The following is a 135,197-nucleotide window of genomic DNA, read 5'->3' as shown; positions in this document are numbered from 1 at the left end:
CACTGTGTTGTCTGGTCCAGATACGACTATTTACAAGTTGCCGCCATATAGCTGAAATATTACGGAGTGCGGCGTTAAACAACTAACAAACAATATGTTTCGCTCATTCGGATCGGCGTAACGGATAGCGGTTGATACGAACCTTTTCCATATTGAGCCTATATCAACATGCTTGGGGAAGGCCGGCCAACATTTTGATCAATATCCTTGAAATAACATACTCTCTTTTGTACATTTTCTTCTTTCTTAAATCAATAAAACGAAGATGATATGCGAGATTTGAGCAGGCCAGTAAGAAAAAAGAAATTTATGAAAGTACTAAAACTGGAATTGTTGTGACTATGCTAGTTCCAAACACTCTCTGCGCGTCGTCAACAAGCGCAAATTATAATCGTGACCAACTCGTGTTATTTCGGGACAGGCCGAATAGCGACTCGTGCCCGTCTCATGGCCATTTTTGCGACCCGGTTCCGTTTTGGCGCTAACGGGCGTACCTGAAACAATTGTCAACTCGTTGCGTAATGGTTCACACATATATCCCCATATATTATATATATTTCAGTTGCAATTTAAAGCACATCGGGACATGCGGAATTATACATTATGATTGAACACATTTAACTTTGTCTTGGGTATATTTTTAAACGCAAGACATATGTAAAATTAAATTATTTATGAGAGATTCGTTGAGGAAGAACTTGAAATCATACGCGCTTTCTCATTGGTTTGTCGTATTTTGGCATATAACATTCAGCGATAGGGGGACGAGACTTCTTGCGGGTTACGGAAAGGGGCGAGTGGTGACGAATGAAATTATATTGTGATATGAAGAAACGGAGCCCAGCTTGTGCTGCGCCAGAAGATATTTTACTCACTTCTTAATTTGAAAAAAAAAAAAAAAAAAAGACAAAAAAAACCCCACTTGTTTATTCTATTTTACACGTCTACGGTATGTGATACCAGTATGTCATTATACACGCGCTACATTACCCAAACTGTCGCGTAATGAGAAAGTATACACGAACAGGGCCTGTTTGCTAAATTCAAATTCAGTGACTTGCATTTTCTGAAAGATGCTATCTCATATGTCATTATGACCTTCATGACATGCGTCACGACTCTGCTTCAAGGAAAACGCCTACACGCACGTTTATGAAAATAACAGGAGTTTTGTGTAATGTTTTGACAGTGAATTATGATGTTGATAATCATGAATACACTTGTTATTGTGCTATGTTTTCACATGTCAGGTATAACCCAGATCCGACCCGACCTAACAAATCTATATCCCCAACACATCTTTAGATGCAATTTTTCTGAAAGTATATTAGATTATGAATTGCATAGCGTGATAACGATGTATGAATTTATAAGAGAATAATGCATTTACCCTCCAAACAGAAATTACCATTTCGCGAAGGCCTTTAGGAGCCTTAAAAAGCAGTTAGTTAGGAAGCGTGATATTTTCATTATTTTCTTGAATGCCTTCGGTTAACAAAATTCCGTTCTCAATTAATTTCTGAATTATCAAAATAGAGGTGTAAGCTTTAAAATTGATACAATTGTATGCTTTTCGGAAAGTGTAAATGAATTGTTGCTTGAGCAGTCCATAATTATAGTATGTAAGTCAACGATTCCATTAGTTTGAAGATATGATCGATTTTATTCACACTAGATGTATTTTCCTTATGGCCTGCTAAACTTGGGAATACACCATCTATTTTTCTATGTTTCTGATGATAAAACCCGTGAAGATCCAGGGTAGAACAGGTCTTCAGCAACCTATGCTTGCCGTAAAAGGCGACTATGCTTGTCGTAAGAGGCAACTAACGGGATCGGGTGGTCAGGCTCGCTGACTTGGTTGATGCATGTCATCGTATCACAATAGCGTAGATCGATGCTCATGTTGTCAATCACTGGATAGTCTGGTCCAGACTCGATTTTTTACAGACCGCCGTCGTATAGCTGGAATATTGTTGAGTGCGGCGTTAAACAACAAACCAACCAACAAGTGACGGAAATAATGTCTCGAAGATTCACCTTATATGTGTCTGTGGCTGATATTTTTCTAGAGATATACTATTTCAAGCTATTAAAAATGGCGTCGACGGCCATTTTGAATTTTGCGTTCTGGCAGAGTTAGTCGTCATTTTCCAGCGGGTCATGGGGACTAATTTTTTAGTTAAACATGTCAGTTAAACAAATCCATCATAAAAAAAGGTAGGAACAAAGTGGTCACGGATTCCAGGGATATGACTCTACTAAAAAGGTAATGAATTCGATATTATAGTTGTCACATACGGGAAACTACGGAAGCTTCAGTCTGATATCATAAGAAAGAAGAAGATAACACTGGCTCTCACATAACTACCGCGTCCCCTCGTTATACCGCATCTATAGGGAACGCGATCTTATTCTTTCCTTTTCAGTTTTAATATAAAGAAAAACTTATTTCTTAAACTGTCATGATTAAGTCTGAACTCAATATTCGTCTGAGATACCTATCGTCTGAGCCTTTAGGTGTCCGGGACCTTGGATTCATAGTATTCAAGAATTGACTTTCACTTTGTGTGAGTTCATTGGAGTATGAACCTTCATAGAGTGAGGGCCAAACTGTATGAACTTGCAGTGAATCGCGGCGCCTTACACGACTGCGCCACCCGTGCCCCCGCACAATGTGCTGTCACCCGTGGTGACATAGGTTGGAATTGTGATGCCCCCTGGATGGTTTGTAACATCACTAAAGTACTCACGGAAATGAAAAAAACCCTGTTTTTTCGACCTCAGATCTTAAATAAATGCAGTTAATATACAAAATATGTAACTATTCAAACAATTAAATTAGTACTAATTGGGCCGTGGCATAAATACAGCGTATCAAATGTTTTCATGCCTTTTTACACGTAAAAGTGTGTAAATATGTGAATAAAACAGACTATTGTGAAACAGGGCATAACCAGGTGTAAGTAGATCAAGGTGACCTATGACACCTTGACGACAGGGGAGAACAGGTGCATAATGCCTATAGTCTGTTTCTGCTATGTCAATTTGGACTTAGTTTTATTTTTGAATGTTGAAAGTGCCGACAAATTACCTCCTGTAAAGTACATTTTGTATTGTTCACTGAGATCAAACTAGCAAATCCAGGCTAGTACTTTTCGAGTTGTTTTGTTATTTCGTATTTACAGCTACGTAACACTTTGTGTCGATTTTTAAATTGAGAAAAACAGTTTTTTTTCATTTCCGTGAGTACTTTAGTTTGCTTGTTCCTGTTCCGATAACTTACGTAAAGAGCTAAGATAAATTGCGGCGCTGAACAACATTCACTCATCCGATTATTATCGGTCTGTTTTTGTTTGTTTCTTTGATGTTTAACGCCACACAATATTTAAGCTTCAAGACCCCCCACATGAGCCCGTATATCGTCAGTATAAATCCAAGATGGTTGAAACTGACCTAATATGAGACCGTATACTGCCATCTTGGATTTTCCAACATCCACCTCACATATTTCACATGGAAATGCTGATACCGAAATTCGTTATTTGACACTGTTTTGTGTTTTACTATCATTTATTGTGATGTGCAAGGACATTAATCTGGTTTATTTTAGATCACGTTCGTGACTTTATGATAAAGACTATAGTTAAAATTTTCAACAAGGTTTGGCCTCTAAGGTTTGAAGTGTGTGAAGATTAACTGTGAAAACACCTCATTCAATTCAATTAGTTTGTTGATTTAGACGGGGGAATTACCTCCAGAAGAATAACTACATTGACAATGTTTTGTCAAAATTAAAACAAAAATAATTTTAACCAGTAAATTGCAACGTTTGGTCTGAAAAACATTGGCATTATAACCAAGGTGACATTATAACCCAGGTGGCATTATAACCCAGTTGGCATTGTAACCAGGGTGGCATTATAACCAAGGTGGCATTATAACCAGGGTGGCATTATAACCAGGGTGGCATTATTACCAGGGTGGCATTATAACCCAGGTGTCATTATAACCGAGGGTTGGCATTATAACCCAGTTGGCATTATAACCAAGGTGGCATTATAACCAGGGTGGCATTATAACCCAGGTGGCATTGTAACCGAGGTGGCATTATAGCAAAGGTGACAATTATAACCAAGCTGACAATATAACAAAGCCGGCATTATAACCAAGCTGGCATTATAATCAATGTTGCATTATAACCAGGGTGACATTATAGCCAGGGTGACATTATAACCAGGGTGACATTATAACCAGGATGACATTATAACCAGGGAGGCATTATAGCCAGGGTGACATTATAACCAGGGTGACATTATAACCAGGGAGGCATTATAGCCAGGGTGACATTATAACCAGGGAGGCATTATAACCAAGGTGGCATTATAACCAAGGTGGCATTATAACCAAGGTGGCATTATAACCAGTTTGACACACTGAAGTTCCTTTTCATAGCAGCATAGCGATGTTATACACATATACATATATTTCTTATATTTACCTTTATAATCACAAGGGCTATACCTGACGTTTTAATATATTTAAAAAAAATACCTCAACATATCACAAGTGCCTCCAATGTTATGTTACTTGAAATGTTTGAGACCCAGCTTCTAACATGTTGCCCAGCGGAGATGAAGATTATAGCACTAAAGGAAGCCATCAAACGATGCCAATAGGCTGGAAGGCCCACAGTAACATGTGACCTAAGTAAGTCACACTGGAATTCCCTTTTTTCTGAACACGGCACCAGTGTTATAAAATCCAGTGAGGGTAAACTGTATCATAATTCAATCCTTGTATAGGGATGAAGCCACACTTGGAGAGAGCGCTCGATGGCTAACTGTAAGCGAATGTTGCATCTTGGGATTAAACGACACAAAGAGAAGATGAGGTAAATACGATGTATTTGGCCAGAAGTGGAATGTGAAGTTACAAGGTTCATAATCAAACTTTCACAAAAGACAGCCGTGGTATTCACTTGACATGATACACATAAATATACGTTATCACAGATGCTTCCATGTAAATAAAATCAAATGTCTTCAATAAAAGGACGTTGGCACAACGAAGATGTATAACAATTAACACTACGAGATCGGATATATCTATATATAATAAATTATCGACATACAAATGCAATATTATATGGCCGATTACAAAAACAATATTTACATGCATATATCAGTATAAGACAAACATTAAACATTTCTTCAGTATGAAGTTCAACCATATGGATAATATGTTTCGTGAGATCGGATATATGTAAAATAGGCAATGATCCACATACATATTTTTGTGAACATTTGCAAAATCACAAGTGTTCGATTATTATAACATCACACAAGTACATGGCTAATTAAATTATTATTTACATGTACATATCAGTAATAGTTTACAATAAAAAAATTTTTTGTGGTGTGAATTTCAATAGTATGAATCATATGCAAGTCGTTATATTTAAGAGGATCCAAATAGAAAAAAAGTAAATTACCATTAAAAGTGATCAAAATTTAAATATATTTTAAAGCAGTGTTTAAAGATATTATCAATAATAATATATCATTGCATTTTGCTCTCACTTCTCAGCGAAAAGACTCATTAGAACAATAACAATATGACTCATATAAACATTCAAAATAATTCTCCGGCAGAGATAATCACAGCATTCTATTTAAAGATAGTGCCTTGTGTTGCCTAACAACATATTTCATCCAGTGCTTATAACAATATTAATAAATTGAAATCATAGCAGTCCTTGTTTCCCCAAGGTATAGGGAAACTAAACCTTAAAAATTAATTTCTGCATTTTTCATTTAAAATATATTCATTTAAGTTTCATTCAAATACATAAATGTTCCTCAAAACAATTGTTCGTGAAGCCGCTCTAAAGTCTATATAAATCCCCAAATCCCAAGGGGAAGAAGCAACAGTGGCAGGACCAGGGGGAGATAATCCTCGTACATCGGTGTGTCCTCACAGTGCTTGTTGTACACATCGAGCTCCTTCTGGCACAGAGCGCGGTACGCCGCCGTGTGGGGGGCGTCCAGGTCGGAGGGAGATGGGCTCCCGTCTACAGCAGCAACGACATGAACGCCATCAACTTCATTAAGAGCAGCTGGGTGCTCCTCAGTATCAACAAAGATGTCAGATGAAGCATCTAATCTATGACGTTCACAAGAAGCATTGTTGGGAGTCTCTGTGGCAGAGAAAAACCTGGGTGAGTCGGCAGCAGAGAACAGTTCCGGGGATGCAGATGGCGTGTGGAAGTGGGAAGTTGCACACGATGCTGTGGTAGGTGTGCTTATATATAGCGAATGTGCAGTGGGTGTGTAGCGCCCAGGAGAACCATTTGGTGAATGGAAGGCAGTGGGGATTTCAAGAGTTTCCCCTGTTGAGGAAGCATCCAAACTTGGACTTCCATTGTGTGCAGACTTGGAAGTAGCAGCATCCGTATTGTTAGTCAGACTTGGACTTCCATCTTGTGCAGACTTGGAAGTAGCAGCATCCGTATTGTTAGTCAGACTTGGACTTCCATCTTGTGCAGACTTGGAAGTAGCAGAATCCGTATAGTTAGTCAGACTTGTACTTCTATCTTGTGCAGACTTGGAAGTAGCAGCATCCGCATAGTTAGTCAGACTTGGACTTCCGTCTTGTGCAGACTTGGAAGTAGCAGCATCCGCATAGTTAGTCAGACTTGGACTTCCATCTTGTGCAGACTTGGAAGTAGCAGCATCCGCATAGTTAGTCAGACTTGGACTTCCATCTTGTGCAGACTTGGAAGTAGCAGCATCCGCATAGTTAGTCAGACTTGGACTTCCATCTTGTGCAGACTTGGAAGTAGCAGCATCCGCATAGTTAGTCAGACTTGGACTTCCATCTTGTGCAGACTTGGAAGTAGCAGAATCCGTATAGTTAGTCAGACTTGTACTTCTATCTTGTGCAGACATGGAAGTAGCAGCATCCGCATAGTTAGTCAGACTTGGACTTCCATCTTGTGCAGACTTGGAAGTAGCAGCATCCGCATAGTTAGTCAGACTTGGACTTCCATCTTGTGCAGACTTGGAAGTAGCAGCATCCGCATAGTTAGTCAGACTTGGACTTCCATCTTGTGCAGACTTGGAAGTAACAACAGAGGTATCCTTGATCTCAGCAGAGTACTCAATACCCGTGTGCATGTTCATGTTGCATGTGGCATGTCGGTAGGACGATACAGGATCAAGGCTGCGTGACATGTGAATCTTTGAAATGAAAGAGCTGTCCTGGACCTCGGCCGAATTGACAAAACCTAACGATGTACCGGACTCTTCTGCACTCAACATCGTGGCTGGGCCCTTGTTATTTGACGTTGACACTTCACCACTCCTGATGCTTCTATTGCTGCCCCTGCTAGATCTAATATCACTTGACACAGCACCATCGACTTCAGCAGAGCTAGGACTTGAGGTGTCTATGTTGATAGGTCTATTAACACCTACAGATCCGACAGATTCGTCTTCTGTTTCCTCATCACTGGAGTCAAGGCAAAGTGACGGCACAGTTAGGGTTAGGGTCGGAAACAGAACCTCCTTTGTGTACTCATCCTGCAGCCGCTGGCTTAAAGTCGAGAGAGTGGGCCGGTCAGCTGGGTCCTCAGACATACACGTGTCAGAAAGGGACAATAAGGCTGAGATGTGGGAGACGCCATGTATCTTCTTCAGGACTCTTCCAAAACTGTATACATCACATGCGGGGGTTGTTTCAGCATGAGCACACGCCTCTGGAGCTAGATGTACACACCCCTCCATAGCCCCTCTGTATGTTACCCCTGATTTGTATGACGCTGTTCCCATGTCACAGAACTTGACCATGGGCAGTGCTCCAGACATGTCCACTAGTATGTTGTCTGACTTGATATCATTAATAAGAACGTCTTTATTGTGGATTTTCTTCAGTCCATTGGCAAGCTGGCACACAATATTCAGCCAGTGTAATCTTGTCACACCTGATTCGCACATGATATCATACAGTGTTTGGCCGGAACCCACATATTCCATCACGATGCTGTAGCAATCCTCCTCGTTCATCAATAGTCCGTAACAGATAGGGACGCAGCCTGTTGACTCAAGGTACATGGTGATCTTTGCCTCATTAGCGACGGACTCCAGTGTTGTCTTGTCTGTAAAGTGTTCTTTAACCACCACATCTCTACTCAGGCCAGGGGACACCGTCAGCGTTGCTGCATACACCTCTCCGAAAGATCCAGAGCCGATGACAATTTCAGTGAGGCCATCTTGCTCAACCTTGTAGTCGACCATGTTTGAAGGAAGAGTTGGGATCTTGATGTGCCAGAATTCTGAAGACATGATGAATGAAGGTCCACACGCCCTCTTGAAGACGTACTCAGAAGGAAACGGTTCATGGCTGGCGAGCTTGTCCTGATCGTGATCAAGAGTGGACATACAGCTGAAGTTATGTCCAACGTGATATTCTTGTCCGAGAGAGGCATGTGAGGGAGACAAGATGCTCAGGGTAGGAATGTCCAGGACGTCATCCTCATGGCTGAAGTCATCATGCAGGAAAGAATGTGAAGGTTCAGCCCTGAAAGAGCAACGCCAAAGTAAGGAGACATGTAACACACAATTAATCATTATCATCGTATTTACGAGAATATGGGAATGTACTATCTGTCCTTACACATTTCAGAAACTAATCTTATGTACCTTTCATCTGGACTGTTGTTTGTGAAGCAAAGATCTCCCATGAAGTCATCCTCGTTGGTTGGATTATCCTCGAAAACTGGGAACTTCCCATGTCTAAAATGAGAAATATGTGTGATAACATAATCAATACACAGGATGAAATATTCACATTGCATCAAACATTATTCCACAAATGCCATAGTTTTAATTTTGAAATATATTAACGGTATTCCAGTTGCCATGTAACCATAATATCTCCTACCTCCTATAGTGGGCCTCTCTGTACCATAGGTCTCTCTCCATCTGGATAGTGCCGTACTCTTCACTCTCTATTGAAGGGCTTGTGTGGCTCTGTGGAGTCGCTTCTGTTGATCCGCACTGATCTGGGCACTGTTCCAGGTTCTGCCAAGGTCGTCCAGGACTAGATTCCTCGGAGCTCTCCTTAAGGTTTGATAAGAAACACAAGCCACTGCTGTATCCGCCTTTAAGAAATGGTGTGCATATCAGCAGGGCCACTCTCTCCTTAACGGAGTCTGGAACATCACAGTAGGAGTTGTATTGCGAGACGTCTTTGAACAACTCTTTGAGATGTTTGGAGTCGTCCTGAAGATCTAACGGGGGCACTACCTCTTTATTCAAATGGTTTCCATGATGTCCCGAGGTAGGAGCCCTGTATGTAGCTGAAGACATTTGACCCCTCTCAGGATCCCTTTGGATTGGACTTAATATTTTGTCTTCTTTTCCTTGTGGCAGTTTTGCGTCCAGGCTGTGACACTGCTGCAGTGTGGAATCAGTGAGCTGCGCTGTATCCTCAGCTGAGTTCGTCTTTCTTTTTTCTGGTTCTACACACCTTTTGTCACAATCAACATATGCTCCTTCCGCACCAGTTGGCCTCCTGTTTCTTGACCTGTAGCCATCAGAGTGGCGTTTGTTCAGGTAGCTGTGCCTTGGCTTATTCCGGACAACATCCTGACCTCTTGAGAGCCCTCGGTCTGACTTGGATCCGAAGAGAGAAGAGCTGGCAGTGTCCAGGTCACTGTCGCCTTCTTCTTTGGTGTAGCCGTTGTTGTTAGTGTTAAGGCAGGCTGTGTAGTTTAACTGGGCAGTCTTGGTGTTTACTTGTGACAAGTCCCCAGATTTGTCTTTACCCTCAGATATTAAACTGGTCCCTTTGATGATGGATCCATACTGGATTTTCGTGATGAAGCACCTCACCAGCTGAAGCCTGCTATAATTCTCGTCTGCTGTCTCCGGTACACGCATCTTCTTCACCTCCTCCCAGTACAGGTCCTCCATGATCTGGATCTGAGATCGACCTGCCTGTTGAGCTGGTGCCCTGCTGGGACTTGCCCTGGAGTACTTCATATGTTGACTGGCCAGGTCCTTCAGGGAGGCCGAGACCATGTCGGGGTATGTGTCCTCAAGCCAGTACCAGGGTGTGAGCGGACTCCGGGCCAGGCAGCTGCCAGGGGGGACAGGCTTCAGGGATGGGATTGTGTTGAGGATACGCCGCTTGGTGTCCTTTGAAAAGAAAAAATGAAATAAAAGGGTGTTGTCTGTTTTATCTGCTGTTCCACGGCGCAGCTATATGCCTGTGGTCTGCAAATAATCGAGTCTGGGTCAGCCAGTCCAGTTACTGACAGTATGAGCATCAATCGACGCAATTGGGATCGATGACGGGCAATCAAACTAGTACAGCGCAAGGCCACTCGATCCACAGAGTCGCCATTTTCGCCACCCTTAGGTATATTTTTACCTGTATACTTACTCAGAATCCCAATGGGTTAAACAGGCTTTACAAAGATGTGTTGTGAATAAAATCAAATCAATCAGGCTACTAAAACAATGTATAATTTCTTAATAATGTATCACTAAAGTATTTGCATTGTAATTAAAAAAACTTGGTAATTTGGTGGGCCTCCGACAGATATGATTTTCAGGTTGTTTTTTACACCTTTGATTGATACGGATTACGTACATGTAGTCACTGTCTCTCATGTATCTAAGTAAGGATAAGAATTTATGGATGAGCAACTTCTGTATTATATTTAAGAGTGACGTTTCGATGCAGGTTCTAACACCGTTATCAAGCAAGTGATGCTTATCCTTCCTTAGTATTCCAACTTCTAAATGAATATCAAAGAATTATAATTTCTTTATAAGAAAATCCTAGCTATCCCAGAAAATTTCTGCTACTTATAATACATTTTATATTGCTATCAGCACAAAATACTCCATGAACTTTCACCAACGCAATAACACATGTGGATACAAAAAGGGTAACATATATCAAACTTGATTGTCATGTTTAGAAGCTGCCGGGCGCAGATATTACAAACGTTATGAAAACGTTACTTGACTAAAAAGTGAGTGAGTGAGTGAGTATGGTTTTACGCCGCTTTTAGCAATATTCCAGCAATATCACGGCGTGGGACACCAGAAATGGGCTTCACACATTGGGAATCGAACCCGGGTCTTCGGCGTGACGCGCGAACGCTTTAAACCCTAGGCTACCCGACCGCCCCCTTGACTGAAAAGAGTCGCCGAAACACAATTATGAAACCCGTATCAAATACACCACCATCGAATAAACATTTCTTGTTTGTTTCATTTTTAGCCATCATTAAACATAGGTGTATACTTTCTTTTGCCCGGCAGTTCAGTTTAACCTGACAACTTATCCCAATGTCATACACAGTACACACGCTGAATGGTTATTTTGGTGGGTGGATGGGGTTGGTGGGGTATTTGGGTGGAGAGCCCACAACCCACAAGAAACCCCCAATGTCCCCACAGCCCACATTCTCTACAAAAAGTGACATTTTGTCATAATCATTGTTTAGAAAATAATCTTCGACCAACATTTCTATAATATACATTAATACGTATATCGAATAATATAGTGAGTAAGTAATTGAGTGAGTAAGTATGGTTTAACGCCGCTTTTAGCAATATTCCAGCAATATCACGGCGTGGGACACCACAAATGGGCTTCACACATTGTACCAATGTCGGGAATCGAACCCGGGTCTTCGGCGTGACGAGCGAACGCTTTAACCACTAGGCTACCCAACCGCCCCGAATAATATAGTAATCAGATGGAAACAGTACATTAGCTCCATTTTGATAATGCTAAAACTCCTTTATAGATACTTACCATTTCGTCCTCCTTGAAGCTGATGTACTTGGTCGTGCGGGGCTTGTACTTCAGCGGAAGTCCGTCCAGTTTGTCTCTGAGCAGACGACATTTTTCAACCCGACTCCACTGGGGTCGAAGTAGAGGTCGTGGTTTTGGGGGCACCATTTCTGGTGGTACCTCCTGAAGAAACGGTAGAAGGACGCGTGGCTTGGTTAATTTCCTTTCATTATATATGATGTCTTTGCTTGGCTCAGTCTCCATATGAGTTGAATTTCTTGGAGTTGGTGGCACTGGCTCCAGGGGTTTTGCATGACCAGGCAAGAATATTACTGCCGTGGCTACGATCCCATCGTAAAATGCGACAAAGGGGAGTCTGTCTTGCTTGAGTTCTGCCAGATACCGTTGGTTAGAGGGAGGGATCACTACCCGAGATTCAACCTCACCTGGATCCAATGTGGCCAACATTGTTTGGTTATAGGCAGTAGATAGACTTAGCTCACGCTTGAATAGAGCAAGGTTCATGAGGCTTGTGAGTTGGTCCTCCAGGAATTCTTTAAAGTCAAGCACCAATGTGCGTGCCATGGACAGGAATTTTTTGTTATGTGTGATATATGGACTGTCCATATTTCTTAATCCGACCAGTTGCACATGTCTCAATGGTTGATGCTTCAGGCGTTGTACATTGTGTGGTAAGATTGCCTGTGTTGGAGCTACACTCTCATCGTAAAATGCGAAGTAGGGATTTCTCTTTTTCACAAGTCCTACTTTGTTTCGTGGGCTTGATGTCAAGGCATCTGTCTGGTCTACAGCTCCTGTTAGGAATATCTGTGCCGTGGCTACCACCCCATCGTAAAATGCGACAAATGGACATTCCTTTTCCTCAGGTTCTGTTTTATTCCTTGCGCTGTTGGGAGAGCTCTTCAGATAATCTACATCACCGGGCAAGAATATTACTGCCGTGGCTACGATCCCGTCGTAAAATGCGACAAAGGGGAGTCCGTCTTTCTTGAGTTCAGCCAGATACCGTTGGTTAGAGGGAGGGATCACTACCCGAGATTCAACCTCACCTGGATCCAATGTAGCCAACATTGTTTGGTTATAGGCAGTAGATAGACTTAGCTCATGCTTGAATAGAGCAAGGTTCATGAGGCTTGAGAGTTGGTCCTCCAGGAATTCTTTAAAGTCAAGCACCAATGTGCGTGCCATGGACAGGAATTTTTTGTTATGTGTGATATATGGACTGTCCATATTTCTTAATCCGACCAGTTGCACATGTCTCAATGGTTGATGCTTCAGGCGTTGTACATTGTGTGGTAAGATTGCCTGTGTTGGAGCTACACTCTCATCGTAAAATGCGAAGTAGGGATTTCTCTTTTTCACAAGTCCTACTTTGTTTCGTGGGCTTGATGTCAAGGCATCTGTCTGGTCTACAGCTCCTGGTAGGAATATCTGTGCCGTGGCTACCACCCCATCGTAAAATGCGACAAATGGACATTCCTTTTCCTCAGGTTCTGTCTTATTCCTTGCACTGTTGGGAGGGCTCTTCAGATAATCTACATCACCGGGCAAGAATATTACTGCCGTGGCTACGATCCCGTCGTAAAATGCGACAAAGGGGAGTCCGTCTTTCTTGAGTTCAGCCAGATACCGTTGGTTAGAGGGAGGGATCACTACCCGAGATTCAACCTCACCTGGATCCAATGTGGTCAACATTGTTTGGTTATAGGCAGTAGATAGACTTAGCTCACGTTTGAGTAGATCAAGGTTCATGAGACTTGTGAGTTGGTCCTCCAGGAATTCTTTAAAGTCAAGCACCAATGTGCGTGCCATGGACAGGAATTCTTCGTTATAAATAACAATATCTGCACTTGAGATCTTGAATCCAGTCAGTTGCACATGTCTCAATGGCTGATGCTTCAGGTGTAGTCCATTACGGGGCAAGTTTGCTTGTGCCGTGGCTACCCTACCGTCGTAAAATGCGCCATTGGGACTTTTCTTTCCCACCAGTTCTACATTATTTCGAGCAATGGAGTCCTCCCGATCTACAGCTTTTGGTAAGAATATTACTGCCGTGGATACGTTGCCATCGTAAAATGCGACAAACGGACTTACTTCAGCCCCGCTCCAAAAGTGGAGTGAAGGCGATGTGTCGATTCCGACGATTTCAATCTTCATCATGCGATGCCAGAGAACGTCTTGTTCGCAGAAAGTCCGCATCAACAATGGCGTGACGTCACAAACGTATCCAAGTATGGCTCATTGCGTTTCAATCACGTTACACGAGATTTTGGAAATACTTTCCATGAAAACAGTGAATTTAACGAAAGGGGTGAAATGTACGACCGGAAAACACGGCTATCCATTGATATCTACGCGTAGCATAGGCAACAATGTTCTAATTAATGGCCAAAAGTTTCTCGGAGTGAGATACTTATTACGTCATAAAGTTATGACGTCACTGTGCAGTGACGCCATAGTCGCGGAAAGCCCACGCCGTATCGTTAAACTAGATCCACAGTTGGTTCGCGCAGATGGTTTAGCGCTTTTTGTCTGTAACCGCTGTCGGGTAGACAGGATCCCAGTCCGGCAGACCTTATCAGCAGTGGTGAACATTTTACCACAGCCACGAGGTCAATTTCAAATCACCTTTCTCTTGTTTTTAAACAAACGCGTACTGTACTGAAGACAGATATTCATATTAGGTTATTTGTTTTGTTTGTTTGTTTGTTTGTTGTTCAACGCCGCACTCAGCACATCCCAGCTTATGTGACGGCGGTCTGTAAAAAATGGAGTCTGGACCAGACAATCCCGTGATTGATATCATGAGCATCGATCCACGCAATGGGGATCGATGACATGCTTCAACCAAGTCAGCGAGCCTGACCACCCGATCTTGTTAGTCGCCTCTTACGACACGCATAGTCGCTTTCACGGCAAGCATGCATGGGTTGCTGAAGACCTATTCTACCCCGGATCTTCACGGGTCTCATATTTGATTAAGTAATAAATGTTTGTGACGGTGACTTTAGTCAGTCTAGGGGCGGTCGGGTAGCCTAGTGGTTATAGCGTTCGCTCGTCACGCCGAAGACCCGGGTTCGATTCCCGACATGGGTACAATGTGTGAAGCCCATTTGTGGTGTCCCCCGCCGTGATATTGCTGGAATATTGCTAAAAGCGGCGTAAAACCATACTCACTCACTCACTTGAGTCAGTCTATGAGTTGTTCAATGGGTTGGAGCTTGCTTTAATCGCTTCATGGAACGAAATCTGACGGAGGCCATTGTAAACACAAATCAGAAAAACCAGATCTATTCTACAGCCTCTGCAAAAATAAAGCGTTTCCTCGCAAAAAAAACCGCGCTCCCTCACTAATACCAGGGAACGGGAAACTACGGAAACATGTGACCGCCTTCTTTCAGGTTACGGAAAGGGGCGAGTGGTGACGAATGCTATGGAAAGTGTAGCGAGGAAACGCCGCAGGATAGCGATGGAACGCGATAGTTTAGTGAGAAAAGCAATGGGGAGTTGAACAACTGGATCAAGCGACAGTAAAAGATTATTTATGTGCACGTGATCCTGTCAGTGGAGTCATGTGATAGACAAGATGGCGGCTTCCGCAACGGCAAGCATTACATTCTGCCTGATCCTGCAGGTCATGTTGATCTCGGTCCATGGGAAGTCTCCGAATATTGTGTTTGTCTTGACGGATGATCAAGATGTTGCGCTAGGTGGACAGGTTTGTGTGACACTGCTTTTTGTGGGATGCATTCACCAGTAGCTATGCACGTTTCAGCGACACATTGCCATTGGTTAGCAGTAACATATATATTTCACATCACAACTTGAAAAGGTTTGATGCGATGCATCAACACGCGCAAACTCTTTTTTCGTCAAATAATATCTACAATAAAATATTTTTTTCAAAAATATTTTATCAATGCAAGCACAACTCAACACAATCATCATGTTTGACTACTATGCTTTGATTGGTTGCTTTCTTGTTTAACGCCGCACTCTGCAATATTCCAGCTGTATGACGGCGGTCTGTAAATAATCGAGTCTGGACCAGACAATCCAGTGATTAATATAATGAGCATCGATCCATGCAATTGGGATCGACGACATGCATCAACCAAGTCAGCGAGCCTGACCACCCGACCCCGTTAGTCGCCTTGACTACTATGCGATTACCACCCTTACATACTGAACTTGATAACAATATCTTTCCACAGTAAATGAGCACATTAGCCTATTCAGGCTGACACTAGGTCAAGCTGCATACCACTTTTGAGGCTATCCATATTTGTCTTTGTGTTTTTCATCACCAATCGCAACCATTAAAAGAGCGAAACAAATAAAAAAATACTAATTACAAGATAACTTTAATCCTGAAGATAAACATGGCGCAAAGACATTTGTAGCATACCTGCCTATTTGATTCAAACAATTTGAGCTAGGTATTCCAATAAGTCTATCTGATTTTTGTCCCTCGTAAATGAAGATAAACAGCGAGTTCCGAATGCAAACAAATAAAGACGCTCTTTCATATTGTTGTGTTTCAAGTTCCATGACATCTACACCCAAAAAGTGTACTATTGAGGGTATATTTGTGTTATGTGGGAGGTTTTTTTTACTTTGAGTAAAAGATCTCATATTCACATGATTAATAATATTGTTTTTTTTATTAATTGTTTTCAATTCCAGACACCTATGGTAAAAACAAAGAAATTAGTCGGAGACCAAGGAATTATTTTTAACAACATGGTAAGTAATTGTTTCAAACAAAATGTATTTTCTCTGATCTAGGCCAATTTATTTTCTTATGTTACATCCAAGTCCACTTAAATTTTGCAAATATTTGTTTATATAAATTCATCATTATTTAACTTCCCATACTCCATCCCTATCAGAACTGCTCTGTTATGTTCATACATTCTTCCCTTACCCTCAGTTTGTGACAAGTCCGCTGTGCTGCCCAAGTCGTTCCAGCATCTTCACAGGAAAATTTGTCCACAACCATGGCGCCCAGAACAACAGCATCAGTGGTGGCTGCAGCAGCACGAAGTGGCAAACCACTCAGGAGACTACAGCGTTCCCAACACACTTTAGTCAGCAAGGATACACCAGTTTCTTTGCGGGAAAGTATCTAAATGCTGTGAGTATTTACCAGATTGTAGGTGTCTTATCAATAAACTTATGAGTTTTACTGACTAGGATAAGAAAACTCAAAACTCTATAATATGATTGATCACAAATTTGTTGTAAATGTATAACGTGTATGCTGAAATGCTGTTTGGTGTATAACCAAAACAAAAATTCTTATTATAAAAGTTAAAAAAGCATGTCAGATAATAGACTCGTTCTTCATCCCACTAGGATGGAATGCAACTTCACCTCAAACACATCACCCCAAAACATGTCACACCCGAAAGAGACAAATATGACTCGGGTTCGCATTCCAGTGCATTCCTTTGTAGGCGCTTTACACTGCATTGCCATGAATAGCATTGGCCTAGTGAAGCACAATTACGATGCAAAAAGCACACTTGAGAGTAGAATTTTCCAGGGAAATTGGGTAAAAACTCATTATTTTGTTCAAAATTTGGATTTTTGGATTTTTAGTTCATATTTTCTTAATTTCAGAGTTATTTTGACATTGTATTTTGAGATTCCATTTAATACAATAATATAAAATAAAGCATTAAACCCCTCTCTATTTACTGGTGTGATACACGTTACTTCTACAAAGCCATATAATGAATTATATATACTACTACCATGGATTGGGAAAGTTTTAGTTCCTTGTAGGGAATTTTTAATGACATATACTGCAGACTTGGGGCCGAATATCTGCCCCTGAGGAGGTCTAGATAAATCTCTGATAGCGTGTCGAGGTTGTGGGATAGAATCTCAAGTTTGTGTTGTTTGATGGCAACTGGGTGTCAACCAGGGGTGAAGACATTTTCCAAAACTGCTCAGAGTTGCCTTTTGAGAGACCGATGCATCGTGTTTATGTAGGGTACATGGAACAGAATAGCATTCTTACAGGCTCCTTTGCCTTTAGTGAGATAGAGGGCTTCCTTTTCCCTGCTCAGCACCAGCCTCTTCCAACTTGTAATACCCAAAAGGTTTATTTTCAGGAAAATAGAAACATTTAATGTAGATTGTGCGACACCTTAGTGGATGCCATGCACGAGACACTGAGTGATTTTCTTTGTAGGTAGTTGTAAAGACAAAATAAAATGACGCAATGTTGATGGTTGGGATGAAAATCTAATAGTTTATTATGGCCTTAATAAGAGGTTCATACAGGCTTGAAAAGGCCTTGAATTTTAGTGTTCAATATCTGTTTGAACTTTGATATAAATATTCTATGTTATTTCTGTGGATTCAGTGTAAGAAAAAGTTTATATATAAGAAAGAATATAACAATCTTATTAACCATCACATTTTTTTAAAGTCTTCAATAAATCCTCCAAATATTTACCAAGGACAAAAGTGGTGTGGTTGTGATAATGTAAAAAACTATGAGCTGTTTGTTTTTCAGTACGGACTGAAGCCTGCAGGCGGGGTGCAGCATGTCCCTCCTGGATGGGACTGGTGGAATGGTCTGGTATGTGACTGTTTGTTTGTTTGTTTGTTTGTTTGTCCCACCTGATGCATTTGGTGACCTATTATAGGCTGCTGGGGACCAGTTCTAACCCAGAATCCCCACGATACAACCAGCATAGGTTGCTGGGGACCAGTTCTAACCCGGAATCCTCACAGTACAACCAGCATAGGCTGGTGGAGACCAGTTCTAACCTGGAATCCTCACAGTACAACCAGCATAGGCTGCTGGAGACCAGTTCTAACCTGGAATCCCTATGGTACAACCAACATATGTTGCTGGGGACCAGTTCTAACCCGTAATCCCCACGATACAACCAGCATAGGCTGATGGAGACCAGTTCTAACCTGGAATCCCTATGGTACAACCAGCATAGGTTGCTGGGGACCAGTTCTAACCTGGAATCCTCACGGTACAACCAGCATAGGCTGCTGGGGACCAGTTCTAACCTGGAATCCCCATGGTACAACCAGCATAGGTTGCTGGGGACCAGTTCTAACCTGGAATCCCCACGGTACAAACAGCATAGGTTGCTGGGGACCAGTTCTAACCTGGAATCCTCACAGGATGGAATGCAAAGTTAGGGGTGTGACTCCCTCCAGTGTACTGCAGAAATAATCTCAATCTCAAAAGTAACCGTGATCATATTAACAAGGGAAAGAAAGTAATTGTTTTTTTCAAATGTGGCACAGGGCTCTCATAAGGATGTTAGGTGTACCCACTGGAATTACAGTATGTCAACTAGAACAATAATTTTGATCCATCATCAAACTCGGTTAATGTCATTTCAATATTTTCCCCAAGGCCATATAAAACCCATTTGTAATTTTCAATGAGATTGATGATACCTTTGATAATATACGTTGTGACAAGTCTCTAAATGTGTCCCTCAGGCTTAGGGAACTTAGTTTAACTGTGAGATAACAATTTGAGCAATGCCATCAGCCTTAAAATACAAGGAATTTTGAGTTATTGTCAGTTATCATGAATGCATATGGCGTCATCCATTGTTTCATGATGAAATGGCATTCCAGCGTGACATCATGTGAAGGTTCACATTGGGAGAGAGTGCTATGGATTGGCTAATTCACAATGCTGTAAATCTGAAAACACAGAATCCTTATTGACTTTCTAAATGACAGACTCTTTATCTCCTTTATTCCAGGGGGGCACTGGTGGCCCAGTCGTCTAAGGCGCCGCGATTCACTGTGCAGAGTTGCGTCCCTTGGGCGTGCCAGAAACCTATGTTTGTGGGTTCGAATCCCGGTTCGCCCCGATTATGTTTCTAGGTTTGTCAGCACCATACCCGTGCTCGTGGGTTTCACTGAAGTGGTAAACTTCTGAGACCTGCATCACTTCGGGAATTCCTCCCACATTAAACTGACACCCCGCGATATAACTGGAAAACTGTTAAAAGTGGCGTTAAACCCAACTCACTCACTCACTCACTCACTCCTTATTCCAGGTGGGGAACTCTGTGTACTACAACTACACGCTGTCAATAAATGGCACTGCCCAGGACCATGGACAGAGCTATAAGAGTGACTACCTCACTGATCTCATTGTAAGTATACCTGAGGCCAACCTACCGTATTCGATATAACAAGCGCCCCGCTCTAATGAGCACCTCAATAAATGGTACTGCCCAGGACCACGGACAGAGCTATAAGAGTGACTACCTCACTGATCTCATTGTACGTATTCCTGAGGCCAACCTACCGTATTCGATATAACAAGCGCCCCGCTCTATTGAGCACCTCAATAAATGGTACTGCCCAGGACCACGGACAGAGCTATAAGAGTGACTACCTCACTGATCTCATTGTAAGTATACCGAAGGCCAACCTACTGTATTCGATATAACAAGTGCCCCGCTCTATTGAGCACCTCAATAAATGGTACTGCCCAGGACCACATATAACAAGCGCCCCGCTCTAATGAGCACCTCAATAAATGGTACAGCCCAGGACCACATATAACAAGCGCCCCGCTCTAATGAGCACCTCAATAAATGGTACTGCCCAGGACCACGGACAGAGCTATACCTCACTGATCTCATAAGTATACCTGAGGCCAACTTACCGTATTGAATGTAATAAGGGCCCCACTCTAATAAACACCCACGGCAATATTTGCTAATATATTGGCTAGTGAACAATCCAAATTAACACCCCTTCTGAATGATCAATGTACACAAAGACTTATTTATTTGTGTATAATACACACTCATGTGTTATATGCACCCTTAATTATGGGCAATTAAATTCTAGAAAAATATATCTGTCGTATATACACATTTCAGGCTGTCAGCATAAACCAAGTAATTTACGATCTTTCAACTTCACCAAAATAATATTCTAATAAGAGACGCCTATTTCTAATTTTGAGTGCACCTTGGGAGCTTATTACGTTGAATATGGTAAACGCTATTTGCATTGGTATCTGCAATGGTCCTCCCTTGTTTAAGCTGTGAATTATGTGATTGTATTCTATTATGACAAACACTCTGGACCCATAGCATACCCTTTAACAACAGATATTTTATGTTGATAAGAATATTTTTGGGCCATGCTTTCAACCAAAGTTGTTTTATGGATGTGCCACCCCTAAAAGTTCATTCAGGGTTCATCTGACATGACCTCCTATGGAGGTGTCCTCACCTTGATGTACATGTAGACAGGTATATATCAGAGTAAATGATCTGATTTCAATGAGATTGCATAAAATTAAGGATTGTGTTGCGAGTAAATTAATTCATTATTATCCCATGCCACAAAGTGGAAGGGGGATATAAGGTATGGGTGCCTTTTGTTCGTCCATCTTTCCTACTGTCCGTCCATCCATCCATCTTTCCTACCGTCACGTTTCGTTTTGTTTCTGGAGTAGAACTAAAAAAACATGAGAGGTATCTGAACCAAACTTGGCACATGGATAGGTCTAGTGGTTAACTGGTGCCTTTTAATAGCTTGAGATTTTTCAAAATTTATTTTTCGAGTTTCCTTGGCAACAACTTTGACATAGACTAAAAATGGCAGTAGTGCTCCTTTCGAGATCAGATCTTGAAAACTGTACAATATTTCTTCACCAAACTTGGCACATAGATAGATCTAGTGGTTAACATGTGCCTTTTGATAGTTTGGAATTTTTGAAAAATTTGTGTTTCGAGTTTCCATAGCAAAGACTTTAACTTAGACTGAAAGTGATGGTAGTGCTCGTATCTTGAGCAGATCTTGAAAAACGTAAAAATGTCTTGCCTTGCACACAACCGGACATGTCATATTGGCAGGGGATATGAGTATTTCATGCTTGTTTCATGAGGGACAGAGTTTGAAAAACATTGTATGACACCATTTGACACACCATTTACAAAGCATGAGCCACTTTGCGAACAATGAAAGCCATGTAATATCAGAATGTAGCAAAAATTGTGGAAATTACTGAAAATAACCAAACATATTCACTGACCCTGCTGGTAAAAAGTATGGAGATAAAGAACAGAAAAAATAACTGATTTCCACAGTTCAGGACTTTTTACAAAAGAAATCTGTGAACCAAGAGGTGGCCTTATTTATTCTTCAGCATAGACAAGCAATGGGATTCCTACAGGAGCAAGACAAGGACTCAAAGCCATTCTTTATGATGATGTCGACCCCTGCCTGCCACGGCCCCTTCACCCCCGCCCCCCAATACAGCCAGAACTTCTCCAATCTCACCGCCCCCAGGAATGGCAGTTTCAACAAACATGGAAACGTAAGGCAGCAAGATGATTAGCTGAGGTTACTATGGTCGCCGTAGCCCCTCATTCTTCTACCCGTGAAGATCCAGGGTAGAATAGGTCTTCAGCAACACATGCTTGCAGTAAAAGGCGACTATGCTTGTCGTAACAGGCAACTAATGGGATCGGGTGGTCAGGCTCGCTGACATGGTTGATGCATGTCAATGTATCCCAATTGCGTGGATTGATGCTCATGATATCAATCACTGGATTGTCTAGTTCAGACTCGATTATTTACAGATCGCCATCATGTACCTGGAATATTGCTGAGTGGGACGTTAAACAACCAACCAACCAAATCCTTGTATCATTTATATAAATGTTTTCTTCCTTAATCAAATATATGGGCTTTTATTTGCCATCTTGTTTTGGCCTGTTTTGGGTTTTAATCTTTAATCCTTATTCAAAGTTTACTTTCGAAGAATATAAAGTATGCATATTTGGAGGTAAGTGTTTGAAGAAAGGATGGGTATCTCGATGTTTAGGCTATGTGAAGAGTCTGTCACTGTGAGGAGCTTGAGGGTCTGGCAATCTCCTTCCCAGTGTGTGACACCGTCGTTAACCTCCTGGTATAGAGAGCTCTGTGAAGGGGCTGTCACGGTGAGGAGCTTGGGGGGTCTGGCAAGCTTCTTCCCAGTGTGTGACACCGTCGTTAACCTCCTGGTATAGAGAGCTCTGTAAAGGGGCTGTCACGGTGAGGAACTTTGGGGTCTGGCAAGCTCCTTCCAAGTGTGTGCCACCTTCGTTAACCTCCCAGTATAAAGAGCTATGGGAACAGGCTATCCCTGTGAGGAGCTTGGCGGTCTTGTAGCAAAGGGACATAACCCTGCACAGCAAGTTTTGAAATGTTAGAACACAGGGCTCCGTTACACAAAGCGACCTTAGCGCTAAGGTGAGTGTAACTCCCATTATTTGATGTTAGGCTTATGATCATCATAGTGCTAAGATATCAGTGGAACAGAGCCCTGGATCACATGAGATACGATGAAGGCAGTGAAATCTCATAAGAAATGTAATATAATCAGCGTCTGTAAACAAATAAGTCATGGTACTCAGAGGGCTTACTTATGCCAGTTCATCTTCAGATATGATAAACATCTGATCAACTTTGTTCTGTTTTATTACAGAACAAGCACTGGCTTATTGAGCAGGCCAAAACACCAATGCCCAATGACACTATTGCCAACATCGACAATGTATTCCGAAATAGGTAAGCCCCATCAGCGCCAATATATCAAAAACCCGACTCTCCAATTCACATGAGTTTACTCAGATGGGAGACAAAAATACCAAACTGGGATTACAGTAGAAACGAAATGCGAATTATGCGAAAAGAATACAAACGAAATGTGTTTCAAATACGATGAAGAAAAAAGAGAAAATAAACATAGTGGCGCAGCATATATTCAGCATCATAATGTAATAACATCTACCGCTGATTGATACGGGTAACAAAATTCCCAAATCTGATAAATACTGGTACAGAGGATATTATTCACAAGTATGAAGAAAATGTATTGCGTTCTGTTAGTCATTGGTGAGCACATTGCCTACTTCCTACTCAATATATAATTAGTACTGAGCTATTACTGTGGAACCGCCTCCGTGGTCTAGTGGTAGAGCGTCCGCCCGGAGAGCGGAATGTCTGGGGTTCGATCCCCGGCCGCGTCATACCAAAAGCCGTTAAAAGATGGTACTTGTTGTTACCCTGTCTGGCGCTCGGCATTAAGGGGCTAAAACAAGGACTGGTCGGCTCGGAGTCAGTATACTGTGTCTGAGTGGGTTATTCATGTTAAACTGCGGCATGATATCCCAGTGGGCTAGCACTATAAATCGGCATCAGTCAGGACTAGTACAAGCAGCCACACAAACACACACACGTACATGCACGTCGCTATATAAGTGCAATAATCTTGGACGCGACGTTAAACCCAATTTCACCTCACCTATGACTGTGGAATATATGTATTACAGAAACCAAAACCAGTCTAAAAACACAAGTCCAAATCAGTTTCACAGAAAAAGATTTTAGAGGAAAGATATGTATCGTGTAATGAGAGTGTCTGCCCAGAGAGCGGAAGGTCTGGGATTCGATCCCTGACCGCGTCATACCAAAAGACGTTTAAAGATGGTACTTGTTGTTACCCTGTCTGGCGCTCGGCATTAAGGGGCTAAAACAAGGACTGGTTGGCTCGGAGTCAGTATACTGTGTCTGAGTGGGGTATTCATGTTAAACTGCGGCATGGTATCTCAGTGAGCTAGCACTATAAATCGGCATCAGTCTGGACTAGTACAAACAGCCACACAAACACAAACACATACACATACATGCACGTCGCTATATAAGTGCAATAATCATGGATGTGACGTTAAACCCCATTTCACCTCAGCTCTATCAGATTTCATAGACTATATGTTAGTCTTGTACAGATTTGTGTTTTTATTGTTTTCCCGTCCTCTACACAGGTGGAGGACATTGTTGTCAGTTGATGACATGGTGGAGGACGTGGTCAACACGTTGGACAAGAAAGGACTGTTGGACAACACCTTTGTCTTTTTTTCTTCAGACAATGGCTTCCATCTTGGTAAGAAAACTCAAATTATCTATTTCAGTCAAATAATTACTAAAGTAACTATTCGTCCTTGTAATGAGTTAGTTCTTAAATAGCACTTCATATTGTCAACTTTCTTTGGTCTTGTTCAACCATTTCTTAAATTCTGGAACAGGTGCTCTCGAGAACTGAGGTAACCGCCTGCAGAGTTGCTCCCCTTGATCTGCTGGTTATAAGTTTGAATACAAGATTCTTCCCTGTTATGATCCTTGGTCTGGCAGCAACAAACCATTGCTTGTGGGTTCCATCAAAGGCACACGTGAAGATCCGTGGTAGAATAGCAACCCATGCTTGCCCTAAAAGGTGACTATGCTTGTTGTAAGAGACGACTAACAAGATTGGGTGGTCAGGCTCGCTGACTTGGTTGATGCATGTCATGGTATCCCAATTGTGTAGATCGATGCTCATGATGTGATTCACTGGATTATCTGGTCCAGACTCAATGATTTACAGACTGCTGTCATATAGCTGGAATATTGCTGAGTGCAGTGTTAAACAACAAACAAACAAATCCATCAAAGGTATTAATGTACATGACTTTTGTCACTTATAGAACCTGAAGTGGTGATATGCTCAAAACCATCTTCCCGTATCAAGGGAGGTAATTGACTATAAAAGTCCAGTTTCCATCCTTCCCGAACAAGTCTGTAATTTCGTAGCTCGATTGTAGCGCCACCTAATATGAGTTATGTCTCTTCTATGTCCCACCTATGGACCAATCCGATTCCCCCTCTCCTTTCACTTGCATTTGCTTCAAACAAAATGGTGGCACCCAGTCTAGATGATCTTATCTTTAATCAAGTTCTATATTGTAATAAAACAGGTCTAATGAAAAGATTTGGAAAATATCTGTCAATGCCCATTTGGTGATACACATGCTTTGGGAATCCTGCAGACGATTGAAATCTGCACAGCAGACAAAATGTTGTACATGAACTGGGTGCCAATTTTGTTGCATGATTTTGATTGGACTATGTATAGACTCATTCGTCCAGACAATATACAACTCCAAAATTCTGGGCTAGTTCGGCAAGGGTAGATACTGGACTCATTTACTCGGAGAAATGATTGTAAACTCACTCACTCACACACACACTGTTTCCTGTGCAGGGCAGTTTTCAATGCCAGAGGACAAACGACAGTTCTATGACTTTGACATCCGTGTTCCACTCATGGTGCGAGGTCCAGGGGTCAAAGCTGGTCAAGTCAGAGACGTAAGTCACGCCTATCAATAACATAATGAGCTTTTAATTTTATGGTCGCGAAAATTGGTGTGGGAATTAATTCCAGAGGCAGATCTACAACCCAAGTTGCAAAGTCAACAAACCACACACATACACACACATCAGTGGTTGAAATTAAGCATGAGAGTCAAGGGGTCCCCAGATTCAAATAATATAGCAGAAAATCTCATGTACTCAGGACTCTTTAATTCCAAACATGGAGGCACGGGTGGCCCTGTCGTCTAAGACGCCGCGATTCGCTGTGCAGAGTTGCATCCCTTGGGCACGTCAGAAACCTATGATTGTGGGTTCGATTCCTGTTTCGCCCCGATTATATTTCTAGGTTTGTCAGCACCATACCTGTGCTCATGGGTTTCACCAAAGTGGTAAACGTCTGGGACCTGCATCACTTCGGGCTTTCCTCCCACATTAAGCTGACATTACTGGAATACTGTTAAAAGCGGCGTTAAAACCCAACTCACTCCAAACACTGCAAACACACATCCCTAAGCCAGATCACTTTTATTTCTTTTATAGATTTGTTACTTGTACCAAAAAGCATGAAAATGAAAAAAAATTGTTTGTGTTGGGGTCATTTTTAGGTTAATTTGCTAAATTTAAGTCTTTTACTATAGAATTTGTTAGAGAATTTGGATCAGTGTTCAAAGCTTTTTTCAGTGCCACATAGGACAGCCAGCCAAATGAGCTTGTACAATCTGTAGTGGGCATGGTTGGCTCAGTTGTCTATGTTGCCACAATTCACAGAGTTGTGTCCTTAGTCGTGCCAGCATCGTCATCATCCTCGTTATTATTTTTGGTTATACTGTCCCCATGCTCTTGGGTTTCACCAAAGTGGTGACCGTCTTAGACCTGCCTTGGCTTTCAAGGATTTATTGAGACCTGCTCAGTGGCCGATAATTGGCTCCAAGTCTGGGGCAAATGTTAGTAAAAATCCCCATGTTGGAATTACAAAAATCCCAATTCATGTTAATATATGGAACTAATAACTAATTTCATATTTCATGGCTGTGTAGAGATAACCTATATTTTACAGATAACCAATAAAGAGGAAGAGATTTTTAATTCTTAGTTTTAAATTATTGCTTTGAATACAGCCTCCAAATACATTGTTAAAATACATCTCTGAATTTAAGAAAGTAAGAACTTAAGACAGTCCCAATTTTGAACAAAATAACTTACCCGGGCATTCTGAGGGAATAACTCCTTTACGGGTTCACACGAGAAAAGTCGAACCTATATTTATAACAGAGTGACACCGTTAGAGGTTTATGATGCCAGTACCCAACAGCCATGGTCGTCCATTTGTTTCAGGAAGTGGTTCTCAACATAGACTTGGCCCCGACATTTATCGAGCTGACCGGCAGCAAAGTTCCCGATGATGTTGACGGCTTGTCTCTTCTTCAACTTTTGGAAAAACCGACGAACAAGTCCGACCCGACCTTCAGGACCAAGTTCCTCGTTGAACATGATGGGGAGTCAAAATCTGAAATACCAAACTGTCCGCAGTTCAAAGATCAAGGTCTCTCAGTAAGTAGCAATGATGCTGAAGTGATGAGCATCTTCTTCAAGATGGCCTCCAAGATGTGATCAAGACCAACTCCCTCAAAACAATCTCAGTGCTAAAGCTGTTACTTAATATAGACTTACAATAGTTATAGCACTGAGATTCATTTTTTTCATTTTGGTCCTAGAACAGGTGCTTGGCAGTGTGAGATTCAATACACTGGGTGGTCCGTCACAGTTCCATCATGTATGTCCTTGGGAACAGGTGCTTGGCAGTGTGAGAATCACTGGGTTGTCCATCACGGTTCCATCATGTGGGTCCTAGGGAACAGGTGCTTGGCAGTGTGAGATTCAATACACTGGGTGGTCCATCACAGTTCCATCATGTGGGTCCTAGGGAACAGGTGCTTGGCAGTGTGAGATTCAATACACTGGGTGGTCCATCACGGTTCCATCATGTGGGTCCTAGGGAACAGGTACTTGGCAGTGTGAGATTCAATACACTGGGTGGTCCATCACGGTTCCATCATGTGGGTCCTAGGGAACAGGTACTTGGCAGTGTGAGATTCAATACACTGGGTTGTCCATCACAGATTCATCATGTGAGTCATAGGGAACAGGTGCTTGGCAGTGTGAAATTCAATACACTTGGTGGTCCATCACAGATCCATCATGTGGGTCCTAGGAACAGGTACTTGGCAGTGTGAGATTCAATACACTGGGTGGTCCATCACAGATCCATCATGTGGGTCCTAGGGAACAGGTGCTTGGCAGTGTGAGATTCAATACACTGGGTGGTCCATCACAGATCCATCATGTGGGTCCTAGGGAACAGGTACTTGGCAGTGTAAGATTCAATACACTGGGTGGTCCATCACAGGTCCATCATGTGGGTCCTAGGAACAGGTATGCACTCAACATGGAACAGCATGTGACACCTAAACATGTCAACACAGCCTCCATTCTACTTCCTTCCTATGGTCTTCAATTGGTTCTGATTATATTTATTCTAGTTCTAGGTAACATTTTTGGATTTCCCTTTTCTCATGTTTCACAGGACAGAGAAATATATACCATAATGTCTATTTGTTTATGAAATATATGGAAACTGAAATCTGATGATGTTGTTGCCGCAGGTATGCAGCCACCACTGCGTGTGTGAGGACTCCACAAACAACACGTACGCCTGCGTGGTGGAGACGTTACGGACCCAGCACTACAAGTATTGTCAGATGCAGGACTCGGCGGTAGGTATACCTGGTATACTGGCCACATCTCCCACATGATATTTCCTCATGGCCATTAACTCCTGTCAGTTTTGCCAGTCATTGTGATATTTCGCCTTTTCATGTTCTTTTTGGAACAGTGGTCCAAATACATATGAAATATCTTCAGAAGCATCTACTGGTATTTTCCATGGAGAATTTTTATAAATGTGACAGGAATTTTAATTTTATTTATAGCATTTACATGAGAACAAGGACATTTTATGACTTTCATAATTGTTTCCCTTGAGCATATTGAGCACTCGAAAACATTCCATATTTTCTTCTTATTTTTTACTATCGGGGCGGTCGGGTAGCCTAGTGGTTAAAGTATTCGCTTTTTACATCAAAGCCCTGGTTTGATTCCCGACATGGGTACAATGTGTGAAGCCCAATACTGGTGTCCCCCACTGTGATATTGCTGGAATATTGCTAAAAGCAGCATTAAACTATACTCACTCACTCAGGAGAAGGCCTCGTCAAAGTGTCATTTGTGACACCCTTTTTTTACTCTCCGCCTGCTTTTAGACATTTATAAAACATTTCCCGTGAAACAAGTAATTAATTTCATCTGGCCTTAGTATGTCCTGCAAAAAAGTCTTAGCTGTTATATTGAGACAATTCATATATGGAATTTGTGATAATGTGACAGGAATATTAATATTTTTATAGGATTTACAGGCCATTGAACTTACTTTTCTGAGTCAGGCAGGGAAACAATTTCTGATTTATTTCCTTAAGTGTAACTATGAGACTGTAAAAAAATATGCTTTGAAGCGGAATTTTATTCTTTTTCCACATTCTAGATTTTTGGGATCAGCAGATTTGAAACAAAGTATTTATGAATGAAATACCTTGGAGCCCTAAATATTCATGAAATTTTTTTATAACAATTTAGACTGAGGCAAGACCAAATTATTTACTTGTTTTACGGAACCCACTGATTGAGTTTTTTTCGAAATTGTGAAAAAAGGCACTTGTGTTCACACTGGAAAAATACATGTAAATAATACAATTCACCCTGATGTTTTGTATGTCAATTATGGGAAGCTACTCTAAATTCAATTCATTACTGTTGTCGAGATGAAAGCCTGTATAGCCATTGGCTAATTCTTTACCAACAGCCGGAACACTTGTAATGGCTGTAAACACAGTGGACCAAAAGAATGAAAATCATGCGCTTAGGTTTGTGGGATTGTTGAAGGTGATGTGAGACATTAAAGTGTAATGGAAACGGCTCCTGTCTACAATCATACTCTCTTATCACCTGATACCATCTGATTTTCATGATTACAGAACTTTGTGGAAGTGTATGATCTGGTGAAGGATCCAGCAGAGTTGAACAACATCGTGAAGTCAGCCGCGCCTAGCCTCATTTCACAATTCAGCGCCGATCTTGCCCGCATGTCTGAGTGCAAGGGAAAAGACTGTCGCAAGCTGCAGAAGACTTGACCTCCCATCCTGTCACATCATCTTCATCTCATTATCAGCCTCCAATCATGATTCTTAGCCAATGAAATATGAGCACATATCAAATATTAATACTGTATTGAAGTGCTGGGGCGGTCGGGTAGCCTAGTGGTTAAAGTGTTTGCTCGTCACGCCGAAGACCCGGGTTCGATTCCCGACATGGGTACAATGTGTGAAGCCCATTTGTGGTGTCCCCCGCCGTGATATTGCTTGAATATTGCTTAAAGCAGCGTACAACCATACTCACTCACTCACTATTGAAGTGCTATATTACTCACCTTTCCCAAAGTGTGTAGATCACTTCATCAATAACAGCATTATCTTTAAAATGCCACACCTTCAATTTCTTCAAAAAAGCCTGATTTGTTGGTGGAGCTGAATCTGTACTTCAAAATGGCCACCAGACAGTTGTATTTGATTTTCCCCAAAAATCTGTATCTTTTTTGAAACAAGGTTGTAACTATTACTGTTATGTTTAACATTCTTTCAGTAAAGGATTTCTATTTGAAAACAAATGTAGAATTGTTTCCTTTAAATTCTAGGATAAACTGATAGTGGTTTTTATCTTTTGATCTTTTTTCTGTCAGCATCATACTTGCTCCCAAGCTTCACCAAAGTGGTAAAAAGTTAGGACTTTTGTTGGCTGTCCTTACACCACAAGATGAGAGGTGTCATCCCGTTCAGTCGAATATTTAGTTAAGAATAGAGAAATAGTGGTCGACTGATCATCATTGTATATTCAAGGGAGTTCATTTTATGTTGCCACCCTTCAGTGTTGTTGTCCTGTAGAGTTGTTGGTGAAGTGCTTCCAGAAAAGTGTGTCTGAGGGACCTTCCACCAAAGTTGTAGTGATGTAGTCCATGTATGTCACAACATGTCCTCCCTCAGGACACTCTGCGATGGTGTTGACCGGTAAATGCAATAATGCGGTGCATCAAACTACTTGTCTATACCACTTCTCGTCACTAACCATCAGATGTTCACACTGCAGGAAACTGCTTCTCAAGTAATATGAAAACAGTAAATTGGAGTACTTTCCTTGAAAAGCATACCTGAAGATTCCGGGGAAGAATAGGTCTTCAGTAACCCATGCTTGCCGTAAAAGGCGACTGTGCTTGTTGTAAAAGGCGACTAACGGGATCGGGTGGTCAGGCTCGCTGACTTGGTTGATGGATGTCATTGATCCCAATTGCGTTGATCGATGCTCATGATATCAATCACTGGATTGTCTGGTCCAGACTCGATTATTTACAGACTGCCGTCATATAGCTGGAGTATTGCTGAGTGCGGCGTTAAACAACAAACCAACCAACCAATTAAAAGCATACCTGAAAAAGATGTGGCAATAACCCAAGCTAATATGTTAATACTATAGGAATCTGATTCTCAAACTAAATGAAAGCAATAATTGCCTTATTCTCCTTCGAAATATGGAGCTTGCATACTCTGACTTGGGCAAGATTGCCAATCACTACTTATTCATATTTAGTTTATTTAATATCGAGCACACAAATAAGGTATTTTACCTAAGGGTAATTGTTAAATTTCCTTATAGAAAATATAGACTGTAATAGAAAATATTTAAAAATCTATACAAAGATGTACTTTCGGTCGCCCATCACCACCCATTCACTATTATGTTCATATTGATAAGTACCTTTATTCTCTAATCAAAGCTTATTCTCCACAGACATGCCTACCTGTAAGACCTCCCACTCACCCCATGTTATTTGTGATCCTTTTATGATGTGTATCCGCAGGGGGATTCCAGGTTGAGTGGGTCCCTATGCTTGGCCTAAGGAGGACTTAATAGACCAGGTGGTCCGGTTTGGTGACTTAGTTGATTCCTTGTCATCAAACTCTAATTTCATGGAATGTTGCTTGTGATATCAAACACTGGTTTGTCTGGTCCGGACTTGATTATTATAAAGCCATCTTTCTACAGCTGGAATATTGCCGAGTGCAGCATTTAATAACAAATAAACGAATCGTGTTGTGTGTCAGTTTCTGTATATATATATGATAACAATCAGTACAGACATGTTCTTTCTTAAGAAAAGTGCCATTGCCAAGAATTTGTAATCATCGTTATTGATTACTTTTTAGTAAACGATTTAGTTACGTAAAATATGAAGTTTATTCAAATCAATTTCTAGTGTATTGTTTATTGATATATTAAAGATTTTGTTTATTTTGTGAGAAAGGTACCAAAAATTAAACTATGCCCACTGCAATGTGTTGTCAAGCCAATGTCATTGTGTGGCTTTCTTGCAAATACTTATTTACTGAAAGGTGTAAATATTGTTTTATTTATTTCATATTCATTAAGGATATGAGTTTTTTGTTCCAAAGTTTTAACTATGTTATGTGATTATGTTCCTAAATATCACTGACAAAAAACTGTGATTAATGACCTATTTTGGATTGACAACATTGTGCTACAATATCAGTATCAGGTGTCTTCAGCAGGTGGAAAGGACTTGAATGTCCAAGACCAAAGGTCAAATGTTTTTTATTGAGCAGTCCACTGTGATGTATACTACTCAAAAGAAGTCTAGGATCACCTGATTCTTTCATATTACTATAGTTAATCTCTCATGTCATGACAGATTTACTTTACCATTATGAAAGAATTGGGTGATCCTTAACTTCTTTTGAGTAGTATATATAGATTTTAACAAGAGTGTGATTGACCAATCAGATGCCTGGAATAAATATGAATTCTGTAATTAAGAGAAATGGTATGTTTTCCATTTTAGGATCCGACCTGGAGGGTTGTGAGATCAAGTGTAATAACTTTTGATATTTGCTTACTAATTAGTTATTCTTAAAGGTAATTGGTTAGTTGAAGCACAATGTATGTGTTGAACCTCACAGTGTCAAGCATCATGTATGTAATTTAACATTCAGAATAATGTTGTGATAAATATTTTAATGATACCTATGTCCAGTATTTTCTAGTCTGGTGTTTTGTAATAACAGGTGTCTTCCTTACAGTGTGGTTGTTGGTCAGTGTGAAACTTGTCAATAGATATTGTGTTTGTTTAATATATGATAGTCAGACCCCTGGTATGCTCTAGACTTCCATTGCACACAGCGATCTTGGCGCTACGACTGTCAAGAGTCAGTGTTGGAGTATGGGTGTCATGACTGTGTTAGCGGTATGACTGTCAAGAGTCAGTGTTATATGCTCTAGAGTTCCATTGCACACAGCCATCTTTGCGCTATGACTGTCGTTAGTCAGTGTTGGAGTATGGGAGTCATGACTGTGTTAGTGGTACGACTGTCAAGAGTCAGTGTTATATGCTCTAGAGTTCCATTGCACACAGAGATCTTTGCGCTACGACTGTCGTTAGTCAGTGTTGGAGTATGGGAGTCATGACTGTGTTAGCGGTATGACTGTCAAGAGTCAGTGTTATATGCTCTAGAGTTCCATTGCACACAGAGATCTTTGCGCTACGACTGTCGTTAGTCAGTGTTGAAGTATGGGAGTCATGACTGTGTTAGCGCTACGACTGTCAAGAGTCAGTGTTATATGCTCTAGTGTTCCATTGCACACAGCGATCTTTGCGCTACGACTGTCGTTAGTCAGTGTTGGAGTATGGGAGTCATGACTGTGTTAGCGGTACGACTGTCAAGAGTCAGTGTTATATGCTCTAGAGTTCCATTGCACACAGCGATCTTTGCGCTACGACTGTCGTTAGTCAGTGTTGGAGTATGGGAGTCATGACTGTGTTAGCGGTATGACTGTCAAGAGTCAGTGTTATATGCTCTAGAGTTCCATTGCACACAGCGATCTTTGCGCTATGACTGTCGTTAGTCAGTGTTGGAGTATGGGAGTCATGACTGTGTTAGCGCTACGACTGTCAAGAGTCAGTGTTATAATTGTGTTAGCCCTGAGATCGCTTTGTGAAACGGAGCCATGACCTGTGGTGAGTTCTCTCAATCTTGGCAGAGAAGTCAGCTGTTATGGACGTCAATTAGTTATCCGGCATCTTCCCGAGGCAAGAGAGTTAACTGACTATAAAAGTCCAGTTTCCACCCTTGCCGAACTAGGCTGGGAATATGCAGTTACATTTTGGCTGGACTAACAAGTCTATGCATAGTCCAATCAAAATCGCGCCCCAAAATCGAAATCCGGTTCGTAAACTGTCATGCAGAGTTCGGTTGATTGCAGGATTTGTAAAGCATGTGCATCGCCAACTCGTTGTCAACAGATATTTTCCAATTCTTTTCATGTTTTTAATCCAGGTGCTCACATGATTTGATGTATTTCGTGATGTAAGATCCGTTTTATCACAATATAGATCTTGATTATCGATCAGATCGTCTTGACTGGGCGCCACCATTTTTTTTGAAACAAATGCATGTTTTGCGAGAGGTGGAATCTGATTGGTACATATGGGAGAGGCATAGAATGGACATTCCCTGGTGGCGCTACGATCGAGCCCAGGAATTCCAGCCTAGTTCGGCAAGGGTGGAAACTGGACTTGTAAAGTCAGTTAACGCCCTTGCCTCAGGAAGATGATATCCGGTGGAGATTGCCAGATCTGTGGCATGTTCCTTGTGTTTGCTACTCTGCCCACATTGTGAGAATGTTTGCCTTTACTTAGGTGGTAAGATCGTGCATCACTTAAATGTGCCCTGCTCTTGATAATAATCCCATCCAACATGATAATACTGAAAATGATCGGTGTCTAAGATTTTTCATTAAAATATACAAAAAGCAAAAGTTGACACAGTGATTCCAACATACAACATTAGGAAAACATGAGAGGTAGGTAATATAATATATATCAATATATAAGTTTAAAGTGTCTTAAGTTATCTCTCTAGGAATTATTTTTATACATCATAACTGTGCTTCCAGACACAAGTATTTTACTCAGTATAAACATTTTATTGACATTTTGTAATGTATGCATTTCTACTTTACATGATCATGTTACTGTGTTGTGTTGTTCTGAAGAAAATATATTTTGGTGAGTGAGTGTGTGAGTGAGTATGGATTAACATTGCCTTGAGCAGTGTTTCGGTTATTTCACATCATGTCAACTTATTATGTTACGGGTCTTGGAGGTTTGTCACTTTGGTGAAACCTATGCTAATAGCTACGGTTCTGACAAACCAAGTAACATGATCAGGCCCATCTGGGATTTTAACCCACGATAAGAGTGCTGAATAACCGCCTGCCTGCTAGCCTGAGACTTGCAAAATTTAGGTCGGGCTAAATATTCTTAAATGTCCCAGACTTGCTGAAATTTTAAGGATGATTTTTATCCACACCACTTAGTTGATCACAATGCAAAAAGTTCTCCCTTTTCAGTACGACCATAACAAATCAAAGTAGTATCCATAATGAATCAAGGTTGCAAGGTTGTGAGATCAGAGTTACCCCCCTTCATAATATTTGACTCCAAGCTCCTTCCTAGTGTGTGACACCTTCATTACACTCTCGGTATGGAGAGCTCCGCGAGCGGGATATCGCTGCGAGGAGCTTGTATTTGACTCATGATTTACCATTTGAGCTTACTTTACTGATACCTTTGCAGAGTGAAATGTCTAAAGGAACTGTGGCTTATTTAAGCTAGTGAAATTTGAAACTGACTAGTAACTTATGTCGAACGAGCAGACGTGGCCAGCAATAATTTTAGACTATTTCACACACTGCCCACAATCATAGGTTTCCGGCACACCTTAGGGACGCAACTCTGCAGTGCCTAGGATAACACAGATATCTTATAGATGAATGGTGCCAGGTTCAGCCTGAATGGGGGAGACAGATGGCCCTGTGGAAGGTGCTGCCACTCACAGTGACGAGTTCTGTCCTATAGCAGTGGTCATGGGTCAAATCCCATACTTTTATTCTTCATCATGTGTTTTAAAGTGCTAATCCACTAAGATACCAAACTGCAGTTTAACATGGATACCCCACTCAGGGTATACCGACTCCGAGCCGACCAGTCTTTGTTTTATCCCTTAATGATTAATGCCAGGCAGGGTAACAAGAAACATCTTTTGGTGTGACATGCCCGGGAATCAAACCACCAACCTCCCTGGACAGATGCTCTATCCACTAGACCACAGAGGCGGTCTCTCCCACAAAAAAGCTGACATGCCGTGATGTAACTGAATCACTGTTACGAAACAGTGTCAATCCCAACTCACTCACTCGGTGTGAATCTGAAGGGATAGTTCGTGCATTAGTTTTTTCAAGAGATTTTGCCTGTTGGATTTGAGTTGAGATATTGTTGTGTTCAAGTTTAATCAGTAATTTGCTTGTCCATTGTGTGTAAATGAATGATTGACACACACAGAATGAACCCAGTGAAGTTAATAATTGAAATATTCCAATGTTGAATATGTGATATCTTTGTCAATAAAGTTGTGTTCAAGTTTAATCAGTAATTTGCTTGTCCATTGTGTGTAAATGAATGATTGACACACACAGAATGAACCCAGTGAAGTTAATAATTGAAATATTCCAATGTTGAATATGTGATATCTTTGTCAATAAAGTTGTTTTTTAAACAACATGTCATTAGTCTCATTATGTGTTTTGTTTGGGCCTTTTGTTAATAACTTGGAGCTTGTGTATCATGTATTTAATTGGGCAAGTTAAAAAGAATGTGCTTATTTCTCATTTTTGCCCGGGTTCGAATCCCGATATGGGTACAATGTGTGAAGCCCATTTCTGGCGTCCCCCACCGTGATATTGCTGGAATATTGCTTAAAGCGGTGTAAAACCAAACTCACTCACCTCTCATTTTTGTTTTTCAAAACTGTCTGGGTTTATTGGGAGGAATTATTTTGCATTTTGTTTGTAGCTTACAAATCTTTTGAAGTAAACTGATTCTCATGTACCATGTGAAATCTTTTGGCCTTGCCCCTGAGGCTCAATGTTGAAACTATAGTGTGTGCATCAGTTGAAATTTGGGTGAGGAAATGGATTCTCTTCCTGAAGGTAAAACTTCAGTATGACACACACACACACACACTCACACAGACACACACACATGTGCATGCACAAACACACACACGCACACACATGTGCATGCACACACACAGAGACACCTGCACGCACACACACACAGACACACATAAGCATGCACACAAAAGCACACACTGAAGATTAATAAACTGGATCCTGTGCTCTGCTCTACCTTCTTAAAAATTTAGATTGAGATTTATTAAGGTGGAGAGACAGTTTTGAGAAGAGTGACAGTTTTCAAAAGCCTGTCAGTTCGATTGATGAATGATCAAAGGAGGGACAATAGGTCAGCGACAATAAGCAGATAACCAAACTGTGTTTTCAATGTAGTGAGATACGTTGCCTGCAAACTTTACAGCACTAGTTTGAAATTAAAAAAATTTCCAAAGTCATGGTAGAATTATAAACTTAAACTATACTCTGCTGAAAAAAGAAACGCAAAAGTAGTGATGACAAAGTGTTGCTGACATCCGTACAAAATTAATACTAAAAATGAATTGGTAATTTCTGCATGAATTGGGATTGATTTGAGTGGAAAGAATGAGGTACTGCAGAAATTTGGTAAAATGATGGACAAATTGCAAACACAACCATGTGAGAGCCTGGTGCTGAAAAACACCAGCATGACATGCACATGCAACATCACTGGTTGGGCAATATAAACGTTAGGTTTTCATTTGCATACCATCAATACCTGGCAATACCAGGATTGCATAGGATATCAGCCAAAACAGCGAGGAACCATTTACACACTAAAGGTATTCACGCTAGATGACCAGTTTGAGGTGTCAGTTTGACGGACCTGCATCGTCGGCTGCGACGTTAATGGTGTCAAGGTCACAGAGTATGGACACCGCTGCGATTGAGACAAGTTGGTTTAGCGATGCCATGCAGAAGGTAGACGTCATGTTTACAGGCATCGTGGGGAATGTTATGCACAAAACAGCATACAGGAAGTGGACAGCTTTGGTGGTCAAACATTTATGGGATGTACTGGTTCAACGATTGCAAGCATATCAGCAACAACTACAGGACCTCCGATCGTTGGCACAAGCACTGCAGGTAGAGTGGGTGAACACTCCCCAGACCATAATTTGGGATCTGACTGATTCCATGAGACGACGATAACAGTCAGTTTTGGACTCTAATGGTGGCCAAACAATATTGAGAGCTGATGACCTTCACCTTGAAAATCTACATTTCCATGTGTGCCTTATAGAACCTTGGTCAATGACAAAGATGTGTGCCAATTGTGAACAATTGATTACCATTTGTTGATATTTACATGATATATATAAGATACATACAAAATCTGTTTTGCTTACTTAGTATATTTACTTCAAAAAACCATTTAACGAAACATACGATAAATCTTTTATATCTTATCCTGCCTCAATGGTTTCCTGAGGGCGCCCTGTGAATTGATAAGGAATTGATGAAGCAGCATAACTTTATGATGTATCATATTTCATATTGAAGGATATTATATAGCCACAAATCCTTCAATACAAAATATACTCAATTGAAAAGTTTATTTATTCAAAGCAAAATATTTATGAACTAATTTAGGGTTAAAACATATGTACAAAAAGTAGAGGAAATATCTAAAATGCATTTTTGTACATTTACCATGTTTACAGACGGGTTCGAACTTCCGTTTTACATGCTTCATAAATCCCAGTGTTTCAAACTGCCTTGAAGCGTCTTGCAAATCGATCCCATTGTCGTCACGTGACTACATCATATGACCATCAAGATGGCGGCCCCCTCCAAGAACGTTTTTGCTTTGTGCTGCTGCATTGTGATTGTTTTCTTGCAGTGCCACGCCAGACCCCCAAATATCGTGTTTGTGTTGACAGATGACCAGGATGTTGTCATCGGAGGTCAGGTAGGCTGATGTCTCAGCGAACGTTGCAGTGTTATAGTTGTAAACGCTTGTTATCAGCTGGTTATCGATCATGGATCAGCTGACAATGACTAGCCGAGAACCGTGATGTAACTACGTTATGTCTTGTCAGTCCCTCGCCATCGCGGCTGTTGGCTGGACGTTGACATGACAGCTGACCCGGGGTTTGTCAGTGGTGCCTTTATCGACAACCATGCTTTCTAACTCGATTTTAATGATACAGTGGGTGCTTGTCGCTTGATAAGACTCTAAACATAGGGCGCCGGAAATGGGTTATAGCTAAAACGGCACCTCAGCAAAACGGCACCGGGCGATGAAGCAGTAGTCTGTAGTACCAGAGACTATAAAATAGATTTATGTACAGGGGGCGGGGGATTTTTTATTTGTTTTTATAGAAAACAGTTTTATTTGAATCATGAAAATACAAGTTGGGGGACAAGTGATACTTGTACAAATATTTCGCCCCCCTGTCAAAAAAAAGTTAACTACGGCCTTGCAAATACAGCAAAACTTAGCAGCGGCAGATCAGCTCTTTGCACTGCAGTCTCGCTCATATGGGCTTATCTTCACTGACCACGTTTTTCTAGACTAACATCTAGTCTCTGAAATGAAATATTTTATTGAAAAAGGCAGGTGTAAAATTATAGTTTTGAATATAATAAAAAGGAGTCCAGAAGCTTTCTTCATTTTCAGATACTGCAGTAATCAGGACCTGCCAAATATTATAGACTTGCTTGGGCTGTATTGGCTATATTTGTTTCAGGTTCTCTTTGACAAACTATAACACTTTCCTGTCAGTACTATTTGGCCCAAGCCCTTAGGCCCTAGGATCCCTTCAAGATTTGAGGATTAATTGTACATTAAAATTTAATCTATTTGTCAAGCTTTACTACCTGGGGTTAGAAATACATTTGCCACAAAATTAATTCAGTATATATATGTGATAAATCAATATTCAAGTCTATGTCACCATGAATTTTGTTAGGGTCTCTATGGCTATGAATTATTTTGGTTACAAGTTCACCTACAGCTGGGTGCACACATATATGAAACCATACAGTCCTATGATCCATGAATGTATTTGATTTTTCAATTATATAATTTTTTAATTTTTATTGATTGGTTGCCATGGTTATATAAATTAATAATGTTTGTAGCACTAATACCAATTTCCCAAACTTTTTACAGACTCCAATTCAAAAGATTACCAAGCTTATAGGAGAAAAGGGAATCATTTTTAATAATATGGTATGTATATACAAGGTTGACTTTGAGGAAAATATAACACAAAATACTTAACTTGTATGTCCAGTAATTACATACCGTATTCGACGTAATAAGCGCCCAGGGCGCTCTCAAAATTAGAAATAGGGGGCTCTTATTAGAATGTTACTTTGGTGGAAAAAACTGAGTTGAAAGATAAATTTTGTGGTTTATGCTGACAGTCTGAACTGTTTATATACGACAGATACATTTTCCAGAATTTAATTGCCCATAATTAAGTGTGCATATAACACACAAGTGCGTATTATACACGAATAAATAAGTCTTGTGTACATTGATAAATCGGAAGGGGTGCTAATTGGGTTGTTCACTAGCCAATATATTAGCATAAATCGTCATGGGTGCTTATTAGAGCGGGGCGCTTAATACGTCGAATACGGTATATACAAATATTTAACAAATGACAAAAATGATGTATTATTATTTTAAATAATTAATGATGACAATAACTATTTCATATCACATTTGACTCGTAGTTCGTCACCTTTAGTTAACTTTTCTTTTTCTGTAATAGAAAGTTACAAGTACAGGCAATAATAAAAAATAAAGATAGTAACTGAAAAAAAACATGTCCTATTCCATCTTATACTCCTTTAGAATTTTATGTTGAATTTTCTAATTTTATTTAAATCACATAGGATCAATAAACTTAATAAGTTTCATTTCTTTCATCAGTTTGTGTCGAGCCCCCTCTGTTGTCCTAGCAGATCCAGTATCCTGACAGGGAAGTTCGTCCACAACCACGGCGCCCTGAACAACTCCGTAGCGGGCAACTGTAGCAGCCAACAGTGGCAAAAGCAGGAGGAGGGAGGAGCCTTTCCCGTCTACCTCAAGAAACAGGGCTACACTAGCTTTTTTGCTGGGAAATATCTTAACCAGGTAATCAGTTCTTTTGTTGTTTGGAAGGCCTTTTTTGATCCACTAACCTTAAAGATTGAAAATTTTGAAGAAAAAAAATCAGGAGGAATTTATTATACTGCTGACTGTAAAGTCACTTTGACAATGAAAATGGGAATTAATGATGAAATGCCGCTGTCAGATTTTATATCTATAATATTTAAAAGTACCCAAACCAGGCCAAGCATTTTTTTTAGGAAATACTGATCTAAATGAAACAAAGATGCTTAAAATAATTCTTTAGAAGATATTTTATTTTATTTTTTTCCATTTATGACCACCCATCGACAGAATTTTTAAAATATGCAAACCACATCAAAGAAGAAGTCTGTTCTAAGGCCTAAAATGATTGGGCGGTTCCAATTATTTCACAAACCTAATAAAAGGTACCAACACCAATTACATAAAAAGAATTGATATCTCATAAAGTTATGGCCCTAGCCTAAGGTTTCTGACTATCAAATGGGACACATTGTCTTGGAAACCATGATCATGACTATGGATACAAGGATTACATTTTGCTTACATGAATATTATGGGATTCGATTTTGATCGGTTTCGAAAAGCATCATCAAAATAATTATATGTAAAGAGATATATGGCCCTTGTTTCTAATTATACCCAGCAATGTCATAGTTGTTTATGATAGCAGGCATACAAGGATGGTGGGTGATTAATGTGACTGTGGGTGAGTTTTATCACATGTTAATCCACAATAAGGAAACAGTGAATATGGGTATCAGACAGCCAAACCCTGGTTTCAAATGTCAGGTAGGGAGGAAAAGTCATTATTTGGATATACAGTGTAAGAAAATAAGTAACTTTTTTTAAAACAATAACACCTTTATTGTGTCACCTGTATTGGAGAGCCATTGTGTGTCAGTCTGATACGACGAGGGGTCCTAAGTTTTAGATTTTATTAGAAATTATTTATTAATAAACAGATCATGAATGTCGGCCCTAAGAAACAGGTCATGAATGTCCACCCCTAATAAACAAGCCAAGAATGTCTGTCCTAATAAACAGACCATGAATGTCTGTCCTAATAAACAGACCATGAATGTCCCCCCCCCCCCCCCGCCTCCTATAAACAGATCATGAATGTCTAATGTCTAACCTTATTAACAAATCATTAATGCCCCCCCCCCCCCCCCCACACCTAATAAACAGACCATGAATGTCCCCCCTAATTAACAGATCATGAATGTCCCCCCAAAATGAACAAATCATGAATGTCCTCCCTAATAAACATACCATGAATATCTGTACTTATAAACAGATCATGAACGTCCACCTCAATAAACAGACCATGAATGTCCACCTCAATAAACAGATCAACACTGCTTATCCCACTGCCTGCTGCTTCCCTGGTGTGCAGAGTGTTTTATCAGTTCTTGTTTGTGTTCTTCAGTATGGGTTCCCCAAGACGGGCGGAGTGAAGCACATCCCCCCGGGCTGGGACTGGTGGGTGGGGTTGGTGAGTACCATGCTGGCATCAATGGTATAACTCATTTCATGCCAGCTTTTTCACTGATCGATTCGCCTACTCTATGTAGTGACAGAGTTTGAATAAATGCATGTCTGTGTCATCAAACACACTGTTTTCATTGTTGTTTACAACATTTTCTGCCATGTCAAGAAACCATGCAACTACTGTCTTGTCCTCTTTGATATCTCCATTGTATTATACTACTAAAAAAATGTTATGGACCATCCGATTATTTCATATCATTACAGTTAATCTGTTGCCATGGATAAAGTGTTCACTGTCATGGCGTGGCCCTGGGTTCAATTCCCCACATGGGCACATACAGTGTGTGAAGCTCATTTCTAAGGTACCCTGCCATAATATTGCTGGAATATTGCTAAAAGTGGCATAAATCCCAACTCGCTCAATCTTATCATGGATCCTTGTAGTCCCTGAGGATATCTGGTGTAGTTGGGAGCTATTTTGACCAATGAGCACTTGGCTTCCCTATGTATGAGATATGAGTCGTTTTATGTTTCAGGTGGGAAACTCCCGTTACTATGGTTACAGTTTATCTGTTAATGGTACAGAAGAGGTGCACAAGCATGACTACAGAACTGACTACCTAACAGACATCATTGTACGATTCCACATACTTTACTCAGGCTGGACCAATCTATTTTTCTTGTTTCATGGGTTAATTTTGAACGTTTCTTAATATAATTTTGTGGAATAATGTTTATAACTGTATGAAACCGAAATCATTAACTCACACACTCTGGACAACACACGTTCTTGCAGGCAACATTTTATGAACATGATGAAATGTAGACTGAATAAAAATTCAAATATATACAAATGTTATACAGTCAAGTCTCGTTAATCCGACAATCGGCTTTATCCGTCACTACTGATGGGAACCGATTAAATCGGTGCTATTTAGACCCGTTTATCTGACAGTCTAACAGGAAGTCAACATTAGCCACAAAGAAAGCTGCTTATTTTAGCTTTGCATCACTAGTTTCAAACTGGCGACTTCTGTTCCAGACTATTCTTTCAAAAGTATTTTGAATCGGTTAACGGTAGTTTCATGTTAAGCCTCTGAGGTGGCATGATTAGAAAAAATATTCTGCTAACAATGAAACAACAATATGAATATTTCATTTTTTTTATGTGTTTGTATCATTATCTATCGTGTAGTTGTCCGATTTTCGATCACGAACGTTGATACAACTTAATTATGTTTATTCGACATACTCGTTAATCCGACATAATCATATGCAACAAAACCATGTCAGATTAACGGGACTTGACTGTATAACACACATAACTTTGCTGACTCTGCATAACAGCACCGACGAGCCATGGACTTCCTGCGTATCCAACACAGTGGGTCCGCCCCATTCTTCATGATGATGTCCACCCCTGCTTGCCACGGCCCCTTCACCCCTGCCCCCCAATACAGCCAGAACTTCTCCGACCGCTCAGCTCCCAGGAATGGCAGTTTCAATATGCATGGAAAGGTAAAAATATTTCCAATTTTTTTTTATAAAATCTACAGCAGAATGAGTTTTAGGGATGCCGGTATCAGTCATGCAGAGTTGCGTCCCTTAGGCATGCCAAAAACCTTTGATAAGGAGTTTGAATCCCAGATTTGTCATGTTTCTTTGTTTGTCAGCACCATGCATCACTTCAGGCTTTCTCCCCACTTAAAACTGACTGTCCGTGTTGTAAATGAAATATAGTTTAATGCTGGTTTAAACTCCTTCAGTGGCTTAGACCCTCGTTAATCAGACACCATTCCAAGATTCCATGAAGGAATGTTTTTTTGTTTCTATCAGTTGTTACTGGTGATAGTTAGGCAAGACTTTCTTGGGTGATGGATAAAAATCCTGTTTGGTATGTTGGAAAAAGTACAAAAAGACACTTCAGATATTTTGTTTTCTTCAAAAATTTATTTTGAGTAGTTACCATGTGTGCAGTCTTCATGAAGCTGGTCTCATCAGTGTTGCCATGGTAATAGTTTAATGCATTGTATGTACCCTCTTTTTGTGATGAAAAGAAAAAGAAATATTGCTTTTCAGATTTTACTTTTTTCCCATTTTTTATTATTTTATGGACAGCAGAATCGGTAAACAATTATAAGAGTATTGCCTGCTAAAAAAAAATAATAGTCTTAGTTCTCAGGCACCGCCTGCATCATCATAAAGTCTGCCGCATGTTCGTTTATATTTCCATTTTAAAAAAGATTTAAAAAAATCTAATTCTTAAAAACAATGTGATCCCATATAGCACGCAGTTACTTCCCTTTACATGCACACTGCTTTACTGCACATCTCGTGTTATGGTCATGGCGGCAATAGGAGTTTGTATGCTTGTTTATGTGGGGAGGCCCTTTTCAAGGTTGATGGTACACAACTGTTTATTTGGTTACATACTAGTTTGAACAAGCAAAAAAAACCCAAAAAAAACCACCACCCACCTGCACTATATTTTTTCTACATTTTCAAAAGTCATTGCCTGAGAACCAATTCTTTTTTTTCAGGACAAACATTGGCTGATAGAGAACGCTCTCACTCCAATTCCTGAAAAGATTATTCAGAATATTGATGATATATTCCGTAATAGGTGAGTAGACAGGCGCTGACAGTGTTAACTTCCATTACAGACCTGCAGGCGCCGTCAATACTTCATTGGTTTGTATGCATTACATTCATCCATCACCTATGAAGAGATATGACCGCTTTGTGATGTAGTCACTATTTTTGTCTAAATCAATTAAGCCATGGCCCATAGTTCCAGAGAGATGGAAACAGTGAATGTTCATCACACAAACAGAGGATATTATATGAGTGTTCATGTCATACTATGTTTACGACACAAGAGTCAAAATTCTGGTATTTCCCTTGCAATTGCTCGGGAAATACCGGAATTTAGGCACAAGTGTTGTAAATATGGTATGACATGAACACGAATATAATGTTCTGTATATAACCGAAGAAGATGTCTACATACAGAGAGGAATTTTAGTGTTTACCTATAAGGACAGCAAGTTGCAACAACAGCGAAACCACAATTTGTCGAATGTCAGCAATCTTCAGCTGTGACTTTGTTTCTAGTGTGACGTCATTCCAACCTCATGTCACAATAATATTCGAATGACGTCAACAATGGGGCTTTTCCATCACCCGGACGGCATAATGCCGTCCGGGTGATGGAAAAAAGACACTGTTGTCTCGTGACTTTATATGACCCAAGGGTGCATATGATTTTTATGACCCCTGATATGTTTGCCCCTGTAGGTAATAAACAGCTGTATTTCGTGTCAGCCTACCCTACACATTGCCTCAGTATCAGTCAATGGTACGATGTGCACCAAGGTCACAAAGTGAAGTAAAGTGCACATGACTTGAGTATTACGTGACCTGATTTCATGGCTTGACTTACAGTAGACACATGTCACACGACACCACAGTGGCCATTTGTAAATATTTATAAGTGTATTGATGATGACCCTCACAGACACAAATGTGAAATTGCAGATGGCAGTAGACTGGGTACTATCAGGGTAAATGTTTTGACAAATTCACAGTAATACATTGTATTCGATGTAATAAGTCCCCAGGACGCTCTCAAAATTAGAAGTAGGGCGCTCTTATTAGAATATTATTTTGGTGAAAAAAAACAGTTGAAAGATTGTAAATTTCGTGGTTTATGCTGACAGCCTGAAATGTTTATTTACGGCAGATATATTTTTCCAGAATTTAATTTCCCATAATTAAGGGTGCATATAACACATGAGTCTGTATCATATATGAATAAATAAGTACATTGATCAATCGTAAGGGGTGCTAATTGGGATTGTTCACTAGCCAATTTATTAGCAAATATCACCGTGGGCGCTTATTAGAGTGGGGCGCTTATTACGTTAAATACGGAGTTTCTTTTTGTGTCTGAGTGAGTGAGTGAAGTTTAATTTATGCCACTTTAAACAGTATTCCAGTTATGCCATGGCATGTCACGTTAATGTGGGAGGAAAGGCCGAAGTGATGCATGTCTTAGATGTTTACCATTTTGGTGAAACCCATGAACATGAGTTTGCTGCTGACAAACCAAGAAACGCTGCTTTTAACAGTATTGCAATTATATCACAGCGTGTCAGCTTAATGTGGGAGGAAAGCCAGAAGTGATGCAGGTCTCAGATGTTTATCACTTCGGTGAAACCCACGAGAACGGGTATGAAGCTGACAAACCTAGAAACATAATCGGGGCGAACTGGGATTCTAACCCACAATCATAGGTTTCTGGCATGCCCAAGGGACACAACAGCGAATGACTTGGTCACGGGTGTCCCATTTTGTGTATAAAGTGATTTGAAATAATGATTGCTTAATCAGCGCCAATAATTGCTTTGTTTTTTTTTTTGCATATAATATTTGTTTTTTTGGTCTTTGGGTTGGTTAAGTTATGTAACCTTTCATTGTAAGACATTTAGCTGTCAAAATGGCTGAATCAAAGCGTTTTACTCCATAAAACTTCGGCCACATTTGTCAGGTCTGCATGAATGAATGTCGGTTAGATAAGTTCATTGTCAACCGATTCCTCATAGCATATGGTGAGATGTACCCTGTGTGTGAGCCTATGTACCCCTTGGCTGATGGCTCGGGGGAAATAGGCTCACACCATGGGGACATTTCACCACATACCCTTCGAGATCTAAAACTTATAATGTATCTCTTATCACCTGTGTTGGGGGCACAGGTGGCCCAGTCTTCTAAGGCCCGCAATTCGCTGTGCAGGGTTGCCTATGATTGTGGGTCCGAATTCTGGTTCGCCCCGATTATGATTCTAGGTTTGTCAGCACCATACCCGTGCTTGTGGGTTTCACCGAAGTGGTAAATGTCTGAGACCTGCATCACTTCATGCTTTCCTCCCACATTAAGCTGACACGCTGTGACTCACTCACTCACAACCTGTGTCATGTATCTGTTATACATACTTCATGACAGTGCAATTGTCTCTTGATGGGACTGTTCATTTGACCTCAATAGAGGATTCCGGGTTAGAGTAGGTCCACTAGCAACCTATACTGATCCAATCTCATTAAAATCAGATCTTAGTTTTCGCTACCGCTAAACAAAGATCTGAGGACATCCCATTACGGGTCACGTCAGACCGACCTTGAGCGAACTTTGACCGACCAATGGAATGACCAATCAGAAGGCAGCTTTCTCCAGCTTTATGGCACTAATTTCAAATTGGTGACTACGCTTCGAAACATATTTTAACAAATTCTCCATTACAAATTTGAAACCTGAACAAAAGAACATTCTGGAATGGCTAATAGATAGTCTAGATTGTATGGATTCTGTCGTTAAACCCTTAACTATCGTTCGTTATACCCTGTGTTAAGGTTTTCATGGTTGCATGATTAGAAATCACATTCCGACTGTCACTTTCATAATCTGGTAAGTGACGCTCTGATTGGTCGGATGAAAGGTCGTTCTGACGTGACCCGCAATGGGATGCCCTCAGATCTTTGTTTAGCGGTAGCGAGAACTAAGGTCTGATTTTCAAGAGATTGATACTGATCGTAAAAGGCGACCAATAGGATTGGTAATCAAACCCGGTGACTTGATTGCATGTCATTGTATCCGACGCTGATCATTGCTTACTCACTGGATTGTCTGGTCCACACTTGATTTTTGACAGGCAGTCCTCATATAGTTGAAACATTGCTGTGTGTGGCATTAACAACAAACAAACTAAAAGATTTACAAATCGTCTACACAGGTGGAGGACGTTGTTGTCAGTTGAGGACATGGTGGAGGACGTGGTCAACACACTGGACAAGAAAGGACTGTTGGACAACACCTATATATTCTTCTCCTCAGACAATGGCTATCACTTAGGTTGGTACCATACCTTTAGGGATTTCTACAACCATAAAAAATAGATCATAAAAACTTATGAAAACATAATTTTGTCTTAGAAGAAGTGTTGGTAAAGGAAAAATGAAATGAATGACAATATGGTTTGAGATGGTCACTACCAGAGAGTAACTTCCATCATTAGCTTACTTTGTCTTCGTTATTAAGGCTGAAAAAATATTAGTCTTGGTTCTCAGGCACCGCGTGCATCATCTTAAATTTAATCCTTTAATATTCCAAAACCAATGGCAGTCAAATACTGTATTCCATTATTTTGTTCATGAAGGAATACATTTATGTAGGGAGGCCCTTTCCCCGGTAAAAGTTTCCTAATATTTTCAATCATACCAAGGTTAAAACCAAAGCCAACACAAAATTTGTAAATTTTCTTGAGGTTTGCCTGAATTATGTTATTGAAGGTGGTTTATGTTTCATGTTAGGAACCTTTTTAAATCGTTAAATTGAGGCAAATTGATTTCAATAATCATATCTCTGATATCTTAATTTTAACTGAGTATAAATTTGATGTTTTTTATTACAAAGATTTATACATCCATGTCAATAATTCTAGAAAATTAAGTAAGATGTACCGGTAACCCAATTATTGTAATAGTCACTATGCATGAGGAGTTGTTTGTTTAATGCTGTTGCCATGATTGTACAAGTTGCATCCAGTCGATGATGTTACAATACAGATTGTTTTTGTTTAGAATTAATTGCATTAGAATTTGCTTATTTTTAGAAATTAAGGATTTTCAGTGTTTTCCTTTCGTGAGCAAACAAAAAATTATGATCGAATATGAAAAATGATGAAATGATAAAGAAATATCAGACTGCATGCCACTCAACGTGAAGTGCCAGAAGTCAACAATGGCTGTTTCTGGTGGTTGTGTGCCGATAAATTTGGCAGATACTTTCTTAACTTGTGATGTTTTCTTTTTGAGGTACATAAACCACTGAAAGTTTTGATATTTTGCAAGATGAGTATTTATGCAAACCATACGTAACTTAAAATATACACAAAGCCTACTTGTTAAACAGTTATAGCGAGTTTCATTTTGGGATGTCCTTCAACTATGTGGCTATTGACTGGGTTCGACAGTTGCATTGAGAGCTTTAAATAATTGCTGTACTATATGTGTTTTTTGCCTCCAGGACAATTTTCTCTCCCTATGGACAAACGTCAGCTATATGAGTTTGACATACGAGTTCCGCTCATGGTGAGAGGCCCAGGGATCAGACCAGGCCAGTTCAGGCAGGTGAGTAGATGTGACAGAGCCACTGGAGTGTCCTTCATGGTGTGATGCCATGCATCAGTCCAGGTTGGTTCAGGGTCGGTCAGTTTGACAATGGTGTGCTGCTGGTGATGTGAGTCATGCATCAGTCCAGGTTGTTTCAGGGTTGGTCAGTTTGACAATGGTGTGCTGCTGGTGATGTAGGCCATGCATCAGTCCAGGTTGGTTCAGGGTTGGTCAGTTTGACAATGGTGTGCTGCTGGTGATGTGAGTCATGCATCAGTCCAGGTTGGTTCAGGGTTGGTCAGTTTGACAATGGTGTGCTGCTGGTGATGTAGGCCGTGCATCAGTCCAGGTTGGTCCAGGGTTGGTCAGTTTGACAATGGTGTGCTGCTGGTGATGTGAGTCATGCATCAGTCCAGGGTCGGTCAGGGTTGGTCAGTTTGACAATGGTGTGCTGCTGGTGATGTGAGTCATGCATCAGTCCAGGGTCGGTCAGGGTTGGTCAGTTTGACAATGGTGTGCTGCTGGTGATGTAGGCCATGCATCAGTCCAGGTTGGTTCAGGGTTGGTCAGTTTGACAATGGTGTGCTGCTGGTGATGTGAGTCATGCATCAGTCCAGGTTGGTTCAGGGATGGTCAGTTTGACAATGGTGTGCTGCTGGTGATGTGAGTCATGCATCAGTCCAGGTTGGTTCAGGGTTGGTCAGTTTGACAATGGTGTGCTGCTGGTGATGTGAGTCATGCATCAGTCCAGGTTGGTTCAGGGTTGGTCAGTTTGACAATGGTGTGCTGCTGGTGATGTGGGCCATGCATCAGTCCAGGTTGGTTCAGGGTTGGTCAGTTTGACAATGGTGTGCTGCTGGTAATGTGGGTCATGCATCAGTCCAGGTTGGTTCAGTGTTGGTCAGTTTGACAATGGTGTGCTGCTGGTGATGTGAGTCATGCATAAGTCCAGGTTGGTTCAGGGTTGGTCAGTTTGACAATGGTGTGCTGCTGGTGATGTAGGCCATGCATGAGTCCAGGTTGGTTCAGGGTTGGTCAGTTTGACAATGGTGTGGTGCTGGTGATGTGAGTCATGCATCAGTCCAGGTTGGTTCAGGGTTGGTAAGTTTGACAATGGTGTGCTGCTGGTGATGTGGGTCATGCATCAGTCCAGGTTGGTTCAGGGTTGGTCAGTTTGACAATGGTGTGGTGCTGGTGATGTGAGTCATGCATAAGTCCAGGTTGGTTCAGGGTTGGTCAGTTTGACAATGGTGTGCTGCTGGTGATGTGAGTCATGCATCAGTCCAGGGTCGGTCAGGGTTGGTTCAGGGTTGGTAAGTTTGATAATGGTGTGCTGCTGGTGATGTGAGTCATGCATAAGTCCAGGTTGGTTCAGGGCTGGTCAGTTTGACAATGGTGTGCTGCTGGTGATGTAGGCCATACATCAGTCCAGGTTGGTTCAGGGTTGGTCAGTTTGACAATGGTGTGCTGCTGGTGATGTAGGCCATGCATCAGTCCAGGTTGGTTCAGGGTTGGTCAGTTTGACAATGGTGTGGTGCTGGTGAAGTGAGTCATCCATCAGTCCAGGTTGGTTCAGGGTTGGTCAGTTTGACAATGGTGTGCTGCTGGTGATGTGAGTCATGCATCAGTCCAGGGTTGGTCATTGTTGGTCAGGGTTGTCAGTTTGACAACATCTTCCTGGGGCAAGGGAGTTAACTGACTTTAAATGTCCAGTATCCACCCTTGCCAAACAAGGCTGGAATTCCTGGGCTCGATCATAGAACCACCAGTGACTATTACGAGTTATGTCCCTTCTATGCCTCTCATATGGACAAATCAGATTCCACCTCTCGTATCACTTGCATTTGCTTCAAACAAAATGGCAGCATCCGGTCAAGACGATCTGATTGAAATCTGCATGACAGTTTATGAACCAGATTTTGATTTCATTGCGTTATTGTGATTGGACTATGCATAGACTTGTTAGTCCAGCCAACATGTAACTCCATAATACTAGCCTAGTTCGGCAAGGGTGGAAACTGGACTTTTATAGTCAGTTAACTCACTTGCCTCGAGAAGATGGTTTGACAATGGCATTGCTGCTTATTGTGTGGGGCCATGAATCAGTCCAGGGTGGTCAGGGTTGGTTCGGGATTGGTCAGTTTGACAAAGGAGTGCTGCTTTTTGTGTGTGGCCATGCATCAGTCCAGGGTGGTCAGGGTTGGTCAGGGTTGGTCAGTTTGACAAAGGAGTGCTGCTTTTTGTGTGTGTCCATGCATCAGTCCAGGGTGGTCAGGGTTGGTCAGGGTTGGTCAGTTTGACAAAGGAGTGCTGCTTTTTGTGTGTGGCCATGTATCAGTCGAAGGTGGTCAGGGTTGGTCAGGGTTGGTCAGTTTGACAAAGGAGTGCTGCTTTTTGTGTGTGGCCATGCATCAGTTTTGGTAAGCTTGACAATGGCATGCTGCTGATGATATGTGTTTGTTGTTGCTTTTGTAACATGCCAACAATGTCATGAAAGACTACCAATGTGGAGAATGGTACTGGAGTCTTGAGCCTGATGAACCACCAGGCGTCCACACTGACTAACCCCTTCAGTGTGAGCCATACACTTCCCAAACACTAGACATGCTTACTGTTAATTGGCTATCATAAATGACAATAGATAAGCCAAATTTTGAGGACCAGAAAAAAAGATTCTGTCGAAAGGGTATGCTTTATATGTATGGGTTACACTTTCATCAAACTTTTTTTCTGTTGTTAAAAAAACTACATCATATTGCTTCAGATGAATGAACAACGCTATAACTAACTTTGTCAATGAAAATATAGAGATAATGGACAGAGTGGTATTTGAACAACTTGAATCAAACTTGGTGGGACTGCCATTTTGCCAGAGTGTGGTCGTCCTAGAAATGTTTAAAAATAACATCATGGTCACAATTGGTCCTGCGTCATGACTGTGGAATTTATGTTTTATTAAATTATTTCTAAACAATTTTATAAACCCACATTGGCTGAAAGCTTGCTTTACTATTTGCAGGATCCTGTGATGAACATTGATCTCGCCCCCACGTTTATTGAGCTGAGTGGTTCCACCGTCCCCGGAACGGTAGATGGCTTGTCCTTCGTTCAGATACTGCTCTCAGCTCCTTCGACAGTCCCTCCGCCGCCGTTCCGGACCAAGTTCCTTGTGGAACACACCGGGGAGTACTCCTACGCTGTTGCAGGATGTCCGCAGTATACAGGACAGTTCATGGGTGTTAGTAGACATGTTATATGTTATATCCAACTTGTTGCTGTATCTGATAGTCACTGTTATATCCAACTGTATGCTGTATCTGATAGTCACTGTTACATCCAACTTGTTGCTGTATCTGATAGTCACTGTTATATCCAACTTGTTGCTGTATCTGATAGTCACTGTTATATCCAACTTGTTTCAGAGGCGTGACTGGTTGGTCCCTCACAGTTCATATGGAATTCTGTTTGTGTGTTTCAGAGGTGTGACTGGTTGGTCCCTAACAGTTCATATGTAATTCTGTTTGTGTGTTTCAGAGGTGTGACTGATTGGTCCCTAACAGTTCATATGGAATTGTGTGTTTGTGTGTTTCAGAGGCATGACTGGTTGGTCCCTAACTGTTCATATGGAATTCTGTTTGTGTGTTTCAGAGGCGTGACTGGTTGGCCCCTTACTGTTCATATGGAATTCTGTTTGTGTGTTTCAGAGGTGTGACTGATTGGCCCCTAACAGTTTACATGGAATTCTGTTTGTGTGTTTCAGAGGTGTGACTGATTGGTCCCTAACAGTTCATATAGAATTCTGTTTGTGTGTTTCAGAGGTGTGACTGGTTGGTCCCTAACTGTTCATATGTAATTCTGTTTGTGTGTTTCAGAGGTGTGACTGATTGGTCCCTAACAGTTCATATGGAATTGTGTGTTTGTGTGTTTCAGAGGCATGACTGGTTGGTCCCTAACTGTTCATATGGAATTCTGTTTGTGTGTTTCAGAGGCGTGACTGGTTGGCCCCTTACTGTTCATATGGAATTCTGTTTGTGTGTTTCAGAGGTGTGACTGATTGGCCCCTAACAGTTTACATGGAATTCTGTTTGTGTGTTTCAGAGGTGTGACTGATTGGTCCCTAACAGTTCATATAGAATTCTGTTTGTGTGTTTCAGAGGTGTGACTGATTGGTCCCTAACAGTTTACATGGAATTCTGTTTGTGTGTTTCAGAGGTGTGACTGATTGGTCCCTAACAGTTCATATAGAATTCTGTTTGTGTGTTTCAGAGGTGTGACTGATTGGTCCCTAACAGTTCATATAGAATTCTGTTTGTGTGTTTCAGAGGTGTGACTGATTGGTCCCTAACTGTTCATATAGAATTCTGTTTGTGTGTTTCAGAGGTGTGACTGATTGGCCCCTAACAGTTTACATGGAATTCTGTTTGTGTGTTTCAGAGGTGTGACTGATTGGTCCCTAACAGTTCATATAGAATTCTGTTTGTGTGTTTCAGAGGTGTGACTGGTTGGTCCCGAACGGTTCATATGTAATTCTGTTTGTGTGTTTCAGAGGTGTGACTGATTGGTCCCTAACAGTTCATATGGAATTGTGTGTTTGTGTGTTTCAGAGGCATGACTGGTTGGTCCCTAACTGTTCATATGGAATTCTGTTTGTGTGTTTCAGAGGCGTGACTGGTTGGCCCCTTACTGTTCATATGGAATTCTGTTTGTGTGTTTCAGAGGTGTGACTGATTGGCCCCTAACAGTTTACATGGAATTCTGTTTGTGTGTTTCAGAGGTGTGACTGATTGGTCCCTAACAGTTCATATAGAATTCTGTTTGTGTGTTTCAGAGGTGTGACTGATTGGTCCCTAACAGTTTACATGGAATTCTGTTTGTGTGTTTCAGAGGTGTGACTGATTGGTCCCTAACAGTTCATATAGAATTCTGTTTGTGTGTTTCAGAGGTGTGACTGATTGGTCCCTAACAGTTCATATAGAATTCTGTTTGTGTGTTTCAGAGGTGTGACTGATTGGTCCCTAACTGTTCATATAGAATTCTGTTTGTGTGTTTCAGAGGTGTGACTGATTGGCCCTTAACAGTTTACATGGAATTCTGTTTGTGTGTTTCAGAGGTGTGACTGATTGGTCCCTAACAGTTCATATAGAATTCTGTTTGTGTGTTTCAGAGGTGTGACTGATTGGTCCCTAACAGTTTACATGGAATTCTGTTTGTGTGTTTCAGAGGTGTGACTGATTGGTCCCTAACAGTTTACATGGAATTCTGTTTGTGTGTTTCAGAGGTGTGACTGATTGGTCCCTAACAGTTCATATAGAATTCTGTTTGTGTGTTTCAGAGGTGTGACTGATTGGTCCCTAACAGTTTACATGGAATTCTGTTTGGTTGTTTCAGAGGTGTGACTGATTGGTCCCTAAGACTGTGTCAGGAGTCTCTAACAAGATATTAGAAGGTCTGTGTTTTTTTCAGAACTGTGACAGCTACTGTACGTGTGAGGACTCCCGCAACAATACCTTCGCCTGCGTGATAGAGCTCACAGACTCTCAGCACTACAAGTACTGCAAGATGCAGGACTCCGTGGTGAGTGTCAGTCTACTGGGAATAGTTCTCTGCACATCACAGATGTTTAAACAAGTAATGGTTTACAGCTGTATACCCACAGTGGAACCCCGCATATCTGGACACTGGCACTTTTCAAGGAATTGTTCTGGTGAACAAATTGCCTTATATGTTAATCACTTGTAAAATGACCAGAGTTAGCTCCCATATTCAACTCACACGTTATATATAACCTAAGGCTGATTTACACACAAATATTCTCTTTAATACAAGTTTTGCCATGTGAAAGCATAGTCTGTCAAGCAAAGCGTACAATCACAGAAGAGGTCGGAGGTCATCCACGCCAACATGCTGTTTTGAAAGCCTGCAAAGTAGTGTCAAATTTCTCATTGACACTTATTGCCTAATTAAAAATGATTAATAGCCTGTCTCTCATTCCAACTGGAATCTTAATCTCATTAAAATCAGATCTAAGTTCTTGCTGCCAGTAAACAAAGATCTGAGGACATCCCATTACGGGTCATATCAGAACGACCTTTCGCAAACTTTGACCGAATACTGAAATGACTAACAAAAAGTGGACATCAGCCAATTAGAAAGCAGCTTTCTCGAGCTTGCGACTTCCATTTCAGACTACGCTTGAAAGATATGTTGACACAGTTCACGATTAAAATTTTGAAAACTGAACAAACGAACATTCCAGAATGTCTAATATATGGTCTTATGGGCAGTAACTGTTATTCGGAATACCCCGTGTAAACGTTTTCGAGGTTGCATGATTCTGACTGTCACTTTCATGAGCTGGTAAGCGACACTTTGATTGGTCGGATGAAAGGTCGTTCCTACGTGACCCATAATGGGATGTCCTCAGATCTTTCTTTAACTATAGCGAGAACTAAGATCTGACTTTAATGAGATTGACTGGAATCTTTATCTGCTTTAAACAAATGACACCTGACCCACCTGACCCTGTGATGACCTGCTAAACAAACATCATCGTGCATTGTGGCTGTTTGGTAAGTGGAGAATAACAGTGTGCGATTGCATTGATGGTTTGTGAAACTCACTGTCCAATTTCCAGATAAATGGAGCATTTTATACAGTATTTTAATTTTGTTTCATTAAAATCATCCAGTAGGCTGGGTTTCCAGATAAGTGGAATATATCTGTATCAATATTAAGTAGCGACTATACTTTAAAATGTGGATATTAGGGCTGGTTCGTGTAACTCAGGTACTCGGGAACTCGTGTAGGATGGGTCCTGAGTAGGACTCAGGTACCCACAGGACTACCTTAGTCATATAGTGATATATTGTTTAAGGAAAATGATAATAAAATTCCATGGTTACACAAGTACAGGTTGAATATGCTCACATTCCTTCTGAATTTTTATGTTTGAGTAAAGACTTTCAACTTCAGTGTATGCACGATCAGATCGTTTCATACTATATCTAAATACTTTCTGCCAGGGTTCTGGTAAAACAATTCCCAGTTGAACATTTTGTACCCAACTTAAGACATACAGCGGGTACCCGGGTAGGGTTGGTAACCTAGGTGGTAAATTTGGATTCGTCCCAGCCCATGTAGCTAGGGTATACATATGCTTCCTATAATATCTCAACTTATTATAAAAACATTGATTCGTGAAGTTTAACTAACATGCTGCAAACATAAAGCAATGGAGTCGCTCCAATTTGTGATTAGAACTATCTCCCTTTGGCTGCACTGCAGTAAGAGTGACCTCCCTTTGGCTATATTGTAACAAGCTCCTTCCCAGTGTGTGACACCTTGTTACACTCTCGTTGACATCTCTGCCGTCAGTGTGGAAGCGGCCCTTACAAGAATCTTGAAATTTGTCCCCTAACCCCAAATGTAGTCACGTTTATACTTTTGTTTATGTTTTTGGGAATGGAATTTTGAGAGATTTCCCAGATTAAGTTACATTTTTGTTTGTTTAATCAGATTGGTTTGAGATTGCAGACAAACAGAAAATCACCCAACTTTTACCTTACATTCATACTATACCAATTACATGATCGTTAAAATGAAATAGAAATTCAAAGCATGGTTGTGGCCACCTATCACAGTGGGGGGCTTTGACTGGTGGCAGCGATTGTATAGAGGGCTATCGCTGTTAGGAGCTTGATATTGTAATAAGAGTGACCCTGCTTTGGCTGTATGGTAATGAGAGTGACCTCCCTTTGGCTATATTGTAATTAGTGAGTGAGTAAGTATAGTTTTACGATGCTTTCAGCAGTTTTGTCAGCAATATTCCAGCAATATCATGGCAGGGGACACAAGATTGCACCCATGTTGGGTCTTCGGCGTGATGAGCGAACGCTTCATCCATTTGGCTCCCCGACTGCCGCCATTGTAATTAGACTAACCTCCTTTTGCCAATATAATAATTAGAGTGACCGCCATTTGTCAATATGAACCACAGATAACGAGGTTTCACTTTAATTGTTTTACTCTCCATGGTTTGGATGATGTCTGGGTAATAGCATGCATATTTTGTATTTTTCAGAATTTTGTTGAAATGTATGATCTTGAGAGAGACCCAGATGAGTTTATGAATCTACACAAGTCAGCTGATGCCAGCCTTCTGTCACGTCTCAGTCAAGAGCTTCAGGCACTAACTGATTGTCAGGGGAAGATGTGTCGGCAACTGCAACAGTGATGTCAGTGTCACAAAGCAGGCTGGACATAATTTCTTTTGAAACTATGGTCAATGGTTCTATTATTAAGTGTCCATGGGAGTGATCTCCCTTTGCCATGTTTGCCAATGTTGCCAGTGACAATCTATTGCCAATGTTATTACAGTGACCTCCCTTTGTCAATGTTGTAATGACAGTGACCTCCCTTTGCCAATATTGTAATTACAGTGATCTCCCTTTGTTTATGTTGTAATTTCAGTGACCTCCCTATGTCAATGTTGTAATGACAGTGACCTCCCTTTGCCAATGTTGTAATTACATTGACCTCCCTTTGTTAATGTTGTAATTTCAGTGATGTCCCTTTGTCAATGCTGACATGACAGTGACCTGTCTCTGTCAATGTTGTTATAACAGTGACCTCCCTTTGTCACTGTTGTAATTTCTGTGACCTCCCTTTGCCAATGTTGGAATTACAGTGACCTCCCTTTGTTAATGCTGTATTAACAGTGACCTCCCTTTGTCAATGTTGTTATTACAGTGACCTCCCTTTGTCAATGTTGTAATTTCAGTGACCTCCCTTTGTTTAATGTTGTAATTTCAATTACATTCCTTTGTCAATGCTGTAATGACAGTGACCTGCCTTTGTCAATACGAACCATTTATGATTTTACTTTAATGGCTTGCCGTACATGGGAATCTGCTCCCAATTGTGCTCAGTGGTGAAATGACAACATGAGGGTAGAGTTGGGAGGGTATAAAGCAGGGTAAAAACATGACACAATGTATTATGTGAACTCCACACATGACAGTATTTGTGAATGAAGTTTATGTGTAAAAAATGTACATATCACAAGGGGAGATTGGTCAGGTAACCACCATGTGCCTTTTGTTAGCAGCCATAGTGTTACACAAATATATTGTTGTACAGGGCTTGCTTGTATACTCAGCATCATTATTGAAGGGTCACCTATGGTGTCACACATGATCATATACCAACAGACAGTATCCATGGTCAAGTGGTAGAGCATCTGCTCAGGGGAAGGCCCAGGGTTTTTATCACGTACGGGGTTATACCAAAAGACTTTAAAAGATGGTACTTTTGGTTACACTGTCTGGCACTTGGCATTAAGGGGCTAAAACAAGGATTGGTAGCTCGATTCAGTACATCGGGTCTGAGTAGGGTATTTTCATGTTAAACTGTGGCATGGTATCTAAGTGGACTAGCACTATAAAATCAGCATTAGTCGGGACTAGTACAAGCAGACACACGTCACTGCAGGGGTCCGGAAAATTTATAATCCTGATCGGACATTTGCATTTAGGCCATTCCCCCTATACGGTCACTGTATATGTGCAGTAATCTTGGATGCAACGTTAAACCCCATTTCACTGTATTATAGCTGCAGTTGACAATGAGATTAACAGTTTAAGATGTTAATTCTGGATGCAATCTGTTGAAAGTACAATGTTATATCTCTCATTATCTGAGTGACCCCTCAATAATGGCTGTGGGTATATTATTAGCAGCTTTTATCTTTTGCAACTGTCTTGTCATACAGGGCTTGTTATTTTGTCTTGGCTCATACTGGTTCTGTCCCACATTCAACCCATTTTCATATTGCTGGAAAACTTCATTCTGTAAGACCTCAAACATTTATCTCAGGTGACAAGTAACCAAAGGTGCTATAATTCTCTGTGCAGAGTGGTGTCCCTTTGTGGTATCAGAATTCATGGCATTGAACTCTCTCGCTTACTGTGGGTGTTTGCAGTTAGGGATGTGAAGGTTTAATACTGTATTTGATGTAATAAGCGCGCAGGGTACTCTCAAAATTAGGAATAGGGGGCTCTTATTTGAATATTATTTTGTTGAAAAAAACCAGAGTTGAAAAATAAATTTTGTGGTTTATGCTGACAGCCTGAAATGTTTATGTAGGACAGATATATTTTTCCAGAATTTAATTGCCCATAATTAAGGGTGCATATAACACATGAGTGCATATTATACACGAATATATAAGTCTTGTGTACATTGATCAATCGGAAGGGGTGCTAATATGGGATTGTTCACTAGCCAATGTATCAGCAAATATCGCAGTGGGCGCTTATTATGTAGAATACGGTATGCACATTTATATAATACATTGCATATCCACATAGTGAGTGAGTGACTTTGAACAATATTTCAGTTTTATCACAGCATGCACGATGTGAGATGATTACGAGAAGTGATACATCGCCTGAATATGCGAACCAATCACTTTGTGAATCATATTAACAAAGACATCAACACAGAATGTCTTCTTTTATGCTGTTAGGGTGCAAATGCCGCTGATGGTGGCCTTGGGACTACATGTATATATATGAACACCTACATTGGAGTGTATTCATTATAATAATCATATCCACCCAGAGCTCCAGATAAGCTTTTGGTGTTGTGGGTATTTTACCCATGCATTTGAAAATCATTGGGTATCAGTAATTCTATCTGGGTATTCAAATTTCTGTTACCCACTAGTTTTTACACATGTGAGTATTTAAGTTAAATATTTAAAAACACTATACATCAAGTCCCGGCAAACTGGTGTCGTGTGGGTTCGAGAGCTTTATACTAAAAAATACCACGATACTTCCACAGGAAAGTGTGATGGCAAATGATCATGATGTAACTGTCATCGTGGAGTTTGGCAAGGTTGACGGAATGCCTGTGTATAATTTCAAAATAAGTTGCTGATTTGCTTATCTAATACGCAAGGTTAGTTCACAATATTTTGATGATACGCATATCTGAAATGTTTGTTGCGTATTTGATACGCTTGGATTTTATATTACTGCATATTTCTGCATTTCTGATGCGTATTTTACGCAGACACGCAGCTTATCTGTAGCTCTGTCTACCAATGACACCTCTTATCTGTGATATATTCAATATTGGAAACTTAAACATTCCTCAGGTCATTAAACAGGTCTTTAGCAACCTATGCTTGTCGTAGTAGGCGACTAATTGGATCGGGTGGTCAGGTTCGGTGACTTGGTTGATGCATGTCATCGTATGATGATCGATGCTCATGATGTCAATCACTGGATTGTCTGGTCCAGACTCGATTATTTACAGACCGCCGTCATATAGCTTGGATTATTGCCAAGTGCGGTACAAACTAATTTATGCTTGTTACTTTGCTTTTATGATACATATCCCTTTGTTTCTGATGTGTTGTATTTATGTGTGCATCCATGACCTGTATCAAACTTTTTAGACTCTGTCAGCGCCAAGGTAATCTGCCCTATCAGAGAGTTGCAATCCTTCTTTAACCCAGGTTTAATTAATTCCCAAATACTCCTTCATTCCAAATGTCCAAGAATTACATGCTCAATAACAAAATGCAATTCTGAAAGCACATATATCTAACTTCTATGTACGTCTTCCCCAGCCAACGGAGTTAACTATGTACATGCTGTTGCGAGTTAAGTCACTTCTGCATCCCTCCTATTGACCAATCAGATTCTGCCTCTCATATCACTACCATTTATTCAAACTAAAAAGGCGCCAGTCAAGAAGTTCGTATCAATAATCAAAATCTCTATTGTTATAAAATGGGTCTTACTTCGCGAAATACATCAAATCACATGGCACCTTGATTAAAAACAAGAAAATATTTGGAAAATAATACACCGAGTTGGTGGGACACATGTTTTGCAAATCCTGCAATCAAACGAAATCAACACATCAGTTTTATGAATTGTTAATTGGATGTCGATTTCGTTAAACAATTTTGATTGGACTATGCATAGACTTATTAGTCTCATAGACTCATTTTTATAGTAAGTTAATTCCCTTGCCTCAGGAAGATGTCTATTGTGGTACCTGCTTCAAGAGATGCCATAATGCCCTGTTTTTGTTGAACTTATGCTGATATGTGATTATGACTCTTCATTTACATTAGGAATTGGTCTGTATTACCTTAGGCTAAATATATATTTTTACTCTCAACTATTGACACTACTAACAAGACATTAGACATTTTACTTTCTACTTACACCAGTATTATCCCATGGTTTTTCCTAAAGAACCTGTTCATCAGCATTAATGCATTTAGGATATTGATGATTTTTAGAGAAACTTCTATTTGGGGAGTGTGGTGTACTTTTTTGGCAGTGCATGGTATTTTGTGTGAAAAGTGATGTAATATTCATGTACGAGGGTGGCTGAAAAGTTCTGAGCCTAACTGTGATGGGCTGCCTGGAGGTAGTTGGCTGCTAATTGGGGCGGTCAGGTAGCCTAGTGGTTAAAGCGTTCGCTCGTCACGCCGAAGACCCGGGTTCGATTCCCGACATGGGTACAATAAGTGAAGCCCATTTCTGGTGTCCCCAGCCGTGATATTGCGGCGTAAAACCATACTCACTGACACTGGTTGCTAATTATTTGTCAACATGGATCCCACTGAAGTAGGAGTCTTCCTCTTGGAGGTGTTTTCACACAGCGGTACCCAAGTTTGTCCATGTTCATCAACAGCAGAAAATGCCTGCAGAAATATGCTGCCTGGTTGCCTATTTGGTTAAAATGCAGCTTGTAAGCATGGGACGTATTTTTTAAAAACACTGCTTTCACCCTTTGTAGTTTGGCTCAGAACCTTTTATCAACTTCTCGTAGTTTGGGAAAGTTTAAGACAAGCATCTGTCTTTGATGCTGTTAACAGAATGTTAACTGTCTTTGTTGTATTATTTAAGGGCATAATACCAGTTTTAAAATATATTTTCACATCATTTTATAAGTCTATAAAACAGCTAGAAGACAATCACTGTGTGTCCCCTTCTTTACTTGTTGAAATACACACGTTGTGTGGTCCTGCCATACATCCATGCTCCATATAACAACAGCCGACACTGACTGTATATGCCTAAATAGTTTCTTTCTAAGAAAAAATAATCAAAATGTTTGTGAAAAATGGTAGAAAATCTAATAATTAAGTCATTGTGGCTCTAAGGAAAGATTTGTCATTTGCTGCTGTCGACAAAATGTCGCAGTTGTGATCAAAGCTAAAGGAACCTATGTGTTTAAACAATGTGGTCACACTTCTTGAAATATGTATGTTCTTATTTGTCTGTACTTAAAGATTAACTATTGAGTTTATCTTATAATGTGATAAAGTTCTTTCAAAGGCAAAAATAAATACCATTTGTTTTGTAACTGAAAATAAGTAATGATCTGGACTGTGATGCCTCACAGATTGGTCTGTGTACGCTACAAACCATTTGTCAAGATAAAATAGAGTACTACGATGCTGTTTAAGTGCCTTATCACCCTACAAGTTTCTTTGCCTTTCGACTATTTTTAATAGGAAATGACACTCATTTGAATCTGAATTTGAAATTTACGTCACGCACAAAGATGTCAACTGGCGTGATGCGCTCAACCATATTACATCATGTATGAACTTTTGCCCCTGGAATCGTAATTTTACTAATGATACGTATTATCATGAAGATAGTTTGATATAACCATTAGCTCCAATGAGTTACCGCTCAATCTGAATGAAGGATGCGTGGGTTCTTGAGCCAATCAGAAATCAGCTTTCTGAAACGATTCGGCTTCATTTATTTATCATCTCGATTCGGAAATGTCAATATGTTGAAGTGAATCCCGCCACAGAACTATTCCTATGAGTAACTCCCTTTCGTTTCAAGATGCACATGAGCTTAGTGAGTGAGTGAGTGAGTTAGGTTTTACGCCGCTTTTAGCAATATTCCAGCAATATCACGGCGGGGGACACCAGAAATGGGCTTCACACATTGTACCCATGTCGGGATTCGAACCCGGGTCTTCGGCGTGACGTGGAGCTTAGAAATGTAAGATTGTGTGAAGCATCCACCATAAATTATAGTCGCGGTTACTTTCGGATTTGAGATACACATTTGCTGCATTCGTGACCAACTCGCGTTATTCCTGGACCATTCGTCACCACTCGCCCCTTTCCGTAACCTGCAAGAAGACTCGTCCCCCTATCGATGAATGTTATGTGCGAAAATACGACAAACCAATCAGAATGCGTGTATGATTTCAAATTCTTCGTCAAAGAATCCCTCAGAAATAATTTTTGATTTTCCATATGTCTTGCATCTAAAAATATACCCAAGACACAGTTAAATGTGTTCAATCATACTGTATAATTCCGCATGACCCGATGTGCTTTAAATTGCATTTGAAATATACATAATATATGGTGAAATATATGTTAACCATTACACAACGAGTTGACAATTGTTTTAGGTATGCCCGTTTGCGCTAGGACGGAACCCGGTCGCAAAAATGGCCACGAGAGGGGCACGAGTCGCTATTCGGCTTGTCCCGGAATAACACGAGTTGGTCACGAATGTTCCTGGACAAGCCGAATACATTCGTAACCAACTCGTGCTATTCCGGGACAATCGGAATAGCATTTCTTCTTGCAGGTTACGGAAATGGGCGAGTGGAGACGAATGAAGCCGAATAGTGCAGGTTACGGAAAGGGGCGAGTAGTGACGAATGAGATATGCTGGTTTCAATGCCTCTCGCACTCGTACCGAGAATGTAGAATCCTCGACCCTGATTGCAGATTAAAAAAGTTCACCAATAGAGGTGTCCTCCGATCCTCGCGCGGAGAAGTACTGTATCTGATTAATGATCTGATTTATTGAGATTGTGTTATATTAAGGTTGATTAAAATGTATGGAATAATGACTGATGCAAGTTTGTCATTATTTGGATTCTTCAAGGTCACTAATAGCCTACGGTATGACTGGCCCAGCCGTCTAAGACGATGTAATTCGTTTTGCAGAATTGCGCCCCTTAGCCGTATCGGATTTACCGATTCAGGGTTCGAATCCCACTTCGAATCACTTCGAGCTTTCCTCGCTTAAGCTTACACCATACATTCACTCACCCGCTAATAATACACAGTTGGAGTACATTACTTGGATGTGTCGAATTCCCGTTTTTAACATGTTATTACATGTATGCATAAATGTGTTACAGACCTATGGATGTGATATCTTTTTCTTCATCACGGACATAAGTTGTAAACATCCTAAAGCTGCTGTAATGTATATTGAGACATCGATCGCTCTATTGAACTAAATACTGTGCAAATACACAATATAGAGCAGACATGTAAGATCACTGCATTTTGCTGACGAGATGATTACCAATACATAACTCTAGTTACCATGGTGATATTAAAGCATTTCATTGGAAGGATTAGCTGAAACAATAGTAAATGATCATTGCATAAATGACAAATCTATTATCAATTGATTTGCATTTGTTTCTAAATTATGTTGAAACATTTTGAAAATAATTACAAACAACATAAACGTGATATCCCGGCATAAGGTTAAAACTCAGCTGTAAACAAGTATCCATAATACTGTAAATGGTAACATAATTTTATATATCTGCCTTTTTTCCACACAATCAATTCTTATTCCATACATTTGAGGCGCATAAGTAATAAACTGCTATGAAATGATTTGTCAAGAAAGTAATAGTGGCAGCATAATGGTTAAAGCGTTTGCTCGTCACGCCGAAAGCACTTGTTCGATTTGTTAATTTTGATATCCGGAGTCCCCCACCAAACTTTCTCTTATTACTGGTTAATTTCAGTGCGTTTACCATCCCCCAAGGTGTCATCCGAAGGCAGATCTCCGTTATGATGATTCACACACACGCACGCACGCACGCGTGTAAGCATACACACTACCATTGGAAACAGCCCCTCTTAATTCAATAACTAAAGATATAATAGGACAGTGCATTTTGGCACTCGTGATATTACCGTATTCGACGTAATATGCGCCCACGGCGATATTTACTAATATATTGGCTAGTGAGCAATCCCAATTAGCACCCCTTCCGATTGATCAATGTACAAAAGACTTAATTATTCGCGTATAATACGCACTCGTATGTTATATGCACCCTTAATTATGGGCAATTAAATCCTGGAAAAATATATCTGTCGTATATAAACATTTCAGGCTGTCAGCATAAACCACAAAATTTATCTTTCAACTTCGGTGTTTTTCTCTCTCGACAACATAACATTCTAATAAGAGTCCCCTATTTCTAATTTTGAGAAGGCCTGGGCGCTTATTACGTCCAATACGGTAATTGATCTAGAAGTATTTATACAACGTCACAAGGGCCTGTGAAACGGAGGTGCTTCTGTGCTATGGAGTTAAAGATCTAGTCACAAGTTCTGAACGACATTGCTCATTATGTGCGCACCCTGTGAAGATCTGGGTTAGATGTTTGTCGTAAAAGGTATAATATATAGGATCGGTTGGTCAGGCTCACTGACTTGGTTGATGCATGTTATCGTATTCCAGTTGCGTAGATCGATGCTCATGATTTCAACCACTGGATTGTCTGGTCCAGACTCGATTATTTACAGATCGACGTCATACAGCTGTAACATTGCTGAGTGCGTCGTTAATAAACAACAAAGAGTATTCTGGACTGTGTTATTGTATACAGATGTCTATATAGATTATATATTTATGCATGTATGAGGTCATGCATGGGCACGTTTGTACAGGTAAAATGTATGCAAGGGCGTGTACGTAATATGTATGCAAGTGCGTAAATATATGTACGTATATAAATGCAGTTGTATGTGTGCTTGTTGTCACTTTTTAATATTGTTTTTTGTGTGCATATGTGGAACGTTTTCCCCATGTATGATCGTAAGTATACTCTTAAAAAAAAGAAACGCAAAAAGGATATTTTTGGCCATAAAAGCAAAATCAGTGGTCCAAGAGGTGCAAAATGAAGAGGTTTAATGTGTTAAAGTGTCAGTGACAAATTTCCCGGATCAAAATGACCACAAGGACATGCAAACCATTAGTCGGGAAACAGGTACGATTCGGAAAAACGCACCCAGTGCATTAACAAAAGGGCCGTGCACTTGCAACAGCACTACGAACGGTATTCAAGTGCAGGGTTTGGCATCTGTGTCAATCGAACAGTGACAGTTCAACAACATGCCAAGATTAACAGAAGTGCAAAGAAACAACGCCATAGGCCGCTTGCAGGCAGGGGAATCCCGATCAGCTGTAGCCAGGTTTCCAATGTAGCACTCCGCACCATCACAAGGCTATGGGATCGGTTTCAACAGCATGGGTCAACACGTGATCGGCCGAGGTCAGAACGACAAAGAGTAACCACCCCCACCAAGATCGCTACACCCGACTGCGCCACCTCCGTGAAAGGACGACCACAGCCACCTCAACCGCATCCCAAATACCCGGACTGTGCAGAATCTCCGACCAGACCGTACGAAACCGTTTAAGAGCACCTGGTCTACGAGCAAGACGTCCTGTCCGACGCATCATATTGAGTCGACAACATCGTCCACAACGACTGCATTGGTGTCGTCAACACAGGGTTTAGCCTGGAGCAGCTGCGATGGAGAGATGTCTGGTTGAGCGACAAATCAAGATTTCTCCTCCGTCGAGGGGATGGAAGAACACGGGTCTACAGACGTCTGGGAGAACGTTACGTCGGAAAGTGTGTACAGGAAGTGGACAGGTTTGGTGGGGGTAGCGTTATGATGTGGGCGGCTATCTCTCATCATGGCAGGACAGGTTTGTCCACATCCGGGCAATCTTACGGTTTAACGATAACGCTCGACCGGATACAGCACGGATCACAGGAGCCTGTCTACACAACAACTACGTTGATGTTCTCCCCTGGCCCTCCAGATCCCCGGCTTTGGACCCGATAGAGCACCTGTGGGATGAATTGGATAGACGGCTACGCCGACGTCAACCACAACCCCTGTCGATTCCAACGGGGGACGGTTGCCGTAAAAGGCGACTATGCTTGTCGTAAGAGGCGACTAACGGGATCGGGTGGTCAGGTTCGCTGACTTTGTTGAAGCATGTAATGTCATGATGCCAATCACTGGATTGTCTGGTCCACTCGGTTATTTACAGACATTATATAATATATAGTGGACATTCATCCGTTCGTTCGTTCGTTCGTTCGTTCATTCATTCATTCGGGGGCGCGGGTGGCCCAGTCGTCTAACGTGTCTAAGGCACGGCAATTCCATGTGTGTCTCTTGGGCACGCCAGAAACCTGTGGTTCGAATCCCGGTTCGCCCCGGTTATTGTTCTAGGTTTGTCGGCACCATTACCATGCTCGTGGGTTTCACCGAAGTGGTAAACGTTTGAGACCTGCAACATTTCGGGCTTTCCTACAACATAAAGCTGACGGAATATTGTTCAAAGCGGCGTAAAACTCAACTGACTCACTCGCACTTACTCACATTCATTCATTCATTCATTCATTCCGGGATAGAATAGGTCTTCAGCAACCCATGCTTGCCGTAAAAGGCGACTATGCTTGTCGTAAAAGGCGACTAACGGGATCGGGTGGTCAGGCTCGCTGACTTGGTTGATGCATGTCATCGATCCCAATTGCGTGGATCGATGCTCATGATATCAATGACTGGATTGTCTGGTCCAGACTTGATTATTTACAGACCACCGTCATATAGCTGGAATAATGCTGAGTGTGGCGTTGAACAACCAACCAACCAACCATTCATTCATTCATTCATACCGACATGACAAGGGACACAGATCTCTCATTCAATAACATGTTTATTTGATATGGCATGTTTGTTCAAATATGATATGTAACATGAGTTACAAGCAAACTATATAATCTCTTATAACATGCATTCATGCACGTGATTTAGCGATAACAAAATCGGATAACCATGATACATCTTATCGCATGACTTTATATGTTTCGATTTTTGAAATATCAAAGATATAAATAATTTGGAAGCATGATCCCCTGATGACAGTCCTACAATTTAAAATGTTAAGTAAAAAGGTAAAGATGAAAAAATATAAAAAAATATTACCCAGTTATACAAATAATGGTTAAGAAAATTCGAGATTATAAAGAACGCCTCGGTGATCTTGTGGATAGTGGATAGTGGAAGGTCGGTGGTTCGATCCCAGGCCGCATCATATCAACAAGACGTTAAACGATACAGGAAATCTTGTTACCCTTCCGACCCGTGAAGATCCGGGGTAGAATAGGTCTTCAGCAATCCATGCTTGCCCTAACTGTTTGAAGGCGACTATGCTTGTCGTAAGAGGCGACTAACGGGATCGGGTGGTCAGCCTCGCTGAATAGGTTGATACATGTCATCGTATCCAAATTGCGTGGGTCGATGCTCATGATGTCAATCACTGGGTTGTCTGGTCCAGATTTGCTTTTTACAGACCGCCGTAATATAGATGGAATATTGCTGAGTGTGGCGTTAAACAACAAACAAACAAAACAAATGTTACCTTGCCTGGCAATCGGTATTGAGAAGAAAAGACAAGGACTGGCCGGCTCGGAGATAGTATACTGTGTCTAAGTGTGGTACCCATGTTAAACTGCGGCATGGTATCTCACTGGGCTAGCACTATATAATCGGCATTATTTCTGGATAGTACAAGCAGCCACACATACAGCATGTACGTCGCTATATAAGTGCAATAATCTCCAAGGTTAAACCCAAATTCCCCTCTTCTCTTGATTATTATGCAAATAGGTAAAAATTAAGCTAAATGCTTAAATTAGTATGTAAATGGGTAAATCTGGATTATTAGTGTTCACACATTATCATATTACTTAATTAATACACTTTAGCATATATGTAAATATTCACTGTTAACTAATTGAAATCATATTTGCATTGTGGATTGTGCATCTGCGTCAATACGCAATTGAATTGTTCTGGTTCGCCGAAAAGGTCAGTATATATGTTGCCTGAAGTATCTGAAGGCGGATAAAATTGTTGAATAATTTCAAACCACGAATGGTAAAAGCTAAAATAGCTGTCGGGCTTTAATTGACTCTTCAAGTAGTTTTGTACGATACTCGTCTATGAAGAAGACAAACACTCAGCAATGGCTTTTCACCGCCAAGAAATGTGGTTAACAGTGTAATTGTTTCTAAAAAGCGTAAACGGGATAACATTATATATTAGTCCAGTAATTAAAAGGTCCAGGTTCAACAAAATTGACGAAAAAGGTTTAATGCTGGATTTTGGTGCCTTGGCACAAATGCATTAAACTAAAATATAGTCTACCAAAATCTGACATGGGGAACCATCCGAAAATAGGTGCAAAGGAATGTATATTTAACAATTTTGAAAGGAAAATGCACATAGAAGTTTAAAATAATGCTTCAAAATGACGAAAAAGTACATAAATTTGTTAATATCAGTAATTCTTGCAGAACATGAACCGATTCATTATAATGTTGACGTTTTACATATAAAATCATACAGTTTATTGTCTTCACATAAATAATCAAGTTAGAAACAAATATAATTGAAAAAACCCAAAGTATTCCCTTCTTCAAAATGGCGGCCGAGCATACAATATTTTAAAGATAGACCTAAGGAACATAAAGGTATGTATAAGCTATTTTTCTTTTATAGCTAAAATGAAAACTTGTATAATATATAGTTGATTGGCTCTAGAGAGTAATAACTGATGAAAATATGAACAAATATAAACATAAAATTTGAAACAGAGCCTTAAAATTAACATCAACATTTGTTTCAAGGAAAATCAAGGGAGATAATCCAAACACCGAGAAGCAGTTATTTTTCTCAAATGGTATTAGCTTCTCAGAAACTTTATTAAAAGTTAATTCCGAAGATAGAATCAAGACATTTAGCACAAAAATCATTTGCTATAAAGGGAAAAGCAACATTTGTATCTGTACACATGTCAACCATATTTCTATCAACAGTTACTATTCGCAGGTGACTATTTTCAACTGAAGGTGTCCTATGTAGATCACAGATGGCGACTTGTTTGCTATGTATGGAACCAGTTAACCTGGACAAACCCCAGGATTATGTGAAGTTGACAGCAAAATGCTGCTGTAGCATTAATAACGCAAACAGACTGCACAAATTAGATGCACCAGACATCATATGCAACTGTAGCCTGTTGGTACACAGACAGTGTCGAAGTATGCATATAAATCCAAAGCCTTAAATTTTAAAACTCACTGTTTTCTATGTGGTACTTGTATTGCCCATACAGCATTACTCATTGACGCAACCACGCGGACTGCTTTCCGTGACGTGTGTGAGACTATGTGACTTTGGGCGTGATTTCGTTTGTAAAACTGTGTAAGGTGACACTGTGTCACACTGGTGTAAACGATTACCAGAAAACAATATGTATGCAGCATGAAGGGAAAACACCGGTGTAAACGATTATGGGAAAACATAATATTGCTGCATTACTAGAGAACACCAGTGAAGACGATTACGGGAAAACTTAATGTATAAAGCAATTTGGGAAAACATCGGTGTAAACGATTACGAAAAACATAATATATGCTGATTATGGCAAAACACCGGTGTAAACGATTACGAAAAACATAATATATGCTGATTATGGGAAAACACCGGTGTAAACGATTACGAAAAACTTAATGTAGAAAGCATTTTGAGAAAACGCAGGTGTAAACGATTATGGGGAAACTTAACGTATAAAGCATTTTGAAAAAACGCAGGTGTAAACGATTCAGGGGAAACTTAACGTATAAAGCATTTTGAAAAAACGCAGGTGTAAACGATTCAGGGGAAACTTAACGTATAAAGCATTTTGATGACGAAAAACATAACGTATGCAGCATTACGAGAAAACGCCGGTGTAAACGATTACGAGAAAAACTTAATGTACGCTCCATTTCGGTGGTGCAAAAGATTACGGGAAAACATAATGTAGAACGCAGCATTTTGAGGAAACATCAATGTAAACGATTATAAGAAAACAATGTTGCAGCATTAAGGGAAAACACGGTTGTAAACGATAACGGGAAAACATAATGTTTTCAGCATTAAGGGAAAACATCAGCGTAAACGATAAGGGGAATACAAAATGTATTGGGCATTATGGGAGGAAGACACTGTTGTAGACGATTACGGGAAAACATAAAGTGGTATGCAGCATCTTGAGAAAAAACGGGTGTAAGCGAATATGTGAAAACATGTGTGTAAACGATTACAAGAAAACACAAGCGTATAGTTGACAAAGTAATCTGTATCCCCCATTTTAACACGTTATCGTCCCAAACCAGGTAACTGACCCAACATTTCTCTAAGCCCATGTCAAAATAGCTGCAATGGAAATTCTAAAATAAACATTTCTAAAACTTCTTAATATCAAATGGCACTAGTTCAGTATGCGCTTTATATATAGACATGCAATGTTTGGCAAGGAAATATTTAACAGTTTATTTGTTATACTACTTAAATAAACCAATCCTATATTAAAACTTAAATCCAACTTGTTGTCATGGAAACATAAAAATTTCTAAAAGTGCTATATATATCAAAAGGCACCAGTTCAGTATGTGCCTGGTAGACATGCAAAGTTTTGTAAGAAAGTATTTAACGGTTTTTGAGTTACACTCTGGAAACGAACAACACTCTGGAAACGAACACCACCCCTGTAGAACCTAAGACCAACTTATTGCCATGGATAGTCACTATATGGCTGAAATATTGCCGATGTGACTTTAAATATTAACTCACTCACTCACTATTGCCATGGAAACGTGAAACAAAAATTTATAAAATTCCTAAATAGCAAGAGGCACCAGTCCAGTATGTGTCTGGTAAACATGCACAGTTTTTGTTGGAAAGTATTGAATGGGTTTTGAGTTATGCTCCGGAAACAAACTCTACCCTAGAGAACCTAAGTCCAACTTGTTGCAATGGAAACGTAAAAAATAAAAAATTATAAAACTCCTAAATAGCAAAAGGCACTAGTTCACACACATACACGGACGGAACCCATTTCTATATCTATAATAATGCAGTATGCAGCATTTTGGGAAAACTTTTGTGGAAACGATTATTGGGAAAACATACTTTATGCAGCATTAAGGGAAACACCGGTGTAAACGATTACGCGAAAACAACATGAATACGGCATAACGGGAATACATCGGGGTAATTACGATTACGGGAAAACAATGTATGCAGCAAAATGGGAAAATACCGGACCGGGTGTAAACGATTACTGGGAAAACATAAGGAATGCAACATTAAGGGACAACACTGGCGAAAACGAATAGGGGAAAACATGATGTATGCAGCAATAAGGAAAAACACCGGTGTAAACGATAACGAAAAACATAATCTATACAGCATTGAGGAAAAACATTAATTATATACTATGTAACTTTGTCCATAAAACTGTGCCTTCACCATAACTTCGACTGCAAACCGGTGTAACATTGTTAATGGTTGATAAGTTCACGTGATCTAGATTAAATACTATGCATCTGGCCTAGTTGATGGTTACAAATTTCTGAGCAGAAGATTAAATCCCTTATACCCCGCCACGAAGAAGACAGGTTGCACGTGGATTTCTGAGCGGAATTATAAATTCCTTATACCCCGTCCGAAGCAAAAAGCCGCATGTTTTTTCGAGTCAATGAAAGTCATGTGACAGCACAAGTTAACCTCAGTTCAATCGAACAGCTGAGTTCTATCAATTTTGAATTGATTTTAATTATTTTACAATGTCACATAAAACATGTCGGTAAGATAAATCGGTGTAATAGGATCACTCGGGGTACATGTGGTTGTACACGAGTACCTCGATAGGTACTGCTACAACCTATAATGTGTACAACCAAACGAAAAATCCTCAAGATATGAAAATGACTGATCACCTTGTGAGTGATAAGGGATTTGCTGACGTAAGCATATCCTGAACTGACAATATAATTTGCTTCCGGTACTATAATATTCCTGTGGTCATCAGGAGCATATAGTATTTTATCAAGATCACGCGAACCAATCATATTTTATCATTCTAACATGGAGCTATGATAATTGTACATGTACATGGACGTATTATACAATTGTAAAAACGCACAGGCTGTCATAAATCCAAATTGTTACACAAATTCCCTCAATAAATACGGTATTATACAAGGTTTAACCAACTGCCTGGGTCCCGTTTTACAAAGCGATCTTATCGTTTAGACCATATACTCCTATACTTTAGCATAGGCTTATGAAAGTCGTAGCGCTAAGATCGCTTTTGGGCTTTCCAGGTTTATAACCGTATTAATTCAAACCTTGTTATTAAATATATCACAGTGGTGTGGTTGGCAAACCAGATGACACATTATTGTATGGCAATTTAATGCAGTTTTTCGATAAACGTTTCTGTCGATTTCATGTCAATGATTTTTTAAAAATACAATATTGTGTCAGTGAAATATATAAATTTGTATCACAGTTCATAGTACACATCAGTACGTGCTAGAGAACACAATGGAACTTATTCAAATGTAGATCAACGTGTCGAACAAAGTGTCGAATACGAAGGCCCCTGAGTAATATTGCCGTTGATACCCGTATCAAATACATCACCATCGAATAACCATTTCTTGTTTGGTTCATTTTTAGGCACCATCAAACATGGGTGTATACTTTCTTATGCCCGGCAATTTACTTTACTCAGTTAAAGTTTTTTAACATTTTACACCAACCCCCAAAACATCAACAGAAGACCAACCAAACAACAAAAATAGTGAAGGGAACGAAAGCTATTAATTATAATGCAGTGTATGCAGGACGAGTCTGATCCTATGCTAGGCACTATTTCAGCGTTGTTTTATGGTAAAATTCAGACCCGCCTTACGTTACGATAGTGTTTTGAGTGGTGCTACACTGGGTTAGGAAAACCCACGAGGGCCCTCAAAATACATGACGCAGATGAAAGTTTCAAATACATAAAGTAAATATTACTTGTCTTGAATGCTTTGGACTTCATAAATGTTTACAACAAATAAGTATAATATGGCAACATAAAGGGGACATTTAGCATTTACTTTCCATATTCTATATTTTCTATTACAACAAATACCTTGGACAGATTCGCTACTAAAGCTTCGTAAGGTGACGTCACCATTTCCCGTATCTCTAACACAGAACAATATTACTCTAGCTCATCAGTGTGATATGATTGCACGGCTGTTTTTAGGGTAGCGAATGTATGCAAAGTATTTATAAATAGAATGGAAGTATGATACACTGACAATCTCATTAAAATCAGTTCCTAGTTCTCGCTACAGCTAAACAAAGATCTGAAGACATCCCATTAGGGGTCACGTCAGCACGACCTTTCATCCGACCAATCAGAGCGTCACTTACCAGATCATGAAAGTGACAGTCGGAATGTAATTTCTAATCATACAACCTCGAAAACATTAACACGGGATATTCCGAACGATAGTTACGGGTTTAACGACTGAATCCATACAATCTAGACCATCTATTAGCCATTCCAGAATGTTCTTTTGTTCAGGTTTCAAATTTGTTATCGAGAATTTGTCAAATTATGTTTCGAAGCCTAGTCGCCAAATTGAAATAAGTGCCGTAAAGTCTTCTGATTGGTCATTCCATTGGTCGGTCAAAGTTCGCGCAAGGTCGGTCTACGTGACCCGTAATGGGATGTCCCCAGATCTTTGATTAGCGGTAGCGAGAACTAAGATCTGATTTTAATGAGATTGGATACACTGACTTATCGATTTGTGCGCAAAGACGCAACCCGCTACAAAAAATACCATAAACACATATCTTCAACAAGTTGCCTCGCCGGTGACGACCTTAGCATAGCACTATATGACTTGTAAAAAGCGACTAAATTGAGTCGCGTGGTCAGGCTCGGTGACATGGTAGATTGTTGTCGCGGGAGTTGCTTATAATATCAACTGCTTTTATATTTTGTCCAGACTTTGTTATATACAGGTGATATGGCTGGAACATTTCTGATTGCGGCGTTGAACACCAATCACTCACACAGCACAGTTCTATGTGTACAGTTCATGCCAGGCTTCGTCATGAGTTCAGGGGTTTGTATACACTATATGGGTGGGTGATGGAAGATGTCTGAGTGAACGCTCTCGTGAAGTATCGTCGATGTCTGTCACAAGAACCCCGTATATAATCGTTAATCGGTAAGGGTTAAAATCAATATATATTTATATAGGAATATGTTAATAAATTAAAGATTTACCACCCTATTATTTACAGTCGTTGTTTACAGATTACATACTCCATTGCATCACGAATCGCAATCAGTGGACATGAGTTGGTTCCTGACAGTCCCTCGTGGGTTTCACCGAAGTGGTAAACGTCTGAGATCTGCATCACTGCGGGCTTTCCTCCCACATTAAATTGACACGCCGTGAAATAACTGGAATAATGTTAAAAGCGGCGTTAAACCCAACTCACTCACAGCTTGGCTGTTGGCATCACGAAGCTATGTCGTCTATTATCTCCCTTTGATCTTCTTCCGGTCCTGCGTGAATGAAAGAACATGGTGAACAAGAGGATTTCCTGTGCATGACAGTGGATAAGAAAACACATGGTCCGAATATGTTACACCAAATTATTTGTTTGTTTGTTGTTGACATCTTGAGCATCGATCCATGCAATTGGTATACGATGGCAATTGGTATAAATGAACTGCTTTTTTTTCTCCACAATATGGATGAAATACCGTCGATGTGATTTTAAATTTTAATTCACTCACACTGCACTGGTCCATGTACCAACACAGTACGTCCACAAATATAACGTGAAAAATAATAATGCAACTCACCTATCGTTACTGTTACCACGGACCTAGTTGGACGCCACACCGGCGCTGAAGCCATCAAGTGAAGTTAGTGATGTATTAAGCACTGCCCGGCGTACAAACTGGTTCTGCAATGTAATGAAGTGACAGATGTACCACATAATACTTTGAGGCTGCTTTGTGTCGTCACAAGGTGATGCAGAAGCTCACTCAGCAGGTCCATCACCTTACGGGACATGAGTGGCCAAGTCGTTAAAGTCGTCATTCACCATACAGACTTGCGACACATGCAGGGTGGGTTCAAATTCTGAATGCGGAAGATAATCGACTCTGATTGGTCAATCAGAAGTTTCAAATCACAGTAACCACCTCTGATTGAAATATCTGTTTTAAGGGCTTCATCACCGCGGAAGATAGTATTTAGGGGAAAAATATTTCTCTCTCAGTCATTGTCCGTAGGCGTTTTGAAATAATAATATTAGATAAATAATATGCAAAGTTGTGTTTACAACGTCAACATATAGCCATGGTGATGGGGCAGAAAGCACGATAGCAATCGACAAGAGCGTATTTTAACTATATGGTACGAACGCGCAATATAAATGATTGTCACCGGATCGTGAGACCCGATCGGCGCAGCTCGGTGTTTTTTGCTCATTAGGGTATTGTCGAAGAATTTGTTGTCTTTAAATTTGATTCTCTAGCAGTTAAATCTCATGCTTTTGTCATGTATTGATTTCATATATGTTATCCCATATATGTATGCAATCTTATTCATGTATTGAACGTGTTTTAGTAACTTTTTCACGCAGTATAGGGGTTACCTAGTACTTCGTAGATATTTCTCATGTATTTATAGTTATTTTTGCCAACTTACTAATAGCGGTCGGTCGGGTAGCCTTGTGGTGAAAACGTTCGCTCGTCACGCCGAACATTCCCGAATGGGTACAATGTGTGAAGCCCATTTCTGGTGTCCCCAGCCGTGATATTGCTGGAATATTGCTAAAAACGGCGTGAAAACATACCCACTCACTTACCTTACCAACTGTACATATCTGGTTGTAATTGTTTAATGTTACCTTTGGGTGGCTTATGTTTAGGACATTATTTTGATACCTATATTCCTATATTGGTTTAGTAGTTAGTTTGCTTATCCCTCGTGTATTCCCTATCTCACACTGTTCTGTTAGCTCCCAGAGGCTTTCCTTTGTTAGATTGGGGTGGTTGTCTGCATCTAGGTCCGCGCGTCTCGTTTAGGAATCTCGGCACTATCGAGTGTGTAAATTACCCCTCTACTCAGCAATCTGAATCCAGATCAATTTAACTCAATAAGGTCGAAAAAGCGACAAGCGACTACTAATCACTTCAAAGTGACCACTACCAAGCCTTCGACATGATGAGGCAAGACTCACAAAATGGAGTAGAAGGGAACGTGGCAAACGCCATAGACAGCTTCCTGCTGTTGCTGTCAGTTAAAATAGGGAACAATCAATATGATCCAATGTCACTGGACAATGGCACGCAACAAATCAGCATTATAAGCCCAACCCTGATTAACATTATGATTGATCATGTCAACCCTCCTTCCCAAGTTTCTAAATTCGCTGATGACGGAGCAATATGGGTAAAACACAGAGATGTTTCACAAATCCGAAAACAACTCAAGTCAGCCTGGGGTGGAGTAGATCAATGGTGCAAAAAATGGGGGTTCAACCTTTCAAGTGAAAATAAATTGTGGGAGTTCTACTTAAACACTTTGGGAAAGATGCTAATATGATATCCCGTCTCTCCATAAAAGGCAAACCAATCAAATTAAAAAAGTCCTCAAAACAGGCGATCCCAGATCAACACCTCACTCGGAGCAAACATAAAGAAATTTTTGAAAACAGAAGTCATAAACACCTGCACGTACTGCGGGTAATTCCAGGCACATCTTGGGGTACTTCGAGGGACACACAGCTGAACCTCTACAAATTACTTATCAGATCAAAAATAGACTGTAGTTAAGAGGCCTTTCACTCAGCATCAAATACTGTCTTGTACCGACTCAAGCCACACAAAGCCATCATGCTAACCACAGGCGGAGCAACATTACTAGAAGCACTACAAGTAGAAACATAAGCTTGAAACTAAGACGAAAGAAGGCAATATTATTGTTCTGGGGACGAACATAAAACCCATTGGTGAAAAAGACATAGCAAAACAAAAACACCTGAGATGAAGCCCTCTCTCGGAAAAAAATCCCTCACTAAAGCCATCTGAGATATTAGTACGTGAACTCATCTGGAGTCACAACTGTGATGACATTCAGACACCAGAAAGTCACTACAAATGGTTACACCAACCTTTGACTTTAATCAACTCCCAATGTTGACACTGCTTTAACATCAGAAGTCACTTAAAAAACAAAACCCAAACCTACTACGATCAGTAGCTATCACTAAAATTCAAACTACCTGGGACAGCTGGGCCCATATATACACTGATGGATCCAAGAATCCTGTAGATCAATATCCATAGCTCCTAAACCCAAGCACTCGGTTCTGCCTGCCTGATGGTCAGTCAGTATTCACTGCTGAAATGGAGGCAATTCAGCATGCACCCAAACTCATACCGGAACTACCAGAAGCAAAGGCAGTCATACTATCAGACTCTCTAAGTGCACTTCAAGCCACCAGTGGCAGAAACTCAAACTCGAGGACCAAACGCCGTCAATAATATTCTATATGAATATACAAAAAATACCGGAACAAGGACAACAGGTGGAACTGTGTTGGATCCCAACTCAAACAGATATTCATGGAAATGAAAAATCAAACACACTGGCGAGCTAGCCCTAGATGAGGCAGAGAAACAGCATATTCCCTTCAGTAAACTAGAGATAAAAAGCAAAAATCAAATCCTCCATAACCCAAAGATAGCAAACCCAGTTGGACGCAAGTAAGATCGGCAGATGGCTACACAATATTCAACCCAAGATTCACCAAAGCCATAGTCATACTCAAATGTATGGAAAGTTGAAGTCGCCACTCACACCTCTTGCAATCAACCTGAATCAATGGCTCACTTGTTACTTGAATGTTAAGATAATGCCTCAGCTAGGGCTCGGTTGATACAAGAATTGCAGTCAGATCCGTTATCTGCCGTAGATCTTCTTAAGCGAAGAGATGCAATAGCGAAAGCCAAATTTACTCTTTTTCTGAGAGATGGATAGCTACTCAAACGTATATTCACTGATCAGCCAAAATGAAATCATATCAATATACAAAAATATAAATTTTATCAGTACAAAAACAGAAATTGTATGAATACTTAAACTCATAGTCCCAAAGTTGGCAGGTCAGCCGAAATTGCTAAGGCAGAAGGCGACCTCTTAAACACTTAAAACAACAACAACAAACAACGAGTTTGACTATGGGAAGGGATTGCTAGACCCTAACAACAGGTCGCCTAGCAACTAAGTGGTCAGGAGAAACTTGAGTTTCGCCAGTAGGTAATTTTGGGGCAGTTTTGACCTTGTACAGACTTACGTCTGGTGATACTGAGCTAAACGTATTGGCTTGGGTATTATAGTTTATACCCCCTTTTCTAGTAATCGGTGAATAACTAATTTCCCTGGGATTGCCTAGTTAAGGTCAAGTACCTTTCTCGTGGTTGTGAGTCAAGTAACTCTTTAGGTCAAGTACCTTTTTATGATTGTAGGTCTAGATACTCTGTAGGTCCCGTACCTGTATTTCCTTTGTTAATCCAAGCGACTTGAGTCTATGAGGTTAAATTTTTATTCAGGCGTATTCGTCTATCTTAAATGTCCAAGAGACATATCTTAGGGATAAGCCTTCAGTGCCCATTTCTCCCTACCATCTCAACTCAGCTCATTTATTCTTAGAATAACACCCACGGTGGAACATCAGATACAATTATGTACAATTTTCAATAGTACAAAAAACGAGTGTTGAGTTAATTAACTCCTAGGTGTAAATTGGTTACAGCCTCGGCTTAAATGGTTGTCTATGGTTCATGTCGATTGTTTTGTCCATCTTTGGTAATAGCTGTTATACAGTTGCTTAGCTAATCAGCTGGTATATTTGTTCATGGTTTATTAATCAGTGATTATGGTCAGTGTCAATTGGGGGTCTTGATTCTTTAGATTGCCTCTCTTAAATAATAACACAACTGTGACCGTTTACGACGTTTTCTATTCTTGCTTTATACTTATATCATGATACCCTGGTATCAGGAGCACAGCTCCGAGACAATGGTTCCAGGCTTGATACATTGTGGGTGGTATAAACCTATTCTAGGATTGGATATGTATACACTGCACATTGGGAACGGGGTGAAAATACTTAAAGGTTCCCCAAGACATACATTTTACCGTTAGGAGGTGCCAAGCATTTTTGGGTCCCACAGCAGGTCTATTTCAGAAAACCCAGTTATTCTTTCTTTTAATTATTTCCTTCAAACAGATCCCAACCAAACATCGAAAGGTGTGACGAAATCTCCCAGCTAATGGTATGTGATGACACCAGGGTCATCAATAATTAAGAAGCACCGTACCGTACTTGGGAACACAGGCACCACATTTCCGCCCTCGTCGACAGAGTCTGTTATTTTATGAATCCAGGGCACGTCCTCCGCGACGTTATTTGTCTGGACCGGTGACCTGGTTTCCACTTTCGTTTTCTTCTGTAAAACTCCGAATATGTCTTCGTGGTATCTCTTGACACTCTGCAATACAGTACATATAAGCACATTTAATACTTTATGGTAGTGTGGTCTTGTCTGATACTGTATAGCACAGCTTCAAGACAGCACAACAAATAGAACAAATCCAAGTTACATTTATTCATCCTTCCTGGTATGTTGCAAATGCAGCACAAACCTTTATTTCCAGTGTTTTATTTACTCTCAGTTGACAAAGGTAGTCTTTGGCTTCTACTTGTAGTGTCTATATATACCCTCGGTTGACAAATATAGCTTTTGGCTGCTTTCAGTTGTTAAAGCACCATCATTTGACGAATATAGTCCTTGGCTGCTTCCAGTTTTTAAAAGTACCCTCATTTGACTAACATAGTCTTTGGCTGCTTCCAGTTTTATACGTACCCTCATTTAACGAATATAGTCTTTGACTGCTTCCGATTTTTATAGGTACCCTCATTTGGCGAACATAGCCTTTGGCTGCTTCCAGTTTTATACGTACCCCCATTTAACGAATATAGTCTTTGGCTGCTTCCGTTTTTAATACGTACCCTCATTTGGCGAATATATTCTCTAGCTGCTTCCGGTGTCAGGTTCCCTTGCTCACTCAGAATCCGCTCCAGTGTCTGCCTGACGTCTTCCGCCATTTCTACATCGCCGCAAACGTAGATGTGTCCGCCAGCTTTGACCATGGTGTTGAAGACGTCCTTGGCATACTGCTGCAACATGTCCTGGACGTACATCTGTGGAGGAGACGGTACATGTCTCTATCAGGTGTAGAGGAGGCATAACATTTCACAAGCAGGTGTGAACATTACACTAGCCAGTGAGAGAGGAGATGGAACATTTCACTAGCAGGTGGGGGAGGAGATGGAACATTTCACTAGCAGGTGGGGGAAGAGATGGAACATTTCACTAGCAGGTGGTGGAGGAGATGGAACATTTCACTAGCAGGTGGGGGGAGGAGATGGAACATTCCACTAGCAGGTGGGGGGGAAATGGAACATTACACTAGCAGGTGGGGGAGGAGATGGAACATTTCACTAGCAGGTGGGGGAGTAAATGAAAAATTTCACTAGCAGGTGGGGGAGGAGATGGAACATTTCACTAGCAGGTGGTGGAGGAGATGGAACATTTCACTATCAGGTGGGGGAGGAGATGGAACATTTCACTAGCAGGTGTGGGGGGGGGGAAATGGAACATTACACTAGCAGGTGGGGGAGGAGATGGAACATTTCACTAGCAGGTGGGGGAGTAAATGAAAAATTTCACTAGCAGGTGGGGGAGGAGATGGAACATTTCACTATCCAGTGAGAGAGGAGATGGAACATTTCACTATCAGGTGGGGGAGGAGATGGACCATTTCACTAACAGGTGGGGGAGGAGATGGAACATTTCACTAGCAGATGGTGAAGGAGATGGAACATTTCACTAGCAGGTGGGGGAGGAGATGGAACATTTCACTAGCAGGTGGTGGAGGAGATGGAACATTTCACTAGCAGGTGGGGGAGGAGATGGAACATTTCACTAGCAGGTGGGGGGGGGGGGGGGAAATGGAACATTACACTAGCAGGTGGGGGAGGAGATGGAACATTACACTAGCAGGTGGGGGAGTAAATGAAAAATTTCACTAGCAGGTGGGGGAGGAGATGGAACATTTCACTATCCAGTGAGAGAGGAGATGGAACATTTCATTATCAGGTGGGGGAGGAGATGGAACATTTCACTAACAGGTGGGGGAGGAGATGGAACATTTCACTAGCAGATGGTGGTGGAGATGGAACATTTCACTATCAGGTGGGGGAGGAGATGGAACATTTCACTATCCAGTGAGAGAGGAGATGGAACATTTCACTATCAGGTGGGGGAGGAGATGGAACATTTCACTAGCAGGTTGGGGAGGAGATGGAACATTTCACTAGCAGATGGTGGAGGAGATGGAACATTTCACTAGGAGGTGGGGGAGGAGATGGAACATTTCACTAGCAGATGGGGGAGGAGATGGAACATTTCACTATCCAGTGAGAGAGGAGATGGAACATTTCACTAGTACCGTGGGGAGGAGATGGAACATTTCACTAGCAGTATATGCTCAGGGATGCCAAGGACTGGCTGAACGAAATCCTGTCTTGCTCAAATAGGTTCTGGTGTTCCGGTCTGGCAAAATTTATGCAATCTTGCTAATGATGTTCAGGTCTGGCTCAAAGATGATCTGGTCTTTTATCAGCGATGTTCAAACATATATTGACGTATAAAACATTCCTACCTTCGGTTGGCCTGGCTCGCGGGACAAGGCCACATAGTAGTCCTTCAGCACTCTCTGGTCCTTCATGGCCGCCAGCTCCGAGTCATAGACATGATCCTGGCTGGACGACCGGCAGCCGAAATACAACCTCATGTCACCCCAGCCTCGCCGACTGGCGTCTGAAGAACAGAATATACAAACGTTCACTCGCAGAACATACAGGGAACACAACCCTATGTCACACCAGCCTCTCCGATCGGCGTCTGAAGAGCAAAACATACAAAAGTTCACTCGCAGAACATACAGGGAACACAACCCAATGTCACACCAGCCTCTCCGATCGGCGTCTGAAGAACGAAACATACAAAAGTTCACGCACAGAACATACAGGGAACACACCCCCATGTCACATCAGCCTTGTGGACTGGCGTCTGAAGAGCAAAATTTCACTCGCAGAACATACGGGGAACACAACCCCATGTCACCCCAGTCTCGCCGTTCGGCGTCTGAAGAACAGAATATACAAATGTACAGTCGCAGAACATACAATAGAACACAACACCATGTCACTGGCGTCTGCAGAACAGAATATACCAATGTACAGTCACAGAACGTACAGAACATACAACGTGCCAGTTTAATATCCTTTCTTGATGTCTGGTATTGTATCATAACAGAGTGGTGTAAAATGAACTGATCATATGTCGCCTTTTGAGAACAAAGAAGACGGCTACCACAAGTACAATAGTGCACTCACTTGTCGGAGTATGCCCTCTGGCCACGTCCACCTGTCGCTGTTGCCAGAAGCTCCTGAAGGGGGCGATACCTGTCCCTGGCCCCACCATCATCACCGGCAGCGTCTTGTCCTCTGGTAGGCGGAAGTTGGGGGCGCTGTCGCAGAGAGAGATGGATATAGCTGTTTAAACTCATATATGAATGCCCTTTGTCGTGATAAGATTCAATCATGCTAAAACCATGTTTGTTTGTTTGTTGTTTAACGCCACACGCATTCTAGCTATATGACGGCGGTCTGTAAATAATCGAGTCTGGACCAGACAATTCAGTGATTGTTATCATGAGCATGGATCCACGCTATTGGGAAACGATGAGATGCATCAACCAAGACCACCCGATAACTTTCGTCGCCTCTTACGACAAGCATAGTCGCCTCTTACTACAAGCATGGGTTGCTGAAGACCTGTTCTAACCCGGATCTTCACGGATCAGTCTGTTCTATAGGTGTGTGGCCTTTCAGTATATGCGTGAATAAAGATTGACATATTGCATTTTGCAAGTGATAAAGCAGCACTGTTGTCAGGGGACTGTTATGCACCCCCAGTGTTAACATACTTATTATAATGAGAAATAACGTGTGTTAACGATTTTTAAAAATAACTGTTCTTCTCTTTGTGATTATTTTTGAATTAGAAACAAGTATGAATAACGGTTAGCAATTTTGGTTATCTCTCAAATGTCTGTCTCAAATGTCTGTCAGTTCCCATACAATTAAACAAAACATTATAATGAAACAGTCGTTTACGCATTTTAAGTTGAAGTTCGACAAGGATTATTGTGAGATTGGCAATCCAGAAATAAAAAGAAATGTTGATGAAGTCACCAAATCTATTTTGGATTCGGCCACTGAACAAGAGGAGGTCCATAAGGCCATTATGACGCAACAAGACTGCAATACTAATCATCTGATGATGACAAGCTCATTTCTGAAATGTGAATATTCTGCTGACGTTGTAGAACCTTATACTAGAATTATCTTTAATATTATGTTTGAAAAAGCCTATTTTCCAACTCCATTGTCAGAGAGGATTATGGTCCCTTTGTACAAGAAAGAACTCCATTTACACTATTAAATGTGTTCAGTAAGGTATATGTTTAATTCTGAATACAAGACAACACTCCTGGGGTGAATGCTTTGATAAAATTATCGAATCCCAGGCTGGTTTCCTTCGTTGTTTACTCAACAACTGACAACATGTAGATTTTACAGTCAGTCATATAATGATATCTTGGAAAGAAGCGAGGCAAAAAATCTACTGTATTTGTCCATTCTGTGAACCTATAGAAACTTTGGACAGTTTTAAGTGATAATGGGATTTCAACCAAAATGTATAATTCCATTTAAGCTATTTAGGATAGTGTTTAATCTTGTGTAAGATTTGATCACCATTCAGAGTTCTTTGAACGTAACGTCGGAGTCAGACAAGGGTGCGTTTTGAACCCGTTTTTGTTCGGCATTTTTATTGATGACAGCTAAAGAAATAGATAAAAATCTGTGAACCAGAAATACAAAATCATCCACTTTATTCAACATTTTCTTGTGCTTTTCGCCAATGGTGTGATCCGTATTTCTGATACAGGTTTTCGACTTTAGTAGCGAATATATATGTCTTACCTGAGTATTGTAATAATTATGGCTTAACTTTCGATAAGACCAAAGTTGTGTTTAAACGTCGGGGTATTCTTTCCAGGTTTTAAAAGTGGTCTTACTGTGATAAACAGCTAACGTGTGTTTCTCCACATAAGCGTTTGGGCGTTGTTTGTTCAAGTAACCTATGTTGGATTAATAGCATATTACAATGCTGCTAAACAGGCTAAGAGTGCACAATTCATTGTTTTAAAAACTCTTGTAAATCTTAAACCTGTTCCATATAGTTTATCTTCAATAGTATTTGACACTTAAGTTCTGCCTTTTCTTTTATATGTGTCTGACATTTTGGGTATTGATATTTATATCCTAGAAAATGTTACAATATGCAGTTTCAAGCTATAGATAATGGTAAATGACTGGGCTTCAAAGTTTAAGGTTTTATAAGGTAAACATATATAGAGGAAAACAAGAAGTTTGTTTTCCAGACTCAATTTTTACGTTTACAATTTTGTGCAAGAATGGCATTCATCTTCAATAAATAACTCTAAAATGTTTGAAACTCTTCATGTAGTAACGGGAAAATATTATAAAACACCAAGAGAGCAAAGGTTATGCAACGTTTGTAAACAGGGTTGCATTGATAACGAACATGATTTTCTATTAGTGTGTGGGGAAGTATGATCACTTGCGTAAACAGTATATAGCTTCAAAATATTATGTCTATCCTACTTCCTAAAAAATCAATATACTCATGTCCTTAAAAAATGAATGCATTAAAAGAAATGCCACTGTATTTATATATCCTTCGAAGCGCCTGAGAATGTCTTATTTTGCAGCCATTATGGTAGACAGGGATCAATGTCCTCACTTTAATTGTGACTTTTGTACACTTATGTATACTTATATATTAGACTGTATGTCGACCAAGTTCGTACCATAGGCCGAAGAACCACATATGTGGAAATAATGTACATCTTAAAATTAATGCGTCTCCAAATTATACAATTAGACTGGTGACCCCTAACCAAAAATGCGAAAAGTAAAAGAATGAATCCACCGGATCTTCACGGGTGGCTAAAGCCATGTGATGTACTTAATCCATGCCAACTCATCCATGGTGATTTGGGAGTGATTCAACTTTTTAAATTTACTTACGCTCTGATAGCACACGGGATGACCTGCCCGACTTCCAGTTTGTTCAGCCAACCGGAACACACACCCTCGTGTTCGACGCCACCTAGATCGAAAACTATTATATTTATGTCATGTTCTTATTATGTTGGCAATTACCCTCAATAAAAAGCATTTAGTTGTAAAATAAAATATAGACATAACTTCATGCATCGTTACATACATTGGTTTCTCCTTCACCCGTGAAGACATCCGATGTTAAAGTATGTGTGTCCAATTTTAATCAGGTAATAAAACGATGCCGTGCATAACTCAAGTGACGTCAAGTGAGCCCTACTCGGTGCGTGAGGTGGAAAGGAATTGAACGGCGCGCCCATGATGATTGCACTTATATAGCGACGTACATGTACAAGATTATTGCACTTATGTGCAATACGTGTGTGTGTGTGTGTGTGTGTGTGTGTGTGTGTGTGTGTGTTCTTGTACTAGTCCGGACTGATGCCGATTTATTGTGCTAGCCCACTGAGATACATGTACCATGCCGCAGTTTAACATGAATACCCCACTCAGACACAATATACTGACTCCGAGCCGACCAGTCCTTGTTTCAGTCCCTTAATGCCGAGCGCTAGACAGGGTAACAGACTTTTTGTGGAGTTTTTGCTGAGCAAAGTAAAGTAAAAGACCTTTCTCTTGTAGTATATGTGAATCTTTCTAATTTACTACGATACAAGAAAGTAAACATTTGCGAGATAACATTCTGTATCTATATCTAACACATTTATCACAACAAATTGTTGAAAGGGTTCTGCGTATCAAAGGCAAATCGCGGTGAATATTATAGGAATGGATCACTAAGCAGTAGCAAAAGCCTTTTTAATGTACGGCATTATGGGAAATATCGCTTTCTTGTTCTATCGCTTTCTCGTCTCGTGTTATCACTTTTTTGTCTCGTGTTATCGCTTTCTCGCGGCCGCAAGCATGTCCGCTCTCGGGCACTATAGTAATGGGATGACCTGGGATCACTTGTCTCCGATTCTTTGTTTTCCCTCTCGCAGGGATGAGGTCATTTTCTTGGTTTATAAAAGCTACTATACGGTAAAGCCCTCGCGTGTATTCATGAGTGATGGAGGATGCAGTGTCTATTAAGCATGAGGTATTGACGATGCCTGTCACATAAACTGTTTAAATATCGCTAAGTGTCGGTAAGGGTTTAAATCAATAAATATCTAATAGTACTATAACGGGGAAAAGTTGATAAGTCAAACATTTACCAATCTCATTAAAATCAGACCTTAGTTTTCGCTACCGCTAAACAAAGATCTGAGGACATCCCATCAGGGGCACGTCAGAACGACCTTTCATCCGACCAATGAGGGCGTCGCTTACCAGATCATGAAAGTGACAGTCGGAATGTGATTTCTAATCATACAACCTCGAAAACTTTAACACGGGGTATTCCGAACGATAGTTACAGGTTTAATGACTGAATCCATACAATCTAGACCATCTATTAGCCATTCCAGAATGTTCTTTTGTTTAGGTTTCAAATTTGTAATCAAGTATTTGTTCGAAGCGTAATCACCAATTTGAAATTAGTGCCGTAAAGCACGAGAAAGCTGCCTTCTGATTGGTCATTCTATTGGTCGGTCAAAGTTCGCGCAAGGTCGGTCTGACGTGACCCGTAATGGGATGTCCTCAGATCTTTGTTTAGCGGTAGCGAGAACTGACGTCTGATTTTAATGAGATTGAAGATTTACCACTCAACTTTTTACAGATTTCGCTAACAGTGGACATGAACGCCCCATGAATGTAATGTATACAGACCCGTATTGACGATGAACTATTTGGTGCTGAAATACTATTATATTTGAAACAGTTCATGGTCGTATTCACAAGGAAGCATTGACCTTGGTTGTGTACTTGTTAGAGCCACACTAATGTAACATGCTTTTGAATTTGACATGTTATATCTGACATTTGAGGAATGAGTATTGCTTTATGCCGCATAAGCGGTATTGCAGCTATTCGCGGCTTCTGACATTTGAGGAGTGAGTATTGCTTTTTGCCGCATAAGCGGTGTTGCAGCTATTCGCGGCTTCTGACATTTGAGGAGTGATGACATTGTACTAGTTGTCATGTACAGAACTGTATTGACCTTCAGTCGTGTACTTGAGCACAGCGACAGTGGCATGGACCTCGTTGGGATGGGCGTCGGGAGACGAGCTGATGCTGTAATAGCGCTGTTTCAGCAGGGGGAGCTGCGTGACCAGCAGTGAGGCGGGGACCCGGAGGGAGGGGAATGCCTTCAACACCTCCAGGAGAGTCGGCGCGTTCGTATCCCTCCACTCCTCATAAGCGTTGGAATCCTGGAAATGGAACAGTATTGAGATAATAGCCTCGAGAGATGTGACACATGGCCACTGTGAGGTTTCACACGACTCAGTAAACTTAAGATAGTCAACCTCATCTATCTGCCATATGAGTATGAAAAGTCAAACATTTAATCGGTGTCGAACAGTACATTCCACTGATAGTAATGAAGTCATATATAATGGGAGTTAATATTGGTGGATATTATGCGAGTGAGTTACAAAAGGTCGTCCTTGACACCGTGATTTAAATGCGTACCATAGTACCGTATTTCCTCTATTAGACGCCGGACCTCTAATAGAAGCCGGACCTCTAATAGAAGCCGGGTCAATTGTTCAGTGCAAAAAATAAAAGCCGGGCCTCTTATAGACGCCGGGTCGATCAATTGATACAATAAATGATCCACGGGACATTCGTGGTCATAGTGAAATGGGGGCCTCTAATTGACGCCGGGTCAAAGCTTGGCCAAAATAAATAACCCGGGCGTCTAATAGAGGAAATACGGTATGTATTACTGAACAGGGAAGTTTGTCCTGTATGCAATTAAGCTCGCAAGCTCGAAGGTTCACACAGTTTAACCAGCGCTTTTAAATCGTTCACACTTCAATGAACCCATCAAAACTGACGTTCAATTCTTATAATTTCATACTTTATAGTTTACTGGTCTGGCCGAATAATATCGTAACATTGTTTGGATAAATTTGAAGTCCTCTGGTTTCGCCGAAGAACATTGCAACAATGTTATTTTGTCTGTATTTGGCGGCTCTCGGTCGCATACGTTTCCCCACGAATACTCAGTTACGCAAAGAAAAATAGTTCTTTGAACATATACAATATAATCTAGAAATATGTGAACATAATTACAAAAAATATTTGGGAAATATCAAATATGAAAAATAGGTTACAGTCGAGGTAAACTTTCAAGCGCGGATTTATATATGACGTCACATAAGTTTGTAAAGAGGTGCATTTCGAGTTGAACGGGAGCATGAGGATGAAATTTATACTTACTGCTGTTGAAAATGACATTTATGGAGCAGTTATGGAAAACACCCCGACGCGTGAACCCTCTCATGGCACTAGCAAATTGGGAACATCACCGATTTATGAATGTGTTGCTTGTGTTTGGATAATCGCAAACCAATTCGGACGATGCGGAATGGACTGGTGGGAATTGAACCGAGTGCTCTGAAACTTGCGTTTTTTTGTGTTAATTTTCAACGTCAGGGTGTGTTATATTTGGAGTTTGGGATTTGTCGCTTGTGCTGTAAGAATTTGCTTAGCTGGTGTTTCTTGTCACCTGAGATGGACCTACTGTATGACTAGCCTCATTTCTGTGCCCCGTCACTCCTCATGTGCCACCGCTTCTCAGCCTCAGAAACCGGAATAGTAGATTTCTAATTTCTCAAAATCTTAGATTTTTTCCCGATGTGACAGTGAAACGGGTTTTAGTTTGGGATTGATCAGGAGCAGTCGCGTTTGCTCTGTGCCAGCGGCCACATCTGAGCAGGGCGCTACATTATTTTCATTGTTGCTTGATTCCTGTCATTTCCGAAAACAAGGCATCAAAGTCAATATCGCTCAATAAATCAATTTCGTTCACCTCAGAAATTTTACATAACTAATTTTCTTTACTTGCGTTATTAGTTTTGAAAGATAGCCATTCCATATCCAAATCACCGTAAGGACAATCCATTTTGTTTCATGTAGCAGCTAGACGACATATCAAACACCAGAGCCAAAGCATTTATTTATTCATTTATAAGTCAGATGAAATGTTACAAGACCAGGGCCCACTTGCACAAAGCGATCTTAGCGCTAAAATGATCGTAACTCCCATATTTTAACATAGGCTTACAATAGTCGTAGCGCTAAGATCGCATTGTGCAAGTGGGCCCAGGCAAAATATTCAATTAATTATATTGCTGATAAATGCAGGTATTAAAAAGAAAATAGAAAAACGAGTTAATCGTAAACACCGATCGAGAATTCGGGGAAGCCCCGGAAAGTAGTTCCGCCAAAAGTTCACACGATCAATTTCACAAAAAATTGTTCACATCGTGTAAACCGTTTTTGTTCGTTCACAGGTGTGTGGACTCCAAATATCAGATCACGTGACTACCCCTTCAGCCAATCATCATGAAGGAAACAGTGTAAACTTCAAAGTAGGAAATTATTGATGAACCACTGCCGCAAAAATAGGCCCAAGACAATTAAATTAAATACCAAGGCCACATTCAGAGAACGTTATTTTTAATAAAAAAAACATAGTGTATACAAACCCGTTACGTATTACTTGACGCGTACATATTATTTGAAACAGTTCTTGGTCGCATTGCTTTGGAAGTAATGAGTCAATAACAAGTGCAGTACGTTAGAAAAAGAACACATATTTTCTGTTCATACTTTTTGAGCTAAGCGTTATTTTTGTTCTTGTCACGTTCTTTCATCTTGCATATGATTTGTTTGTTTGTTTGTTGTTGTTGTGTAACCCTGCACTCAGTAATATATATGACATGAGTCTGTAAATATTCGAGTCTGGACCAGGCAATCCATTAACCGACAGCATGAGCATGGATCTGCGCAGCTGGGATACGATGACACGCATGAACCAAGTCAGCGAACCTGGCCGTCCGATCCCGTTAATCGCCTCTTACACGTACATCAATCCTCGGTTGCTGAAGACCGATTATAACCTGAAACTTCACGGGGCTAGTCAAATATGAGGCTTACCATACTTGTTTTAACCAAATGATCCTAATTTCGGTTCTTATGTTTATCATGACGTATGTCTCGACTCACAGTGGTCAACAGGTCCAGCCTGTCTCTGTCCTGATTATTGTCTGCCAAGGTGGACAACGTCTTCAGGAGGTCCTGGCTTGGGGGCGTGGTGATATCCAGGTACCGGGTGAAGGCGGTTCTTAGAGAACACGATGGCACCTTATCCCATACCACCCAGTTCTCCACGGTGCCTGGAATATCGCAATGTCATGATGTCAAATAAAATTATATATAGAGTACAGATGGGTGACTGTGTAAGTTAATTTCAATTTCCGCTTCGAAAAGTGCACGTGGTGCATGCCTTATTCTAACAAACCCAGAAACAGATCAGATCAATCCAACAACTATAGGGTTCTGGTACGCCTAAGGGACGCAACTCTAAACAACGAACTGCGGTGCCTCAGCTGAGTAGGCCATCCGTGCAACGTCTAGATATTAAGTGCAACGTGAAGTACTGATTAAAGAAGCAAACGAGCAAAAGAAGCAAAGAAATTTGTTAACTTTTCAAAACAATGTTATTTTGTTTACCTCGCGCGGTTGTCTCCTCCTGCATCACCTCTATCCGCATGATCTGTCCAGCAGGGGGCGCTTCATGTAGGCGAGACAAGATGGCTTCCACCATTGCAGGTGAATTTGAAGGAAATATGGCAACGTGATCACCTGGGCTGTACTTCATGGCAGTAGAAGAATTAGTCCCCAGCCGTACCAGGATAGTTTGGCGCCTGAGTGAACCAAGTGAGTCTCTCATTAGTGTCAAACACACTCAGGCAAATTATCACCAACCTGACCTTTACTAATAGCTAAGGGTAATAGAGACAGGTAAAACCTAGTTAATGAACGAACACGGTATTCTGTGGCACAATTGCGAGTCCATTAAATATTAATAAATATTTATGCTGTGGGTCAAAATATATGTATTTGTACATATTTTATGAGTGTGCAAATACACCAATCAAATGTACATGACCAGATTCATTCAGACTAATTTAACAGAAAGATCTGTTCTGTTAAAAAAAAATGGTTGGTTGGTTGGTTAGTTGTTTAACGCCGCACTCAGCAATATTCCAGCTATATGACGGCGGTCTGTAAATAATCGAGTCTGGACCAGACAATCCAGTGATTGACATCATGAGCATCGATCCTCGCAACTGGGATCGATGACATGCATCAACCAAGTCAGCGAGCCTGACCACCTGATCCCGTTAGTCGCCTTTTACGACAAGCATAATCGCCTTTTATAGCAAGCAAAGTTTGCTGAAGACCTATTCTACCCCGGATCTTCACGGGGAGTTAAAAAAAAAAAAAAAAAAAAATGACGACTGAGACCGTCATATGTTGTGGTTATCAGCTCATAATTCTATGTAGCTCCTTTCCAGCTTGTTGCTGTTGGGAAGCTGATATATTAGTAATAAAATACTTACAACACAATAATGCTACTAGTACTAGCACATCGTTCATGTTGGTGTTCTTGTTGTATATAATTGTTCTCATGACTGTTGAAGAAATACTTGCATTCTGTACAGTGTACAGAATTTCTCTTTTCTCAGCAGTATATTCACTTAACATTTTCTCTGCAATAGTTGAAGTGATAGTTTCCTCACAACATTAGCGTAGAACGGAATTCAGTTCATCTGAATTATCGCCAGCTATGCTGTACCAAGCGGCGGTCGTACCTATTCACAGGTATGCATCGTGTATATACACAGCCTGTGAAGTATTGACGATGTTGAAAGCCGCATAAAGCCTGATGCTACTGATACAGGGGTTGAAGTGAATTGCAAGTACATACGGAGACGTAGCAGACTGGAGCTGTCGCCTCTCTTGGACCTTACACGGCTCCACATGCTTGTTGTGGAGCTTGCCTAGAACTGGAAGAAGAGACGGCAGAGTGAGTGAGTGAGTGAGTGGATACTGCTTTACGCTACATCAGTATAAATTACAGCTATTCGCAGCGAACAGATGACAGAAACCGCACCATCTAACGCGCAGTACACCATGGTCATACCATATTGTTTCACAATATTTCAAATTATATTTGTCTGACACTAGTCGAGACAAGTTACAAGTTGTATGTGGTGGCCGTGTTAAGCTGGACCCAGTAAAACTTTTGATATCGCTATGGGCATTGGTTAGGGGGCTATGGGTTAGGGTAATTTACGAACGGCTCAAGAATCTTTTTTTTAAATCTGTCAATGACCTCGGCACTGAAGAAGACTTCAAATATCAAAATGCGCACATGCGTCATGTACACCATACACTTCATGTATACAAGAGTAAGTGAGTATGGTTTTACGCCGCTTTTAGCTATATTCAAGCAATATCACGGCGGAGGACACCAGAAATGGGTTTCACACATTGTACCAATGTCGGGAAACGAACCCGGGTCTACGGCGTGACGAGCTAACGCTTTAACCACTAGGCACGAGCACCCCCATGTATCCAAGAAGAGCTTCCGGATTAACGAGGTTTGACTCTACTACCTGTGTGCAAGCATGGTTTCCGGATTAGCAAGGCTTCCAGTATGGAAGGGTGAGTTCAGGAATAGCGGAGTGTTAAATACTTGCCGTATATTATTAGTTATGGTGTCTTTAGTTTCCGTATACGGTGTCATATTAGGTTAGTAGAAATATATTGGGCGAGGCGTGAGCCAAGCTCAATAATTTTCTGCTAACCTAATATGACAGCGTACACGGCAACTAAAGACACCGAAACGAATATATTATGCCACAAAGTTTACACTATTTGGTATCTTAATGGCACATGTCATGTCAAAATGAAAACTTGACACTTACAACCGGTATAAACGACAGCACCAGTACATATGTTTAAGATACAACGCTTTCATGTAAACATACTTACCTTAACAATGGAACAGATAATGCACTAAATGTGAGTGAGTGAGTGAGTTGGGTTTAACGCCGCTTTTAACACTATTCCAGTTACAGCACGGCGTGTCAGCTTAATGTGGGAGGAAAGCCCGAAATGATGCAGGTCTCAGACGTTTACCACTTCGGTGAAACCCACGAGCACGGGTATGGTGCTGACAAACCTGGTTGGTTTGTTGGTTTGTTTTGACAAACCTAGAAACATAATCGGGGCGTACCGGGATTCGAACCCACAATTATAGGTTTCTGCGTGCCCAGGGCACGCAACTCTGCACAGCGAATCGCTGCGCCTTAGACGACTGGGGCACCCGTGCCCCCGCACTAAATGTGAACTTTTAAACAAATGTTATAGCTAAAATGGAAAACATTATCATACAAATACCCGCATGTTATCAGAAATCTGCGGGCCACTATAACTATAACGACGGACTGCTATCTATTCTATTGTTATCTGACGTCATTGGCGTCACGTTTCTTGTTTGTGACGTCATCCTATAATTATGTTCTATGACGTCGCTATTTGTAAATCGGAGACCTCTGTTGTGAGCTTTTTTCTCTCTATATTTTTATTAATAATGTCCCGAACGTGGTTTCTTTAAACTGAATGTGTTTGCACAACACAAGTAATGATATTAAAAGACAAACAATTTCGAATAACAAATTTCTGTGCCAGAATTATCACGTGAAATATGTGCGGTGTGTGGGTCGATCAGTTACAACAATCTCGGATTTTTTTTAACGGTACACGGGCTGATATGGGGTTAGTATTTCTGCTCGCTGATTGGTCTATCTCACTTTAAGGCATAATAATAGGTCATACTGCACTACCTGTATATAACAGAGGTTTCACTACCTGTACACAGGTCTCCCTCCTCCCCGTCAGGAAGTTCTGCTATACGGAATCTGCCGGGTGTCCACGTGTCGTCGCCACTGGACAGGTCGCCGTCGAGGTCTGTCGTGTCCATGTCACTGTCCACGTGGAACGCCGTGAGTGAGGCCTGCAGATGAGAGAGGTTGTTTTGAGGGAGGCTTGTGGTCGCAGAGTCGCAAATCGGGGAGAGGAACGGCATTTTGGTTTGAGATTAGATGTTTAGGAGCTCAATTATTTTCCCCGACATTAACTGGTGCTCAATTAATTATTTCAAATAAATAAGAATAACTGTATTCGTGTCTGCACGAAAAGTTGACATTATTGTCACCTACGATGCGAGCCATGTGTACAATTTATTTTAGTAAAACAGGGGCTTGATAAGTATTTTGGACAAAAACAAAAACAATCCGCTGGTTGTATGTTTGAATCTTAGAATCGTCCCGAAAATGCGCGTGGGTCTCACCATAGTGGTAAAGACCGCCTTCGTAGTCTAGTGCAATGAGTGTCTGTTCGATGAGGCGGAGGTCGGTGGTTCGATCCCAGGTCGCGTCAAAACTAAAATACTTTTAAAGATGGTACTTGTTGTTACCTTGCCTGGCGCTCGACATTAAGTGGATAAAACAAGGATTGGTCGGTTAGGAATCAGTTCATATTAAACTAGGGCATGGTATCTCAGTGGGCTAGCACTATAAAACCGGCATTACTAGAACAAGTAAACTTTTTGTACTTTCATATGCTCAAATGCAGTATATAACTGATCAAATACTGTTAAAAAAGGCACCACTAGTGTATTAATATTGTTCAAAAGCTTCATCCATCTACCTCACCTTAAAGGCACGCCGTGCCCAGGTCTTAAAGGAGTTATCCTGTCCACTCAGTTCATCCCCCTCTCCCGTCTCCAGGATCTTCTGACCTCCCAGGTCCCCCAGCAGCGAGTCCAGGAAGTGGCCGAAGGCGCAGAAATTGGGGTAGGCCCTGGATCCCAGTCCAAACACCCCGTATCTATACAATTAGAAATGAAATGAAATACTGTTGAAACGGCTTTAAACCAAACTAAACTTTAATTCCACACACGTTAACGCCCTTCCTTACTTGTACCATGTTAAACAAATGTTATATTTGGGATAAAACTTTCGGTGTAAAGTACAGATTCTCGTACTTGTTTGGATCGGTTGCCAACACTGCCAGAGTGAGGCACCTAATCGCCACCACACAAAGTCAGCGATCTATCCCACTCAGCCACCGAGGCTTCCACAAAAATGAAAGTCCGACAACTGGTAGTCTAGATGACGTACTTTGTGTACCCCTCATACAAAAGTACGAGAATATGTTCTTTACTCAGGAAGTGCTATCCCAAATATAACATTTGATGCATTTGACCACTTTCAAAATGGCATTGTGTGTTTGTACCATGTTTGTTTGTTGTTTAACGCCGCACTCAGCAATATTACAGCTATATGACGGCGGTCTGTAAATAATCGAGTGTGGACAATCATTTGATCAATGAGTATTGTTCCCTAATTCAAGGAAGATGATAATAACAAAATCATACATATATTAGTTGAATATAATGTTATAAGCCACTTGTCATCACTTAACTGTGTGTGGGGGCGGTCGGGTAGCCTAGTGGTTAAAGCGTTCGTTCGTCACGCCGAAGACCCGGGTTCGATTCCCGACGTGGGTACAATGTGTGAAGCCAATTTCTGGTGTCCCCCGCCGTGATATTGCTTGAATATTGCTAAAAGCGGCGTAAAACCATACTCACGCACTCACTTAACTGTGTGGGGATTTCATTAAAGAAAATGAAGAAATGAGAAGGAAAAAATTACCTGATGTTTTTTAGTGCTCCTCCTCTATCACCGTTGGCGTCCCCTACTTCAGTTCCCTTTTTTCTGGATCACAAGACGACATTGTATATGAGAGAGGTTGCAGCGCGAACGGTTGCAGAATCTGTCCTGTAGGACCAATGCTGACGCTATTTCACATACACGTTCACACCCAAATTCAAGACCATTTACGAATTTAAATATAATAATATTTTGAGATGAGTATTTGTGAGTGGAATACGAACCTTTCTAGAGACCCCGACTGTATAACTTTCTCTAGGCTCTTGGCGAAAGTCTGTAAGAGAGTACATAAACAAATTCACGTCTGTCCCGAAATACGGACAACAGATTTCTACATAAATATATGCTCCATCTTCCGTTCACTTTCTCCATGTCTGTCCCACCACTCTAACCCTTCTCTCTCGTTATCTGTCTACCCATGTTTCCTTCATCAGCCTATCATATATCTCTAGGTTCTCTCTATCACTGGGGGCACGGGTGGCCCAGTCGTCTGAGGCGCCGCGATTTGCTGTGCAGAGTTGCGTCCCTTGGGCACGCCAGAAAACTATGATTGTGGGTTCGAATCCCGGTTCGCCCCGATTATGTTCCTAGGTTTGTCAGCACCATACCGGTGCACGTAGGTTTCACCGAAGTGGTAAACGTCTGAGACCTGCATCACTTCGGGCTTTCCTCCCACATTAAGCTGACACGCCGCGATATAACTGGAATATTGTTAACAGCGGCGTTAAACCCAACTCACTCACTCACTATCACTCGCTTTAATTTGTCTACTCAGTCACTCTCCCCTGCCTTGTGTCTGGATGGTAGGGTAGCCTAGTGGTTAAATCGTTCGCTCGTCAAGCCGAAGACCCGGGTTCGATTCCTCACATGGGTACAATATGTGAAGCCCATTTTCCGCTGTCCCCGCAGTGATATTGCTGGAATTTTGCTACAAGCGGCGTACCATACTCACTCACTCATTTTGTGTCTATCCCATCTCTCTTCTTTCACCCTCTTTCCCTCTCTCTATAACTCTTCCACCTCTCTCCCACTATCTGTCTATCCCACCTCTCTCCCACCTCGATCTCCCTCTATCCACCTATATCCCCGTTCACACTGATCCTTTGTATGTGTTTATCCCACCTATTTCTCCTCCCTAAGTCTCTCCCATCTTCCTCCCTCTCTTTTTGTCTCCCTCTCTAGTCGATTTTGCTTTCACCTTTTCTGTCTCGCCTTCCGTTTACTTTTTAAAAAAAATTATTTTTAAATCCTTATTCACATTTCAAATAAAATACATCTTCCCGAGACAAGAGAGTTAACTGACTTTAAAAGTCCAGTTTCCACCCTTGCCGAGCTAGGCTGGATGTCCTGGGCTCCATCGTAGCGCCACCAGTGCCTATTACAAGTTATGTGGCTTCTATGCCTCTCCTATGGACCAATCAGATTCCACCTCTCGTATCACTTGCGTTTGCTTCACACAAAATGGTGGCGCCCAGTCAGGACGATCTTATCGATAATCAATTTCTATATCGTGATAAAACGGGTCTTACATCGCAAAATGCATCAAATCACGTGAGCGACTTGATTTAAAACATGAAAAGATTTGGAAAATATCTGCTGACAACGACTTGGCGGTGTACATGCTTTGCAAATCCTGCAATCGATCGAAATTTGCACGACAGTTTACGAACCGGATTTCGATTTCGGTGCGCGATATTGATTTGATTATGCATAGACTCGTTAGTCCAGCCAAAATGTAACTCCATAAAACCAGCCTAGTTCGGCAAGGGTGGAAACTGGACTTGTAAAGTGAGTTTACTCTCTTGCCTCGGGAAGATGATAAAATACAACGTGTAGCATTTCATCAATTATACATTATTAAAAAAACAATCCCTTTACATCAAACTTTCAAAACATATTGCAAATATAGACAAATATAAAATAGGATATCGTACTAGTATTCTTTGCTAGGATTAAAAAGAAAGCTGTATAATTGCAATTTGAGAATGCAATTAACTTAGTCATATTGTAGTATTTAATAACTTCACATTGAATATGTTTCAACTTTAGCTGAAAACCCTTTCGTGATTGTTTAAACACAATAAATTTGATAAGTAATATAACTACATTGAGAGAGTTGTTATTCTTCCCCTTAAATCCAAATAGAATATTCTCTTTACAGTTGACCAGTTGAAAACAAGCTCCCACATGTGAGCAACATATTTACAATCATAAAATGCATGTCCAATAGTTTCACTATAAGTACCACAGAAGTTGCAAATAGGTGAATCTTTATAACCTATACCATGTAAGTAATTATTTAAAGGTAGTATGTAGTGGATAACCCTAAACTGAGACCATCTCATTCTCACTCTGGGTACACCTTGTTGCCTTCAAATTAAATCCCACCCACTGTTAATGGTAAATACTTTCTGTAAAGTTTCTTCCCACTTAGGCATTCCCTGACATTTTGTGAAAGCTGGTTGTAAGAGTGTGTTATAGCTATAGAAGAGTTTACTGCCTTTATTACACCTTGTGAGTAGTGAAATCTAAATCAAAGTAGTTACCATGGAAACTCGAAAAATATTTTTTTTTAAATCCCAAACTATCAAAAGGCACCAGTTCACCACTAGATCTATCTATGTGCCAAGTTTGGTGAAGAAATTCCCACCCACTGTTCATCGGTAAATACTTTCTGTAAAGTTTCTTCCCACTTAGGCATTCCCTGACATTTTGTGAAAGCTGGTTGTAAGAGTGTGTTATAGCTATAGAAGAGTTTACTGCCTTTATTACACCTTGTGGGTAGTGAAATCTAAATCAAAGTAGTTACCATGGAAACTCGAAAAATATTTTTTTTTAAATCCCAAACTATCAAAAGGCACCAGTTCACCACTAGATCTATCTATGTGCCAAGTTTGGTGAAGAAATGCCCACCCACTGTTCATCGGTAAATACTTTCTGTAAAGTTTCTTCCCACTTAGGCATTCCCTGACATTTTGTGAAAGCTGGTTGTAAGAGTGTGTTATAGCTATAGAAGAGTTTACTGCCTTTATTACACCTTGTGAGTAGTGAAATCTAAATCAAAGTAGTTACCATGGAAACTCGAAAAATATTTTTTTTTAAATCCCAAACTATCAAAAGGCACCAGTTCACCACTAGATCTATCTATGTGCCAAGTTTGGTGAAGAAATGCCCACCCACTGTTCATCGGTAAATACTTTCTGTAAAGTTTCTTCCCACTTAGGCATTCCCTGACATTTTGTGAAAGCTGGTTGTAAGAGTGTGTTATAGCTATAGAAGAGTTTACTGCCTTTATTACACCTTGTGAGTAGTGAAATCTAAATCAAAGTAGTTACCATGGAAACTCGAAAAATATTTTTTTTTAAATCCCAAACTATCAAAAGGCACCAGTTCACCACTAGATCTATCTATGTGCCAAGTTTGGTGAAGAAATGCCCACCCACTGTTCATCGGTAAATACTTTCTGTAAAGTTTCTTCCCACTTAGGCATTCCCTGACATTTTGTGAAAGCTGGTTGTAAGAGTGTGTTATAGCTATAGAAGAGTTTACTGCCTTTATTACACCTTGTGGGTAGTGAAATCTAAATCAAAGTAGTTACCATGGAAACTCGAAAAATATTTTTTTTTAAATCCCAAACTATCAAAAGGCACCAGTTCACCACTAGATCTATCTATGTGCCAAGTTTGGTGAAGAAATGCCCACCCACTGTTCATCGGTAAATACTTTCTGTAAAGTTTCTTCCCACTTAGGCATTCCCTGACATTTTGTGAAAGCTGGTTGTAAGAGTGTGTTATAGAAGAGATCACTGCCTTTATTACACCTTGTGAGTATGTGAGTATACATTGTATGGCAAAATAGGTTGAAAAGAGACTCTAGGCATACTCTTAAAGTTACAATTGTTTTTTTCTCCCATACAATATCAAGTCGGATAAAAGATGGACTTTCCTCCTATCTGAATGTTGTTATTAAACCATAAAGCCTGGTTTACAAAGTCAATACTACCACTAATATTACTCTTTGATAAATAATTGCCCCAGGCTTGTAATACATCTTTCCAAAAGTAGTTGTCTACAGCAGGAATAATTTTATCAGTGACATATTTAGCATCTGTCATCCATAATCTGTTAATGTTTGGGATAGAATTCAATGAAAGTAATACCCATTTTGAGTTACTACAAAGTATTTTTTTCACCCCGGACAGTTTTTGTGAATCTATCATATCTTTAACAATCATGAAATACTCACATCCCCCGCCAATATGACATGTCGGGTGTGTGCAATGCATTAGCTCCTGTGAACTATGTTCACTGGGCCTTTTTGTAAAGAAATATACTACGTTTTTCAAGATCTGCTCCGGAAACGAGGACTACCGCCATTTTCAGTCTAAATCAAAGTCGTTGCCATGGAAACTCGAAAAGTATTTTTTTAAAAATTCCCAAACTATCAAAAGGCACCACTTCACCACTAGACCAATCAATGTGCTAAATATGGTGAAGAAAAATGGTACGGTTTTCAAGATCTGCTCCGGAAACGAGGACTACCGCCATTTTCAGTCTAAATCAAAGTCGTTGCCATGGAAACTCGAAAAGTAATTTTTAAAAAATTCCCAAACTATCAAAAGGCACCACTTCACCACTAGACCAATCAATGTGCTAAATATGGTGAAGAAACATGGTACAGTTTTCAAGATCTGCTCCGGAAACGAGGACTACCGCCATTTTCAGTCTAAATCAAAGTCGTTGCCATGTAAACTCGAAAAATAACTTTTTTAAAAATCCCAATTTATCAAAAGGCACCAGTTCACCACTAGATCTATCTATGTGCCAAGTTTGGTGAAGAAATATGATACGGTTTTCAAGATCTGCTCCGGAAACGAGGACTTCCGCCATTTTCAGTCTAAATCAAAGTCGTTGCCATGGAAACTCGAAAAATATTTTTTAAAAATCCCAAACTATCAAAAGGCACCAGTTCACCACTAGATCTATCTATGTGCCAAGTTTGGTGAAGAAATATGGTACGTATTTCAAAATCTGCTCCGGAAACGAGGACTACTGCCATTTTCAGTCTAAATCAAAGTCGTTGCCATGGAAACTCGAAAAATATATTTTTTTAAAATCCCAAACTATCAAAAGGCACCAGTTCACCACTAAACCAATCAATGTGCAAAATATGGTGAAGAAAAATGGTACGGTTTTCAAGATCTGCTCCGGAAACGAGGACAACTTCCATTTTAAGTCTAAATCAAAGTCGTTGCCATGGAAACTCGAAAAATAACTTTTTTAAAAATCCCAAACTATCAAAGGGCACCATTTCACCACTAGATCTATCTATGTGCCAAGTTTGGTGAAGAAATATGATACGGTTTTTAAGATCTCCTCCGGAAACGAGGACTACCGCCATTTTCAGTCTAAATAAAAGTCGTTGCCATGGAAACTCGAAAAATATTTTTTTTAAAAATCCCAAACTATCAAAAGGCACCAATTAACCACTAGACCTATCTATGTGCCAAGTATGACGAAGAAATATGGTACGGTTTTCAAGATCTGCTCCGGAAACGAGGACTACTGCCATTTTCAGTCTAAATCAAAGTCGATGCCATGTAAACTCGAAAAATAACTTTTTTTAAAATCCCAAACTATCAAAAGGCACCAGTTCACCACTAGATCTATCTATTTGCCAAGTTTGGTGAAGAAATATGATACGGTTTTCAAATATGGTACGGACGGCCGGCACCCATTCCTATATCCTCCTTCTTCTTCGTGGCGGGGGATAATAATAGGTACGTTGATCCCCCCAAACTGATATGGCTGTGACGTTACATTTCTTTTAACCTTGTCTGGCTTTCCTTTTCACACAAAAGAAAAACATTTTTTTGAAAGTTTTCTATTACTTCATCATTAGGGCTAGGTATAGATTTAAACAAATGATTTAATTTTGATAACAACAGTGATTTTAAAACTGTATTTCTACCTATTGGGGTCAATAATCTTGCTTTCCATACGTTCATTTCCCTTTCCATTTTTAAAAAAATTTATCTGTAAAGTTTAAGTCAATAATTTCTTCCAAATCAATAGAAAAAATAATTCCCAATAATTTAACCGTCATAGAAGTCCAGTCAAGATTCCACTCTGTACAGAGCTTATATCGTTATCTCTTTTTTGAACCAATCCATATCAGTTTGGTTTTGTCAGCATTAACTTTTAATCCTGAAAAACTAGCAAAAAAGTCTAGTGTATTCAACACATTGTAGAGGCCTTTTTCAGATCCATCTTACATCAAAGTCGTATCATCTGCAAATTGTGCTAGTAAATGATCAATACTGCCTTTATTCCCTTAATATTTTTGTTTTTTCTTATCATTATTGCAAGTATCTCTGCACTTATAATAAATATATATGGCGAAACTGGATCCCCCTGACGACAACCTCTTGTTATCTTAAAAAGGGGCTAGCAAAACCATTGACTAATACACTTGATTCAATATCGCTGAAAAATGTTCATATCCATTTTACTATACTTGGACCACAGTTGAAAAATTTAAATGTATTCAAAATAAAATGTCTATCAACAGAGTCAAAAGCTTTTTCAAAGTCAATCAGCATTAGTAATCCAGGTATTTGATATGATTCAGTATATTCCATCTAGTCATATATTAATCTTGTAACTTCCCCAATATATCTTCCCGGGACAAAACCTTTCTGATCTTCACTAATAATAATACTTAAAACTTCTTTAATTCTATTTGCGATTACTGCTGACACTAATTTATACGAGGTATTCAAGAGAGAGATTGGGCGCCAATTTTTTAGGTAAAGTTTCGACTTATTTTCCTTAGGAATACATGTTACTAATCCCTGTTTTTGTGTCACTGATAGAGATTCGTTGCTATATGCATGATTAACAGACTTAAGCCAAAATTGTCCAATATAATTCAAAAGAGACTTTAAGAATTCTGTTGTGAAACCATCCGCGCCAGGACTTTTCTCATTTTTCATTCCTTTCAGTTCTTTCAGAGCTTCTTCATAAGTTATCTCCCCCTCTAGTTGTAGGGAAATAGATTCTGGTAATTTTGGCACATTACATCCCTCAAATAATTTATCTAAATCCATTTGTGTACAATCTTCACTTGTGTATAATATTTGATAAAATCTTTTGGCTTCAACTAGAATTTCCTTCTGATTTTTTAAATATATTTTCATCTGTTAACTGCAGTTCAGAAATTAATTTATTTAAAAATTTCCCTGTGTACAAGGTGTAGGAAATATTTACTAGGTTTTTCTCCATGTTCAATCCATTTAGCCTTTGATCTTATAAAAGCTCCTCGTGTTTTTTGGTTATGTATTTCTTCAATTTCATTTTTAATTTCCTCTATTTTCTTAAATATATATTTTTCATTTCTATTTCCACTTCTGTACTATCTAAATCTTTTTCAAAATTGAGTAAATCCTTTTCAAGCTGTTTTTCCCTTGCCCCTGTAATCTTTCGTTTAGTTGAAGAATGATATATTGTTTCACCCCTTATAGCTAAAAGTATTATTTCCTACAGCAACTGATCGTTTAACGCATAAATTCTATTGTTATCATTACTTTTGCCCTTATACTGATTTAATGTATCTTTAATTCTTTTTTAATTTTCTCAACATATTCTAAATTACGTAACAGAGAATTATTGAATTTCCAGAAGCCTTTTCCTCTTTCAGTTTCGTGTATATCTAATGAGAGACAAACTAGAGAATGATCAGAGTCCAGCCCTGGGTGGATGTCACATTCACTGACCGAGTGGACAGTTTTGTGGGATACAAGAACAAAATCTAATCTAGCTTGCTTATATTATAGGGTTAGGATGTCGCCGGGTGAAACGCCTATCAAACGGATATGAGTTTGTCTAAACAATTATCCAAGTTAAATTTGGAAGTATAAATATTGGTAGACAGGTACCTTTTTCCATCATAAAATAATTCTCTATATAAGTCACGTATTTTTGCAGTGTCGTGATAAACAGATATCTTGATCTAATTCAATCAAATCTACTTGGTCACTGGATATCTCTAACACTCATTAGTGCAAAATTGCCCTGGACCAATATAAAACTGTAGCTGGCTCAATAAACTTACTAACCATACATGTATATAATGTTTAGATCTATTATAATGTCTTTGTTGAGAGTTGCACTCATCAAATATAAGAAAAGTTGAAACCAGACAGTAAAAAGGTACACATGCTAGTGATTAATCACGCGAGTCTATTTACAGTAAGATACTTTCTGCTCCACACGTCAAACACAGCACTAGAGCTATTTATCATGTTCCAACGTGCACCAATTGTCCGTGGATAAATAAGTATCTCATTCGCTTCTTCGAAACTTAACTATCACTATATCCTTGCCGAGGACTTATTTCTATGGAACTATATTAGAAATGATGTTCATACACCTTACGGTAGTTCACATGAATGAATTAAAGCGTAAATAAAAAGTCACGTGTTCATCACGTGATGTTCTATATTTGGGTGGTCCACGTGGGTAGGTCTACAAGTTTTAGCAGTACTTTTAGCAGAAGAACTCGTTCAGGTTTTAAAATCGTAAAATAATGCGATCAAATGTTATTCTTACTAAAATAAAAAAGTAATAAATCCTAGTTCCGCGTGAATCAAATACGGGCGATACGAACAGTTTTCTTAATAGTCCAACAATACATTAATTATCACTGTAAATTCAATATCTGGGAGAGCGGGATAAAACACAAAAAGCATTTGAGGCGTTATTCTTATGAAAAAAATCCTTTATATCTAACATCTAAGATGTAAAAAATCCTTTATATCTAACATCTAAGTAAGAATAAAAAGTAATAAACCACTTGCCTGTAGGAATTCCTGTATAATCCTTATTCCTTGAAATTCGATGAGAAATACAAATCACAACTACCTGTTATTTTACACACCAGCCACCTTTTGGCAGATAACATGAGATCGCTATGCTTCCCGAAAATAAAACTGGAAAATAACAGGTCCCTTTCCAATGAAGAAAAGATGGACAAACAGTCCTTGAACACTCAGTCTATCTTAAGCAAACACCTACTGTCCAAACCGTTACTAGTGTTAACACATGTGTAAACACAACCATGGTTCTGAATGGCCCTGTAAAACTAGTCAATGCACCGTATCATCTGGTCCAATGCTGATCCACTCTGCACTTGAATTTCTTCTGTAGTGTCAATACGCTCCCCCGTCTGGTAGAGATGGGTCTGTCTGATTTCATACGCCCTATAGGCAAGGCCGCGTCTCTGTTTTTTTTAACACAACTGACAAGTCTGTGCGATTGGAGACCTATTTTTCTGCTTAGTAAAGCTGACATCTTAAAACTTATACCGCTTCCCAATGTACGAGATTCAGTTGCAGAATGGGAAGACGATAACCCAAGCGAGACACCGCTGGGCGCTGGGCGTTTTCAAGACTAATTTAACAGCTAATTAAACAGTTAATTAATTCATGTAAAATACTGATGAAATAGTGAAACAAACCATATTATTTTTTGTATTTAAAAAACCCAATAACCATCAACCACTTAAGAAATGTCACGTTATAACGAAGTGTTGATCTAGAGCCGATCGATCAAAAACATATTTCAAAGTTATATTAAAATAATCGAGACTTGAATTTAATATTTTAGGAAAATAAACACTCAAATAATTTGGATCTAAAGCAATACTCAATTTTACTGCAGGAAACGATCAACCTCTGCCGGACCGAACATCTCACGACCAAGATGTTTTGCAACCACAGCAGTTGTTTCCCCTTTCAACAGGTGGAGTTTATCCAGATTAATATAATTAATTTATTTTGGCCTATAATCATTTAGTATTTTTTTTAACATTAAGACTTCAATTATTTAAACATACTATCTCAGGACAATTAAGAAACTCATTTTTTACCCCCCCCCCCAAAAAAAAAAAACACACAAAAAACCCCAAAAAACAACAACAACAAAATAAAAAAAAATAAAATAAAATAAAAAAAACCCAAAACAACACATTACCATGTTTAAACTTGAATGTATTAAGTCTTACCAAGATCTCTGTAAACTCAATAAGGTAATTTCTGTATTTACATTTTTCTTAACTATTTTGATTTCTTATAGGGAGCAGACAAAATGATGAAGATAAAGGGTGGGCACCAATCGACCTAATTACAGGTATTTTTTTCAAAAACAATATTCTTTTCTTTTTCAACAATGATTTACATTTATGCATCTTAAAATATATTTGGTATTTTAGATAGGATGAAATAATCTCAAAAATAATTTCATATTATTATTCTTTAGGTAGAAACTCAATATCACAGTTATTTATTTTCAGAATTAACAGACAATACAGAGGATTAAAGAACATTTCTTTCTTACGGACAAATAAATGAATAACGTATTTACATGCACTAAAAAGGTGGGCCTATTTTGTGTTGCGCAAAGAGAAGGATAGTCACGGCGGGACGAATGCAAATAAAGTTACGGGCCGAGTAATCCCAAACTATTAAAAAATATCAAATCACGTTACTAATTCTGAAAACGTTACTCCCATCAGCTTTTAATAATTAACAAAAAAACATAAGATGAATGCTAACAAGTGGCTTGCCTGTCACAGGAAAACTCGCGTGGGTCGTCTTCGCCAGATCCGTTTGACCTGTTATGGTGCAGTTGTATTACTGTGCATATTCGAAAACGAGGCTGGGGGGAGTGGTTACTAAACATGGGAAATCTTCAACTACGAGCACGGCGTTTTATGGCGTATTGTTATAAGAGAAATAGAGGATTAACCACTGTGTTGGGTTGTTACCGAAAAATCTACACACGAGTGATTAATCTGTCACGATTAGAACGAGGCTTATTTCTTGTAGATAGGCCCATTTTCACTTAGATTTCAGCGGATTTGTAAGGAGCGATTTCAAACACGACCCGTTACCGGAATTCTTCCTTTTCTGTTCCCTTTTGTCTTTCATTTCAAGATAAAGGCTTTTTAAATCAACAATACTCACCTCGCCATTCTCCGGGCCGTCGCCGTTGCCGAAGGTGCTGGTGACGACGAGGATGAGGTCCTGCTGCTGCAGCTCGGTCAGGTCAATGTCCTCCATGCACACGACCTGTGGGGGAACGACGGAGACGACGGTTTTGTTTGCAAAATTAAGGGACGTTGGTAGTCAGGCACTTATCGTCCTGTCAATTGGTCACAAAGTTTGACGGCGCGAGACCCCCCCCCCCCCCCCCCCCCCCCTAAATGACCCACCATTAGATTAAAATTTCTTCACAACATATTTTTCAGGACATCTTGCATGTCCGTCGAAACTGTACGCTTTGCATTTCAAACCACAGTCTAGCGCCCTAACACTAAATCTTTCCCCGTTGTTAAACGTACGTTTTCAAGAATGTATGACTCAAGCGCCTGGCGCCCTGACACCATAATCTTACCCTGGTAGTAAAGGCAGGCTTGAATGTCTGACACAACCGTCTGTCGCCCTGACATCATAATCTTACCCTGGTAGTAAAGGCAGGCTGGAATGTCTGACACAACCGCCTAGCGCCCTGACACCATAATCTTACCCTGGTAGTGAAGGCAGGCTGGAATGTCTGACACAACCTTCTCTCGCCCTGACACCATAATCTTACCCTAGTAGTAAAGGCAGGCTGGAATGTCTGACACAACCGCCTAGCGCCCTGACACCATAATCTTATCCTGGTAGTAAAGGCAGGCTTGAATGTCTGACACAACCGCCTAGCGCCCTGACACTGTAATCTTACCCTGGTAGTAAACGCACGCTTGAATGTCTGACACAACTGCCTAGCGAATCGCTCTGATCTGCCGGTCTCTGTAGCGAACACGATGACACAGTTAATGTGGCTGGCCACTGCCTTGGCCTGAGACTGGGTCAGTCTGTGGACAGATTGGACAGACTTAATTATTACTGGTGACCACACACAGTGCTATAACAGAAACAAATAGAACTTTTTACAAGTGCTTCAGAAACTGCACTCAATGGCAACGTGGGACTTTAAATTTTGTAATTGTGACGTAATGTGTTTATGATGAAAAGGTTAAACGACCTGCCTTTTGCTAGCATTGGGTTACCGGATTACTCTGGTGTCACCATGTCATGTTTAACATGTCTGAAGACTACGACACACCCACCTTTTGAGTCGCGCCTCCAGGTACCTTTGTTGTAGGTCCTTGTTCTTCCAGACATGGGCTGTCCATGCGTCCTCCTGGATACAAATTTTGATGATCACTGGACACGGGTATATTGGACACACACACAGACACATACACTCAGACACACAAAGACACACACGCACGAACGCACACACACAGTCACACACAGAGACACAGACACACACACTGACACAACGGCACGCACGCACGCAAACACACACACACATAGACACATACACTCAGACACACACAGACACAGACACACAGACACAGACACACACACGCACGAACGCACACACAGAGCCACACACAGAGACACAGACACACACACTAACACATACGCACGCACACACGCACACACACACACACACACACACACACATAGACTCAGACACACACAGACACAGGTTCAGGTTGCGGTTGTGTAGCCTAGTGGTTAAAACATTCGCTCATCACGCGGAATGCTCTGGTTCGATTCCCCACATGAGTACAATGTGTGAAGCCAATCTCTGGTGTCCCCTGCCATGATGTTGCTGGAATATTGCTAAAAGCGGCGTAAAGCCATATTCACTCACTCATATGGACAGTACGATAAAATCATAAAGATTTCGGAAATACATATCTCCGAAAAGAGACGAACGGAAATGGTGGGGAAACTCAAAGACTCACAGACTCTTTCTAAAATATACCCGACAGGTATGGCGCTGACAAACCAAGGAAACACGATGAATGTCGGATTCGAACCCACGCAGCTGACACTCGCAACTTACAGTAAGAGGAATGCATTTGACAGTAACACGAATCACTACCTGGTATTCATAGGAAGGCTTGAGCTTGTAGACCGTCATCTCCTGGTGAAACACCTCCGTCTGACTCCCACTCATCGGGGGTACCACCCACACCCAGTCAGCGGGACAACCCCCACGCTGGCGCTGCTCGTTATGGAGATGCTGGATGAAGGACTCGGACGCGGTGTGGTGGTCAACAATCGTCGCACCAACCGACTGTGGCGAAATATGGGCGACATCATCAACGACGTAATAGCAACAATCTAGACATGTACGTTTGTATAAAGGCTTCAGGTATTTGAGTTAGGATTAACCTCGCCTTGCACATTTTTGTTATTTCAAGGCGTATAATATAAGCTTGATGTTGACGGGAAGGCTTAAATTACTCGTGCCGTAGCCGTTTATCACTTAAGCCACGTGGAAGCGGATATTTGCGTATCCTGGTATGAGTAATATTTCTCATTTGACTGTATCGTTACTGATGTTAAATCTATACATGTGGTTATTGTCAGTGGAATTCTATTACTCAGAGGGGGAATGGGGATGTATATCGAATATACTACACGCCCAATAGCAACTGATTGACGCATTCACCCCAAAACCAGTGCGTTCAACCTCGAGTTTATACAATAATCTGATAATCTGCTTAGGTATGGAACATTATCAGTGTGTTTGGAATTAATTTCAACTGACGAGTCAGGGTAAATAGAAATAATTACATATAAATTATGATTGAACAATTCTTAATAGAAATGATCTACTGCACATGCATGTACTTTTAGTGGTACAGTAAAATGCGGATGTTGAAATCCTGCGATCATGCTCATCCAATTAATTAATTATTATGCAGAATAACTAATTATATGCAAATGAGAAGCATTGTATTGCCATTGTCGGTTGTTAACGATATTACCATCAAGGGTTTTGAGCTCTTAACATCACACGTACTTGGAAGCTGTGCAGTACCGCAATGTTGACCTCCACTAGGGCTCGGTCACGCCACAGTGAGGAGGTATTCTCAGTGTTTAGACCCATCTTAATCGCAACTTTCTGAAAAATAATAGGCGAAATGTAAAGGTATATAACATGTGACACATTCACCCCGCATTTATTTTAGATAATTATGCAACGAGCACAAGGCATAAAGACATTACTCTGTCATTGTTAATTACATTTGCTTCTAGCAACTTACAAGGCTGACGTTGTATCTAACGGGGTTATAGACGTCACTGTGGTACATCATCTACCTGAATGACGTCGTATTTAGCAGCGTCACATATATCCCCGTGGTACATCAGCCACCTGAATGACGTCGTATTTAGCAGCGTCACATATATCCCCGTGGTACATCACCTACCTGAATGACGTTGTATCTAGCACCGTCACAGACGACCCTGTGGAACATCACCTACCCGAATGATGTCGTATTTAGCACCTTCACAGACGACCCCGTGGTACATCACCTACCTGAATGACGTCGTATTTGGCACCGTCACAGACGACCTCGTGGAACACCACCCACCTGAATGACGTCGTATTTAGCAGCGTCAAATATATCCCCGTGGTACATCACCTACCTGAATGTCGTCGTATTTACTACTGTTACAGACGACCCCACGGAACATCACCCACCTGAATGACGTCGTATTTAGCACCGTCACAGACGACCCCGTGGTACATCACCTACCTGAATGACGTTGTATCTAGCAACGTTAAAGGCATCCCCGTGCTACATCGCCTACCCGAAAGACGTTGTATCTACCAACACGAGTGTCGTAACAAACCGCGTCACAGAAACACATACTTGAGCGAAGCTACACATCACTCGGACAAATTGTATCTTGCCGCGTCACACGTTCCCCTGCTTCATCAACTATCTAAGTGACGGTGTATCAAGCGGTACACTTACCTCAGTCATATTGTATCTTGCGACGTCACGCGTTCCCCTGCTTCATCAACTATCTAAGTGACGGTGTATCCAGCTGTACACTTACCTCAGTCATATTGTATCTTGCGGCGTCACACGTTCCCTGCTTCATCAACTATCTGAGTGACGGTGTATCCAGCTGTACACTTACCTCAGTTATATTGTATCTTGCGGCGTCACGCATTCCCCTGCTTCATCAACAATCTAAGTGACGGTGTATCAAGCGATACACTTACCTCAGTCATATTGTATCTTGCGGCGTCACACGTTCCCTGTTTCATCAACTATCTAAGTGACACTATCTAATATACACTTACCTCAGTCATATTGTATCTTGACGCGTCACGCGTTCCCTGCTTCATCAACTATCTAAGTGACGGTGCATCAAGCGGTACACTTACCTCAGTCATATTGTATCTTGCGGCGTCACACGTTCCCTGTTTCATCAACAATCTAAGTGACGGTGTATCAAGCGATACACTTACCTCAGTCATATTGTATCTTGCGGCGTCACACGTTCCCTGTTTCATCAACTATCTAAGTGACACTATCTAATATACACTTACCTCAGTCATATTGTATCTTGACGCGTCACGCGTTCCCTGCTTCATCAACTATCTAAGTGACGGTGCATCAAGCGGTACACTTACCTCAGTCATGTTGTATCTTGCGGCGTCACACGTTCCCTGTTTCATCAACTATCTAAGTGACACTATCTAATATACACTTACCTCAGTCATATTGTATCTTGACGCGTCACGCGTTCCCTGCTTCATCAACTATCTAAGTGACGGTGCATCAAGCGGTACACTTACCTCAGTCATGTTGTATCTTGCGGCGTCACGCGTTCCCCTGCTTCATCAACTATCTGAGTGACGGTGCATCAAGCGGTACACTTACCTCAGTCATATTGTATCTTGCGGCGTCACGCATTCCCCTGCTTCATCAACAATCTAAGTGACGGTGTATCAAGCGATACACTTACCTCAGTCATATTGTATCTTGCGGCGTCACACGTTCCCTGTTTCATCAACTATCTAAGTGGCACTATCTAATATACACTTACCTCAGTCATATTGTATCTTGACGCGTCACGCGTTCCCTGCTTCATCAACTATCTAAGTGAGGGTGTATCAAGCGATACACTTACCTCAGTCATATTGTATCTTGCGGCGTCACACGTTCCCTGCTTCATCAACTATCTAAGTGAGGGTGCATCAAGCGGTACACTTACCTCAGTCATGTTGTATCTTGCGGCGTCACACGTTCCCTGCTTCATCAACTATCTAAGTGACGGTGCATCAAGCGGTACACTTACCTCAGTCATGTTGTATCTTGCGGCGTCACACGTTCCCTGCTTCATCAACTATCTAAGTGACGGTGCATCAAGCGGTACACTTACCTCAGTCATGTTGTATCTTGCGGCGTCACATGTTCCCTGCTTCATCAACTATCTAAGTGAGGGTGCATCAAGCGGTACACTTACCTCAGTCATATTGTATCTTGCGGCGTCACGCGTTCCCTGCTTCATCAACTATCTGAGTGACGGTGTATCAAGCGGTACACTTACCTCAGTCATGTTGTATCTTGACGCGTCACGCGTTCCCTGCTTCATCAACTATCTGAGTGACGGTGCATCAAGCGGTACACTTACCTTAGTCATATTGTGTCTTGCGGCGTCACGCGTTCCCCTGCTTCATCAACTATCTAAGTGACGGTGCATCAAGCGGTATACTTACCTCAGTCATGTTGTATCTTGCAGCATCGCAGAAATTTCTGGCCCCGACCTCAGTCCCCAGGTACCAGCCGTTGAAGGGGACAGCGGGAAACTCCAGCCCGCCACAGTCGAGCACCATCTTGGACACACCCGGAAATACGAACCACTTCAAGCCCAACTCCTCAAACCACGCGTATCTAGAAAGTGGAAGTGTCTATATGTAATATAGTTCTTATTGTAAAAAAGGCCTTACTTTCAATTTACAAAAGCGTTACCATGAATAAAACGCTTCATATCCATCACTTGGTGATCCAAGTAAACGAAATAACACCAATAGCAAACCAGGGCAGTGATTTATCCCGAATTATTCAAAGCAAAGATATAGTTTATATTTTCTGACTCAGGGAGTCATGCTTCTGGTCTCTATATCTGCGAGTGAGTGAGTTGAGTTTAACGCCGCTTTTAACTGTATTCCAGTTACATCACGGCGTGCCAGCTTGATATGTGGGTCCCCCGCCGTGATATTGCTGGAATATTGCTAAAAGCGGCGTAAAACCATACTCACTCACTCACTCACTTGATATGTGAGGAAAGCCCGTAGTGATGCAGGTTTTAGACATTTACCACTTCGGTGAAACCCAAGAGCACGGGTATTGTGCTGACAAACCTAGGAACATAATCGGGGCGAACCGGGATTCAAACCCAAAATCATAGGTTTCTGGCGCGCCCAAGGGACGCAACTCTGCACAGCGAATTGCGGCGCCTTAGACGACTGGACAACCAGTGCACCCTCCCCCCACGGATACAATTTATGGACAACAACTTCTTTAATACTGTAAAAAGCGCCGTTTCGGTATAGATTCCTGCTTGACAACGGTATAAATATCTATACGGAAACGTCGCTTTTTACAGAAGTAAAGAAGCTGTGATTCATAGGTTGTGTCTACTATGAGAAAGTGTTGTACAAACTTGGGGTGTTTCATCTCAACCTCCAGGACAAGCTTCTCGGGAATGTCAAACACCTCTGGGTCTCCGCCTGCGGCTGACAGAACGAGTGGTAGGACATCAAACAACCCGCCTTTTCCACGCCAACCTAGCGCCTCGCATATCTGATCATAGGTAAAAGAAGGAGAGACATTTTTAAAGGTGGGCCTTTGATATTCTGGAGGTGAGGTGAGGTGAAATGGGATTTAACGTCGCGTTCAAGATTATTGCACTTATATAGCGACGTGTGTGTGTGTGTGTGTGTGTGTGTGTGTGTGTGTGTGTGTGTGTGTGTTGGTGTGTGTTTGTACTAGACCGGATGAATGCTGATGTTCTAGTGCTAGACCCCTGAGATACCATGCGGCAGGTTAACACGAATACCCCATTCGAAAACAAAATTATTTCTCAAAAGGCTTTACCCCCAAAATAAATAGCTGAAAAACACAAACACACACCTTGCCACACACACACACACATGCACGCACGCACGCACGCACGCACGCACGCACGCACGCACGCACGCACGCACGCACGCGTCATTACAAGCCCCAACCCCTCACATCGTCCAGACGGATAACGAGACGTGTATATGGATGGTGTTTTGTTAGACCTATTGTGTTAGACGATTCTGTTATCGTAGCTGTTATCTACAGCGTGCCACTTGAATGTAAACAAACCTCCGTGAACTCGGCGTTGGAGGGGTCGCCGATGACGCTGCCGTCAGGCTGACGGTAGCCGGCGTATAGGATCAGCTGGTTGTTCCATACCCGGAAGTCCTCTCTCCTGGATCTACGCGGGGGAAACACCGTGATTGTGGACCTGGAACAAGTTTTGGTGGCAGTCGTAGTTGGTGTTGACGTAGTAGTAGTAGTAGTAGTAGTAGTAGTAGAAGTAGTACTACTGATGCCAATTTAAAGTGCTCGCCCACTGACATACCATGCCGCAGTTTAACATAAATACCTCACTCAGACACAGTACACTGACTCCGAGCCAACCAGTCCTTGTTCTATCTCCTTAATGCTGAGCACCAGGCAGGGTAACAACAAATTCCATGTTTTGGTGTGGTGCGGTCGGGGGTTCGCACCAATAATAATAATAATAATAATAATATTGATGATAAGTGAAAATCTGGGATTCGAACCCACGACCCGAATCGTAGAAGAAGCAGGAGCAACAATAGTTTAACAATAGTAGTATACATGTAGATAGAGACAATGAAGACGTCATACAGTGTCATTGTTGATGGTGATAGCTTCGCCTCACGGTTTTCAATAGAAGCCTTTTCTATTTCTGGACCCACATTGGCCATTGCATATGACCAGTCAGTGTGAGTTAACACAACCTTAATGATGTTTGCTATATACTCGCGGTTACAGACACGCACTTCAGTACTTACTTCTATCATCAAAATATCATATCGGACGCTATCTTTACCTGAGGTTACCATTGTTGGTGCCGTATTCAAGATGGGAACAGATAGCTTCAAACATCCCCCGAGCCGTGGACACGTGACGAGCATCCATCACCTGGAACGAGTAACACACACCTACTTGTGGAAAGCTCAAATAAATAACGAAAACATTGCAATGAAGCCAAATAATGTCCCGGTAATGATAGTTCTAGTGCTTCCAGTTCCTTCTACAGACGCATCCAGGCAATGATTGTTCTAGTGCTACCAATTCCTTCAATGGACACTCATCCTGGCAATGATTGTTCTGGTGCTACGAATTCCTTCAATTGGCATACGTACCGGTTATGATTGTCCTAGTGCTACCAATTCCTTCAACGGACACACGTCCCGGTAATGGTTGTACTAGTGCTACCAATTCCTTCCACGGACACACGTTCTGGTAATGATTGTCCTATTGCTACCAATTCCTTCAACGAACATACGTTCTGCTAATGATTGTCCTTGTGCTACCAATTCCTTCAACGGACACACGTCTCTGTAATGATTGTCCTAGTGCTACCAATTCCTTCTACAGACACACGTCTCTGTAATGATTGTTCTGGTGCTACGAATTCTTTCAACGGACATACGTCTCTGTAATGATTGTCCTAGTGCTACCAATTCCTTCTACAGACACACGTCCCTGTAATGATTGTTCTGGTGCTACCAATTCCTTCTACACACACACGTCTCTGTAAAGATTGTCCTAGTGCTACCAATTCCTTCAACGGACACACGTCTCTGTAATGATTGTCCTAGTGCTACCAATTCCTTCAACGGACACACGTCTCTGTAATGATTGTCCTAGTGCTACCAATTCCTTCTACAGACACACGTCTCTGTAATGATTGTCCTAGTGCTACCGATTCCTTCTACAGACACACGTCCCTGTAATGATTGTCCTAGTGCTACCAATTCCTTCTACAGACACACGTCTCTGTAATGATTGTCCTAGTGCTACCAATTCCTTCTACAGACACACGTCTCTATAATGATTGTCCTAGTGCTACCGATTCCTTCTACAGACACACGTCCCTGTAATGATTGTTCTGGTGCTACCAATTCCTTCTACATACACACGTCTCTGTAATGATTGTCCTAGTGCTACCAATTCCTTCAACGGACACACGTCCCTGTAATAATTGTCCTAGTGCTACCAATTCCTTAAACGGACACACGTCTCTGTAATGATTGTCCTAGTGCTACCAATTCCTTCAACGGACACACGTCCCGATAATGATTGTTCTAGTGCTACCAATTCCTTCAACGGACACACGTCTCTGTAATGATTGTCCTAGTGCTACCAATTCCTTCAACGGACACACGTCCCGATAATGATTGTTCTGGTGCTACCAATTCCTTCAACGGACACACGTCCCGATAATGATTGTTCTAGTGCTACCAATTCCTTCTACATACACACGTCTCTGTAATGATTGTCCTAGTGCTACCAATTCCTTCTACATACACACGTCTCTGTAATGATTGTCCTAGTGCTACCAATTCCTTCCCCCCACACACATCCTGGTAATATTTGTCCTGATGGTACCAATCTTTAAACACAGACAAAAACATCTTAGCAATAGATCCCCCATCCTAGGAAAACTGCTGCAGAGAAAAACTGCAATAAACTCTGGTAAGACTGCTTTACTGCTACCAATTTCTTCTACAGAGATAGGTGTTGGTAAACATTGGTTCTGCTTCTACCAATTACTCCTTGAGAGAATGAGTGAGTGAGTGAGTGAGGTTTTACGCCGCTTTTAGCAATATTCTAGCAATATCACGGCGGGGGGACACCAGAAATGGTACTCCTAGAGACGCACACGCTGGTACTGACAGTTCTAGTGCTTTCCCTCAACAGAGATAGATTTTGGTTATGGCCATTATAGTTCTTTGACTACCAAATCATTTTCAGACACACATGATTGTTCTAGTGCTATATTTCGGCTGCGGGCAACCATCTGACCTTCAGTTTTGACCACTGGATTCTTCCAATACACCGTGGCGCGTTTCTCCATGCTGTCTTCACACCGAAGGCTAGCTCTTCCAAGGTCAGGTCATATGTCCCGGTTGCGGCTATGTCTTCTTTAACTTCTGCCCACCTCATCCTATGGCTTGCAGAGTCGAGGCTGGTAAGAATGAAGTAGAAATCTATAATTACCACGGGTGGTAACGGCCGACATTTTCGTATTTTCATGGGTTGGGGAGGTGGTTGTTGAATTTATATTTATTTGTTTGAGATAGAAAATTCTTATTATTATTTTAAATACAAGTCCTTAAATAAATGTATACTGTTGTTTAACTGCTCGTTCTGTTTCCGGTAACATACGTCTTTGATATTTTGCGATGAGTGGTCATCTTTCAGAACATATATTATATAATTTATTTGTGCTGAGTGACCATGTTTCTCAAAAGAATATTCATAATGGCCATTTGTCGTGAAAGTATACGTATGACTGTACGAATAATGCTTTTCAATAGTTGGTACTTAACTGATTATTCAATGATTCACTAAAGTGATTTTGTTATATCTTTGGATGTTTTTAATTCTGCTGGCATTTCTACTAAATACCTTTTTAATGACGTGTAATACTGGACAAGGAAGTCCTCGGCATCGGCAAGTAGACCCTCCCTTGACCTGATCGTCCGAGGGTGTTTCATGTCATCGTTTAACATTGTTGATCCCATGCACAGATTGTTTGTACATATCCCGGACTGAGAATAAGAAAATAAATGAATGAATAGACCAGATTACAGTTACAGTTTGAAAAGTACATGTACATAGCCATCAATCGCTCATGACGAGATCTACATTACCATGCTGTTGCGCACGTCTTTTTTGGCTTCACAAGTCCTGTCTTGACGTTATAACCCTTGTGTTTTGTGACAAAATGGACTTTAATTGTGACGTGTTTAGGTCACGTTATAAGTTAGATCTTCCAGTCTGTGGATGTCGTTCAATGGCTTTCTTTAATGGGTTTGGAACGTCCAAAATAGGCCATTTACAAGTTTGGTCGAACCCACAAGCATGGCTAAGGTGTCAAAAAAATCATGATCACTAGTTTGGAAACTAAACATATACATGCAAAACAAATCGTTTAATTAATTAAGGGTGGTTCACCCAACACTATTTCAGTCACGTCACATGGAAACAGGCTTCAAGTATTTTCCCAATGATTATGAATATTTATCCATGTTATTATTGATGATTGCATGGTAGTTGAATAAACCTACATCATACTGACGTCATTACATATAACTGACTTCATTACTACATGATACTGACAGTATAACAACTAGTTCATTACGACTATATGACACTGACAGTATAACAACTAGTTTATTACATCATACTGACGTTATCACATATAATTGACTTCATTATTACTACATGATACTGACAGTATTACAACTAGTTCATTACGACTACATGATACTGACAGTCATACAACTAGTTCATTACGACTACATGATACTGACAGTATTACAACTAGTTCATTACGACTACATGATACTGACAGAATTACAACTAGTTCATTACGACTACATGATACTGACAGTATTACAACCAGTTCATTACGACTACATGATACTGACAGTATAACAACTAGTTCATTACGGCTACATGATACTGACAGTGTAACAACTAGTTCATTACGGTTACATGATACTGACAGTGTAACAACTAGTTTATTACGGCTACATGATGCTGACAGCGTAACAGCTAGTTCATTACGACTACATGATACTGACAGTGTAACAACCAGTTCATTACGACTACATGGTACTGAGAGTATTACATCTAGTTCATTACGACTACATGGTACTGAGAGTATTACAACTAGTTCATTACGACTACATGATACTGACAGTATTACAACCAGTTCATTACGGCTACATGATACTGACAGTGTAACAACTAGTTCATTACGGCTACATGATACTGACAGTATTACAACTAGTTACACACCTGACGCTGCTTCTCATGCAGCGTATCCACGGCAACGGTTCCATCCAGGTAGTTCCTCAGAGAGGTCACTCCGTTTGCTGTTGGTCCATGATTCATCACAGGACACTTTGGGGGCCCGTTATTTGTCAAAGATGTCATAGGGTTCGTTGTGGATACCTCGTTCGGAAAATAGGACTTCTGGGTCATGAAAGAGATATCTGGATTCGTTGTGGACGTCACCAGCGTCACACCGTTCCCGGTCGTCTTTCCTGTAGATGCTGCAGACTCTTGCTCAGTTCTTGACGAGGGGATTCTTTGCCTCTTCCTCAGGCAACACAACACTGAGGAGCAGAGTTCTGCGCTCAGATAACCTGCGGCGGACATAACGTGGGAGACTTGTCCAGGCTACCCAAACATACAACACGTTGAGTCACTGGATTCTGGAAAAGTGAAGATACTCAATTAAACAACTTGATAAACTCACATATTCTGTTTCTTAATTTATTGGTGGTTGTATAAGAAAAAAATGTTATGAATTACGACCCGTTTAGCGACGTTGACGTTCATCGCGGCGGATGGTAACGGAAGAGTGAGTGAGTGAGTGAGTGAGTGAGTGAGTGAGTGAGTGAGTATGGTTTAACGCCGCTTTTAACATTATTTCAGTTATATCACAGCGTGTCAGCTTAATGTGGGAGGAAAGCCCGAAATGGTCTCAGACGTTTACCACTTCGGTGAAACCCACGAGCACGGGTATGGTGCTGACAAACCTAGAAACATGATCGGGGCGAACCGGGATTCGAACCCACAATGAAAGGTTTCTGGCGTGCCCAAGGTACGCAACTCTGCACAGCGAATCACGGCGCCTCAGACGACTGGGCCACCCGTGCACCCCGGTAACGGAAGAGAAGATCATACATATGGGTACCCGTTTCGCACCAGTTGTAATAAGTTTATAAAGTTTGATTCGTCGGTGTAGCTTCAAATGAATATAAGGGCACGGGTGACCCATTTGTCGAAGGCGCCGCAGATGGTTGCGCTGAGTTGCGTCTCTTAGGCGTGCCAGGAACCTGTGTTCGGGGTTCTAATCCCGGTTCGTCCTGATGTGTTTATAGGTTTGTCAGCACCATAAACGTGCTCGTGGCACCAAACTGACACACCGTGATATCACTACACAGGACAAACGGGGTTAATCCCAACACCCACCTACTTTCTTTGGACCGTTTCGTTTATGTGACATTGTTACGAATACCCTAACGTTTCGTGCATGGTTCGGGTAGATGATCCAAATAAACCGGAAATACAGTTAATTTAGTATATTTTCATAGGCAGTTGAACAGTAACGGCGTTACAATGGAGTGATTGAGTGACTCTTATACAACTCGTAGTATAAATCCAGGAATATCAAGGCGGCATGGCCAACAGACCAGGGGTTGATAGCATGAAAAACTATCCACGACATGCAATAGTACACATTCAGACAGGTCACTCTTCGTAACTGCTAGCTTCTTTAGTCTAGTTCTACAATCACGGGCTGCTGAGGACCTATTTTGCAATAAAATATCCACGAAGTAATTGCAACAGTACGGAAGTAATCAAATCCATAAAACAACTATTGTAATTTGGCAACGAATAATTTCAAGTTTTAGACTCTCTCCGTCCCCTACCCCGCATCGTACACACGCACGCACACGCACACGCGCACGCACGCACGCACGCACGCACGTTAGATGGTAGACACTTTCTTAACCAAGGCCCAGATGTACTTTATCACTGATTCACTGCCTCTATAAATATATGATAATAACAGTAGTTAAGTTGACAATTCTCACGTTGGGGCAACCGGTAATAAGATTTTTTTAAAATGTCATTTAAACTATCGCTTCCACGCCACTTCTGTCCGGAAACTTTGGCGACCATTCATTCATGGATGGTCAAACGACCTCTGTCCCTGTGAGCTAAGATATATTTTCTACTTTGTCTCAAATGTCACTCACTGCTACGTCAAAGATCACGCTTTTCTCAGCGATATATATTGTCCATTGTTTTACGCCGCACCCAACAATATCCAAGTTATATCACGGCGGTCTATATATAATCGAGACTGGACAACACAAAACAGTGATTAATACTGTCGGGTACATTGACACGCAATCTATCAAGTCGTCAAGATTGAGCAACCGATCCACTTGGTCTTCTCTTACGAACACCATAGGTGCTGAGGCTTATTCTAACCCGGAATGCAAACTGGCCCAGGATGAAATACTTCAACCCTATAATCATACATGAAGTTGTCATTGAAATACTTTGTACCCAATGTAACAGCAAAAAAGTTGTTCAGTTGTGCCTATATTAAGAATCTTGCAATTCTATTGGTTAATCCGTACCACGTGACGAAACAAAACATTTCAATGTTGACCACTAAATCATGTGACTGACACTGACCTCGAATATTGAATCGTCACATGATCAGTATATATTGACCTTTCACGTGGTGAATATTGACTCGTCTGCTAGAAAACAAGATGGCGTCAGGGAGCTAGCATTTCACGGTTGTGAGCGATGTTATCGTAATGAAACAGAGGGCGATTTAGAGGCTTCGTTAATTTTAAAGTGAATTTCGGTATAAAAAGACGAATGATTACTTTTGACGAGGATAATATTCGAAAACAAGGACCCTTGGACCTAGTCATGCGTAAATATTTGTATCGTACCTTTATTAAGAATGTCTGCATTTCATTGGTTACTCACTATGTGACGAAACAATACATTGCAATGTTGAAATGACAATAGAAAACTGACCTGTAAAGGTTCGGTGAAATCATGACATTGATGCATTACTTGATAAATATATACATTGATAATATTGACTTGTTTCTGAAAAGAATTCGACTGAATTGTATTTGACAGAGGACTGCCAGAGGTGAAATGACATAAACATGTCAAAAATGAACTTTGAGTAAAATAAAACAATCGATTACTGTTGGCGTGATCGTAATGCTGAAACAAAACCCGAAGACACAAAACCATCATTGAAGGGGTAGGCGTCCTCTGGTCCTTGTATTCTGATGATGACCTTACCAAGAGTAATTTGTAGGGCTGCAACGAATACACTATGAGGCGAATACGATTCATATCACGAATACAGGGTAACGAATACGAATATTAATTCACAATTACAATATCAAGTCAGCAGTTTATGTATTATTTATTCTATTCAGTGAAACAAATACAACATAATTTATTTGACATGTTTTTTTAATTATTAATAAATTATATATTTATATACTGCACTTATCCAGGTACTAGTATCTGCTCAAATGCGACAATGACCAGTGACCACATTACTGTCAAATTAAATATTATTAGAGTGTTGTCATTGAAAGAAATCTATGCATATAATATGTTGTTATGGGTATTTTTAGGTACAGGGTATGTAAATATACATGATAGCATATTCATAAATATTCGATTCTAGTGGCCATGAATAACGAATTCAATTCAAGAATGGTTACGGTTCGATTCACCGAATACGCGAGTGAATCGTAACAGCCCTAGTAATTTGTGTAATATTCACAACTTCGGAGATGAAGATCACCGCCAGAAAACTGTTAAAAGAAACTTTGTTAATGATACAGGCTTTTGCCAATTGACAATCACCATGCAGTTAAGAGGGGCGGTCGGGTAGCCTAGGGTTTAAAGCGTTCGCTCGTCACGCCGAAGACCCGGGTTCGATTCCCGACATGGGTACAATGTGTGAAGCCCATTTCTGGTGTCCCCCGCCGTAATATTGCTGGAATATTGGTAAAAGCGGCGTAAAACCATACTCACTCACTCATGTAGTTAAGGAGACTTCACTTACAGAAAGACAAGTTCCCAGTTTTAACCGAGTCAAGTAACACTGCGCTGTTTCTTGGATGGGAGGAACAGACGGGTAGTCTAGTGGTTAAATCGTTCTTTAGTTCAGATTTTCTATTGCCGAATATCTGAAGCCATTTTGGTTAAATTGCCAAAATATTGCTAAACGCGACGCGCCCTATACTCACGCACCCACAAGACTGGAAAGGGACCAGAGCGCAGAACCTAGCACCGTCTTAATTCTACCCTCACCTACTGAGTGTGTTGAGGAGGGTCACTCTTCACCAGTACTTTCTTATATTTACAAAAGAGGGCTGTTCCCATATACTGAGGATAAACAGATAAAACCCGTCCACCAGGTTACAGAGGTATCAAACACTAATCATGACATCAGCGAAAAAAACGGACAAACTTTAAAGTCCAATCTTGAAATACCGAGGTATCCCACTGAGGTCAGCGATTGTGTTCATACTTTGGCGACTACAGAGAAATGGTATCAAACCATCTGTTTCATAATGACCCAATTTACAGTTTAGAGGCTTTGTTACGACGTAAATTGTAATAAAAAGGTAAATTGTAATACTTGAAGCAAATTGTAATAATTTTGACGTAAATTGTAATAACAACGTAAATTGTTATAATATTTGACGTAAATTGTAATACGCAAATTGTAATAAAAATTGACGTAAATTGTAATAATCTCAACTTGCGGTAAAATGTAATAACGCTTTACGTAAATTGTAGTAACCTTATAAGTTTAGTGCCAAAGGCGTTAAATGACTAGAACCTATCCTTGTCAGGGTTGGTACAGTGTTTATCGTACAATCGTCATTAAAGTATGGGCGTGGGGGAGGATTGAGGTCGTTATCGTACATTGTTGTATATTTATATGTATATATAAACGCATTGGAATTTCATTTCTATGGTTGTCCAGAAGAGGATTAATTACTAGAATGAACTTAGTTTTCTTATTTATTTGAGAAATACTCTGTGTGTTTTGTACTTAATTGTAATATATCCTATTGACGATTTTCATCATAATTGTTCATATTTAACCTAATGGAATCATATTTCAATTGGTAAATTAGGTAGTAATATACACAATGGAATAATTATAACAAATATATTGATGTGTAAAACGTGGAAAGTCTGACTTTTACTGACTGAAGCAAATTTATTTATATTGCAACTGTATATTTGTACATATTTTATGCGGAGAGGGGTTTACTAAGTTGCAAGAACTAGTCCCCAATACAATTCTCATTTTGTTCTGTGAATAAAATATGTTTAAACTAAACTAAACTAGCAAATGGATGACATGTCATTCTGCAGTAGTCTGTGTGGAAGCTGATTTATACATGTTCATATGCGTAATATCAATTTATTATTATTCAAGCTTCAATTTTTTTAACGTTGCTCGGAGGATGTAAAGCAAATAATGACAATGTCCTGGGCGATGTACATGTAGGTATGTGAACCCGCAAGGACTACATTTACCAATTATTTTACGTGCAGCTTGTGTCATGTCTGTATTGTTAGAATGATACACTAGCAACTGTACACATCGAAATTTATGACTGAAAGATCCATCCTCAGGTTAAAAATGATGGATTACATTAGGTACGTCTATTCGACAAATAGGTTAATTGATTTATCATCCAATAGTAGCTCAGCTAGGAGTCCATTGCAATAAAATTGAGTTACGAGTTACCGAAGAGAGCTCTGTGCAACCGGACCCTGAAATTATGTCGATTTGCATTGGAGGTTTACTTAATTTGATAAAGAGCATATGACCGTTTCCTTGAAACAAACAAGACAATTCAATGGTATTTATACATTGTATTTTGACGAAGAATTCAAATACAACAAATGATCTCCTGTGCAATGTCAAAGGATTAAAAAACAGTCGTCAGCAAATGCAGCATGGGAAAGGAGAATACTTAATACATAACATTATATACAATGTTTTTATTAATATCAAAAGAGGGGCGTGGATATTCTTTACCTACATTGCATATACTATTAGATATTGTGTATTCTCGATCTCTGTGAACTTCTCACAGATAAAGAAATAATAATAAATAAATGCAAACCATGTTAACTTATGCAATATTTGTAGCAATGTGTGATTAACATATGGATCATTAATATAACATAAAATATTTCCTTTCATAAGAAGAAGTATATTTAATGAAATAAATGAATAAATGTAACTGTCTGGATTCCTTTCATATGTCATGAAGAACTAACAACAACTTACTGACAACTTTTGCTTGGATAATAACTCCTTGCCCCGACAACAAAAACAGAATCCATCATGATAACGGCACGAAATCATAATTCAAAGCATACACAAATAATATCCAGTATCTTCGGGCATGTCTTGTTGAGTTTCAAAGAGCATCAGAATGTATAATAAATTTGTTGCAATCAATTATTGCTGAAATATATCTGTTTTGATCAAAATTGAAAGGATGGAAAATCTATAATGAAAAGGGTTTTGTCACTAACGTTATTATTCTCTTTGACCTTATACGAAGAGTATTCTAAGATCATTAAACTCGGCAATCGTTGATGGATTGTGCCAAGCAACCTTGATACCAAATTTGGTACCTCACGTATAATGCGGTACATCATTTTCGAAACAGATAATTACGTTTTTCATAAGTTATCACTAATTTGTGACATATATACGGACAAAAATTACCTCACAGGATAATCTTCTCTGGGGGTTTAAGAGGATTAAAATATGTCCAGCTAACATCAAGCACTGTAATAAAATATTGAAATTATAGCAAACCTTCTTAACATTCCAGTGTAAAGAATAGTGACTAACTAAGAAACCAAATTATATTTATCTCCGATACTATGCCCTCATCAGTATACACAAACACAAATACATACACCCACCCACACACACACACACACACAAACACACATACACACCAACACACACACATACATACAAACACATACACACATAGGTATATGTATGTATGTATGTATGTATGTATGTATGTATGTATGTATGTATGTATGTATGTATGTATGTGTGTGTGTGTTTGTGTGTGTTTATGTATGTATGTATGTATGTATGTATGTATGTATGTATGTATGTATGTATGTATATGTGTGTGTGTGTGTGTGTATGTATGTATGTATGTATATGTGTTTGTGTGAGTGAGTGAGTGAGTGAGTGAGTGAGTGAGTGAGTGAGTGAGTGAGTGAGTGAGTGTGTGTGTGTGTGTGTGTGTGTGTGTGTGTGTGTGTGTGTGTGTGTGTGTGTGTGTGTGTGTGTGTGTGTGTGTGTGTGTGTGTGTGTGTGTGTGCCAGTAAATACGACCTCTATATGTCATTGGTATCAGATCTATGAGTGCACTTCTACATATAGTAATTCTCGAACTGTACATGTGAAACGCAAGCTCAACTGACAAAGATCCTTTTTAGTCAATTAGCGTCTTGGACACTACGGTAGTAAGGATATTACAATTTACGTAAATTGTTTTTACATTTTACCGCAAGTAGAGATTATTACAATTTACGTCAATTTTTATTACAATTTGCGTATTACAATTTACGTCAAATATTATTACAATTTACGTTGTTATTACAATTTACGTCAAAATTATTACAATTTGCTTCAAGTATTACAATTTACCTTTTTATTACAATTTACGTCAAATATTATTACAATTTACGTTGTTATTACAATTTACGTCAAAATTATTACAATTTGCTTCAAGTATTACAATTTACCTTTTTATTACAATTTACGTCAAATATTATTACAATTTACGTTGTTATTACAATTTACGTCAAAATTATTACAATTTGCTTCAAGTATTACAATTTACCTTTTTATTACAATTTACATCAAATATTATTACAATTTACGTTGTTATTACAATTTACGTCAAAATTATTACAATTTGCTTCAAGTATTACAATTTACCTTTTTATTACAATTTACGTCAAATATTATTACAATTTACCTTTTTATTACAATTTACGTCGTAACAGGCTTGCTTTTTCATGTTCGCGCATTCTGCCCAAAACAACATAATTTGTCTATTAATTAACAAAAAAAGTCGTTCACTAGACATTCTGGGTGGTTCGTAAATATAAAACGTCAATGCAAGAGAATAATTATACAAGCAGTTTCCGAAGCTGATTCCATAGAACATAAAAAGCAAAATAGAGGTGAAAATTATATGAATGGATCACTGAAAATTAGTGATGACACCAGGTGCTCGTGACTAGGGTAAGCACCTCATGTCCTACCAGTACGTAGCACCCGCCACTCACACAATTTCATTAAAAAGAAATTGTTTGTTGAATGTGGGTTCCCCAAAAGCGGAAAATATTGATTATCTTGAAGTGATGACTAATACTGTATTCTGTTTCAAACAAAACCCCAGCTCCCAAGAATATTACAAACTGTTCCTTAGGCCCCAGCAAGCGTGGATAAGAGTTCAGATACCCAATATATGTAGTATGTGACCAATGCGTTACAGTGTGTTCTAAAACCCAATATAGTATGTAAATAGAGCGACAAAACCCTTTCCATATCCAATAGAAATAGATTTATGATTCCGACTGTATCATGAGCATGTGTTTATGAATTACTATCGAATAGTAATGATTCCCTAGGTGTTCGCGAAAAGGTGAGCGTGTCCGGCCCCACCCCATGACACCCGTCACAAGCACATGCATAGGCAAGTAAATTTTTCACCTGCAAAAAACACGGGAACATATGGTACAGGTCAAAATAGGGAAATGCATCGGACATCATTTTCATTGGAAATGCTCCCACATGTCTACCATAAAGCCTTTTGAAAACTTTACTGAGGCTTTGAATGCCATGATCAAACAAATTCTGAACGCGAGTCGTATGCCACTCTTTGAAATCTTAGTAGAAAGAGCATGCTCAAAAGTTGTAAAATGTAAACACCAAAGGCTGGAGCTGCAGGAATATTACTCGACATGAAGGGAAAAGATGACCATTGGAAAGTTGAAGCCATCCCTCTTGTCATACAGTCTTTCGGAGAGTGTTTAGTCGCTATGAATCTTTTTGCATAGATCTAAATATAAAACAGATGAGGCGGTCTCACTGGTCTAGTTCAGGTGGGTAAATCAGTGGAAGGGAATGGGCTATTTATTATTATTGAACGATATCAGATTATCGATATACCTGAAGCTTAAGTTAAACTTCTTGGCCAAATTACCCTCTTTGGACTTTGCCAATCCGAACAGAAATTCCGATTCATATGAATAGAAAAACAGATCCGCAATAAGGGGAGCACAGTTGGTACCCATGGGAAAGCCTACTTCTTGCCTAAATGTCTTACCCCCTAATTCAATGTACATGTTAACAATGAGAAAGTCCAGCATTTTACATATTGTTTTCTCGGTAAACTTCAGATGACATTTGGGTTTCATTTTTCACAAATTGTCCCGAACCTCTGAATATAGACACGTAACTGTATCTGTGTTCACTACGTTTTGTAACAAATGCGTTACAATGTGCCCAGGTGTGTTCGGAAACCCAATATGCATGTGATCAATGCATTACAATGTGCGCACGTGTGATCTGAAACCAAATATAGTCTGTGGCCAATGCACGAGTGTGTGTGCACGAGTGTTCTGTTAGGTCAATATTTGTACAGATGTAATTTATTGTAAGGGATCTACAACATTTTTATGCTTCAATAACGTGATCAGCCTTGACCATGCTAACATTTAGTATGCTGACAGGCTTTCATTGCAGTCAATATAACTTTTCACATGATGCGATTTCCAAAAGATGTCACAACGGGTAAGCTTTCAGAAGATCAATAAAGCTTTGAATATCGAGTGTTCTAAAACACAATGTTGTATGTAACTAATACGTAATAATGTGCGAACGAATGTCATGAAACAAAATATTGTACGTAACAATGCATACAATAAGTACATGGCTAATCTGATACTCACATTGATAATTTAGATGTAGTGGTCCACAGTGTTTCTGGTCGCACTGATCAGGCTGTCAGATTGATGGCGTATTTATATCAGAGGCAGCATCTTACAAATATCCAATTTTTGTTATGTCAATAGAAAGGCAACAAGGTGAAACGTGATGCACTTTGATAGTACCTCGTAAAAACACACCATGAAAGCATTGTTGAAAATAACCGGTTCGTGCTGATAATGATTCACTTTTCTAGACTTCCTGGTGCACACGGAGACGAGAAACGATTGGGTCTTTCGTAATAAATTATTGCCCACCAGAATACTCCCCTCTTTACATTCAACCTGACTGATGGTTTGTTATTTTTTTTTATTTGTTAGTGTGTTGTAGTTACAAAAACAATCGTCATGAGTAAGCTTTTCCATTGTATCATTTTTATTTATTCAGCAGGTTTACGGTCACGTGGGCTATGGGCCCATGATACAGCACACGCACCACGAACAACGTATTTTTGAGTTGACGACTTCACACGAAGAAAATATAAACGCCTTATATTTCAGCACCATACAATAAAATTTACATCACTTTAATATCTAAGTAATAGTTAGATCATGAGGACATGTTGTCTTATCGTTGAAATGGTTAGTTAGACCACTTGCGCTTCGCGCTCGTGGTCTAACTAACCATTTCATCCATTTGACAACAAGGTCCGAATGGTCTAACTTACTTAGACCATTGCCAAATAATAATAATTACATTTCACGAGTTATTTCATCAACTAATGCTTTATTTTAAAATTTCCTCGCGAACTATATTGTGGCAAAACACACACATCAGTTGGAACTGTCTCTGTGCAGAAGAGTTACGAAGCTCGCAAATGTTGTGCGCATGGGAATCACATGCTACACGTGCAGTGTCTCGGCGAAGACATGCGCAGTTCGAAACCACATGGTCAGTTGGGGAAGCCATTTGCCTTGGAAGCAGCAACATGAGTAGTTCCAACGAAGAGATTCTCTGTTCACAAACTAAGTTTATGAAAATGGAGGATTCGGAATTAATTGCAAAGGAATCTACTTACTCGCAAGAATATCGACTGGGCATGTCGACTGTTCGAAGAATGGCCATGTTCAAGCAATTCAAAAAATCACGGAGGCGATACATCGGGTAAGCGGCTTAGTCTGATTACCAATAAACTATTGGATTTGAATGACGACGAACTGAATTATTGTATGTGTCGGTTTATCCTCGAGGTTCGGAAGCAGGATGGTACGGATTATCCACCAAAGACTCTTCGTCAATTTGTTTTACTCATACAAATGCACTTGAACAACAACAATCATGATGTCCAGTTTCTTTCCGAAACACATTGGACAATATTATGAGAGACAGGACAAGCAAGGTAATGGCATTGCGCTCACGCCAAGCTTGCATCATTACCGTGCATCAGGAACAGATTCTGTGGGAAAAGGGATTTCTCGGATCAACAGGCCCTCTTGGATACGATGGTGTATTTGGGTGGATTAAATTTTGCACTGCGGTCGGGCTGTGAACATAGAATGTTGAGAGTCCACCAGTTCGAATTGGGATCGAATAATCAAGGAGAATATTTTCGTTACGCCGAATGCATCAGTAAATGTAATCAACGAGGACTGAAAGATGTAGGAGTTCCACCGAAGTGTGTTACTGCATACACTAGTACTGACCCTAACAAGAGTGTTGAGAGGTTGTACCAGATGCCTTCTACTTGCATCCATTACTGAAGCCCCGGCGGGAAACGTGGTACTCCTGCAGTCCCATTGGCCAAAATACTCTAGCGAAGACAGTGAGTCGATTGTGTGCCGCTGCTGGATTTACTGGGGATGAGTACATTGTACATAATGTTTGGGTATAGTTTCAAAAACCGTAAATCAAAATGTAAAATTTTCAAATGTTTGTGGATTTGCTTAAATCATTTTTACAGTATAATAGATCAGTGACATGAGCGTGATGACAGCAAGATTCTGTTTATATCATAAAGTCGTTTTCTTATTGCACAGGAAATCATTTGAGACCATAAACATCAACTGAATGGATTCTGGAGAAAGTTAATTTTTAGATTGTGGCGTCATATTTGATTACCAAATCAAGCGCGTCATCGGATTCATCAATTACTTACTTTTTAACGTTTTGTTTACTTAGTAATCCCTCTAACCTAAAACAATCTGTTTATTTTGTAGGTTTTTACACTAACCACTCTTTGCGTGCTACGTGTGCTACACGCCTCTACCAGTCAGGAGTTGACGAGCAGTTGATAGCGTTGCTGCGATGACTAGTCCGTTTTGCTATCAGGTCATACAAGAGGACAAAAGTGACGATCAGGAGGATGGCGTAAGCAAGATTGTGAAGGGTCTGCGCAAGCGTACAATTGCAAGTACTGCAACTTCGCCATCCTCAGAAACGGCAAAGTATGCGGCGATGGATGTCGGAGGTTCTCGACCTGTGAAGGTGGAGTTTAACATCAACATCACGTGATATGGTTATTAACCTTCAAGCTTCACGACTGCAGCTACTTTGCTTGGAAAAAGTAGTTCCGTCCGTGGTCTAACCGAAAATGACGTTGGTTAAACCACGTTTATAACAAAAGAGCTATGGTCTAAAACGTTAAAGAAAACATCGTATGTCAAGGTCTAAGTTTCGACAGATACGTATTACCACACAACGCTATTCTAGATTACAAAAGAAGAATTCGGAAAGTGCTTATACCAGGTTAAGTTCCTAGAAAATAATATACCCAAAATACATGTAAGATGAAAGACAGTTAATGCGATTGCCCCCAAAATACCACTTCTCAGGCCTATAAAGGATACCACCGTTCTTACAAACCACAACTTTTATCTAGATTTACGTTCAGATCATATGCATGACAATACTGTTGTGAAACGTTAATTCGTTTTTGTAACCCTCTTATAGTGTCTGATAAAAGAACGTCACCCGCAAGCAAGAGTAAGAATAAATGAGTCAAGTCTAGATGCAACTGGATGCCAGGATAACATGAAAACATGATAACAGCAAGGGGCTTAAGACACATCCCTGACAAACTCCCACGTTAGTCAAACATATCTGAAATTTAAGTATGAAATTTATCGCACGTTTTTACACTTTTATAAATAGACTTGGTACAACATAACAATTTTGGCGAAACTCCCTTGTGTTGGACTGACCATAACTAAATCGAAAGCCTTAGCAAAATACAATAAAACATATAATTTGTCTTTCTTTTTCCCGAAGAGACGACCAACAACAGACTGTAATATGGAAACATTGTCAATAGCTGAAGATAACCCTGCCGGAAAACGGCATGCGATTCCGAAACATTGTCATATGCAGCACACTAACATTTTGATTAAGCATTCAAAACTGAAATATAAATTATGTAACCGAAAACACTCAAAAATGTTGTATCTCTATAGTTAGATGTAGAATTAAAATTATGTTTCGACCACGACCTGGGAAAACACAACCCTAAAAAGGTTCATGAAATAAAATGTTTATTCATGTGAATAAGATGGATTTAGACTAATTAGTACATCTACATAATCACACAAGTAAGAAGACTATCGTTAAGAAAATACGTCTCGGCTAAAGCTCTGTGTCTCTTTTATTATTCGACTTAAAATTACTCTATTGGCAGTTGCGGACACGAGAGGAGTATCGATGATAATAAATATCTAGAAGTTTTGTTTCGAATGCACTACATTGTTCTACCGACAGAGCACTTCGTCACGTCGAAGATCCTGGTTCGATTCCCCACAATCACCACTATGGACACACAATCACCACTATGGACACACAATCACCACTATGGACACACACAATCACCGCTATGGACACACACAATCACCACTATGGACACGCAATCACCACTATGGACACACAATCACCACTATGGATACACACAATCACCACTATGGACACACAATCTCCACTATGGACACACAATCACCACTATGGACACACACAATCACCACTATAGACACACAATCACCACTATGGACACACAATCACCACTATGGACACACAATCACCACTATGGACACACAATCACCACTACGGACAAACACAATCACCACTATAGACACACAATCACCACTATGGACACACAATCACCACTGTGGACATACAATCACCATTATAGACATACACTTTATGGAGACACAATCATCATTATGTACACATAATCACCATTGTTGCTGGGCATTAATATTAAAGAGGAAGTGAAATCTTTCTC

The 135,197-nt window shown here is 40.4% G+C and overlaps 3 protein-coding genes across 3 annotated transcripts; 2 read left to right on the top strand and 1 right to left on the bottom strand.

The window, feature by feature from the left end:
- Positions 1-15,424: 15,424 nt before the first annotated feature.
- Positions 15,425-30,421, top strand: LOC139462047 (N-acetylglucosamine-6-sulfatase-like). The gene is made up of 12 exons (XM_071243549.1): positions 15,425-15,556; positions 16,525-16,584; positions 16,772-16,975; positions 18,368-18,433; positions 19,896-19,994; positions 22,010-22,180; positions 23,333-23,415; positions 24,672-24,790; positions 25,928-26,031; positions 27,373-27,588; positions 28,701-28,811; positions 30,126-30,421. Exons 1-12 carry the CDS (start codon positions 15,425-15,427, stop codon positions 30,279-30,281), a joined length of 1,521 nt encoding a protein of 506 aa, XP_071099650.1. The 3' UTR covers positions 30,282-30,421.
- Positions 30,422-39,046: 8,625 nt separating this feature from the next.
- On the top strand, positions 39,047-63,669 carry LOC139462510 (N-acetylglucosamine-6-sulfatase-like). The gene is made up of 12 exons (XM_071244282.1): positions 39,047-39,178; positions 40,385-40,444; positions 41,156-41,359; positions 42,789-42,854; positions 43,387-43,485; positions 44,198-44,368; positions 45,391-45,473; positions 48,639-48,757; positions 49,931-50,034; positions 53,036-53,254; positions 55,480-55,590; positions 58,097-63,669. The coding sequence occupies exons 1-12, from the start codon at positions 39,047-39,049 to the stop codon at positions 58,247-58,249; spliced, it is 1,521 nt and encodes a 506-aa protein (XP_071100383.1). The 3' UTR covers positions 58,250-63,669.
- Positions 63,670-71,279: 7,610 nt separating this feature from the next.
- LOC139462509 (nitric oxide synthase, inducible-like) lies at positions 71,280-130,990 on the bottom strand. Its single transcript, XM_071244281.1, has 28 exons — positions 130,954-130,990; positions 121,147-121,565; positions 119,749-119,891; positions 119,143-119,305; positions 117,161-117,252; positions 116,404-116,545; positions 115,712-115,851; positions 114,765-114,939; positions 112,047-112,148; positions 111,120-111,314; positions 110,290-110,363; positions 109,902-110,034; positions 109,142-109,246; positions 98,343-98,392; positions 98,101-98,163; positions 97,099-97,273; positions 96,254-96,398; positions 94,305-94,383; positions 93,044-93,237; positions 92,537-92,706; positions 89,520-89,730; positions 87,386-87,467; positions 84,602-84,735; positions 83,866-84,023; positions 82,151-82,342; positions 81,459-81,629; positions 76,926-77,029; positions 71,280-76,622 (listed from the first exon to the last, which is right to left on the bottom strand). Exons 2-27 carry the CDS (start codon positions 121,507-121,509, stop codon positions 76,949-76,951), a joined length of 3,732 nt encoding a protein of 1,243 aa, XP_071100382.1. The 5' UTR covers positions 121,510-121,565; positions 130,954-130,990; the 3' UTR covers positions 71,280-76,622; positions 76,926-76,948.
- Positions 130,991-135,197: the final 4,207 nt, after the last annotated feature.

This window comes from Haliotis cracherodii, unplaced genomic scaffold (assembly GCF_022045235.1).
Source record: "Haliotis cracherodii isolate W230 unplaced genomic scaffold, xgHalCrac1.p SCAF_15, whole genome shotgun sequence".
NCBI classification, from domain to species: domain Eukaryota; kingdom Metazoa; phylum Mollusca; class Gastropoda; order Lepetellida; family Haliotidae; genus Haliotis; species Haliotis cracherodii.
The sequence above is the reverse complement of the archived record's forward strand: the minus strand, read 5'-3'. Positions and strand labels throughout refer to the sequence as shown.

Coding starts and splice junctions, on each gene's coding strand:
- LOC139462047 (XM_071243549.1), top strand. CDS start 15,425: ATGGCGGCTTCCGCAACGGCAAGCATTACATTCTGCCTGATCCTGCAG. Junction 16,976..18,367: donor CGGGAAAGTATCTAAATGCT/GTGAGTATTTAC, acceptor TTTGTTTTTCAG/TACGGACTGAAGCCTGCAGG. Junction 22,181..23,332: donor GTTTCAACAAACATGGAAAC/GTAAGGCAGCAA, acceptor GTTTTATTACAG/AACAAGCACTGGCTTATTGA.
- LOC139462510 (XM_071244282.1), top strand. CDS start 39,047: ATGGCGGCCCCCTCCAAGAACGTTTTTGCTTTGTGCTGCTGCATTGTG. Junction 50,035..53,035: donor GACCAGGCCAGTTCAGGCAG/GTGAGTAGATGT, acceptor TACTATTTGCAG/GATCCTGTGATGAACATTGA. Junction 53,255..55,479: donor ATACAGGACAGTTCATGGGT/GTTAGTAGACAT, acceptor TGTTTTTTTCAG/AACTGTGACAGCTACTGTAC.
- LOC139462509 (XM_071244281.1), bottom strand. CDS start 121,509: ATGTCCGCCGCAGGTTATCTGAGCGCAGAACTCTGCTCCTCAGTGTTG. Junction 115,852..116,403: donor CCAACGCCGAGTTCACGGAG/GTTTGTTTACAT, acceptor ACCTATGATCAG/ATATGCGAGGCGCTAGGTTG. Junction 112,149..114,764: donor CAAGATACAACATGACTGAG/GTAAGTATACCG, acceptor ATTATTTTTCAG/AAAGTTGCGATTAAGATGGG.